Genomic DNA, 144,179 nt, shown 5'->3' with positions numbered 1-144,179 from the left:
AAATATGATACAATAGCATGCATTTAAATTTAAAATTTAAATTTGAAACAGTAAATTTTTACTATACTGTATTCAGAACACATCACCTTTTGTGGGTAGTCGATCACCGCAATCTGATCACCGTCGGGGGACTCTGATCGTCACGTCGCAGCCACACTAGTGTCTGACCTCTGCGGATCATCCACACGAAGCTCCCGTCTAATCGGCTCCTCACGAATGCTAGTTCGTGATTTCACCCTTTTGATGACTGATGTTGATTGAACTCCTTCGATCGATGTGTGCCGACTCCTCGGATATTTTGGATCATCTGCACGGTTGGTTGAGAGGCTGATGGATCTTTCTCTGAAATTTGGTGGACTCACGACACTCGTGGCATACCAATCTCACGTCCCGAATCTTAGGTAGAAACCCTAGGGTACACACCAAAAATCCTGCGCCTACTTCTCTCTCCTTTTTCTCTCCTCTCGGTAAATTTTGAACACTTCAAAATTTTTTCAGAACCTCCCCACACCCCTTATCTCTTCTTTCTTTTTTTTCCCACGCCCCCTTCCTTTCTCATTTTATAAAACATCGCAAGAGATGTTGAAAGCGTGTGAGTGGATAAGAAGAGGTGGTTGCTCACTTAAATTCAAATCAAATTTGAATTCAAGTGTCAACCAATCTTATCCTCATCCATTTGTACGAGAAAGAAGAGATGGCGTGACCTTTTTTTTTTTTTTTTATGCGTGGAGACTTTCACGAGAAACTATTTCTCGTGTGGAATATGGGGCGCACAAAAGAGGATAAGCTGGTGCATGGTTATTTGGTTATCCATTCAAATTCAAAATCCCTTTGAATTTGAATGGGTAACAAACTAAGTTAATCCAAATAATTAGTGCACAGAAACATGGGCGTGAGAGAGCTTTGCGTGGGAGAAAATTCATGAGAAAATTTCTTCTCGTGAATTCAAATGGGCGCAAGGAAGTTGGGTGGCGCAGGAAATTTAAAACAAGGTGGTTTGATTCAAATTGAGCCAACTTAATTAAAAAGGTTAAGCACAATTAGACTAGATTAAATCCAACACAATTAGACTTAATTAGGCTCAATAAAATCTTAATCATATCAGGAATTAACTAAGCCTAACCCCTGATCAAATCAGGGACTAAACCACCTTAGCGATTAGATCAACACTTAACCTAATCGGGTCAATCCAAACTAAATCCAATTCAATTGGACTTGATCTAAAAATAATTACTCAATCAAATTGAGTTAATTAGCGATCAAATCACTAATTAAACCTTTCATAAATATTGAGTCCAAATTCGATGGGTAATTAGGCATCAGAGACCATCGATATGAAACCCTGATCAAAGAGTTTAAATTTCAAATTCAAAATTTAAATTCAAAATTTTGACCCCTGTACCCAAAATGTGTGGAACTCATGATCAGAGAATTCTAATTCTCAATCATAGAATCCCAGACACATAAGACTCATAATCAGCCATCAGATCAGAAAGGAACCTCTAATGTGTGTGACCCCGCAGGTTCGAACCTAAGCCGGTAGCACAGGAATCAATTCCTGAACTAATCGAAGTGACCATCTAGCAATGGTACCCGACAATCAGATAGGATGAATAGTCGCAATCGCAACATTCAGAACCTACGTGAATATGGTTACCGTATAATTCATCCCTTTTGACCCCTGTGTTTAGGACGACTCAGGATTAAACTGTCAACCCTGATGAGATCATCCGAATCATGCTCAACTCAATTAGTCCTGTGACTCCTCACTAGGACTATCCTGGTCAAGATTTTGCTAAATTGAAATATGACTGTACACAGCTCCTAAACTGGAGTGGTCAATCCCATCTTGACACACGCACCGACAAGTACTTGACTACACCCAACAGCCTTCCGTCATTGAATTAGAAATTCAGGTAGTCTAGTGCCTAATGCAGTGAGTTGCTTGCAAGTCACCGTGGCGGTCTCAGGTCGGAGGGACATTTATACCCATATCCCATCGGAGCAAATCTTGACAGCAGAAATAGCTCCGGAGTCGGTCACGTTCAGTGAAGATGTACCATTAATCTCACCTGTATGCCATATCAGTGTCTCCACACTCCTTGGTTATGAGGACAACCAACCCATATGGCACACAACGACCTATGCTCGATAAACATTGTCGTCCTTGGTAACAACGTATCATTTGGTCGCGAACAGGTTTAAGGACTAAGCGACAAATCCTCCTTTGTCGAGTCTAAATAGTCTAAGGACTTCACCATAACACAGGAGTTCATTAGAAGATGAAACATTTGTGATGAAAAAAATATCAAAATAACTTTTATTTATTTATAATTCATGTACTAATACAAAAGGAGCACAACAATCAACAGACTGACGATTGGCTTTGGGACACTATTCCCTATAATCTCCCACTTGGCCTAAAGCCAATCGGTGCAGTATCTAATACCCATCTTCGACTTGTAGTCGTTGAACTCCTTCACCGCAATGGCTTTAGTGAATGGGTCGGCCAGATTCTCCTTTCCGTCGATCTTCTGAAGGTCGACGTCACCTCGATCCATGATCTCCCAGATGAGATGGTAGCGGCGCAGAATATGCTTCGTCCGCTGGTGTGCCTTCGGTTCCTTCACCTGAGCAATGGCTCCAGAGCTATCACAGTAGAGCAAAACTGGACCAACAAGGGAGGGTGCTACTCTGAGCTCGGTGATGAATTTCTTCAGCCACACCGCTTCTTTGGCACATCTGATGCAGCAATATACTCCGCCTCGCATACTGAATCAGCCACAGTGTGCTGCTTGGAACTCTTCCTGCAGACAGCCCCACCATTAAGGATAAAAATAAATCCTGACACACTCTTGTTGTCATCACGATCAGACTGAAAACTAGAGTCTGTAAACCCTATAAGTCTCAAGTCCGATTCACCATATACAAGCCACTGGTCCTTAGTATTTCTTAAATACTTCAGGATGGTTTTAACAACCTTTCCAGTGATTCTCCCCTGGATCAGATTGGTATCTACTCACTACCCCTAGTGAGTATGCCACATCTGATCGTGTACATGTCATGGCGTACATGATAGATCCCACTGCCAAAGCATATGGAATCCTACCCATACGCTCTCTCTCTTGAGGTGTTGTCGGACAATCCTTTTCGAGAGAGAAATTTCATGGCCTATCGGTAGATAGCCTTTCTTGAAATTCTCCATGCTGAACCTTTTCAGCATAGTATCAATGTACGTGGACTGGGATAAGCCAAGCAATCTTTTGGATCTATCCCTATAGATCCTCATCCCTAGGATGTAGGAAGCTTCTCCCAGATCCTTCATGGAGAACTGTGATGATAGCCAAATCTTTATTCCCTATAATGCAGGGACATCATTCCCGATTAAGAGAATGTCATCCACATACAATACAAGAAATACTACTACTAGACCATTAGCCCACTTATAAATGCAGGGCTCTTCTCCGTTCTGAACGAAGCCATACGTTTTGATCGTCCTATCAAAACGTATGTTCCAACTCCGAGATGCCTGCTTAAGTTCATAAATGGACCTTTGTAGCTTACATACCTTAGACTCATCTGTGGATGTGAACCCTTCAGGTTGTATCATATACACCTCTTCGTCCAGCTCTCCGTTTAGGAAAGCTGTCTTCACATCCATTGCCAGATTTCATAGTCTAGATGGGTAGCTATCGCAAGCATAATCCGAATGGATTTGAGCATTGCCACAGGAGAAAACGTCTCGTCATAGTCTATACCATAACGTTGACGATATCCCTTGGCAACCAGACGGGCTTTATAGGTCTCCACCTTTCGTCTGCGCCCCTCTTCCTCTTGAAGATCCACTTACACCCTATGGGTTTCACTCCTTCGGGTGAGTCAACCAATGTCCACACATCGTTGACCTTCATGGACTCCATTTCGAATTTTATGGCCTCTAGCCATTTCTCAAGTCAGGTCTCTGCATTGTATCCATGTAGGTGATCGAATCCTCATTATTTTCATCAAGTTCGATAGGATCGCCATCCCAGACCAAGAAACCATAGTATCTGTCCGGTTGATGTGGTACTCTACCAGACCGCCTTAAGGGTGCATAATCAATGGGCTCCGAATCTGATCTGATCAAATCCAGTTCAGTAACATGTGTCGGTTTTTTCACCTGTCGAACTTCGTCAAGTTCGACCTTAGAGGCAACAGTTCCTTCACTAAGGAACTCCTTTTCTAAAAAGATTGCCTTAAGGCTGACAAACACCTTTTGCTCATCAGCAAGGTAGAAATAATACCCTTTGATCTTTTTGGGTACCTTATAAAATTACACTTGTCAGACGTAGGTCCAAGCTTGTCTGTAATTAAATGTTTAACATAAGTCGGACACCCCCAAACCCTAAGATGCGAGAGTACTGGCTTACGTCCTATCCATATCTCATATGGTGTTTTAGCTACAGACTTACTCGGAACTCTATTTAGAAGGTAACAAGCCGATTCGAGCGTATATCCCCAGAGGGAGATCGGCAGACCAGCAAACCCCATCATGGATCGAACCATATCCAATAAGGTCCGATTCCTCCTTTCAGACACACCATTATGTTGTGATGTTCCAGGAGGAGTCCACTGAGAGAGAATCCCATTCTCTCCTAGATACGTCAGAAACTCATTGGAAAGGTATTCACCTCCTCGATCAGATCGAAGAATTTTTATACACTTCCCAATTTATTTTTCTACCTCATTTCGGAATAGTTTGAACATTTCAAACGACTCCGACTTATGCTTCATTAAGTAGACATACCCATACCTCGATAGGTCGTCTGTGAAGGTTATGAAGTAGAAATATCCATCTCTTGTACTTGAGCTCATAGGTCCACATACATCAGAATGTACCAGACCCAAGAGTTCACTGGCTCGCTCACCTTTTCCAGTAAAAGGTGACTTGGTCATCTTTCCAAGAAGACAAGACTCACAGATTGGAAGTAATTCACAATCACCAAGTTCAAGAATTCCTTCTTGAGCCAACCTGTTTATCCTGTTCTTATTGATATGACCTAGCCTACAGTGCCAAAGGTAGACTTCTGACACATTATCTATTCTAGGGCGTTTACCGAAGTTTTGAACCATATTAACAGGCTGTGATAGTAAGTAAATTCTATTATTTAATTATCCAACAAACATTGTAACACCATTCAAAATGATATTGTAAATATTTTTTTTTATTAAAAAATCATAACCGTACATGACCAAAAGGCCTATAGAAATAATATTTAATAAAAAGCTTGGACAATAGTGACATTCACTCAGAATTACATTACGAGAATTGATTACAAGGCTCATGATTCCTAAAGCTAGAACTGAAACTTTGCTTCCATTTCCAACGTTCAGGAACCTCTCGCCTTCATCAAATCTCCTACTGACCTGCAGACCCTGCATCGAATTACAAATATGATAAGGGCTTCCGGTATCCAATACCCAGGCAGTAGTATCACAAATGAAAAAATTGCAAGGAGTTATCATATAATTATCTTGCTTCTTCTTCGGCCTGTTCGGGTCCAGGGAGGCTATGTATTGAGGACAATTCCTTTTCCAATGCCCCTGCTTCTTGCAAAAGAAGCACTCCGCCTGGCTCTGGTCGGGCTTGTGCTTCTTGGTCTGGCCCTGTGCAACCGTCCCAGCATGAGGCTGTACCTTCTTGTTCTTCTTCTTCTTGTTCTTCTTCTCCTTCCCAAAGAGTCGACGACGAGAAGAAGACCCTCTCACTACATTCACCGACTCCTTATGGAGCTGGTGATCCTTCTCAAAGTTCTGTAGCAACCCCAACAACTCGTGGTAGTTTACTGCAGGCATTGTCATTCGAAAATGAGTAAGGAATGGGAGGAAGGACTTGGGCAAAGAATTAAGGATCGCATCCTTATCGAGCTGCTCGTGCAGAGGAAAACCCAATTTGCTTAGGCGCTCAATCATCTCGATCACGTACAGTACATGATCAGTGACTGAGGCCCCATCCCTTATCCGAGCATTGAAAATGACATAACTAGTTTTGTGCCTTTCAACGTCGTCAGGCGTGCCAAAGGAGTCGTTCAATATTTGAAGCATCTCTTGTGGCTGGGCGTTCTAAAACCTGTGGCTGAACTCGTCATTCATTGCTGCCAGCATAATACATCGGACGGTGGTGCGGTCATTGAGCCAGTTCTGGTAAGTGTCTCGGATTGCCTTACTAGCGTTCGGAGCTGGCTCCTCAGGTGCTGGATCCGTTACTATATAAAGGATCCGCTCATGCTCAAGGACGATTTTCAATTTTCGATACCAGCTATCGAAAATTAGATCCCATGAGCTTGTCATTATCTAATAATGATCGGAGCGACAGGGTAGTGGCCATAGCTGTATAAAGAAAAATCAGACCTCTATTAGTACATAAATTAATACTAAAGACTTGGACTTTAGTCTAAAGTTTTTTCCAATATTTTTATGAACTGGTAGCCTCAACCTCCAATTCGAAGAATTACTTTAATTCCTTAATGGGTATTAAAATCCACACAGACTACACACGAGCCCAACTTTGGTTGGTCAACCCATGTGCATCTATGGGTAGGTTCTTAACCAGTTGTTTCTCTAAACAACTTCTAGTAATTGATTTGCCCCAGAACCTAATCAGTAGGCTTTGGCCTCCACTGAAAAGATCTGGTTAGGTCCAACCATTAACATGACTTAATTTGGTGAATCAGACCAATAAATGATCAGGCCCGATTTTGGCCGGCCAACCTAACCACCATCAGAAAGACTCAACCAAATTATCATATTATGAATGATAATTCCATTAGCCAATGAGCACCAGACCTTTGGGCCTCCAATGATCATTGAACTAATGGACTCATTATCACTCACTTAATGGGAGGCATTGACTTAGTTATCATTATAACTTAATCATTTTAGGAACCTAATAATTTTTGAGAATTTTATTAAAGGATAGTAGAGAAGAAATCATCCAGCCAATTTCAATCCTCCCACTGACTTCACCAAGTCAGATTAAAAAAAATTTAATTAAAGCTGGCATTAGGAGCACCTAAATCAGTCACACTGATTTACCTAATGACATGGGTGAGCTCTAATCACCAAGTGATCTAATCAAAATCTAACTTACCAGATTGGCCAGGTAAGTGAGATCAGTGGTGGAGATTTGCCATTAACTCGTCAATGATCGAATCAATGCGAGTAGCTCCCGCTTAAGAACCACTGGTCAAAACTGCCGAACTTACCTTAGACACCAACCGGTTCATTAGTTTTAATTTTGATCAACTTAGTAAATAGGGCTCCACCGCGTCGCCATGAATTAAGTCCATCTTGGTCTAGTTAAAGACATGGACCCATTCAACTACAACTATTGAAGTTCAGTCTAGAGTATCCTTGACCTAATCTAATTCAACTTTTGATTAGATTTGACCAATTACTCCATTTAGTCCATTTTTTAAGCTAACCTTAGGTCTAACCCAATTATGGACTTAATTTATCTAATCCTTTGACCCAAAAGTTTATGCAATTGTCTTAGATCTTAATTCACAATTCTAGACCTACTAAACAATACTTAATTCTTTTAATTAAGTACTTGGGCTGATGGGTCAGGGTTTGGCATTTTGAAAATAATTTTTAAATTTTGAAAGATTTTATTTTCTGTTCACCAAATGTGTTGACTCATTTCATAAACGGGTCAGCATAATTCATAAACAGCAATCCTATTGCTTATTTCATAACAGAAAATAACTCAAAATAAATCATAAATTTTTTTTTAGATCTAATCTAACACATTTATGATAAATTTTATAATTAAGTACTTTCGCTACTTCATCGATATGGGATATAATTACATCGACACCCCTACCGCCATAGGAGACCCCTTCGAATGGGAAGAGAGAGCCTTTAAACCCTACTTTTCTCCTATGACCGGACGGCCATGGCAACCAACCCAATTAGATTACTTGCTACTTGGATCAAGTATATCTAAATATATCAATTTTAAAATTTAAATTTTGAATTTCAAATTTCAAATTTTAAATTTTAAATTTTAAATTTGAGATTTCAACCAAATTTTAAATTTCAAATTTCCAATCTTTGAATTTTAAATTTTGAATTTTGAATTTCAAATTTAAAATTTTGAATTTTAAATTTTAAATTTTAAATTTCAAACAAATTTCAAATTTCAAATTTCAAAATTCAAATTTCAAAATTCAAATTTCAAATTTTGAATTTCAAATTTGAAACTTCTAACAAATTTTAAATTTTAAAATTTGAATTTCAAATTTAAACTTATAGATTACACCTTAATCTATGCATGCATATGTATATCATATTCTAGAACCATGCTCTGATACTATTTTTAGCGAAAATTCAGTGTAGGGGCAAAATGATAATTTTAAATTTTTTTAAAATTACTATTTTATAGTAGAATTATTAATTAATCTCATTAATTAATACTAATTAACCCTACACTAAGATCTAAATATGATACAACAGCATGCATTTAAATTTGAAATTCAAATTTGAAACAGTAAACTTTTTACTGTACTGTGTTCAGAACACATCACCTTTTGCAGATAGTCGATCACCGCAATCTGATCACCGTCGGGGGGCTCTGATCATCACGTTGTAGCCACACTAGTGTCTGGCCTCTGCGAAACATCCACACGAAGCTCCCGTCTGATCGGCTCCTCACGAATGCTAGTTCGTGATTTCACCCTTTTGATGGTTGATGTTGATCGAACTCCTTCGATCGATGTGTGCCGACTCCTCGGACACTCTGGATCGTCTGCACGATTGGTTGAGAGGCTGATGGATCTCTCCCTGAAATTTGATGGACTCACGACACTCGTGGCACACCAATCTCACTTTCCGAACCCTAGGTAGAAACCCTAGGGTACACACCAAAAACTCTGCGCCCACTTCTCTCTCCTTTTTCTCTCCTCTCGATAAATTTTGAACACTTCAAAATTTTTTCAGAACCTCCCCATGCCCCTTATCTCTTCTTTCTTTTTTTTCCCATGCCCCCTCCCTTTCTCATTTTATAAAACATCGCAAGAGATGTTGAAAGCGTGTGAGTGGATAAGAAGAGGTGGTTGCTCACTTAAATTCAAATCAAATTTGAATTCAAGTGTCAACCAATCTTATCCTCATCCATTTGTGCGAGAAAGAAGAGATGACGTGGCTTTTTTTTTTTGTGCGTGGAGACTTTCACGAGAAACTATTTCTCGTGTGGAATATGGGGCGCACAAAAGAGGATAAGCTGGCGCATGGTTATTTGGTTATCCATTCAAATTCAAAACCCCTTTGAATTTGGATGGGTAACAAACCAAGTTAATCCAAATAATTGATGCACAGAAACATGACGTGAGAGAGCTTTGCGTAGGAGAAAATTCACGAGAAAATTTCTTCTCGTGAATTCAAATGGGCGCAAGGAAGTTGGATGGCGCAGGAAATTTAAAACAAGGTGGTTTGATTCAAATTGAGCCAACCTAATTAAAATAGGTTAAGCACAATTAGACCAGATTAAACTCAATATAATTAGGCTTAATTAGGCTCAATAAAATCCTAATCAAATCAAGAATTAACTAAGCCTACCCCTGATCAAATCAGGGACTAAACCACTTTAGCGATTAGATCAACACTTAACCTAATCGGGTCAATCCAAACTGAATCCAATTCAATTGGACTTGATCTAAAAATAATTACTCAATCAAATTGAGTTAATTAGTAATCAAATCACTAATTAAATCTCTCATAAATATTGAGTCCAAATTCGATGGGCAATTAGGCATCAGAGACCATCGATATGAAACCCTGATCAAAGAGTTCAAATTTCAAATTCAAAATTTGAAATTCAAAATTTTGACCCCGGTACTCAAAATATGTGAAACTCATAATCAGAGAATCCTAATTCTCAATCATAGAGTCCCAGACACATAAGACTCATAATCAGCCATCAGATCAGAAAGGAACCTCTAATGTGTGTGACCCCGCAGGTTCGAACCTAAGCCGGTAGCACAGGAACCAATTTCTGTACTAATCGAAGTGAGCATCTAGCAATAGTACCCGACGATCGAATAGGTCGAATAGTCGCAATCGCAATATTCAGAACCTACGTGAATATGGTTACCGTATAATTCATCCCTTTTGATCCCTGTGTTTAGGATGACTCAGGGTTAAACTGTCAACCCTGATGAGATCATCCGAATCGTGCTCAACTCAATTAGTCCTGTGACTCCTCACTAGGACTATCCTGGCCAAGATTTTGCTAAATTGAAACACGACTGTACACAGCTCCTAAGCTGAAGTGGTCAATCTCATCTTGACACACGCACCGATAAGTCAAGTACTTGACTACACCCAGCAGCCTTCCGTCATTGAATTAGAAATTCAGGTAGTCCAGTGCCTAAGTGCAGTGAGTTGCTTGCAAGTCATCGTGGTGTTTTCAGGTCGGAGGGACATTTATACCCATATTCCATCGGAGCAAATCTTGACAGCAGAAATAGCTCCGGAGTCGGTCACGTTCAGTGCAGATGTACCATTACATCTCACCTGTATGCCATACCAGTGTTTCCACACTCCTTGGTTATGAGGATAACCAACCCATATGGCACACAACGACCTATGCTCGATAAACGTTGTCGTCCTTGATAACAACGTATCATTTGATCGCGAACAGGTTCAAGGACTAAGCGACAAATCCTCCTTTGTCGAGTCTAAATAGTCCTAAGGACTTCACCACAACACAGGAGTTCATTAGAAGATGAAACATTTGTGATGAAAAAAATACCAAAATAACTTTTATTTATTTATAATTCATGTACTAATACAAAAGGAGCACAACCGTCAACAGGCTGACGATTGGCTTTGGAACACTATTCCCAACACATATGACTCTATCTACGGTATCTTGAACCGAGACGAAATCAGCTCATCCAGGATACGCTGAGAGAGAGGTTGGACAGTATGGAAGTCGTAGTCGTTGGAGGACTTCTAACCTTCCACTTGAAATCAGACAAGTTGACGGTCGATCTCCTTGAACTTACGCTCGTAGTTGTCAAGCCACCGTTGCTGAAAAAATTCAGTGGTAGAATCCCCTGAAGAACTCAAGAATGGAGAAGCAAAAGGTACACGCGGCCTCTTCTCCTTCTTGATACTATGTACATGGGAAGGAGAGGGAGATCACCGCGAAGGATGAGCGACATGATGGAAATGCCGAGAATGCAGTTGCTCGACTCGGTGAGAGCATCGAGACAGTCATCATTTTGGAGATGACGAGAGTGAGCATCGTGGAAGATAACGACTATGTCTGGATGGCACTGAGTGAGCCATCGGCTCCTCTACCGATGGTTGCTACTGTTGCTGTGTCTATTGTTATTGGAGGTTGTGCACCGCCTCTGTCAATACCTTCATTTGTTGCATTAGAGCGGCAATTTGTGCATCCGTAGTGACTACAGGATGCGAAGAACTGGGCTCTGCCAATGGAGGAGGAGGAGAGTGATCTTCCTGGTGGAAAGATTGCCTTGCGAATCCTGTAGAATTTTAAGCTCTAGTCTTTGCCATGATCGCTCGTATTTTCTCCCCTTCCTGGCGTGCTAATCTATTGCGGCCAATCTCCTATTGCACCTGTTACTGGTGAAGGGCACCTGCAAAATGAAGTCCACACTGATCGAAATTGTGTCCAGCGGGAACCCTCCGATGCTTAAGTCAGTGAGGAGTGGTGAACAATAGATGAATATTTAAATAGGTAGAGTTTCAGTTTTCAAGAGATCTTATCAAATGCTGTTCATTTATTTCCTTTTATAGACGAGTAGTTGGTAACCATCCGTAACGGTTAGATACTTGAGTCCCACTTATTTTGGTATTATGTGATCGTGGGATGGGTGGTCATACCCGTTATTGATTATGTTCTGGCCATTATGAATTTTTTGTGCTGGCAGTTTTTGATAAGCCAACTATATGTCGGTAATCATGTCGTATGTCGATCGTATGTCGGCAGTTATGGAAGTTCGAATGACCATCGATCGGTAATTCTGATATGTCGATGGTCATCGGTTTGAAATCAGTCGGATTGTTATAGTTGGAGTTTGTTGATGGCTGAGGATAGCCGACTGTCGGTCGGCAAGCTGATTGATAGTCAGGAGTTTGTGCTTATCAAGTTGATCGAAAGTTGAAATCGGAGAGTCGGCTGAATCGCCCCAACAGCTACTAGGCTAGATATATTTGTGTCTTTTTTTTTTTCAAATTTTATTTATTTTTATTTTTGTAAGTGTTACATGGGAGTTACGATAATCCACAAATTGTGCTACCATAATATGGGTCAGGGCGACGGAAAGAAAAAAAACCGTGTCGTGTGTCGGCTGGAGGAAAAACCTGACTGCTGTTTGCACCGCTCAGCTGTCGAAAACGCACAGATGATGCGCAGCGGAGACATATCCACATGCATGCCCATCCACGCCGTCCGCACCATCAACCATGCATCGATGGTGTCCGCCGCTCCCATCATCCCATTAGCGTTGGGCCCCGCTTCGCCCCAGCCTGCACGTGATTTCCTTGTTCCAGGATACCACCTTTCCTTCCAGAGTTCCCCGTCCGTTCTCGTAATCGTACGCCTGCCACCGCATCCCACCCGTCAACCTTAAATTCCACGGCCCAGATTCGCTCTCTCACACTGTCGGGGATTCCCCGGCGAGTTACTCCCTCGCTTTGCCTTTTTATTGCATCACGTGGACATGATAGAGACGCTCCAGCGGGGCGAGTCCCCCGCACCGAAGCCCAGCCAGCTATGGTGCCTCGCACGTGCGAGAGGTGCGGTGGGCCCCATCAACGCACGCCCGCTTTGACCCGGGCCGGACGGCTGGTGGGCGCCGCACATCCGCTGTGACGCAGCGAGGACTCCCAGCCCTAATGACGGATCTTCCGACACGTGTCCTGTTGGCCACCCGAGTGGGACCCGCAACCCACCAGCGTTTCTCCGTTTGCGACCCCCGCTGCCACCTGCCCTCGGCTTTATACGGCGCATCCGGCGGCCGCTTTAATTTTAGAATATTAAATTATTTCATCCCTCTCGCTTTCCCCTGGCGACGACGCCGTCCCGGGCCCCTAAATTTTCCTGTGACCAAAATGCCCTAAAATAATCCTGAAACAAAACTCAGTTACGAGGTTATTTAGGTAATTGTAGTAGCGGGTACGATGGGACTCCGTCAACTCATCAACGAACAGTTGTCGCCGATCTGGGATGGACTGTAATGACGATAATGCCCTCCGCCGACTGCACGGGCGCACGGCGCATAAACGCTAAACCGGCACCTGTCGATGGTAGTAATCAAAAGATTCCAGTGGCATTTTGGCCTTTTTAATTTCGAAAGGAGCTGTCGGCATTCAGATTATTACGAAGATAAAAAGGCGACGTACATCCGAACCTACGATTTAAACAGCGGATTGTAACGATTCAGTACTGTACAAACTCGCAGTCTTACGAACATTTCGCAATTTTTATAAGATAAAAACTCGCTAAATAGCGCTTAATTAAACTGTACACGAAGCCAAAGAAGGCAGATAAATCCGTCGGGCGGAAAAAGGACGAAAGAAATAAACAAAACCAGAAGCGGAAAAACGAAAGCCGGAGGAGGCATCTGGACCGCCGGATCTATCTTAGAAGAGCGGGGCGGGGAGGTTGAGATCGAAGCTCAACGGCTTCTTCTTGGTCACCTCCTCCTTCCTGGCCATCGCCGCCATCATCTTCTTCTCCTGCTCGCCCCTCACCACCACCTCCACCGCCTCGAACCGGTACCCGGAGAAATCGGATCCGCCCGCCGCCGGGGGCCCCAGGAACAGATCCCGCCCGTCCGGCGGCCCTGGGTAGGCCGATCGCCACTGCTGGAGGTCCCAGCTAGCCGCCGGGTAGGCGGCGGCGGCGACGGTGACGGCGCTGGAGGACGGGATGTCGCTGGCGTCGGCGGAGTAGCCGAAGTTGGTCTTGGCCTTGGGACCGCGGAGGTTGCGGGCGGCCTCGTCGTAGGCCCGGGCCGCCTCCTCCGCCGTGTCGAAGGTCCCCAGCCATTTCCTCGTCTTTTTCCATGGGTCCCTAATCTCCGCCGCGAACCTCCCCCACGGCCGCTTCCTCACCCCCCGGAAATGCGCCTCCTTCCCCTGTCCCCCCGCCGCTCCCGCCGCCGCCGCCGCAGCAGCCGGTGGCTCCTTCTCCCCGGTCGCAAAGCCCTCCTTCCTCAGCCGCAGCGTCTCCACCGCCATCGTCCGTCTGTCTCACCGTGCGGCGTACCGCTCCAAATAAGCAAAGATTGAGATTGAGAGAGAGAGAGAGAGAGAGAGTCCTGAGGAGAGAAAGGAAGGGAGACGGGGTTTGGGGGTCTATTTATAGCAAAACAGACGGTCTTGGTTCCGCCCGACAAGAAATTCGTTTATTTCGATAATATTTTTTTATTTCTTTTTCTTGGGGAGAGCGGGGTTCATAAAAAGGGAATGCGAGGGCATGCACGGAGGTGGGTGCATTTAATGGACGACGGGTTTATCCCCACTATTTTATGGTCTCAGATCACGATCTCGTCGTTGGGATCCGGGTCCACCCGTGTGGTGTGATCACCACCGTGTTTTATAATTTAATGTAATATTATTAAATAATCTTTTGGGAAAGAACCGGGAATAAAACGGGAGCTGGAGCAGTATGTTCCGGAGGGGGGGAGAATACACGCGGAGCCAGCGACCCAGTGGACCACCTTTCACAATGGACCAGCGGGCCGGTAGGGTGGAACAGGTCAAGGACCGTTCATCAGACGGCTGCCGCGTGTGGGACACACCGGATCGGATACGGTGGTACTCCGCTCAGCCGCTGCACGTGCATCTGCCTCCCGGTGGGCGCACCAACGTAGAACTCAAATCAATTAAAATAACAAAAACAAAAATCATGAAAAAAAAACCCAGCAACCACAGTAGCCGCGTACCGTACGAGCGGGGCCCACAGGATGGTCCAGGGTCGACCGGTAGGCCGCACCGCTTGCACGGTCGTGATGGTATGATAAGACTTGGGGGCCTGGCTGCTGACAATTGGGCTGCTGCTAGACCGACAGCTCGCCTCGCGAAGACCGGGAGTCGCGGTGGTCCCCCGTCCGTCCGGTCGGCACGTCATAAATCGGACTGGATCCGTCCGTCCAAACCGGGAGTCGCCGGTCTCCGTTCCGTTCCGTGGTATCTGGTCGCTCCAGCGGATTTGGTCTTTAAATTTTTTTTATTTATTCGAATTATTTAATAGAGGAGCAATTATTTACGCACCGTTTTTGGGCGATTAGTGCGGGTTAAGATAGTGGCTAAAGCCAATTAAAGCCGGGCCCTACCGTTCCCCGCGTGATGAGGATATCCTAATTTGGAGTGTTATACGGGGTATTAGACCGGATATTATATTTAATTAGTCGGGTTGAAAATGGCAAGGCCCGTAAAAGGTGGATTCGACGGCGCCGGCGGATTACACGCATCCATGAGGGTGTCTTTCGATGGTAAGATGTCGCATGTCTGCCATGATGCCCATGTCCTCCCTTGTCTTTTCGCGGAAGGATTATATTTGGGCTGCGAGGATCAACTCACCGAGAGTGAGATTACCTATTGCAGACCCTCGGGCCTTTTGATGCCCAGACCGGACAACGAACGGTGGCCCGATCTCTTATCGATGTGGATAAGGTTGATGTACTTTCCCTCAGAAAAGGTACTGTTTCAGAGGTTGCGTGTTACATTCACCGGAGGTGACCGGAACTCAAGTGCTGCAGAAGAAATGGTTTGAACCAGAGGCAGGCAGTGGCAGCTCCCGCGATTGGAGTACGGCGTGAGGACAATGATGGTTGCGTACCAACGTTTAGAGAGGTGGAGATGTTGTTGATCTTTGTGTGCCACAGATGGCATAAAACTCATATGCGGGAGGTCAGATCTGCCGTTTATTTTGGACCGGTTGTCGTTCCAACGGTTGAAAGGTGGACGGTGATCCGTGGAGGCCGCCACCAGGAGGACGCCTAAAAAAAGGCTCCACGAAGAAGTTTCGCTATCTTTTTGCTACTTGACCGGCGAGCCGCTGGCCGGTGCTCGCTGCTACGAGATTTACGAAACAGCTGGCTGGTCGAAGCAGCTAATGAACGGTGCTCTGCATCTCTCCATGTGACACGTGCATCAAAAAAAAAAAAATCAGAAAGAGTACGACTCTGTCAGCCGTTTAGTGGGGCCCGCAGTATTAAGTCCAAGAGCGGCTATCGCGGCGTCCAATTTACCGTGTTAAAATAAGAAAAATCCTTGCGCGCGTCATGGCCCTCGTGGCCCGCGTGCCTCGGGTGCCGTGTCCCAGTCCAATCCTTGTGAAAACCAGAGGCTACGAAATGACGAAAATACCCTTGACAAATATTCTCTGATGCCCTACGTATCAAAATTAACCAGCATTAATTTAAAACGGACGCTGCCTCACTCACGCCTTCAAAATCTCCCAGGTCCAGTCCAACCTTCGACCTAAAAATTTTATGCTGAAAATAAAATTTATTCACGTCATCAATAGCAAGAGCAAGAGCAAGAGCAAGCAGCTAAACGTACATAATTTTGTGCCCCCGTTGATAGATAACTAGTGGAGCAGGGCTATTTCGGTCAGGATGAACTTAACTGGCTGGCGTTAGCAAACGTATTTAATAGGTAAATTTAAATATAATAATATTATTGGCAGCAGCTCCAATGAATCCATCAGCCCACACTTATTATTATTTATCAATAAAGACAAAGCCTTCAGAGACGCAGCGTTGTTAGTCTCCACGCGGATGTTTGCTCGTGTCTGGGGTTCTCTCAGCACGCCAGTCATCTTATTTCGCTGCCGAAAGCCGAAACGAGCGATGATGGACGGCAGATCTGCGCCGGCAGTGATGTGGTGGGTCCTGCAGGGGGGAGGACTCCGGGGGTTGCGTGCGGGGAGAGGAGACACGTGGGGCGCCGTCAGTGGCGGGCCTCGTGAAGGAGCGAGGAAGGCGAGGCGGTGGGAGTGGAGGGTGGGGCCCGGGGGTGCATTTTGACTTGGGGTGGAGGTTTGGGTTCCCAGGCATGGGTCGTACCGTCTGGGTCTGCTCTTTTCCCGCGGCAGGCATGCACGCGACACGAACCCCCCGCCCCGGCTCTTGGGGTCGGCACGGCAAGGCAGCCGCTTGGATTATAACTGGACATACAATTCAGGTTAATTACTTCACTGCCCTGCTCTGATTGGTAAGAGAAGTTATATTTTTTTATTTTTGTGGCGAAGAACGCAAGTTATATCCTTGAACGAATGGTTCCTGTAGCAACTTGGGACCGCCTAAATTTCAAGTTAAGGATCCGTACAGTTAACCCTCTTTCAATTGACCAACTTAAGCTTTTTTTTTTTTTTTTTTTCTTTTAATGAATAAGTTATTTTTTAAGTTGACATTTACTCATAAAATGAATAAATTATTTTTCTATCATTTTAATTTTTTTTTATTTTATTCTTAAAATACCACTGGCCCCATAATAATATAATAATATATTATTATTATTATAAAATAATATTATAATATAATAAGTTATATTATTAGTCTAATATAGCAACACTGCCAGCTTAGTTTGGTATGTTTTGTTCAAATTGTTGTTATTTATGTATGTCTAAAATTGTACTAATTTTACAAATGAAAACTAGCAACAATATTTTGTTCAAACTGATTTAAATTTTTATTTTTTCTGTAAATAAAAATAAAAAAATAACAATACCTAATGGGGGCAAGCTCAAGAGTAATTAAAGATTTAAGCTTGATCTTTTCTTTTTTTTATTTAGTTTATGAATAATAAGTTTTAAATAGGCCGATAATAACGTATCAACTATTTATAATTTATTAGAAAATATGGATAGCCAAATTTTTAAATTTTGAGAAAAATTTGGTTTTAAAGGTTTGATGAGCAGAAAATTAATCATGCCATACAGCATTGGGAGTGCTGTTATTGTTGTAATAAATTGTTCTTACATATCATACAATTGATTTCTCAAGTACAATTATATAGTTAATTTTTTTTATTTTTTTTATTTTTTTTACTTTGAATTTGTACCAACTGCCTTCGTAGTTGAACTTTTTATAAAATTTGATATATATTATAGCTCTAAATGTGAATCTTTAGCTGGATTTTCATTAAGGACAAGCTTTTGACTCTGCGCACCTTTCTTTTTCAACTAAAAGAATATTGATGTGCAATTGTCCAATTGATTTAAGGGCAATAATACATGAACTAGCAGTTTAGCACTCACAAAGATTTGTGAATGTTTAGAACTTTTCATCCTAGGAGTATCCAATAGCTATTAATTGGTGCATGAAAACGATAATATGGCCTTTTTCATCTGAAAAAGATAATGATTATATGCACTTTTTCATTAAATGACCTGACATGCACTTTAAAAAAATTAAGAATTAATCAAGTTTCATGTTTTTGTATGAGAGTGGTATGTATGGTCTATAACAAACATATCAAAAACCCTATATTAACAGCAGTAATTTAATTGCTTAAGTTCTAAAAAACAAAATTTCTGTTTTACTTGCCTTAGTTTTGTCTACTAATTTTTCTATTAAGTAATTTAAGTTATTTGAAGTTTTTCATAAGTATAAAATTTGCATCCCATCAGCTCTAATTATTCTCTTATGAGCTTATCACCATTGTATTTGCAAACCTGTATGACATTTGGCAACTTGGCTCAGGATCTGTGCCTTTCACTGTTTCTCATACCATATAGGCAAGCAATAAAGTTGCTTACTGGCCTGCTGGCAGGGTTGTAACCTTTGGACAAAGCTTCTTATCGCTCAAAGACTTTCCTAGAAATTTGAGAGCCCTTTTGTAGGCTGGCTCTTGGGTGCTTTGCTGCTCATCTAAGGAGAGTCCCAGATCATAGACGGAAGGAAGAATTTTTTGTTCATCATTTTTGGTAGAGAAAAAATACATCATTTCATCGAATTAGATCATATAGTATAACTAATAAAGAATAAGTAGTTATAATAATGATGTTATAATAAAGATATGATATTCGGTTGCATCCTATAAATAGTTATCGGGATGTCATAAAGAATAACATGATGTCATAATAATGATATGATATCTTTTTACATCCTATGATATCTTATTATATTCTATAAATAATTATTGAAATATCATAAAGAATAACAAGACGTCATAATAATCCTATGACATCTTATTGCATCCTATAAATAATTATAGAGATGTCATAAAAAATAATAGAATATCATAATAATGGTATGACATCCGGTTGTATTCTATAAAAAAGTAATAGGACATCATAACATTATCCGAGATGTCACAGCATTCAATAGGAAAGGACATTATTCGATTCTCTTTCTCTTTTTATAGTTGTAGAATGCTCACGCTTGGCTGTAGTTTGTGTTCACGATGAAAGGATGAATAGATAGAGTTTTATTGATATCTAGTCGGATGATTGAAAGATGATTGAATTTATAATGATACAAGTTTTGCTAATTATTATGAATTGAGAATGTTATTATTTGTGGATATTGAGATTGTAATAGATTTTAAGTTTTTGCATATTCTCTAGGATCTTGTCTTAAGAAGTAATGTCACGTGATTGATCCGAATACTAAGTTCGGGGTATAACACTAAATTGTAAGCCAAAAACTTTCAAAAGCTGTATCCCTAGTGATCAGAACCACATTCTATCATTTGGACTTTGAAAAGAGATGGTTAAACTAAAAATTTCGTCTTTGAGAAAGATTTTGACCGAATATATCTCTTCATCCAAAAAGAATTAGGTGAGGTGATAGTAGACAAAGTTGATACACAAGTTGAAACCTACTTTCTATAGGATTTTAATTTTTCAAATTTATTTGTACTAGCCATATTTATTTTAGAAAAATAAGTCTTAATAGAACTAGGAGAGAAATCCAATCTAAATTATGCAAGAACAGACCACACTTTTATAAGTATGATTGTATATCTTTGTTTTTTTATCATTAGTGAAAGAAAAAGAGACATAAAAATCTTTGCTAATTTTTACATTCTCTAATTTATTTTTGCAAGATTTGAGTTGAGTGGTTGAGGAAATGTCCTTGCTTTCCGATCAGATTAAATTGAGACCAGAGAATGGTGCAAAACCCTTATCAAATATTATTTCTTGGGTTGAGCTATTTATGTTAAAGACGTGAACGTAGATATTTATAAAAGTTGGACTCTTGCATCAATCATTTGCAAATCAAGAATTATGTAACTACCGTAAAGTGCACCAGAAATCGTCTTGTTCCTTTTTAGGGTGTTTGTTCCCTATATATATCTCCAAAAAGGAAAATCATAGATATTGAAATGGAGAATAACAAATCGGAAAATGCATCAGTTCTTGCACATAATTATAGTTGCACAATTCAACCAATGCGGCAAGACTTCTACGTTCATGGTGTATTAAGATACTGTAACAGATATAGCCTGAAGCAAGAGATATTGGAAGACTTATGTGCTGTGATAGTACGACCACTTCTTGGGCATATGAAGAGGGAACACTTTGGTTTCATATCTTTCTTGTTTAGCTTCATATATATATATAGTATTTAGTGAAGAAATAGGAAGTGATATGATGAATATAGTTCGCAATAGGATGACTAGCTAATCAAAGATTAGACTGGATTCTAGACCTGCTTAGAGTATCATGTTAGATTGATGAGTATATGACATTGAATATATAGCAAGCGCAAGATTGTTAGAATTGGCACTTTAGCAAAGACATAATTAATTATCATACATGATACACTTCAAGATATTAATAAGGATCTTTTTTGGTTTTAATCTGTGTATATTTAAGTGATATTTCATCAATATATATATGTCCGATCGACAAAAATATAAGAAATAAACGAAGGCTATGGACAATATCGGACAACTTGATTAATATGACTGGTAGTAGTTTGTGGAGGAGTTCATTAGTGCGGTGACCCTCTTTTTCCATATTCGTCAATTAAGGAATCCATTTCCCTTAGTTGAGTAATAAATCATTGAGCAAGTCTGGCCACTTAAGCGACAACATGTGGATATGAAGGTCATGGTGATGGGGCGGTGGCATGCCACTCACTACTCTACATGGAGGAGGAATATTCCAGGGTGAGGTCCTTTTCCACCTTCCCAAACTTTGATGGCCGCCTTTGAAGGAGGTGGGCTGCTTGAATCTATCCTCTGCCTGTTTCTTTATATATACATCCTTTATCATTTTAATAAGCTGTACGGTGTCACCTAAAACGACGCCTTTCGACCGACCTGTTATTTTTTCCATGGTTTAACCCTTGACTGGAAAGGGAATTGATTCATTGGGCAATAGCGGAGCTCGATGGTGAGGCTGACGGCGGAGCTTGGTGGTGAGGCCTGAAATGGGTTGGTGTGGAGATGGAGAAATTAATTATTAGATGGAACGTACAGATCTACTATAGACCTAGGTCATCTTACTACTGCAAATAATAAAAAAAAATTATAATAATAATAAAGAAAGAAGAGAAAAAATAATGTGAGTCCATGCATGGTGGACTTGATCCATTTAATAATTTCTTGCAGCGATCGACGGGTCACAGGTAATATGGCACTGGCTCCCTCCATGCGCCTGGGGATAACATGCTGCCATCCCAGTGACTGAGAATTCTGGCCGGGGAGGCTAACTGTGATTCAAATTATGAATCCTGTGGGCCCGGTTGAGTAATGAGCCGTGGTTAGGCCTCTGGTGACTTTTTACTTGGGTCAAATTTTTTTATTCCAATATTCGTTGAGTGGTCATAAAATGTACCGTGGTTTCTTCCACTGTTTTGCTCAAAAGAAAAACTCACCTTGCTTGTTAGAATTTTTCTTGACAGGGAATTTGACACCAATTTTAGAAGGCTGACAGTTAATTGTAAAGTGTTACTGATCCTCAAAACTCTTGAGTCATATATTTTCTTTCCATTGTTGCAATATTGGTCGTGTGGCCAATCAACCTGCAGATAATGCCACTATAGATTAGTTGCATGAAGTTTTTTGCTGAGTTTGGACTAAATGATTTGCATGGATTGCAATAGTCCAGTAGTTCCATGGATTAGAAAAATGTTTTCGGAATGGGAGCTAGGTGCGTGTTTCTCACAAGTCCAAAGCTAAGAACAAGAGTAGTCTGGTTTTGTCTGAAGTTTGCTTCTTTATTTTTTCTGTCGTAAACCTTATGGATACTCTTCTTCCTTGAGTAATGGCACTTCAGTAGTCTAGCTTTTGTTCACTTGCTCGGTGAATGTGTTTGTGAAAGATTCCTCATCTAGCTGAGAAGGCCTCGTCTCTTGAATAAACTTTTGGTTATAACCATTCTACCACATGTATCTCGGGCCATCCAACAAAATGTCAGCATATCATTCAGAAAAAAAAAAAAAAAAAAAATCCTTTCAAACCAAACAAAAGATGTTATCTAGCTAACCATGATTAATAGTGAATTTTTTTTCATTCAAAATTTTCCAAAACAACAATGAATTTTTTTCAATAATGAATGATATTTTGATATTTTTATTGGATGGTCCAAGATACACACTATAGATCAATTCTAACCAATAATTTTTTCATCCTTTGATGCTAGCCGCCATTGAAGTCAATGGAGACAGCTCTCTAGATACTGAGAAGAATGCAATTCATAGTGTTTCAGAGGAAGAGGATAGTTCAATCAAAAAAAGAGGAAAAGGATAGAACTGCAAAGAGAAGAAGAGAAGAGAAGTGAAGTTGAAGTAGGTTTGAAGCCAAAGAGTTGGATGGATGGTTGGCAATGCCCTCCACGTACCAGGATTTCATGCTCTAGCCATGGAAACAGCGAACACATTGTGGACCAACTGGGGCCAAATGATAATCAAAATATGAGAAAAGCTTAGATGTGCAGGCCGAAGAGTCTGCTTTTCAGCCTCAATTTTATCACTTGTGCATCAAAATTTTGTATGGATTGAAGCAAAAACCATGTTTATCTCCTTTTTAGTTGCATTGTGTCTTTTCTCCTTTCCTTGTTTGAATCTATAGGTTATGAGTAGGGTTTTTAGTTTATTGGTTCTTAGTTATCCCATTTCAAATGAAAGTCAGACTTATGGTGTGAGTACATTTATCTTATAACATATTAACATTTTAGAGGATGAGTTTTTCTTAAACTCTTAAGGAACATCTGTAGCTCAGGTGTTGAAGTTACAAGAGCACCCTCAACAAATTTCATCTATATGAGAATGAGAGTGAGGCCGCTCTCTATGACAATTGGGCTTATTTTCAAACACATTCATTGAAAAATTGGGATAAGCACAAGAATGTGACATGCTGGCTAATAAAGTTCATATCAACACCTAGATTGTTATATGTAGGTAGTGATACCTTATTTTTCCTAAGCAATCATAGCTCAAATCTGAGACCATTACTGACTCTAGAGTAGAGATTACTATTCACTAAGTGAAGGTTCAATATAAAGCACACCTTCATGAGGTATGACGATCCCTCTTTGGCCGTTAGGCTCTTTTCATTTGTTTTAACATTAAATGAGTGGAGGAATGTCGGTACATTTTATTATTAAAATAAAAATATTTTTTTAATAAATTTTGAGATAATGAAAAATATGAATGATTGGATGTTTTGACACTATTACTCATTTACATAAGAGTTTCATATATTAACTCTATTATTCATATACTAATGAGGTCATTATTTTCATTATCTTTTATAATAGAATGTTCATTTTCTCATTGAAGGGCTAATTAATTACTCTTATATTTTGTAATATAATAATTTATCATCCTCTCTCTTTGGCCCATTACTTTAGCTAATAATGAACCATATTAATTTGGGAAGGCTCCATGAGCCTATAAAGGCATTTCTCACCATTAGTCTCTAATACACAACACTCAATACACATCATCCTTATTCCACTTATAAAAAAATTTTGAGAGTTTTCTAGCCAAAAAAATTAAGAGTTCATTTGGTGGAGCTTTGGGCTCAACCTCTTGTGCAGAGCTGGTTTTGAGCCATACGATCGAGTTGGGCTATTGTATTCCGGAGGGGACAAGCAAAAAAGCTTTACTGCATTGATTTGTAGGCTTTGCCAACCACAGAGGGTTTGAATCTCCTTAAAGGGAGCAGGTTTTTCATATCTCAGCCTGGTTAGTGCCATCATCTTCCATAGAAAAAATTCCTATTCTTCATTGTATTTTGCCCTAGTATTGTATGTTGCACGAACACAAAACATTGCCTTCAAAGTTTCTAATGAGAAACCCTACTCCGACACTATATTTGAAAAACCCATGAAATTTAATCTTCAGTACATCCTGGGAAGGGGGAACCCCATGAACCCAATATTGGAGCTGCAGGAACCCCAACGCCAGGTAGTACTGACATCCATAAACTCCTTTGCAAGTCTGGTAGATAGGAAAGCAATTGAACGAGATAACTTCACATAATCTTCCACCAAGATAACTTCACTCTACGGATTGTACGTAACTGCCACACAAAGGAAAGAGTTATAGGAGTGGACGGACCATTTGAAACCACACAAGACATCAGCTCCTAATAAACCTCCCGAACTTTAACAGAAGTTCTTCCTGTTTTGAACCAGACATTAAATTCTTGTTCCAAACATTTGATAGGCTCCCTGACTATCAAGCAGATAAGAAGATCTGGCATTATGCTCCAGCTGGCTGGCTAACATCTGCAATCGGATTTGGTAGGCTCTTAATCGGAAAATTACACAACCAAGTACCATGAAGAATGTTGATTTGTTGCCACGTGAAACCATCTTGAATAAGCCATGAAGCTTGACATACTTCTTTCCAAATAGCAGAGCATTTTACTCCTCTTTTATAATCATGCCACGATCCTTGACATTGTTTTGTTCAATTGTCATTGCAGCACTAGAATGCCCATTGTCTAAAAGCATATTGTTCTATACCATTGAGATTAATGTATCCATGATTCTCCAAGATTCTTCTAATTGACGATGAAATATATGTATAGTTATTTTCTACCATGTCCCTTGATTTTTTCATCTCATGTCCTTAGCACCGTTCTCTCTTTTTTTTTTTTTTTAATACAAATGGGCGATCACACCAATCTGGTGCCAGAGTAGTCCAAAAAATCAAGATATATAAAGTCCAATAAAGCCAGCGGATAATCTTCACCTTGTTTTCAAATCCAATCATTAGAGTACTCTGAGCATCATTTTTTTTTCATCATGCCCTCTAATTCTATTTTACATCAATTATAGAAAGAAAATCTGGCAATTTTAGCTCACGAAAAATGTGCCACAATGTCCAGAGGATAAAGCTTATTTTAATACTATTGCTGTAGATCTACCAGCTTGGATCGACTTGGCTGGAGGTGGGCGACGACTACAGGACAACAATGGCGATATCTGCAAAACAATTCCCAAGTTAGCTCCAATGAAATCTTTCAACGCTCAAGTCAAAAGTCTGAAATAGATGAGAAGGAATGAGCATAAGAGAGATTTTGTGCTTACCTTGGGATCCTCTGTGAGCTTCTAGTTATAAGCAGAGGTCAATATGTCATGAGGAGGGAGGAGTGTGGGGGTGTTATCGGACACGATGTGCTCGATATCACCTGCCTGATTTGGTGGGATTTGGAGGTTATTTACTACGTTATCTGCTTGTTGTTAGCCGTTATCGATGATCATGGGATTCAAAAATCTGCATGGAGACGAAGGTCGACCTTGCCTGCTATATCGGCTAAGATCAGCTTCGGAGATACATCAGGTTGGCCAGATCCGGGGATCGGACCATCTGAGGTTACTGCCATCGTGATGGGTCCGAGGCGAGATTTTCCATCCTTGTATCACATACTATCATGAATGATGGAGGGATATGCAATTGAAAATGATGGTGCTTTGGTTCAGCAGTGATATTGGATAGCCACAGAAAAAGAAATTGGATTGCCACGATAGGGAGCTCGGTTGATTCACAGATAGGAGCTGACAAGAGACTATCACCATAAAAAGAAGAGAGGGGAAATGTAATACAGATTACAGGTTTTTTATAAGTTGATGGTAATAAGGTCAAGGAATACTTCGATGATTTCAGTAGAACATCTGTTACTTATCATCACATAGCTAGGCAGAAAAATAAATAATGGTTAACGATATAAAACCGATGGAGAAATTGAGGAAGATTAGCTGGGCACAATCTCTCACCATAGGGGTGTGGAAGGGCTAACATAGGCTGGCTACTGTTACCAGGCCATGTACTTTAGGGGACAACGATCCAATGTGATGATAAATTAGCAGGGTATGCATGTGGTTTAGCTCAGAATTTCATTGAGGACTTGGATAGCTAGCCAATATTAGAGTATTTGGTCATGAAGTATCGGCCTTCCATCAAGCACAACCAGAAATACCATGAGCATCATTTTTTTTTTTTTTATTTTGAGGTACAACAGAGCCTTCATATATTATAAATATGAATATAGCCAAAAAATTTGAAAAGAAGCACGCCGCGAAATGTCTGAGATACCTCGGTGAACTCCGTCCAAACAACATCAGCAGTGTGCTCCACCATAAAGAAGATCATCCAATTAGCTGTACCATTGATCTTTCGATAAATATATCTGATGTCGACCGAAGAGCATCCCTGCAACAGATAATAGACATCCCTAAGTAACAGATGAGTCGTCCTGGCCTTTTGCTCCTTTCACAACCAATCAATCACCGTCGTCAAATCCCCCTCGACGATCAGCCATTCCGTCTGTAGCCGCATCTTCACAAAAGATATACTATGAGCATCATTGATCATGTATCAACTTTAGAAAAAAGCCTATTTGTTACGGGTATATGGATGTCATTCTATAGTTTGAACTACGTAACAAGACGATTACACTATATTGTGAATCTGTCTTACATTAGAGCGAAACAATTGACTGCAAAGGACTATCACGCTGAATACAATATATGGCCCTACCTCTTGGGGACTCGAGGAAAAGCGGGTTTAGTTTCTTATCTTTCCACGATAGCTTGGAATTATTCCTTTGCTACTTCACCATTTTAGATCCATAGCAAAAATCCTAGTCCCATGGAAGATTGTATGATGATGAATCGTACAGTATTTCATGAACAAGCAAGTAGAGGTGTGATGAACAAGCACATCTGGTGAACAGTTTTGTTGAATTCCAATGGTGAGAGTACCATGGTTGATATGACTTCGAGCAATATATGTTGGAAATTGTTAGAATCCGTGCCCTAAAAATGTCATGAACTGTGTTATATGAGATACATTTCAAAATGCTAATAAAGTACTTAGTTTTTTTTTTATCCACACATATCATATCTCATATATATATATATATATATATATATATATATATATATATATATATATATATATATATATATATATATAAATAACAATACTCTATAAAAAAATATTGTAGTGTTGCTAACTCAAGAAGTCAAAATCCTCCCAACGTGTCACGTGTCAACTCAGAATGGAAGAGGAGGGCTCCCGAAGGAGTCCTCTTCCTCTCTTCAACCATCGAAGCCTTCCTATTCGGCCGTCGGACCCTCCGCAGCCCCATCCCATCATCATTCCTCTGCCGGCCCCGACGAAATCGAGCCCCCGCAGCTTCACGCGAGCACTGGCGAACCCCAGCTGCCGTCCAAGCTTTCCTACTCGGCCACTCCAAGCCTCCCACCGCAACCACCGCAACCACCGTCCAAGCTTCCCTATTCGATCGCTCCAAACCTCCCACCGTCCAAGATCTCCCTTAGGTGCCACTACAAGAAAGAGTATTTTTGCGACGGAATTATTAGCGACGCAAATAATTTTTATCACCAATAACTGTATTTATGATGAAAAATTAAATTCATTACAAATAATAAAATATTTATGATTAAAATATTTTTTCATCGTAAATAGTAAAAAATCAGCGATGAAAAAAATTTCATCATAAATACGAATTATTTATGAAGGATATTTTCATCGTAAATAATACATTATTTATTTTAACTTTAAATTTTAAAATATTCATGATGAAAATATTTTTATCATAAATAATTAATTATTTATGATAAAAAATATTTTTTCATCAATAATAACCTTATTTCTAATGAAAATATTTCATCGCCAATATTTAAAAAAAATAAAAAATTTTAAAAATTTTAAAAACTATAGATTATTTGCACCAAAAATATTTCATCATAAATAATTAATTATTTATGATAAAAATTAATTTTCATCTTAAATAATGGATTATTTACGATAAAAATATTTTCATCATCAATATTTTAAAAAAAATAAAAAATTTTAAAAATTATAGAATATTTATGATGAAAATATTATGTTGTAAATAATTGAATATTTATGATAAAAATTAATTTATATCATAAATAATCGATTATTTATGATAAAAATATTTTTATTATCAATATTTTAAAAAAAATAAAAAAATAAAAAAAATAAAAAATTTAAAAATTATAGATTAGTTGCTATGAAAATATTACATTGTAAATAAATGAGTATTTATGATAAAAATTATTTTTCACCATAAATTTTTAATTATTTACGATGAAGCAGTTTCATCGTCAATATTTTAAAAAAATAAAAATTTTAAAAAATATAAAAATTACAAATTATTTATGATAAAAATATTACATCATAAATAAAATTATTTACAATAAAAATATTTACATCACAAATAGCTAAAAAAAATCAAAAATTTAAAAAATCAAAAACTATAGATTATTTATGATGAAAATTTTTTATTGTAAAAGACTCTTTTTATGATGAAAAAAATATTTTCATCATAAATATGAGATTATTCACAACAAAACTTATTTCATCTCAATAAGTAAAAAAATTAAAAATTAAAAAAAAATTAAAAGTTGATCATTATTTGCGACAAAATTTTTTCATCGTAAATAAACTATTTTTATCATGAAAAAAAATTCATTATAAATACGTATTATTTTTATTTTTATTTATGAGTAGTCTATTTTATAGTTTATGAGGTATACTTTTTTATATTAATCGTCTCTAAGTTTTTCTAAATCTGTCTCATTGCTCAATTTTGTGTAGGTTATTGGTTCTATGAACTGATTAGAGATCACAAAGTACAAAGATATTGCTTTATGAGATGGATGCAATACGAAAGATAATTTTTATCTTACAAATATTTTTATCGTAAGTATTCAATAATTTACGACTAAGTCTTGATAGATTTTTCTTGCGATCTCAAAATCGCCGCAATATTCTCGTACTCTGACTTCTGAAACAAAGACTCTAAGAAAAAAATGAGCTCTTTGAAGATCGAAGACCTCAAAACTATCGATCTTCCATAGTGCCCACTTCATTATAAAAGTCGAAGAGCTGCTCTTATAATAATTATTAGCGATGTAAATTAAATTTTTCATCAAAATTATATTTTTTATATATTTAATTTTTTTTAAAAAAATTATAAATTAACTATTTCTATAATTTTTTTATTAATAAAAAATTGATTTTTTGATGAAATTATCTTGGAAATTTTTTTTAGACCAAAAATTTTTTAGATTAAAGAAAATTAATTTTATTTTTCATCATGAATATTTTTTTAATATCATTTTTTGATGTTAAATTTTTTGGATGAAAAATTTTTTTGATGAAGAAAATTTAAAACTATTTTTTTATAAAATTGTTATTAGAAAGATAGTTAATTATTAGCAACATAAAACAATTTTTATCGTAAATAGTCTTTAAAAAAAAATTTTATGAAAATTATTGATGATGAAAATAAAATTTATGTTACTAATAAATTTATTAATGATGAAATTTTTTGTTTTCATCGTCATTTTTTTTTGCAAAATTTTTTAGAGGAAAAAATTTTTTAGTGGAAATTTTTTTTATGGAAATTATTGGTAACAAAAATAAAATTTTTGTTACAAATAAATTTATTAACGATGATTTTTTTATCATCGCCAATAATTTTTTTTGGGCAAAATTCTTTTCGAGAAAAAATTTTTTTAGTAGAGAATTTTTTTGACTGAAATTATTAATGATGAAATTAAATTTTTATTGTAATAACATTATTAACGAAGAAATTTTATTTTTTTATCTCAAATAATTTTTTTAGAGGAAAAAAGTGAGAAATTTTTTTTTGACAGGAATTATTGGTGACAAAAATAAAATTCTCATTGCTAATAAATTTATTAACTATAAAATTTTTGTTTTCATCATCAATAATTTTTTTTTCGAAATTCTTTTAGAGAAAAAATTTTTTTAGCCAAAAATTTTTTTTGACAAAAATTACTGATGATAAAAATTAAATTTTCATTGCTAATAGCATTATTAACGATGAAATTTTATTTTTTCATCATAAATAATTTTTTTTAGAGAAAAAAATTTTTAGTGAGAAATTTTTTTTGGTAAAATTATTAACCATGAAAATAAAATTTTTGTTACTAATAAATTTATTAACGATAATTTTCTTTCATCGTCAATAATTTTTTTTGGATGAAATTCTTTTAGAGAAAGATTTTTTTTGGTGGAAAAAAAAATTTTTTTTGATGGGAAGTATTGTCAATGAAAACTAAATTTTTATTGCTAATAGCATTATTAATGATGAAATTTTATTTTTTTATCGTAAATAATTTTTTCTAAAAAAATTAGTGAGAATTTTTTTTGAAGAAATTATTGGCGACAAAAAAAAATTTCATCGCTAATAATTGAATTAATGATGAAAATTTTTATTGCTAATTGTTCTGCATTCAATACACATCAACTCGACGTCTCTTTGCGCGAAACCTTCTTCTCTCTCCCCTTCCTCTCTCCTCTCTCCCTCTCCCATCTTCTCTCTCCATGCTTTCCCTGAGCTCTCTCCTCTCCCTCTCCTCTTTCCCTCTCCCCTCTCCCTCTCCCTCTCCATACTCTCCCACCGGCGAGCCTGTCTCCACCGTTGCTACCGCCGTCCACCGTCCACGTCGTTGCCACGCTGCTGTTGCTGTTGCTGTCCGCCGGAGGTAAGGTATTCCAATCCTTTTTTTTTGTATTGATCGGGCCACCAGGGGGCGGAGAGGGTTGCAGGGGGCCGTGGGTGGCCGGTGGCGCCATGGGGTCGGGGAGAGGGTTGGCCAGTGGAGATGGGGTCGGGAGGTGGCTGAGGGTGAAACGAGGGTGGGGATGGGTTTGGGGGGCGGTCGGGGGTGAGACAGGGGAGGGGAGGGGGCCGTGGGCGGCCGGTGGAGATAGGGTCGGGGGACGGCCGAGGGCAAAATGGGGACGGGGATGGGGTCGTGGGCAGCCGACGATGTGACGGGGCCAGAGAGGGGGTCGATCGGTGGAGATGAGGTCAGGAGGCGGTCGGGGGCGAAACGGGGCAGGGAGGGGGTCGGCCGCAACACGACAGTGCCATGAGGCCGCAAAGTGGGTCGGTCGAGGAGGGAGTCCATCAGGGAGGGGTGGGTGACAGTGGAGAGGGGGTCGATTGGGGAGGGGGTCGGTCGAGGAGTGGGTGACAGTGGGGAGGGGGTCGGCTGGGGAGGGGTGGGTGACGACGGGGAGGGAGGAAGGGAAGAGAGAAACGAGGGGAAAAAAATTAAAAAAATTAAGAAATTAAAAAATCAAATATTAATCAAATATTTTATTATTTAATTAATAAAAATAAAATTTGGATTACGATCCGAATTGGATCGAGATTGAGATTCGAGTCGAGATCTCGATTCAAATTGGGATCCAGATTGGGATCTGATCAGGATCCGAATTGGGATCCGAGTTGCAGGGGGTTGGAGAGGGCGGCGGTGCTGCGGGGGGTGGCTCGTGAGGGGTGGGTGACAGCGGCAGCGCCGCAGGAGTGGGGGTCGCGGGGGTCGAGTCCGGATAGTGTGGGGTGTGTGACGGCGCCGGCGCCGTAGGAGCGAGGGCCGAGTCCGAAGCTCGTTTAAGGAAAAAATATTTAGAAAAAAAATAGTTTTAGGTAAAAAATATTTTAGAAAAAAATAGAGTACTATTATTTTTAGATAATAAATATTTAAAAAAAATAAAAAATCATCGGATCCTCGAGGTTAAGTTTCGTGTTATTATTTTACGTTAATATTATTTTATATGCTCAACTGCTTATAGTTTATTTTATATTTGTTGCATAAATTTTTTAGTATTACTGTTGAAATTTATAAATTTTTTTTGTTTCACTAGCACAATGTACATTGCTGTTGTTTATTACAATTTAATTATTTTATGTACTATTTTGTATGCTTTTGCTTATTATAATTAAATATAAAAAATATTTTTATTTTAGAGAAAACTCTACTGAAATTTTTGATGAAAAATTTTCAATACAGAGTTACTCTTTTTTGATAAGTAGATATGAATATTAATGAGTAGATCTATATTATTTGTTCAATCTTCTCTTGCAATAATGGTGTGTGATATAATTCTATTCATTAGAATATAATTTATTTTTTATTATTATTTTTTTAATATTATATTCATTTGTATATCAAGAATAGCAGGTATGGCACCAGGAGACAGACAATGATGTTCGCATTCGCACTCTACCCCGGAGGCTGAGGCATCTTCATCGATTTTTACTACCGCACCAGCTCCGTCGCCAGAGGGTCCTGCATTGGTAGGTCCCAGTGAGGCGGATCTGAGTGAGGCAGGTCTAAGTGGTATTATTATATTTTTTATATAATAAAATTTATTTTTTTTATTTGGATAGCTATCATACTAAGGATTTATTTATTGTTGTTTCAGATCAGTTTCCACCAGTAGTGAGGCGAGAGCAAGGTCCATCGAAGAACCTCACTCTAGAACATTGGAGATGCGAGCATCCGGGACAGCATCTTCATATTAAGATAGCACCTGGCTACACCAGGCCCATTAGGGGATGGTGCGAGCCATGGCAGATCGAGCTAGGCATCATATGCCACAGCTATACCCTCATGATATTTTTTGATTAGCATCACGTTGTATCGGCTTAGAGAGAGATTTTCTACATCCAGTTATAGGTAAAATAAATTATACTGTGAATATTTAATTAACATGATATTCTTCTAATATTTGTTATTGACAGGGTGTATTTGATATTATTGATTTTGAGGAGGATCGCGTGCGACAAGCTATGGATGCCCATTTATCTTTGTATTTCAAGGAGTATTGCTACCACATCCATCAGTATTGGTATCATATGATGCAAGATCATAGGGTGGAGGCAGCATGGCAGCGGCCCCATGACAGCATCACTGTGGATGATTGGACTATCATATGTCAACATTACGAGGATCCGGTATATCAGGTTACATATCCAAACTTTTTTTTTAAAGATTAATAATTGAATCATTTATTCTTAAATTCAGTTTGTTACCTACTAATTTGTCTACTAACTATACAAAGAAGATGTGCCCAGAACACCGCGAATCGAGCGAGACAGACTGTATCATATTATGGAGGTTCGAAGTCATTCACTCATCACATGGAGCAGATGGTAAGTAATTTTTAATTAGTATATAATTTTTTAGATATTTAAAAAAATTTTAATTAATTATTCTCAAATTACAGAGAGATACTGAGAATGGCGAGCTTTCTGGTAGGATCGATATCTACTAGCAGATTTATCAGCGACAGTTAGGGGAGTGGATGACAGGGAGTCAGGAGCTCTTTGTAAATTTTTTTAATTATTTTTTTCATTCACAGTTTGATTTTCAGTATGAAATTAAAATAGCTATAACTTTAATTTTCAGGACCGTATGATAGACATCAGATCTCAACCTATTCTTGAGGGCTCGACCGCACCTACAGATGACGAGATCTGTGATCAGATGCTTAGTACGAGATCTTATTTTGTTAGAGGTCTAAGGTATGGGATCACTGCTCCCTCATCCTCATGCTTGTCTAGGGCTGACATCCATACTGCCTGTGATACTCGGCTGGTGGAGGTGCAGAAACAGACTAAGCAACGAGCTGATAAGTTGACTGCATGCGTCGACGAGTACCAGCGGCTCCAGATCTAGATGATAGAGCGGATGGTACAGATGGAGCAAATGATGCAGCTGATGAGGCAGCAGTAGATTGGTCCAAGCTCATCCGAGCACCCTCCTTCTCCAGTCTGTTCTCCTTCTGCAGATGCCGACACTTGACGATTTATTTGTATAGCTTTTTATTTTTATTTTAGATTTTTTATAATTTTAATTTGATATAATAAAATAATAAAATTTATTTATAAGTTTATTATATAAATTTTTTATTTTTATTTTTTATTTTTAATTTATAAAAATATAATAAATATAAATTAAATATAAATATATATATTTATAAATTATTTTTTAAAAAAACTTATAGATTATTAGCGATAAAATTATTTTTGATGAAATATTAGTTTTCAAAAAGCATATTAGCAATAAAAAAATGATTGTAAATAATTTTTTTAATAAATTTAAAAATATTAAAATTTTATATTAAATTAATAGTGATAAAATATTTCCATCCCAAATAATTAAAAATTTATTATGAATAAAATTTACGTCAAAAATTGAAATATTTATGACATAAAATTTATGTCACTAATATTTTTTTAAATTTGAATTTCATAAAAATTTTTAATTAAATTAATAGCGATGAAAATATTTTTATTATAAATAATTATATTTATGATGAAAAATTTATGTCACTAATATTTTTCTAAATTTGATTTTCATAAAATCTTTTTATTAAATTAATAGCGATAAAAATATTTTCATCGTAAATAACCATATTTACGATGAAAAATTTACGTCGCTAAATTTTTTTAAAAATTTAATTTTCATAAAAATTTTTATGTAAATTAATAATGATGAAAATATTTTTATCACTATTAATTTAATATTTATTAGCGATAAAAATTTACGTCAAAAATTATGATATTTGTGATAAAAATTTACATCACTAATATTTTTTAAATTTGATTTTCATAAATTTTTTTAATTAAATTAATAGTGATAAATAAAATTTATTGTAAATAATTAATTTTATTATAAATTATCTTTTTCACGACTAAAATTTTTCATCGTAAATAGTTTTGTAGTAAAATAATTTTTTTAACAATAAAAATTTTTCATCAGTAATATCAATTATTTACGATGAAAATTTTTTTCATCATAAAAAATTATCAACGATGTGATTATTTATGCTAATAATTATTAGCAATGAAAATCAGTTATTAGCAATGAATTTTTTTTGTCGCTAATATCCTGTTTTGTTATGGTGTGCTCTCTTTCCTTGCCAGAGCCGGGGAAGGGAGGCGAGGGGGGTTAGTGGTGCCGGAGCCAGAGGAGGAGAAGGGAGGGGAGTTGGTGGCATCGGAATCGGAGGAGGAGAGAGGTGGTCGTCGGTGCTCGCACAGAGCTATGGGGGCTCAGGTTCATCTGGGCCAGGGGAGGGAATAGGAGGGAACGGCAATGAGGTGGGGCTGCGGACGGGAGGGAAGGGGGGTTGGTGACGCCGGAATCGGAGGAGGGGAGGAGAGGGAGTTTGGTGGTCGCACGGAGTCGGATGCGGTATAAATGATGGATACGATATGGATAGCAGTGGGGCAGGGCCACGATGGGGGCAGCATGGACGGCTGCGACCTCGACCTCACGCAGCGGGGCGGGGGATACGACGGGAGGAAGGGAAGGGAAGGGGAAAAAGAAAAAAAATATTTGAAGAAGGAGAGAGAAAAGAAAAAAAATAATTTTGAAAAAAATATATTTTAAAAATTATTTTTTAAAAAATATTTTATAAAAAATATTTTTTAAAGTTAATAATTTATTATTATTTTAAAAATCTATTTTGCAATGAAAGAGAAGGAAGAAAAAAATATTTTTTTAGGTGATGTGGGATGGGCAGAAGAAAAGAGAAGAGGAGAGGGCACGTGGAAGAGTTGTCTTATCTTTTTTATTAGGAGAAAAAAAATCGAATAGTTTGGTTATAATAAAAGAGAGTAAATCTTTGTAAAAATATCTGGATATATCTAAGAGAAGGATTGTTTCCTTATCTATTTATTAGAAGAGAGAGTTACATAATTTGAATGAAAAAGAGATGGCTATTCAAAAGATGATTTAGAGATGAACAATGGAGTTGTCAAATTCGAGTCATTTTTTATTTTGGTTTCATACCTATTATTCTATATATGTATGTATTATCAGGAGGTTGAAGTGTTTGGACAGAGCAGTGGAGGAAGAGAGACTGAGAAGGCTAGCAGAAGAATGGAGGAAGAAGAGTTAGAGATCAGATTAGAAAAGGAAAAGAGTTTTGTTGAGGTGATTTGAGAAGAGTTTTCAAATAAATTTTTTTCCTCATCAGTTTAGATTTTTTTTCCTCATCAGTTTAGATTAACTGTTATGACAAATCATAAAGTGCTAAGATTTTCTTTAGATAAGAATATTATTTGAGGGATATTCGGACGGTTGCTGGTGCTGATGCAATAGCCATCCAATCTCAATTAAATGAGGGTATGAGAATTGCTTGGATTATCCAAACAACCATTGGTACAGATTAAAAAATATATATTAAAGAGGATAGGGTTGCTACTGCAGATACAGTAGCCATCCGCTATCAATAAAATTAAGCTCTCAGGGTTGCTTCGATTGGCCAAGCAACCTTCTGTAGAGGAAAAAATATTTGGTAATTAGGAGAGAAATGCCGTTGGTTGAGGGATCAGGAAGAAAGGGAAAAAAAAGAGAGAAAGAAAAAAAAAGTAAATAGAAGATGAAAAAAATTTATATATAATTTTTTATAATATTTGAATAATTAAAAATAGAACAACAATATCTAAAAAATTATTTTTGTATATTCGGTCCCGCACAACGTGTGGGTTTTTGACTAGTTTAATTATAATTCTATTAGTAGAAGATGCCTAACAAGAGATAAGAAACCTAGGCTGTGGTTAACTTGAGATGACCTAATTTATAAAATTCTTATTGTTGGGTTTTGGATTGGTTGGGCCAGCTATGATGGGCTAGCCCAACCAAGATTACTTAAATTTAAATAATAGAGGGATTAGTTAAAAGAAAGAAAAAACTATCGGATGGTATCTCTTTCTCCCTCTCATATTGTGAGAATTCTTCTTTCAGAGAGCATTCACATCTTGCAATCAAAGCATTTGAACGGTGGATTCCTACATGTGCTTTCCATCATGATTGTACAAATGATTTGAATAGTCTTTTAGAAGTGGAAAACACATAATTCAACTCTTCGGATCCTAAAAATTTCAATTTTTATGGATTTTCCAAGATGACTCCCCAAAAATGCGGATTTAAATCAAGTATTATTTAGCACTTATAAATCTAGATAAATTTGATGGACTGTCCCTTGATTGCACTAGTGCAACTGTTAAAATTATATCTTCCTACCCATAGTTATGCTTTATAGTGGGTGCTTTGTTATCAAATTTTTTCTTGAATAAGAATTTGGCACTAATTCTAAGGATTGAAAATTTAATTGATTGTTGGTCATGAAGACTAATCAATTCTTTCATGAATGGTAGTTTCATTTCTTAGATGCTTGCTTAAGCTTAATTTTGTTATGCTTCCTTTTCTTTTGGTAAATCTGGATTAATTAAATAGTCTAATGAAAATACATCCATGAGAATCAAAAAATAAAATATATAAAAAATCTAAAAAAATCTCTGATGAAGTAGTCCCTAAGATAGATCTCATGTAATTAGCCATATATTTTCCATCCAATCAACTACAATCAACTTCTAACAATCCGTCAATAATGGATGGGGAAAACCTTAGTAGTATAAGCTGACCAAAAAGCCATCAAACCACAGTCATTAAATCACCTTCAAGAATAGTATGTGTCACTTCAAATGATTTATGACAAACTTCAATCCTTCCCACATAGTGCGTAACTCAGCCATAGGTACTACTGTATCAAACAAATGCACTCTCTCTCTTACCGCTGAAGCACCACTTATATTTCTAACAACTAAACTAGCTCAACCATAATTTTATTTACTCAGAACACTATCATCAAAATTCACTTTGTAAAAATAGGGGTATGGTGGCTCCTAAGAATAATAAATCATCTGAGCTAAAATGAATAGAAGCCCCTATTTTCTCCTGTTATCAAAGAATCCTTCAAAGAAGCAAACTCCTGAGCTAAAATGGATGCTTGGAGCAAAATCAATCTTAGAGTTACATAAACACCTTGGAACACCTGTTCATTTCAAACCAACCAAATCTAATATACAATATAGGACATCAACATTGTCTCGGACTTTTGTTTTCTATCATAAATTTCTCCTTAACTATCCGGACAAAATCCTCAATAGATAAGAATGGAATAAATGTGCATCAATAATAGGTGCTTGTCTCTAAATATGCTTCGATAGAGAACAATTTAGAATGACATGAGCAATTGAGTTTCCCAAATTGAGGCAAAGATCACAATTGTTCAGGATATGCAAACCGTGCTGACGTAGAATTCACGACATAAAATAAGATCCCAAGCAATTTTTCATAAAAACAAGGAAATTCTAGGATAAACATTAATCTTCCAAATCCAATCAACATTACGGGATGATAAACTTTTGATATTAAAAATTTATAAAAATCTGAACCTCTAACAAATAGTCATGTAGCTAGACCCCATCCCAATCTATCCACACTATCACTGCCTGGAATAGGTATGGAGAGAATCCTATCTACCACATCTTCAGAAAAACACTGCTTAATTATAACTATATTCCATGCTTGTTCACCGTCCACCATACGATCTTTTATTTTAAGGTTTTGCAATGCACTGACATCCATAGGAATAGGCCATCATGCAATTTGAGCAGAGGAAATCTATGGATCCTAAATAACATCAATAGAGGTTTCATTACCAATAGACCACTTAAGATTAGAAAATATCAATAAAGCCAAGAACACATCTTTCATACACTTTCTTCTATTATTTGTAAAAAAATCGTTCGAGGTTGAATGCCTTGGTGGTGAGAAACATTTAGGGAGGCAAGAGGGTTCATGACCTTAAAAGTAGGGATAGTTTAGCAAAGCCTAATTAGGTAAACAGCCGGATCTTAGATCCTCTTCCTAATGTAATGCCCAACAATCCCTTCCAAAAATGCCCATGCAGGTAGCAAACACCTCATATATTTCTTTCTGCCATCCCCTCGCTACTGCTCCTTTCAGTCTCTCCCATCCCCTTTGTCCATCCTTTCCTTGTCCAATCTCCCAATTCCCCTCCTTCGTACTCGTAATAATACTACTAAGCCTTCTGATAATCAAACGAGATCTATCTCAATGAGAATTCGAGGCTCAAAGACTCCACCTTTGAACTCCTCTGCCCCTGCTGTCGCCGCCACTCCCACTCCCTCCCAGTCCCCTCCATCAAATTCCTCCTGTTCGAATGATCCCTCGTCCCACTGCGAAGGCCTCGATCTCTTGGTGCTGGCCATCATCGAAGTCAATGGAGACAGAGCTCTGGATACCGAGAGGAATGCAATTAATGGAGTTAAAGAGGAAGATGATAAAACCGAGAAGAGAAAGGAGGAGAAGGGCAAAGAATTCGAAGTGGGTTCGAAACCAAATAAGCGGAGGCGGCGGTTGGCAATGCCTTCCAGGTACCAGGATTCCGTGCTCCAGCCATGGAAACGGCGAAGCCGCCGTCGACCAATTGGGCCCAAACGATCCGGATAAGAGAAAAGGTGGATTTTGACGCGTTGATTCTGCTTCTTGGGCTTCAAATCGATCTTTCTTGCATGAAAATTTTGTAGAGATCAAAACATATGGATACCGGCAATCTATATTTTTCTTCTTTCTTCTTTTCTTTCCTATACTGAACATATGCATTGAATGATGGGTAGGATTTCATTTATGGGTCGTATCTATCCTGTTTCAATTTGGATTGGAATTCTTGGTTTCTATTTGTGATCATTTTGTTTCACCGACTTTCTAGTGGTTGAAATTGGGGGTTTTGGATTTGTGTAATTGAGTCTTGCATTAGAAGTTCAGCTTTGGATACAAAGGTATGAACTTTTTGCTTCCAATATCCTGCTTTGATTGTTTCACTTGGTTATTACCAAAATGTGATTTGACTGGAGTCGAATTCGTTGGTGAATTTATGCTTCTTAGTTGCTCTTTTGCTTTCCAATCCTATCACACAAAGGATTGAGGATTCTTTCTTTCTTTTGTTCTAATTCAAGAAATTTTGATTGATTAGTACTTCAATTAATACTTAGCAAGTAAAATCTAAGATCACTTTTTTGATTCCTCTTTTCAGCGTACGTGTTATATGGATCTAATATGTAAATAATTAGTTTCTTGGCAAATTTGGCATAGATTTAAATCCATGAATGTGTTATTTGTTTGATTATTTTGAGTAAATAAGAAGGGAGTATCGGGATGTGCAGAAGCTGGTTGTGAGGGGGTGTTGGGGAGCGTGCTGTTTGTCTTGGCCAGCCTTTGGGCCTTGCTGTTTTTCCCTCCCTTATTCCATTCTCTTTGGTTTCGCTTTCTTTCACCTTTCTTTCCCTTTCTCTTGTATTTCTCCCACTTCATCTTCTTAATGGAATGTGAGATGGGGTTGGAGGTATTGCCTTATAAAAGGATCCCTTTCAGTGAGTTCCATTAGTATTTGCTACCTGCGGTAGTATATGGAAGTTTGATTTAGTAAACATCCATAGTTCTTCTGTGAAATAATAGAAATTGGTTTGATTGCTCTGAACTGCTAAAGCCTAATCCAATTTACATGATGTTTTTATGTGATTGCTAATGCTCGTCGGATGCTTCATCTTATGCACTGCCACTGAAAATTCTGCACTTCCTTCGAAAAAAAAAAAGAAGAATCTCCATCTTGTGAATTGAACAAATATATTTTCATAACATTTAATCAGATGCAAGTACCATGAATGCCTCTCAGTTCTTCTTTCCTGCATTCTTCGCATGTATTCTGCGAAGGATCAAAGCTATTTGATAACCCACTACACTCAATTATATATTGATGTTTGTTTTTTTTCAAGATATAAATGCTTCATGGAAGATCATACGGCCATGACAATTGCATGAGGGGATAGATATTTAATTGTTTCTTGGGTCCTTGATCATAGATTTTGGGCATTGTACTCGCTAATTATTGGTCGGATGCATTAGGACACTAGGAAATGTCACTTCAAGCATATGGTGGATGAGTCTTTTATCGGAGTGAGCATTCGTTTGCAGTTTTTTAAATTGCATGCAGTTCTGATGAAGTCCGCTTTCTTTTCAACTAATTTTTAATATTCTTTCAGGTGTCCTCAAGCATCCATGCCTTCCATATCCAGCATTAGCTTTAGCTTCATGTCTGTAAATTAAAACCAATTTTTATGAATATCAAGGTCTGTAATATATTAAGTCGATTCATTGTTCATCAGAAAGTAAAGTTCCATAGTTTTTAGTTTTAAACAGTTCAAAATCTCAGAATCAGCTTTGGCATTGTTTGGACAATTATGAGACATACTGTTCAAAGTGATTGATGTCAAAGTTCGATTTTCGAAGCTTATATGTGATTGGTCCTGAAACATAAGTATAGTTATTCCCATTTCTAGCTCCCTTGACTTCTCATCAGAAAGTCATAGTGTTGTTTTTCATATCAGATGCAGTCTCACATCATTTCAATTTAAAGGAATAGTTCATTGTTGCAAATTTAGGTCATGAAAAACATGTTAAATATCAATAAGAGACAGCTTCTTTTAATGTACCACAAATGATGGAGGAAGGTATGAAATAATGGTTCTTTCATGCAGCAGGGTGCAGTGCCACTGACTGATGGCCACAATAGGTTGCTTGTTCTGTTGACTGATAGCAGCTGACAAGAGACGTAACTCCATAAAATATAGGAAGATTTGTTTATACCTTTTGAGGAAAATGTATGAAGAAATGTTGTAAAGGTCATATTTTCTTGGGAGTTGATAGTAACAAGATGTGTGCAAGACGAGAATGAATACCATAGAGTAGATAGAAAATTTGGGAAGCATTAGCTGGTTAAAATCTGTTGCCCCAAGTTCTACACTTGGTGGGACAAACAATTTTGTACATCCACTGATCCTAGCTAAGCTAGGCCCAAGGCGTTGTAAAATGTTTTGGATGTAGCCGGTGGAGAAATTCTTTGTGCACCACAGGCGGGGTAGAAAATCTGACTTGGGGTGCACCATTTCATCCGATTGGTCCGCATAATCACCACTTTCCAACGCATATTTAATATTTACAAGTCGACTTTTTCATTTAAAAATTTTGTATGACGAAAATATCCATCTTTTGAAAAAAATTATGATATTCTGTAACGTAATATAGTCAAGGATGTCATAATATGAGAGGTGTATTTTTGTTCAACCACTTTTTAACGTGCATTTAATGTCTACAGGTTAGTTTTTTCATTTGAAAATTTTGAATGACAAAAATATTCTTATTTTTTAGAAAAAATTATGACATCCTGTGTATATTATGGATGCAGGATGTTATAATATGAACATAGAATGTTATAATTTTTTCAAAAAATAGAGGTATTTTCGTCATGTAAAATTTTTAAACGAAAAAACCGACCTACAGACATTAAATGCATATTGAAAAGTGATGACTACATGGATCAATCAACGAGGTAGTGTACTCCATATCAAATTTTTTACACCGCCCACGGTACACAAAGAATTTCGCATAGCCAGTATAATAATAAAAGTACAATTAGAGAAGTATATGGGCTTTTAGTCAGATTAGGGCTGATAATGGGCCAGGCCTTAGATCTAAACAATAAGGCATGTTTAATTGGAGGAAATTGGACTATGAAAGGAGAATGAGAATAAGTGACCAGCATTCCAACTCGTTAGGTGATAGAAGTCCTATTTCCATTCTCCCAAAATTTAATCTGGACGCTCACTTAGTATTCAAGTCCATATTTTGATTTTATTCACGAATCGAATGCATCGGAGAATATCACAATTTTGATTCCCATATGAGATACCTTATGCTGTCAAAGCCATACAGTCTTAAATAAATATAAATTGATCTCTTAAGTCATACGACAATTAGTAAATTGTAATAGAACTATCCTATAATACTGTCCATGATTCTATAGAGTGCTTTTAACCGGATCTTGTTCGGGGAATGTATTCATTACATTACACCAACTTGTCTACTTAAGATCACTACCCCAACGATGGACTCAAGGCATTCGATCTTTGACAGAGGCAAAACAAGTGTAGGCTCCAACAATGTTAACTCCGTCATACACCTAGTCTACAACTGTTTTGAGTCTACAAGAAAATGGAGAAAACTATAACTCTTTGCTTTTGGTTCATTAACCATCAGTACAGTTCTCTTACAATGTTAACCAAGGACCTTATGATCGCATCATATGCATCACTAATAAAATAAAATACCAGCCAATAATAATGTACATGAAATAAAAGCAGCAATAGTAATAAATTCAAAATTGGTCTTTGAGGGCATATATTTAAAAATACTCGGTCCTCGGAGATGAGAACACTCTTTACTGGCTTGTCTTGCCTAGTTAAACTAGACTTCGCTGTAGGAGACCCAGCTGAATCAGGCCTCCATATGTTTTTATGCCCTTTCCACCTGAAACCAAAATAAAAAATAGGCAATTCTCCAAGAATGCGCTTTACTAATATTAGTATCATGTACAGAATTCAAAAAACTAAAAGAGATATTAGCAGTATTGAAATATAATTTGTCCTTTAAAATGCTGTAGGAGTACATACATGTATACTACCTTATTCTCTCTTTCCAATCCGGTGCTCTAAATGTCGTGCTCCTTTCTGCTGTAATAGATACACATACTTGGTACATTCTATTCTGTTGGCTCCTCCCTACTTTGACGATCTCAGTAAGGTACCAACAGCAGCATTCATTGAGTCAATGTAGAGAGTCAACAACAATGCTAAACACACTGTACCTTTTGAACTGACAAGCTCAAAATCATCACATTTGTAAGTTTGATCAGAGGGAGGCTTCATGGAAGCTTCACACAACCAATGCCGCAATAATGCAGAACTGCAGAATTGGCTATAGGGTACACATCAACTAGCAACCGAGATATCAAAGCTCGGATAGCCACCAGGAGGTTAAGGATAAAATAGAATGTGAATTTACATAAATGAAATAAACACATTCCAAGTATAACAGAAAAAGGTATTGAAAAACAAAAGTTTCTACTCTTTGAATTCACGACTACACATACTCATTCAGTTGTTTTCAAACATCACATTGTATTGTTGATCACACCATCCTTCAACCCTTACAGTTAGAATATCAAGATCTATGAACTTAGTCTAAAATCTAAGAGAATTAAGACTAACCAGAATCCGTTAATGTTAATAATGGTGGTTACAGTTCAAACATTTCTTGGTAGCATTTCTATGCGGCTCAGCAGCCCCTCAAAACCACAAAAGACCCAGAAACCATCCCACAGAAGCTACCTCTCTATGACTTGAATTTTCGGATCACAAAAGCTATATTTACAGGAGAAGCTCAAGTGCTTGCAAACAGGACTGATTGAGAGAGCACTTGGACCACTTGGTGAAGGAGCTCAGTCCAGCCTTTATGTGTGCACTAATGGGGTCACTAACCTGCCATGGTTGTGCTCACCTTCATAAGTAACAATGAGCATCGAGGAATCATCCACACATCTTTCAACATGCTTTCTTGCAGGGCAACCTCTCATGCTGCTACATTTATAGTATCCCCTGCATGAATTCAGATGTAATTTTTCTAAGTTAGACCAAGTTTAAGGATCGATAACGAATTAATAACTAGGTTACACATCAGCATATGGAAAAACAATATTTACTATAAATTAGACTCTGCATATGGAAAAGCAATATTTACTATAAATTCGGCTCTACTTCCAATACAGATAAGTGACTATGACTGTAGAGCTTAAAACACAGAATCCACGGCTAGCCTTCTAAATTTGCCTTTGCCACTTGGAAGCAAGAGAAAGAAAATAGATAAGGTAATTACTTGTTTATTTAGCTATTTTATCATGACAAATTATATCTCAGGGATTTGATTGTGGTGTCTGGTGCTAACCTCTCCAATAACAAACCTTTACATTGAGGGAGACAAAATGTCCGGGAGCTGCCCATCATGGATATAAGCACCTAAAGCAATCCCTCTGTTTGGCAATTGAACACATTCTGGAGAGGTAAAGAGGCTAAACCTACTTTCTAGTAATATTCCTTGAAATAATTAAACCTACTCTTTCAGTAAGTTCTGTGCACTAGAATGAATGAATCCTCAACTCATTTATTGCATATCAGCAATTAGTTAATACAACATTTAATGATCTTTACTGAATCTAGATTTTATGAATATGACAGTGAGGACAACGAGCAAACCTTGAAGACAGATACCGAGCAGCGAGTTCCCCAACGGCGAAAGTGGACCAAAAAAATATCCATCTGAATCCATTTCCTTATATGAAACTATCCGGATACGGACATGAATTTAAGTATCTGACTCATGTCCATATTTGTTGCCATGTCCATATCCGTCAAAGAAAAACATATATATATACAACTATCTGATCCATATTTGAATATCTGATTCTGTTTGCAATCCTATTTAATCTCACACAACTTTGATGAACTTTAAAGGGAAATAAGTGAACATTAACATGTTTTTAACTTAGTTTACCTTCCACATAGTGGTCACTTTGGTTATGTGGTTTATAAAATTTAACCAATTTATATCTGTATTTTTATCCGTACAGTCAATATCAATTTATATGTATATGCTTTTCTAACAAATATGGATATGAATCTTAGAATCTGATTACTATCCATAGATGTATCTGTCTTCATCAAAGAAAAAAGAATGCAGATATGGAAACACTGATATCTGATCCAATCCATTTTCAGCTTAGTTCCACAATTACAATGCCAAAGTTACTGTGGAAGGTGCAAAACCTTCTGCAAATTTATGCAAGGGAAAACAGAAAAGCATCCCGACTGTACTATTCACCTAGGATGAGGAGAACCCTTGATTGGCTTCTGCCCATACTTCCTCCATGAGTATTCATCAGCAGGGATATCGGCAATCTTGTTGCTGATGGCAGGCACCTTAATAGATCTCCTCACTCGTAACTTCCTACAAAAGGACTCGACGATAAGAAGTATTATCCAAAACCAGAACCAATGTAAAAAAGCCAATAAGAAGTGAACCTGAGTTCAAAAGCCTAACCTCTTTTTCGAGCAATGACACCTCCCTGCAGTGGCACATCTGCCACTCCCATCCCCCCCTCTGCCCGTGCACCTCCTCCTTGGATACTGGTTCGAGTTCGTTGGATTGGATGATTCTGGCCCACTCATTAGGTGGATGGGCCTCCCGTCCAAGCTCGCCACACTTCCATCCACACTTAGCGATGACAAGAAGGACCTCGAGGATGATCCGGTGGCTGAGCAACTGGAGTTATCAAACTTAAGATTTATTCTGCCATTGCTCCTTCTATACATCTCACTCTGGAATTTCAACCGCTGCTGAAGCTGAAACTTTTGGTTGTTCTGCTGCTGTTGGAGGAAATGGAGGTGGGTGGGTGGAGCGTGTGGACCAAGTTGGAAAGTGCTTCTAGAAGCAGCATCCACATCCAGTACAGGATTCTCAAGGAACATCCTTTGTGGGATTTGTTGAGGGATTCTGCCAGTAGAACCTAATTCTCTTCCAGGGAATTCTATAGAATCTCTTGGGAGGAGCTGGAGAGGCACTGGAGAGGGAACTGACCTAGATGCTATTGGGTTATCTAGAAAGATCTTATGATTAAAGGGGGACAGAGCTTTGTTCAACCTCCTGACCCTTGCGTGACCCGCTTCATTGCCAAGCTTGGAAACTACTTTCTTAAATCTAGAAACAGCCACTTCAGTCTCTGCCACTAGATTTCTACATAGAAGGATCTGGTCTTGGGACCGAGATAGAAGATTGAGGATTTTGTGGCAGCTTCCCACAGCCGCCCTATTAGCTAGTTCCACCTCCTCCATGTCAAAACAACAGTTGCAGAAGCCCCAAAACTCCCAAAAGTCTGGCACTAGGCACTTCAGATAACACCCAAATCCCAGGCCATCTCATAGGTGTCAGTAACTCACTGCAGCGGCTGAAGAAAATAGAAAACAAAGCAAACCAAGATAAGATTTTGATGAGTTCTCCGTCCCCTTCTAAGCTCAAAAATAGAAAAGTGAACGATAGGATTGGATTACTCACTTGCAAATGGAACAGAATAAAGAAAAAAAAAATACACACTTGATTCAAATAGCTTCTAACAAAACGAATTTAAAACCCTAGAAACGTAAGAGCCCCCAAAAAAAATTAATGCCACAAGCAAAAGACATCCAAAAAAAAAAAATTCAAAACGTGCTCCTCCAGAAACCGATTCAAAAAAAAATCAAGGAAGAAGAAAACAAGAAAACCATGATGATATTTTTACGATTTGAATCAGCTCAAACCATGAAAACGGTGAAATTTTGAATCGAGTGCATGAAATCTAATCACAGAAACCAGACCACACAACGGATTGAAGATCTCAACCCCGAAGTCATCCTCAAAATCCCGACTCAGGTATGAGCTCAGTCAGAGAAGGCTAACCTCGGACTGAGGAACGGAGGAAACCCTAGATTTCGGGCGCCCGTTCGGCCCCCTCAGCTGCCGTGGGATCAGAAGGGTGTGAATGCGAAGTCCCGCCGCAGAAAAGAATCCCCTTCTCCGTCTCCTCTCCCATCGCAGCAAAATAGAATTCCTCCAAGCACCGGAGAAAAATAAAATAAAAGGAAGCCCAGGGACTTGAATTATAAATTCAGATAGATGCAGACTTTGAGCGTTTATGAGGCAAATTTGAGATACGCTCTGCGTCTGGTGTGCTGCGCCCCAGTGAATCAATCTGCACCGTTGATTGGACCACTGAGACGGTCCAGTGGAGAATTTTTGATAGAAACATACGGCCCTATCATGAATCAGACGGTGGTGGGCCCGACGGAAAGACTTTACCACGTTATTATTTTTTTCTTAATTCGGTCGGGTTTAAAATTTATTAATGGTTTTTGGCATTTTTATGTCGCTTTCTTCTGACGTTTGTGAAAGAATCCGTCCGGCTGCGAGTGGGGCCCACCATGCGGTTGAGCCTCGGCTGCGTCCCCTCCGGTCTACGGTGACAGCCGTAACGAATCGGAGGTCGACAGGTGTCCGCGAGGTGCATACGTGTATAGACATGTTGACCGAGGTACTCTTTACTCGGCAGCTGGCAGATGCTGTGCGAGGCGGGGCCCGCAGGTGTCAGTGGGTTGTTGACTAAAGAGGGGACCACGGCTGCCCCAACGGGTTCGAAGTAACGGTGCGATGCAAAGGGGCGAATCTGGAGCGTGATTTATCTCACCGGCTATCAATGAAGCGCGACTTCAGGCCTACTGCAATGCAAAGCGAAAAGCGGACGGTTTCCACTTTGGGGACTCCCAGCTCAAAAATTATCAAGCGAATTAGATCCACCATAAGATTTATGAACCACCTCAAATCAGTGATCGAGATCTATATAGCTATTGATGGAAGAAATATATATATACATATATATATATATATATAATATATATATATATATAATATATATATATATAATATATATATATATATATATATATATATCAATGAAAGATATCAATCACATAAATTCATGAGCCTTATATCCTCTATTATCTACGTCTCCCATCTTTGACTTGTTGTGGCTTGGTATTTATCGAAATAAAGATAGCTTTCACTGAAGATGGAATGCTCCTTTAGAAAAATCTAAAAAAAAATTTAAATATTAGAGATTTTTCGATAAATTTTTTTCAATGCTTAAGTTAATCAGAGTTTCAGCAAACAAAAGAGTAGAGAATAGAAACAATAGAATTTGAGCTCTATCTTTGTGGAGTGTGAATTACTTACTTGAAGATCTTTTTTGTCCCATTTATATAGTGGCTTTCCATTACCACCGAGCTCGATAATGACTTCGAAAACCCTATGCCTGTTTGAGATAGTGAGGCACATGTTACGTGTATCAAGTACCGACGAGAGTTATACATATTTTTCATGGAGATTAAATGTGGCAATTAAACCCATATGCATATGATTAGAAGAAATGAACTTGAGATCTTCGAAGAAGCGATCAACTTCGGTTGCTCGTCGAGCAGATTAGTTGTCTGTCTCTTACAAAAGTTGGTCAGTTGTATACGGTCTTTCAAATCAGCTCTTCAATGTAGTGCTGTATTTGATCCAACCAAACTTGAATCTTCATGTCGATGAGATGGGGATGTTGGTATCTAGCCAGCACAATATCGAGGTGGGAGCTCGGCTAAATTTGAAGTCAATCAATCCCTTCGGTCTGTCAATTCTATCATTGGTCAGTACCCAAGCTCTTGAGCAGTTACTGTCCAAGGTAGTATTTCTCCCTTAGTCGAGGCCAGTTTAGGGTTCTCTGTTCTCTCGTGCCCTTCCTTCATCAGGTCAGTTGTTAAAAGTAGTGAGTTGCTTGTTATCTAATGACCAAGCTATCCTAATTGGGGAAATGGCTTACTCCCCGGACACCCTCTAGCCTCCGTCTGGCACAATGGATGAAGCAGTGACATAGATGAACGTGAAACCAACCTCAAATCCACCAATGAAAATGGGCTCTATGGCCAAGTGCAGGGTTGCTTTTCCTCCACCGTTTCTTTCCTTTTGCTCAAATTTTCTTAGTTTTGTATTTCAATTTTGTTTTCTTTTTCTTTATACATACTAAATCTCCTCTACAAAGTTCTAAACTCAGAGACAGAAAAAAAAAAGAAAAGAAAAGGTCATTAAAACAAAAAAACAGAATAAAGAAGAGGGGTTGATTCGAGGATAAGATACAACAAGGACCATTTTCTCAGATGGAAGGACGACATCGCAGGAATTCTGAATCGAATCTAATCAGATGTCACAAGAGGAGTCGAATATGAAAACGAAAGCATCCGTTAACTCGGGTACAAAGTATTGGACGTGGCGAGTGTGGTGGTGCTAGGGGCAATGAACCGATTAAGGCAGTCGTGGAGAACCCCATGATCATATCCTATCGGTGTTCTACATCTCCAATGTGGGTGCTATGATTGTCGTCATCATATAATGTCTTTGTTTATTAAAAAAAAGAAAAAATTCAAAGAAAGGAGAAGAACATAATGCCTTCCAAATTTCTCTCACTTCTACCTAGGTTATAGTAAATTCCATTCTAGTTGAGCTTTCCCCACATTTTGAGACCCCAAGTGAACCTACTCAACATATCATACATAATTATACCATGTTGTTCGATAGTTATAATTAAATTTAAAAAAATAATTTTGCTAAACTAGGAAAGATAATAATGAAAGAACTATTTGATGGATAATTATGATTCCACATATCATAGTTCTGTTGTTCATATGAAAAAATTGGCCATAAGGTGTGCAATTCATTTAGAATGAATCATATGTCATAGATGGCTGTGATATGATTCATGTATGAAGAAATTTTGGTTGACTTTTTATTAAATTTTTTAACCACACATGTGGATAAAATATTTCAACATTTGCATCTAGTAATAAGAAATCAAGTTTTAAATTTCACTCAATTTGTTTTGTAAATTGCACTTATCTACATTTCTCTATGGCATGTAATCTACAAAGAGGGAATTAGTGTATATCTATTCTCTTTTTCCTTTGAGGGAAAGAGAAAGGGAGAGAAAATACCTAAGATAATTACCGAGGCTTCAATAATTGATAATGGCAAGATTTGAACCACAGGTTGTAGTTGCTAACTAGAGGGCTATTCCATTAGTATATGTCTACCTATATATAACGAGGAGTATGAATGTAAACTTTTAAATTTTATTAATTGAACAATGTGTGGATCGGGATGAGATCAAGACAATTAGATTCTAGTCTAACCTCAATTATTTGTATTGCCAAGCAATTTTGTTATGATTGTGTTATAAATTAGTCAGCATATGAAGGTAACGGCTACCTGGCTTATCCTCTTGCTAACAAAATTTCACCAAACTACATTAATATTTTGGACTTGTCACCTTTTGCTCAATGAAATACTTGATATATAATTTTCTAAATTTTTACATTCATGTGCCTTTAACTTGTAAATTGAAATAACAAGAAATTGTCCCCCACAGCCACCCCCCTTCCCCAAAATAAATACAGCATCTTAGCTTCATATCTCTTCAATAATATGAAATAATTTTTAATTAGATATTTTAGTCATTATTTATGTGCCTCACGTGCATCACACCTGCTTAGAATTAGTTTATATGATCAAAACTTGTATATATTTATAAAGTTGTTGATAAAAAAAATAATATGTAAAAGGTGATTTCATTGGAAATTAATGCTTTATTATTGTTTCTATAAAATATCTGGTGACGTAAATTATCGTTTCAGTTCCAAAAAATAAACTTCTTCAACTGACTCTATTAAAACTTTTGTTTCTAGGATAAACCTGATTAGGCTTCTCGATTGAAAGGTCTAAAAGATACAAGACTTCTACAAAAGAAGGGATTCTTTTCTTTCTTGGCCTTCGAGTAGACAAATAGACTTGCCCATGCAAACTTCACAGCTAAATTGAAAAACTCCTAGAAAGATATACTAGTGCACTTATGCTTGGCATCCACGAGTTTTTAAGGGAGGACGAAAAATGATACATCCAAACCAAGAGATACAGGATATACAGTGCATTAAAATAATTATTAACTAATTATTTTTAATTTTTTAAATTTAGATTTTAGTTAAGTTATCTTAAATCTATGTTCTCTATTAACCACGTGCATTTTGTATGTCCACTATAACTATTTAATTGAAAATGCCTCTCAATTCTTGCTACTTGTTGTAGGTTGTAATAATAAGAGTGACTTGCATTTGCAAAAATAAAGAAGAGGAGGAAAATGATAAAAATTAGGGTAGATTGGGTTACCCGGAGGCCTAAGAGTGCTTTTCTATGGCATGTCCATGGATAATTTTGAGTTTGCTCTGTAAGATAAAGCCCATTTTTATCTTTTGTTGTGCCATATGTTGTTGTTTTATGGCACCATTTACCGAACCATCCCGAACCGGATGGTTTCAGATGTTTCGAGCCATGCCAGTGCAAATCAGGATAGTTTGGATAGATAAATCGAAACACCGACAAGGGAGAGGGAAAGAGAAGGAAAGAGAGGAAGGGAGAGAGATGAGGGAAGAAAAAGATGAGATGATACTGCTAGAGGCCGATGGTGACCCGTCGAGACCATTGGAGGGCTGTGAAGGTCTCCGTGGCTCAGTATCGTCCGATAGTATGTTCAAATGAGAGAGAGAGGGGGAGCAATGGTACCGAAGGGACATACAACCGATGAAGAGGCTGTCGGAGGGCATCGGATGGCCGCCTTGGCCCTCCAACGGTCTCTCCGACGGCTTTTTCTCCCTCCTTTTTTTTCTTCTCCTCCTCTCTATCTCTCTCTTTCTCTCTTTTCCTTTTCCTCGGTTCTCTTATTCTCTCCTGTGTCAATTCGCACCGATATGATTCAATACGAATCCGTACCGACTTGTACCGTTGGCCTGCCGATATGGGTACCGATTCCGATTTCGGCTTTCTTATTTTATGCTATCTGAGTATGGTTAGAGTTGGATTGGACATATGTGTGTGTAGGAATAGACTTAAGTAAAGTTAATCGGATTGAAACTTAGATCTGATCATATCAAAATTAGATAATGGGATCCTACATCAATAATCCAAGCCGTTGAATGTGATATACTATCTAAAAATTGCTCGTACACTAAAAGTCGTATGATTTGAAGACCTCCAGCCTATGCATCAAATGAACAGAAAATGCATCTAATTCAATTTTATTTAGGTTGTCCAATTTTTGACTACTTGATGTATAGGGCTAAAAATCTTCAAATTATATAATTTTTTGTATGCAAGCAGTTTAAGATAGTAGATCATATTTAATAACTTGGATCATTGATATAGGATTCCTGTTATAGAATATTGATGTGATCGGATCTGAGTCCAAATCTGATCGATCTGATTCTAGCATAGCTCATATATATATATATATATATATATATATATATATATATTATAACAAATAGGATCACATTATGATAAAAAACAATGTTATAAAACCTTTGATTTACAACTTTTAATGAGCAGGTCTAGCGCTTTTGATTGGCTTTGCATGACGTTATGATCTGGGCTAGCTTGAGATTCAGCTTAAAAGCTCAAATAATTTGATTCAACTTGAACATGATGGAAATTCGTAATCAACTTAGTCAAAATAATAAATAGTTTTATAATTGTATGAGAGGCGATATCTAGTTCTATATTATATGCATGTTTAAAATAATAGCTACCGTAATCATTAGGTAACCCTTTATACCAAGCTGATGTCCTTGTGTGAAATACATTTATGGGTAGAAATTGAATAAGAAAATGAAACCAAAGCCTTTGTTTGACTATATCAACAGCATGCTTTCTCTGCAGCCTTCAGCATGAAGATAGATTGTAGGAGATAAAGAGGAGAAAATTATAAAGATGAAATAAAAAGAAAAAAAAGAAAAGAAAAATCAGTTGCCGCCAGTTGATAACTAATTTCCCATAATATCCTGCATTAGTCACCCTCATTCAACCAACTTATTAGAATACAATATATGTACTATAGCAAAACCCTTAATACAATTAAATAGAAAATATCCATTAAATTATTGATTAGATTTTTTGTTTTTGTCATCATTATTTAATTTTTATGTTTATGTTTCTTGTCATGCAGAAGCCTTCACGAAATTATGGAAAATTATAGCACATACAGCCTTTTGAACTATTTAGTGTAGGTGATATTTTCTCTAGTCTCTATTGAGATGGGCGAGGCTGTTCCAAGTGATACCAGGTGAGAAAGATAAACATATGATGGCATGGACACAAATATATGTGGCAAGGAATGTTAACTAGAAGCAAGATTTTTTGGTCTGGTATTCATTCGAAATCGTATTCATTGAGTCCAAATTCTTGCAGATGGAGAAGAGATAATAAAACTCATGAACTATGAGAAGACTCATCAACACAGACTCTCGGACCTATTTCGATTTGCCTTCTTTGCTTTGTAGGTCCTACATGACGTTCAAGTTAAGAATGTGCCAAGAGGGGAAAATGGGATTGCGATATAACTCTTAGCAGGTGATCATATTTGCTTAAGTTTTCGATTGTTTATTTGGTACTCAAGGACGTCGATTTGTTTCCGATCGACGTCAAATCAGCCAGCCGGCTCAAAATTGAAAATAGGCCCGTGCGATTTTAAGAAGCACCTACCTACAAGGGCCATGTATCACAGTCTCCATTTCTTGAGGTGGTGTCCAAACTAAAGAAATTGATATTGTGGACTTGCACAAAAATAACCATGTCCGCCTCATCCCTCAAAAAATAGAGTTGGCAAACTGCAATCTGATCTATTAATCCAACCAGCATTCGATTCATCATAAAGAGGCTTGTATTTGACCTAAACAAATTTGGATCATAAAATAATCAATTTATTTAACTATTTATTAAATAGATCGGATTTGAGTTCAAACCTACTAACCTATTTAATCCATTTATTATATAAGTCAGATCACATCAGATATCTTTTTATACTTATTTAAAATACTATGTTACTGTATGCCTTTGATGCCAAACGGCCCATTTAAATTTGAAGACTCGTTCACAAACCACATTCAACCTTTCTCGCTTCCTTCTTTCGGCTTTCACCCGCATGATCATGGACTTTGTACAAAGAGTCCCTTAATTGCCTTTTAGCCCTTCAGCTTTTCAGAATTCAAAGACTTCCATTTTTAATTGCCTCTTTGCCCCTTTTCCTTTGTTCTGCCCTTCGTCGAGACAAAACCCTAACCTTAGAACTTAAAAGTTGCCGCGGCCTCCTCCTCGTCATCACCCCCACCTACTCTCGCACCTTCCATGTCCTCCACCTCATCGGCCTCCTTCACTCCCTCCAGCTTATCCCTCATCCCCTCACCTGGCTTGCTGTCGAGGCTACCATAGGTGGTGCCACCTCCAACAAGACTGCTGCTCTTCTCATCCGCTATTGCATCTCCATCCTCCACCTCTCCTTCCTTGGCACATGCCTCTCTGCTAGTCCGACTATCACTTTTTGAGTCCTGGATGTGCCTCCATGCCCTCAAGTCTCGCCTTTATATCCATCCAACTCCTCTTGCTCTTGATCTCTTTCTCCGAGCTCTTCTTTCTTGTCGGATCTGATGGATTGAGATTCTAATTTTAAAATAGAGTTATCAAAGAGCAGTGATTGGACGACATCATGGTATTCACAGACGATAGTAATATCCATAGCATGGAGCTGTTCGATGAGACCTAGAAGGTGAAGTGGGTAGGGGCGGTTTTGGTTGGAATTATCGCGCATACTCTAGGATTCCAGAGATGGTGGCCCAAAGATAGTTGAGCAAAGAGGAGGAGACCTCGTCGATGTTGTTCCAAGTCCCGACTTGCCATTCCATTCTCTCACTTATAGATTTATAGGATTAGGGTTTTATTTATTTAGTTATTGGCTTCATATTGTGGTTAACTATGGGAATTAGAATAATTCCAAATGGAAGAGAATAATAGGGCATGGGGTAGAGGCATGCCCTTAATAAAATCGGCGTGGACATCCAAACTAGTGCCCTCCCTTTTCCTCTGCTCTTCTGCCGGTGCCACCATAGATCAACCCTTTGCTCCATCTTCCCATGGCAATCAAACCGTTATCTTCTCCATCATAGATTCACTTCTCTCATCTATGTGAGTAGTTTCTTGGTGTCCCAATCCTAATCCAAGAGCTATGATTCTATGCCTAAGACCCTTAAATAAAAAGATTAAGACCGGATTAGATTGGATAAATAGTTAACATATTTATTAAACATGTCAAATGGATCGGGCCAGATTCTTTTTTTAATTAATTAGAATATATTCAAATTTCAAAATGTATTTGGATTTAGGCTTTTCTAATCCAATCTGACACGACTCAATTGCCACCCTTCTTGAAAACTTTTAAAAAAGTTATAAGAACATTCTCTCAATTTTAATCTAATTTCACTTATACTTTCTGTATTTTAAAAAATATCAAACTAATCCTTCTAGTTATTGATATATTCCAATATAGTCTAGTTATTCACTTACGAACAAACAATGTTATATTTTTTTCGCTTATAGGTAGTTTGGAAGAGGAAGAGGATGAGAATGAGGAGGAGGGGTCACTGTGGAAGAAGATGGCTTATAGACAGCTTGAAGGAGGAGGAGAAGAAAGAGAGGATCAATCGGAGAGGAGAGAGGAGGGATGAGGAAGGAAGAGGATGAGAAAGAGTAAGAGGAGGGGACCGTCATGGAAGGAGGTGACCTATGGATGGTTTGAAAGAGAAGGAGGAGAAAAGAGGAGGAGGAGATCAATCAAAGAGAAGAGAGGAGGCTGAGGAGTAGGGGGAGAATGAAGAAGAAGTGGTAGAGGAATGGATGAAGGTAGAGGAAGCTCCCATGGAAAAGGAGAAATGAGTAAGGATGAAGGAGAGGAGAAAGGAGGAGGGAGAAAGAGAGATGGAAAAAGAGAAATGAGTGAGGACGAAGCAGAGGAGAAAGAAGGAGGGAGAAAGAGAGATGCCAATACGAAGGAGGAAGGGATCAATTGGAGAGGAGAGAGGGAGAATGGAGGAGGAAGGGGAGGTGGTAGAGAAATGGATAGAGGTGGAGGGAGCCACCATGAAGGAGGAAAATGGATGAAGAGAACGGAGAAGAAGGAGAAGGGAGAAGGAGGGATGCTGGTGATGGAAGAAGAAGAGATCAATTGGAGAGGAGGATGAGAAAAATAGATAGTTAGATTACATTGAAATATATCGATAACTAAAATGATCAGTTTAGCACTTTTCAAAGTATATGGGTGTAAATGAAATTTGACTAAAGTAGAGGGGTGTTCTTGTAATTTTACTCGAACTTTTTTTTTCTTCTTAAATTTTTATTTATTTATTTATTTTTTAATATTCCTATATGCAGTATATTGGGACTCCATTTTATATCATTTCATCCTTTTAATGAAATGGTGGCTTTAATCAAAAGATCTTTTGCTCCACAACACGTAAAATCCTCTGACCATCACGCAATGGTGCGCAACTGGTCATGTTTTTCTCAAAAAGAACTTTGCCTGCAACGCGTAAAATCTTCTGATCTCCCAACCAACGTGCAGCTCCTCTTAAAAAATTGACGCGCACAAAGCGCACGAGTTCGCCTAAAGCACATCTCTTCTACAGGTAAGACAGTAAGAGGTTAGAAATCTATTGGATTGTCCAACTCAAGGTGTCTAGCGTTGAAGTGGACTGCACAGTTTTGAATTTCTTGATTCTGTCCCACCTCATGATTCAAGTCTACAAATTTTGAGGAAAAAATACAAAAAATACTAAGGGCTCAGGCTTGCGGGGCACCGTCCCAGAAGCATGGACCTAATCAGATTTTACCTCCTTTCAGAAAAGTATGAGACGAGACCTATTGAGGTTAGAGTTTTGTTGAAAGACAGCTCTATTCTTGTATTCCATCCTTTTTATGCTAATATGACTCTACTCCATCCTTGCTTTAGGTGTAAGTCTGTGGTTGAAGTAGATAAATCCGTTTATTCCTTTTCTCAATCTTCTCGAAATTTTTATTTTATTTTATTTTTTTTTTTTTTTTGACCTATAACTACCTTTTCTGCCTCTCTTATGATTGAATAATGGACTGGTATTCCACGAAGCATCCTAAAACCTATTTTTCCAAAAAGGGACCCGAGAAGATGGCGTGCTTATCCTTGCGAGGAAGGCCACCAGTCTCATCGGAGAACTTCAAGTCTACTTTTTGGACCGTTGGGATCACCAACGTGGACTCTGGGGAGGGCCGAGTGGGGGTTAAAGGTCTCATGAATGATGTGTTGCTTTCATCAGCTAAAAGATCGATTGATTCTTTCAATGATGTTTGCCACTATAAGCAGGAACAGGAACAGGATAAGATCTTCCTTTCTTTTCGCTTTAGATTATGTTGAAATTTATGAATGTCTCGATCAATTATCTACGACTTGCACCTTTTAATTTTTGTTTTGTATTCCCAATCTTTGTCGGGATGCTTGCGGGCCCTGCTCGTGCTTTTTAAATCATGTCAATGGAATGGCCGGTTGTTCCCAGCACAATCACACACTGGTTCCAATGCTCATCCGACCTCTACCGGCACCGGTCTCCAACCATGCGTATAATATTGTCACACCCCCAGCTGAAATTAGGATAATAGATCACGACAATCACACATATTTATGAAAATTCTTCCATAAACATAAAGCATCTCATTACGATATTAATCTATATCAATGCATACAATAAATAAATTCAAATAATTATTATTTAATTTTAATTCAAATATTTAAAATAAATATCTTACATTCAATAAAATTTTACTAAAAATAAAAAATAGATCTAAGTTTAATGAAGTTGACAATGCTAAATCTCACCTCTAAAAGCTCTGTCCCAATATTTCTTCCCACGCTCGAAATTAATTTTTTGAATCTGAAAAATAGAAAGAAAGATAATGAGCTAGACAGCCCAGTAAGTAACAAATATCTCTACTAGATATTTCAGATATTATATAATTTCTAAGAACAATATTGTAATTAAATATAAAAATATATTTCATGCTGATTTAATGTAAATTAATATTTTCAAATATTCACATATAATATAATCATAAATCCGATTCGATTCAAAACACTCGTAACTCAACAGCCTCGACTATGACAACATTTACCCCCATTGGCGGGTCCACAGAATACCACGCACAACCCCACTGGTATGGTCCACTAAGTACCAACGTATAATCTCCATTGACGGGGTCCACTGAAAATAGTTAGGCTGAGAGCATAAATCCGATTTTGTATCAAACACTTTGTATCATAATATATCATAAATTTTTCACTGAACAGGTGCAAAATCGACGTACCATAATATTTTCAAAAGCACTTTTCTTTCAAAACATAATTTCATAAATCATGCATAATTTCAGAGAATAATTATTTATTTTCAGAATAAAATATGAACTATCTCGAGAAGATGATTCATTATTTACCTTTCACAGAGCACTGAATGAACAGATCGACTAACTTCTAGAAGATTCTTCCGTGCCTATTATCCAAAATTATATTTTTATATTAATTTTAATTCAAAATTAAATCTAAACAATCCCAAATCAAAATCTCACTTAAAATCAGACTCTTCCCTAAACTCGATCAAAATCATCAAATGAAGCCTTACACTATGCTAATCCTAGAGGAATAACTTTAGAGAGAGAGAAACAACCTAGAGAGAGAAAATTCTAGAGAGAGAAAGTAGAGAGAGAAAGTTCAATTCCAGAGAGAGAAAGTAAGGGTTCAGACTGAAAGAAGAGAGAGAGAGAAACTCTCTCTCTCTCATTTTTATTTATTTATTTATTTATTATTATATATATATATGTATATATATATATATTTTTATTATTATTATTATTTTATTTTTTATTTTTTTTTTCTTTTTTTTTTCTTTTTTTTTCTTTTTTTCTTTTTTTTCTCTTTTTTCTTCCTTTTCTTTTCTTTTCTCTTTTTTCTTCTTCTTCTCTCGGGCTCCTTCCAGGCCGAACAGAGGACCGACAGTCCCCTCCTTTGCCGGGTCGTTCAGGCCGTGGCCGCCACAACGGAGGCCGGTGGCAGAGGGGGGCCACTCCCCTGGTCACGGAGAGGCATGGCCGACGGTCGATTACGATCGCCGGCATCGGAAAATCTAAAGAAAAGAGGCCAAAACAGGGGTCTCTTTTCCGACCAAGAATCGGCGACTCCCGTCGCCGGCAGCCGAGCACAAAGGCATGGGAGGAAGGGGAAGGAAGAGAGGAAGAGAAGGGGAACTCACCTCGGCCTCCGGTGACCCCACCGGCGAGCAATCACACGAGAAAAGAGGAGTGTCCGCGGCTCCAAATCGGAAAATAGAAGAAAGAGAGAGGAAGAGGGCCGATGATCGGCTTCTAGGGAAAGGGAGGTCTTTTTATAGAGGGTCCTAGGACTTCGAGAGGTCCTAGGACTCCCATTTCGCCTGGGTCGTCGGGAAGATCCTTCGAATTTCTTCCTGATTTTTCACTATTTTTTTATTTTATTTTATTTTATTTTTGAATGAGTTTGGGTCTTTTAAATCGGGCTTGGGCTTGGTTATAACATATATGATATCGTTTCAACGGTTGTGCATAATTAGATCTATCCAATGGACACACTGGCCTCGATCCAAGGCCCTGCCTCATTTAGTTAGACCTATGCCTGGCCGGCATGGCTTTCGGGCCTTCTTCTTAGAACCGAACCCGTTACTTATCGAGTTCAATCTTTCAGATGGAGCCTCGAGCTTCCTTTTTTTTTTTGTTTAAAGATGGTAAATATAATAGCATAGTAACGCAACCTAACAGAACAAAAAGAATATCCAGGATCACCAATCACTGTCCCGGAAAAAAAAAAATTGTCCCAAGCCGAAAATAGAAGGATCCTACACCTTGATCTATCTTCTTTCATCTCCTTGCTGCGAATCCAGATCCATCTGTAACAAGATTTACATCAATGGCCACTTCCGTAGAGAAAACAAAAAAAATATCCAGATCACACTTTTTTGCAGAGCATTCGACTAGAAAATATCAAAAAAAAATCATGAAAACTATTTACCCGGAGCCTACCATTGTATGATCAAGGATTTCTAGACCACAAAATGAAGCACCTGGTCAGGTTCAAAGTTTGCAACAGAAAAGAAAAAAAAAAAAAGGGTTCAGATTATTGAAGAAAATGTAGAGAACTCCCGGATAATCCAATGCTAAAAACAGAACAATAAGAAACAGAAGCGAACTCTTTCCAACAAACAAAGAGCAAAACAGAAACATAGAAGATGATCCAATCATCCATTAATGCTCAAGAACAACAACAAACATCAAACAGACCAAAGAGTCAAACAGAATCCAAGAACATGGACGGACAAAGTCATTCCTGATGCAAATGGTGATGAGGGGTCGAAATCAGCAAGCACTAGTCGCATTTATAATTCGGCGGCTAGACTCAGGTCGAGCTTTAATATGTCAACTCGAGTTTGATCCATTTACTAAACAGGCTTAATTTTCAAGCTCGGCCCTTCAAACTAAGGGGTCAAATAGATCTTTATGAACGAGGACTAGTGGAATGCGAGATACTAATGGAGATGATAGTGGATCAGATAGAAAAAAATTTGAGGATTCTGATCAATGATTGATCATTGAAGGTTTAGTTCAAGACTTCAAACAATAATCTCTCGAGATAGCCAGGGCATTAGGATCATTTATAAAGACAGGATAAGTCAACAAGAAAGGTTAGTCAGAGCTCGAGAGGAAGCTAGAGAGTTACAGTTGAGGAGAGATGTGAAAAGTTCATATCAAAAGAAAAGGCAATAATTGATCCACTAGATGTAATTGATGGTGTGCAGGTGAGATGGTAATAGTGAGACACCTAAGCTCTCAGATTTCGAATTATCTAAATCATCTCATGATAATAGCAATGATGATAATGATAGCAAGAGTGATGATGGATTTGACCATCATGATGAACAAGATGGAGAAGGTGGTGAAACAATAGGATCGGATCCTTTATTGAAAAAACATATTTCACCCACGTTATGCAGGACCAAGATCATGGAGCCAGACCTAGATCTAGATATTAGGATGAAGGATTGCTGGCTTATAGAAGGAGAAAAAGAAGAATTGTTGTAGGACATAGCACATAGGTTGCAGATGCTTTGGATTATTTTCACAAAGAGTTAGGAATAAATGAGGAACATCAACATCAGGTATATTCAAAATTTATGGCATGGATGGAGTAAGATGCTCTGAGAAATAGATTGGAGTCTGAGCAAGTTAGGTCATCATCATCCATTAGAATAGGATCCATTGGAGCATTAGATAGTTAAAGTGCATAACAACTCTTCTTTTTCTATGAATGATTCAGATGTATACTCTCAATGGTCATATCCTAAGCAGTATTCTTATGTGCAGTATTCAACTTTATATGGATATATTTTTGGATCATAGTATGGTATTGCCTCTCATTATCCTAATCAAGAATAACCCGTCTCTTGTCCATTGCACTATCAAGAGGATTATACTGGATATAGATGTATCTTGCATTTAGATTAGCACTGGCCACAGAGTTAATAGGAGCCTTTCCAGCTTGTTGGGTGAAGTGTAGCGCATCCGATTCTATTTATATCTTGATGTACCTGTTTTAGCAAGATATGTTGCTTTTGAGGCATGAGTGCTTTTCTAAATTTTTTTATTTTGTACTCTGTAATCTCCAACCTTGAAGATAGTGAAAAATCTTTATTTTTCTCAATCCATGATTTTTTCCTTTGATTTAAAGGATTTTCCACATAAATCCAATGTTTGCATTGATTTTTTTGTTTGTTTCGATTTCTCCTTTATTGGCATCTTGCTACAACACTGGACACTATCAAATACAAGATGGGCAAGAAAGATGGGCTCCATATCAAAATTGGTATTATATTCAAAATACCGATTATAAGCTGGATCCAGATGTATATGAGCATCATAGGCATTCTACCTAGAATTAGTAGTAAATTTGATACGTTTATCTTAAACTGATGAATCTATTTTGTATAATATTAAAATTATTTTATTATATATTATTAGCATAGTTATATATTTATATACAAGTGACTAAGCTCAAATATTATGTATTGTAATTTTTTCATGAAACTTTAATATTTTTTCTTTATCAAATACTCGTACACACATCAATTATGAGAAAGTATTACTTCATAATTAAGATAGAATCTTCAATAACCTAAAAGATCATAATATATTATAGCCTTAATATTAAATAGAATCGATCTATTATAGATATATTAATATTATTTTAAAGTTTAAATATATTTAAATAATAAATAGTTCAATAAAATTTTAAGATAAATTTCAAAAATAATATATATATATATATGAAAGCATCCCAAGTATATGCTGGGATGTTCGATCGAGACGACCACCAAGATGGGGCGAGACGTCGAGTGTCCTATTCTGAACGAAAATCGAGATGTCCCTATTCCATAAGATTTAAAACTTTGATTAGATATATATATCTAGCTAGCAAAATATTATCTTCTCCAAATCAAAATCAATTTAGAATGAAATTATTTAATCATCAAAATAAAAGAAAAGTGAACTATCCGGCATTTTCTTTTTTTTGTGTCTAAAAATATGAATTTGGATATTTACAAAATCATCACCAAAATTAATAACTTAATTACTTAAAAATATTAACATATCTTTGCAAAAAGCCTGGAAGTTCCCAGTGATAATATGTCATTATGAAAAGTTTTAAATCATCACCAAAGGATTTCCCACGAAAAGGCAGTGTGGGGTATTTGGCACCACATTTTTGGGAAAAAAATTTTGCAGTGAAATACTATTTTGTCATCCAAAATATTTTTCAAGAGATATTTCATAACGAATTTTGTATTGTATTTCACTATCTTATAGGTATTTATTAGTGACAAATAATATTTTGTGGTTAAAATCTATTATTGTTGATTGACCAATTTAATGTAGTATCAATTTTTTAAATAATAAAAATAATTTTTAAAAATAAAAATAGAAATAATTGTATGAAATATGTTTTTGTCTCAAATTTGTACTTTTACTTTTAAAAATAAAAAATAAGAAATGCTAATAGATTTTTAATTCGCATATGCTTTTTCCTTACCCACCCACCTATGTATGCTCCTCAGTAAACCACGTCCATGCTCATGAACCATAATTAATTTTTCATTGAGGTTGAAAATTATAGGATGTTGCCTCTTTGAATTGAATCCCAACCAGTTATCTATGCGATAAAGACAAATTATACCCTACTGGTGCATCACGTCAATCAATTTTTTTATTGCTGTGAACCTCATTCATCGTACGGCTCATCTCAAATTAATGCCGTCCTCACCTAATCTCGGGTTTTTTCTATGGATCTGATATGGGATATAATTTCTCATGAAATAAGAGCGTGCAAGAATAATCTTCATTCTAGGGTAGTGCATCATTTTCCATGTTTAATTTTGTCGGTCGTTTTACATGTTCGCCTCCTTTCCACACAGAAGGTCTTCTGTATTATTCTTGAAAAATCTTTTTTTTTTTTTTTTCAGAAAAAAAGGGATGTCTCTTAGTCCACGTTCAACCTACCCTCGAAATCATTAACCAATAATACATTCCTTGGACTTAAGTGGATAAACCTGAAATTATATACAACATGGAATGTGAAATTTTCAAGAAAAAAGAAAATAAATAAAAAAATGACATGAACGAGACATGCTCCTTGAAACCCCCCACAAACTTCTCACACGCAGGTGCAGACGAACCCAAGCCGAGAGTCCACGCGGTGCCGCAAATGACGTCCAAGACTGCTTCCAGGAAAAACCATTCACGGTCACATGACCAATCTCCTCCCGTACGAAAAGAGTAGTTTAATGACATGAGACGCTGGGAGGGTTAATGGCATATTTTCCACATGGCAGAACTAGGACCATCCGTGGGTTCGAGGAAAGGGGCGAAGAAGCTTCTCCTCTGCTTCTCTTAGGGCGCCTTCCACCGCTCTTTCCACCTCACCAGCCGCTACCTGTTTATATGCAGAAATATTTCATCTTACTTAATTGCAAATTTTGAGATTAAAAACATATATCTAAATCATAGTCTATGGTAATAAAAACTAGTTTATATTATTTCTTCCCGGACTTAATAACCTTAACTAATATTTGAGGCAATTTTACTTTGGTTCTTTGATTCAATTCAAATCCAAGCAAGCCATCTGACAAGTTTAATCTTGTTTTATTTGGTCAAGGATTAGAGCCAACTTGTAGGGCCCGAATATTGAATCCCCTCTTCTCTCTCTCTCTCTCTCTCTCTCTCTCTCTCTATATATATATATATATATATACACATATGAAAATAAGTCAAGTTTTATGAAATTCATGCTTGACTACACTATATTCCTACTATCATTTTTAGAAACTATAGTCTCCTAGTGGTCTTATTTTTTGAAAAGTGGACAAGGGTACATTCTAGATGGGATCTAGGCTTATCAAATCCACTTGTGTGTTGACACCAGGAGATTAATTGTTCTCAAAACAGCTATAGTGTAACCTTATACCAACCCTTAGATCATGTAATTTGTTGATCGCCTGCTAATTACTAAGAATCAAATATATGATTTCCATTGGCCGTGATATGAAGCCTGTTGCTTACCCTATGTTTTTTTTTTTTTTCTCCTTTTCTTTGGGTAAGATGTGGTGTATACCATGAATATTTTAGTAGTCTTCTAAAGAAGGACCATATTAACACAGAAACTGATTCCCAAGCATGTAAAGATTTTGGTGGAAGATATAGGAATGGCAACATATAGAGTGGAACTATAAAATTAGTTTCTTTTCAAGTAACTAGAGGTCTGGAATTCTACTTCCATGCACACCTTTGTGTCGATGCTCATGGTGGCAGACAACTCATGGCCAGAGAGATGAGACCGGATGGCTCTGGCCTTGACATCCATGCTCTTCAAGCATCGAAGAGCTCCAATCAAGGAGTCGATGGCAGACGATGGATTTGCCACCCGAAAATTAACCTTTGCCTCCTCTGTTCTTCCATTGCTCCCTAAAATCATGGACTTAAGCTCCTCATTTCGCCTCTGCAGCTGGTCCTTCACAACCTTCAGCTCCCTCACACACACCGCAGCAGATTGCACAATAGAGTTCTTATCACCCTACGAAGAAAATACAAATAAATTGCATCGAAAAAAAAAAAAAGAAATCCTAAATTTATGAATGAAACTTCAGTATATATAAATAGTTATATGCATTAGTTCATTGATCTTGATGACAATTAATTAGACTAACTGACTAATTAATATCAAAACATTCCAAAAAATTTAAAAGTCAATTGGTAAAGGACTATATCTAAACTTTATGACAGCACCTTGGCTTTATTAAATAGACCTCAAAATATAAGTATACATGGTTTCAGAAAGCATCGATGTTCCTCCATATACAGAAAATTGAGGGAAAAAGTAGTTCTCATGATCCATATGAGAAAATTAGATATGTTTGGAACAAGAACCGCTGCATTTAATTTAAAAAATCTAAATTATCGAATGAGCCCTATCACAAAGGAGAAAGCTACAGAGGAGGAAGTAGACGAAAGATTTGAAAGGAAGAGGGGGATTACCAAGTTTCAGAAAGATAAAACATAAAGGACTATAAGAAGAAAGTATAGGCCACATTTTATCATCGGCTTCCCCATAAATTCTCATCTAGTTAGTAATTTCATAAAAAGTTTTGCGTGTGAATCTCTGTTAAGCCATTTTAATATTTGAAGAAAAGGAGTCATATTGATGCAAAGTTATCTCCATGAAACAAATTTCTATATGAATATCCCAAAAGTAGAATGGGATTGGAAGCCAACCTTTGATCTAGAAGAAAGCATTGAGTGCAGGTCAGCATAGCTCTGGCTGAGCTTCTCCCTCCTCTGCCTTTCCCTCATCATATGCCTAAACCCACGGCTCATCTCTACTCCTTTGCATTCCTCTTTGGCCTGGGGAATCCTTCTTAACATGTCGATCACTCTCCGGTGGATGTTCCGACGACCACCGGCTCCGGAGCTCGAGTCTCCCACCATGTGCTCATTCTCCCTCCTGGTGTATAGCGTGAAGGCGCTCCTGAGAACAACCGGCGGCTCCACGAGAGCCGGCTCGGGGACGGCGGCGATGAGATCGAAGGCCAGCCCCGGCGAAAAGGCCCAGTAGGGCATGTTGTCCCCATGGAAGAGCTCCTCTTGGAAGGAGGCAAAGGATTCCATAGCATATCTGTTCTCACTCCTCCCGCTAAATTTAAATTTTAGTTACCCAGACTGGCCTTATAAACGGTCCAAACGCCGCACTCCCCAGCATTTAACACCACGTGGTCAATGCAGACTAAATTGGAACGGTCAATTTATTGATTGTAACACGTGATGGTTCTGGTATTCTTCCGCTAAATTTTTCCACGTGACGGAACGGAGGCCATGGTCTGACTTATATACTCACTTGGGGAGCAGCTTGTGATGAGAAGGAATCTCGAATCGATAGATTGATCGGACTGGCCGACAGATCTCAGCCATCCAACATTTGGTCCTCCTAGATGCAAGACTAGTGGGGAACTGGGGATAAGATTAGTAAATAATCCCATGTGGGGGTTTGGAACCTACCACGTAGTTGCCAATATTATTATTATTATTTTTGTGGCCGTGACGTGTGGGGAAGTTAAACAACACGTTTGTTTAGATCTGGAAGGGAGCAGACTGACCATCCAAGAGGAGAAAGGGGCTAAAGAAAGGGACGTGAGAGTTAGAGAAAATTATTTTGTTAAATTGGTGGCTGATGAAGGCCTGGTCCACAATTTATGAAGCTTGTGCCACACATCTACCTTGTGTATGGTTTCTCAGTACTTTCCTCTTGAATGCAAGTAACTTTTAGTTTCTTATCAAAAATGGGGAAAAGGTGAGTTAGTGCAATTATCTTGAATGCTAACTTTAAGCGAACCGAGTGAACAATAATATTCTTGAGCTCCCATGAATTCCAAAGGAAAAATGCCCAATTGCATGTCATCTTTAAAGGCAAGATAGGCCGCTCAATTTTATTTTTCCAGAATTCAATGCCCCATTGCGGTCTAATTTAAGAGCCATCAAATAGCATACATCAAGATGCATATCCCTTGCAACTGATGATGTATGTATCTTCTTCTCCCTTGAATGCCTTCGACATTAATGTTGTTCTTCGGTTGTGGGGGAGCAAAAATCTAATTTGCATTATTTTAGTTGCGCACAGAATCAGTTTCTACACTCTAATGGATCTTGTATTCGAAATAAACAGTGACTTGAGATGATAACTCTTCAGATATATGCACATCAGCTGAAAATAACGCAACGCCATTGTAAATCTAATGCTGAAGCCTCTCTCCTTGCAGCTTTCCAGGTTCTGTTGTTGCCCCTTGGTGCCTTCCACATGCTTCAACATTCAGCAAGTTCCTTCTCTCAAGAAAACCATTCAACAAGTTCCTTGTTTTTTACCTGACAACATGCATCCACACTGTGCCCATTCACTGTAATTTATTCTCCTGCTTTGGTACCAATCGAGTCTTTTGAATTTCCTCCAGTTTGCATATTGCAAAACCTTCAAAGTAAAGTAGTAACCACATCCCAGTTCACAACAGCATGCACTTTCTTCCATTTAGACCATAAGGTATATTCTAGGTCTGAAGTTCCAATTTGAGAGCATTTCTTAATTCTCGTAGTATTCTGCAATTGGAAATAAAACTCTGGGGGAAAAATTTCTCTCGGCAAGTCCTCATGTCAAGGAATTAACCTTTCTTTCTGTCCAATTTGCTCTTAGCTCTGATCATTACAAAACATCCTTCAATCCTAGCAGGTGAGTCAAGGCATAACATAATATTTCAAACTGATGTCTTGCAGTTGCTTATCCCATATTTATATAGAGGAAATTGAGTTGATGTAAGAGATTTTTTGCCTAGAACTTTTGCAAGCTTAATCGAGATGACTCGGGATGTAAATATTTATAAAGATTTAGTCAGAAGATAGTCCATTCAAGAAACAAATACCACCCAAAAGAAGTACACAAGGATTTTTTCATATTCCAAAAAAAAAAAAAAAAAAAAAGATCTATGCTTAAGCAGCATTTATTTCAGTGTCATTAGGTTCCAATAGTACGGCCTTCCACCTTAACCATATGTCATGCAGAATAGACTACAGACAACTATTTTCTTTTTAAAACTTTTCTCCTTTTTACTATATGGAAAGGAATTGTTCTTTGTGGGCATAAGCTTGAACCTTATTTTGCTTATCCTGATGATGAAATTGTCGCCTTGCACGTTATAACTGGATTTTTACCTCTTGGCTGACATAGAAAGATATGGTAGGTAAATATTGATATAATGTCACTCAATTTCTTTTGTCAAAATTCCTAAGGTATGAATCATTTTTTTATTCAACTGAAGGAATGACACACAAATCAAACATATATTGCATCCACTAAATGCTCTTTGATAAGAAAAGTTTATTCTTTTGACCAACTGTGCAACGTATAGTTCTTGCAGCATCAATGATTAATTGATAGCTTGATTTTCTGCTCATATCAGAAAAGCAGGCAAAACATTTCCAACTGTCAAAAGTGCTTCCAGGTCCATGTTTGCCATAGCTCCACTCTTGGTCTAATGCCCTAAAAATTAGGGTTACTTGGATTTTACACGATCAATTCAGTGGTCTAAGGTATCTAACAAAATTGTCAAGGCCTTGAATGTTACTGACAAGAATAAATACAATCCTATATCAATTTCGAATTGAATTGCATGGAGAATTGGAATTCAATGATACAAATCAATCATCAAATATTTCTGATGCAAGAACTTAGTCGTAAAATAAAACTTCAATTGAGGTTCACTGTCTCGGTACTAGACCCTATACCGGTGCCATGCTGATACAATGTCAGTACATCCAAGATAGAGGTTGGTTCAGCATACGAGACTCGGTACATCCTCATACCAAGTCTAGGTTAGGTACTGGTATGGTACATGCACCTTGTATGGGGCAGTATGCATCAGTAAGGTGAACCTTGACTTCAACCTAGGCCCCTGGTAACTGTATCTTAGACTCTAGATTGGTTTTAGATGAAAGTGACCTGATGCTTGTGGCACATTGACAATTGCATTGAATCATTAATTTTGTCATGCTTCTCTTACTCAGTGCTCCACCACAATCTTGCTATGATACCAAAGATGACATGGCATGCCCGTGCCAAGGATAATGATGTGAGATCAGGATGACACCAAGCAAAAATCAATAATGCTACACAACTGCAAGCAGAAAACAAGCCTAGTCCTAACTAAAACCAGACTAAGAAAAAATCTTCTTCTATCGTGGAATAAGTTTCAACCCTTTATGCATGATGAATATGGGATGTTAAACACAACTAATGTAGTAGTTGAAGTATCGACACATTTTTGTGCAGATACATTACCAGTATGATGTACTTCTATAAGGACAAATGGTAAAAGTCTTGGTGCCACCAAAGCAAAATAGAAATGACATACCATGTATCAGTATGGTACCACTAAGGGGTTGTACTTTACTAGTGTGATGCAGCACAACCTATAGACATTGTTATGCATTAATACCGAAATCCTTGTGACAAACAGAACAAATAATTAAAAAGATAATTTCTGCAAATAATCACACAACATGATGTTCGCTTTCGCTTTCATGTAGAATCAATCACGTAACATGAAAGGATCAGCTATTATCTTTTAGAAAGAAACACCAAAACATCATGCAACTCTTAAATAATTGGTACCACAAGTTTGTTAGAAAATCAGCGCAACCGGAAAAGAGCAAATTCTCCCGATAATATCAACTCACTGAACAATCATGTCAAAAGGAACTATAGGTTTTTAGGATCATAAATATCAATACCTTCACAGAATTGTGATGCATGAATGGATCCAACATGACCAACATTTTTACTGTATGCTACTCATTTTTTCTGCTATGCAGTGGACTTGGAATGTGCCCCTTAGAACTTTTTTCCCCTATTTTATTATTGTTTAGGTTATTTTTGTTTTTAATTTCATTTTCTAGGATAATCTGAATGTTAGCAATAATACATCTTAGGAGTTTTCAATGTTTTGTACGATTCTCTCCTTTTACAAGCAGGAAAGGTCATTGAAAGAGGTTATACGTGATGAAGAAAATCAGATGAACAATTATTAATTACATAGGCCATTTTAGACAAGTTTGAATTTTATGTGGGAGCAAAATGTGACAAATCCAAGCCCTGATTCATGCAACACAACTTTCAAAGGCCACAACTTCCTCATATGCCTTACTCCGTCATCGTTCTAGGTGACAAATATATTAGATGACAAATAATATCTAATCAATATATCATATGATCATACTAGTCAAATGCAAGTTAGTATGTATAGTAATGATTCATCCTTCTACAACCCCTAATATAGAAACAATTCAAGAATAACTTAAAAAGCTGAAGTGCAAGGATGTGTGATTTAGATACCTAGACATTTTTTACCTCAATTGCATGTTTTATTATTTTTTAGAAATCATCCTTAGTTTTTATTGTAATTCAATTATTTTCTTTATCAAGTTATAAGGGCTAGATGTCACTAAAAGAAGGGCCTTGTGACTTCAATGGAGCTTTGCCTCTTATATGTCTATATTGAATGCCTAGAGGGCTAAACTTCTTTCACTTTCTTACATATTCCTTTTTGTTATTGTCCTTTTATATGTTTTGTTGGAGATAAAAGTAGAATAGTTTGGAGAAGAAATCCATATTAGTAAAAGGGCCCATTTAGTCAATTCCTCTAGTCAAGTTCTATAGGGCAGTTTTATTGGATCTACAATGATAGCCACATCTAATTCATATTGACAATTAGAGTTTAGCATTGATAAATCTCACCTAGATTCTCTCTGACCTATCAAAATCTATCATATACCCTATTTTAAGAAATCCCTATGACCTGAGTTATACCTTCAATACCTATTGACAATAATATCTACACTTTTTGTTTCTCTTTAGTTTACGTGATATTACTTTAGGTAGGATTAGGACATTTGTAAATGAATGACAAGAAAAAAGATTAGGATCCATAAATCTATAAATCTGTCTTCTTTTCTCCCTTTAACCCCTTGTACCTAAAATCGAGGGCATAAGAAGTCACCTGAGCATCATAACTTCAATCCCACATAGAATTCATGTACAAAATCTGGAAAAACAATTGATTTACAACTTACGCTTTAGCATAAACAAGCATAATCATGAGCATAACCATAAAACCATCCCCAACTATTTGATTTGGTCTTTAGAGAGCATTCACCATGTGTTCTCGTCCAGGGCCATGTCTCAATTTTACCATAAGGAATTGTATCCTGAATTGGATCTACAAATGTATGACATTGATACAGGGCACTAGTAATTTAGCTCAAGGGAATACCAAATTTAGGTTAATTTGACAATATGAAGTTAACTGTCTAATTAATCCAACTCCACCATTGGTGTTAGTCCAATTGCCAACAACCTATAATTAGCAAGGCAAGCATCAGGTCCTTTAATCATTTCGTCGCCTATGCCCAAATTGTTTCAATCCATTGCAACAGCCTTTATTAGAAAATTCGCTTAGTACTTTTGTTTTACCTTTATGTAATTTAAAACCTCAAATGTAGCCTTACATCATCTATGAATCTTACAAAGTTAGAGGCCCTTAAGCATGCCATGGCTGGCATTACTATTTACACATATTGAAATAGTAAAATTTCAATTTTATCTTAATTTCAATGGGAGAAAATCTTGATTATAGGTCTCACTTCTTCAATTGAATCCCTATGAAAAAGCTCAAATGTGAAGAATGATTAAAAAGAGGAGTGCCAAACCTTTTATTTATTCCTTGCCTATAAACTCTCCTATCCCGTAGATTCTCCACTATTTTAGGTTATAAATTCTGTGTTACTATTTTGCTTGTGTGACTGCTATGTTATTCTAAGATTTTGCTTTTTTTACTAATTATGCAATTATAAATCTAACATTTCAATGCTATGTTCTGTTATGGGAGAATAATATTGAGTCCAACTTCATGGTTAAGCCTAAGGATTCAGATTCCAGCGGGACGTCCTGTAAGACAACAAGATGGGGTACCATCCTATATGACGAAATATTGGGACGCTAGCGGGACGGCCTTGTCTCAAGAGTTGTGTCAGCTAAACCTTCCAAACCACCAAGTTTGAGGCATAACAAGCCGTACTAGTGGTGGACGAGGATAGTTCTGGCCTTCAAATCAAGAAACCAATAGAGGAGGAAAAGAACAAGGAAAGAGAGGAAAAAAGAGAGAGTGGGTGAGGGAGAGAGAAGGAGGTTAACAGATACCAATGGAGGACTGTGAAGGGCCGGGGAGGGCACAGAGGTCCCAAAGGGGACTCTATTTTTATTTTGAAGAGTTTTAGTGAAGTTAGCAACCCTCTTGCCAACTTCACTTCAAAATAAACAAGGCAAGAAAATAAAAAAAAGGCCCCCCTTTCAAAACCCTTATTTTCAATAAAATTATGAAATCTGAGGACAAAGGCCCTCTTTCGCCCCTCTACGCCCCTCCCTAACCCTCCATAGGCCATTCACCACCCTCCCTCTCTCTCCTTCTCCCTCCCTCTCCTCTCTCTCATTCTCCCTCTCCCTCACCCTCTCTATAGTGTTGGATCATGCTTTGCCAGCCTCCACCGACCTTCTCCCTCTGTCTCCCTCCCTTCAGACTTAGGAGGAGGTGACAGAACAGAGTGATGATGATACAGATCTCAGTATAGCGGAAAGGCGAACCAAGCACCAAATCAAAGCACCTCAGAGATACAAATATGAGGATTTAACTTATGCTGAATTAATATCGTATGCTTTGAATGTTGCAGCTACCATTGGAGAAGAGCCGACCACTTATTAGGAAGTAGTGAGGAGCTCAAAGGCGCAACAATGGACCATGGCTATGGTTGAGGAGCTATGGTCCTTAGAGAAGAACCAGACCTAGGAATTAGTTAGTCTACCAGAAGGGAAGAAGGCAATCAGCTGTAAATGGGTCTTCAAGGGGTCTTCAAGAAGAAGCATGGAACAGATGGTCCTCAAGATATCAGGTATAAAGCAACGCTAATTGCTAAGGGATTTTCTCAAAAGGAGGGTATTGACTATAAAGAGGTCTTTTCTCCTGTAGTCAAACACTCTTCTATTAGAGTATTGCTTGCTTTAGTTGCTTCTTAAGATTTGGAGTGGGAACAACTTGATGTAAAGATGACATTTCTTCACGGTGACCTGGAGGAACAAATTTACATGCATCAACCACCTGGATATGAGGTTCAAAGGAAGGAAGATCAGGTATGCTTTCTTAAAAGGTCCCTTTATGGTTTAAAACAGTCACTGAGACAATGGTATCGCAAATTCGACAATTTTATGATAAGTCATGACTTTCAAAAATCTTCCTATGATTCTTGCGTTTACCATAGGCAGCTTTCAGATAGATCCAAAATTTATCTTCTACTATACATAGATGATATGTTGATTGCAATCAAAGACATATCAGAAGTGCAGAAACTGAAAATGAAGCTCGAGACAGCATTTGAAATGAAGGACCTAGGACCGGCGCAGAAGATACTAAAGATGGAGATTGTCCATGATAGGCGGACTGGGACATTTTTCTTGTCCCAACAAGGCTACATTAAAAAAGTACTAGATAGGTTCGGGATGTCTAGTGTGAAGCCAGTCACGGTTCCGTTCGTCAGTCACTTCAAACTATCTGCCAGAGAGTCTCCAAAGATAGATGAGGAGAAGAGATACATGTCCCACGTGCCATACACAAGTGCAGTGGGCAGCATCATGTACGCGATGGTTTGCACTCGTCTTGATGTAGCACAGGCAGTCAACATGGTGAGTCGCTATATGGACAATCATGGTAAGACTCATTAGCATGCGGTGAAATGGATACTTAAGTATCTTCAAGGCATGACGGATATCGGTTTGGCATTCAGAGGCAGTGGAGATTGCAGTGTTATAGATTTCATAGACTCCGACTATGCTGGTGACTTAGATCAAAGGAGATCGCAAACAGGATACATTTTCACCTTAGCAGGTAGTGCAATAAGCTGGAAGGCATCTTTGCAGTCTACAGTGGCACTCTCTACTACAGAGACAGAATATATGGCGAGAATAGAGGCAACAAAGGAGGCACTGTGGCTAAAAGGGCTAGTACAGGATCTCAAACTAAAGCAGAAGGAGTTCGAGCTCCACTGTGATAGTGCAAGTGCAATCCACTTGACTAGAGATCAGATGTATCATGAACGGACCAAGCATGTTGATGTCAGATTTCATTTCATTAAAGATCTAGTTGAAGATGAAGACATCAAGGTAGTGAAAATATGTACATAGCACAATCCGACCGATATGCTCACTAAGCCAATCCCAGCTACTAAGTTCAGGTCTTATCTGAACTTAGTTGGAGTGAGCAGGAAATAAGTCCCCTTTTAAGGGGCTGGTATGGTGAGGAGGAGGCATATAAAGATCCACTAAGATGAGCTTGATTACAGATCAGTCGCAAAAGGAGGAGGATTGTTGGTGAGTTTTGCTCTATTAAAGTCTTTTTCTGTAATTTATTTTGCAGGAGCTTTTGTGCAAGTTAACAATATATATATATATATATATATATATATATATTATATATATATATATATATATATATATATATATATATATATATAAATGGAGAGGCAAGCTAACCTCAAGAACCCCACCTGTATGCAAAAATGTGCAAAACAAACCAACAATGCTGGTATTCTTTGATGGCACAAAAATCGAAGAAGTCTATCTCTTAAAGTCCATTGCTCATAAGGATTAAGCAGAGTTGCTGTTTCACTCGAAAAGAAGAGCTTCATCTCCGGCTCTACACGCGAAACAAGAAACCGCCGAACCAAATTTTTTGAGAGGCCGTTTTCAGCGGCTTCACACGTCAATGGCATTCATCGTCACGCGGAGCAAGATCTGCTGAACGAAAACCGATGGTTGTTCATGAAGATAGAGATGGACAGTTTTTTTTTCTTTGAGGTTATAAACAGGGGTGCCTGGCACCTCTCAAGAATAATTCAAAAGGAGAGATCAGTTGGATGCTACGAGAAGAAAAGATTGAAAACTTGGAGAACATTTGTTTGGCAGAGTTGTAGAGATTCTTTTCTTTTGTATAAGCGTAGGCTTTGGTGAGAAGTTCTTGTACCCAACTATTTTGCTATAGTGGCTTATGCTCCTCCTCACCGTGGTTTTTTTCCTACTCTATTTTTTGAGAAGGGTTTTTTCCACGTAAACTCTAATGTTGCTCTTCTGGGTTGCTTGTCTATAGTTTTATTACTTGTGTTTTTTTATTTTTGCCATAGTTGGATCCATAGGTTACAGGTAATCTTTGCTTACAAGTTCCTAACTTTAATGCAAGCTTAACCTTAGTGCCTTCATAGAGTAGTTACCCTCTTTTACAGACAACTTATCGCTAGTGATAGTGTGGGATTGTGGAAAACTATGGTATGGCTATATTGAATTACAACTTGAGAGGTAGCAATATCTAATACTTCGAGAGAAGTCTTGCTCGCAATAAGAGAACTACATCAATGAATAACTTTCTAAATCACAACAAAGCATTGTAGCCATAATTAGATGTAAGGATGGTTCAACGAGCCAATGATGAGAAGTAGACTTCATTTCCTTAATAAGCATAGCTAAGATCTAACCAATATAGTCCATGACCAAAACTTAAGGTGTAATTAGTTCTACATAATCTCGATATGAGTGGTCAAGCAGTATACAAGACCATATGATGCACATTTTTCTATTCTGTAATTGATCTGGATGCACATCAATTTAACAATAACAAAAGGATAAGATAGGAAAACAATATATATACATAAGATAGGGTCGGGTTCGGGTTGGGTAATAGGTCGGGGTGGCCACTACCCAAACCCAATCCGACCCGACATTTAAATTTATCAAATTTAGATAGGGTTGGGTCAAAACCCAGTCAGCACGTTGACCAACCCGACCCATTAGGGCCAGATCGGGTCGGGACCCATCTGGAGTGGGTGTAATTGCCAAATCTAGCCAGAAGGTATTATTTAGGTTCCTTAGTCCTATATAAATGCTCAAGATCTTCCCAAAAAATAACCGATGTGGAACCCCTCTTTCCCTCCCTCCCTCCCTCTCTTCCTCTCTCTCCTTCTCCCTCTTCCCCTTCATCTCTGGTTTTCCTTTGTCGGTGTGCATTGGTGTGGCATGACACGATACCATACAATACCACTAGTCTGCCAGTAGAGGTGCCGATTCTAGTACAATGGATCTTACTTTCAAGTGACATCAATACCTCACATGTATTAACTAGAGACCTAAGCTAAGTAGGTCGACTTATAGCTAACATTATAGTTATTTGCAGTTGCAAAATGGAATATTCAACACTGAATAAAATATTTTTGTGATGTAGCCAGATGAATCATTAACACCCTTAATTCATACAATTTTAGAGTGCATTCTTTTCTTTGATCAGGAAATTTTGAATACATGAGTCCTTGATACGAGCTCAATTCATGGCATTCTAAGTAAAAAATGCAAATAGTGGAATATCTATGATAAAACCTAGACCAAGAAGACCTAGAAGTCCAAGAACAGACATAGTTATTGGAGTTTGGATGCATAGGAGAATGTATCATAGATTAGTTTCCTTTAAAACATTATTGCATAAAAGAGTCAAATGATAGCTTCACTAAGATTAGGACATTTTGGAGTTTAAATATCAAACCATTTGTCTCCCAACATCAAGTTACATTTAGAACATATTGTTCATGGTTGCAATAACAGTTTGGACAAGGCAGTTGTGACTAAAAAAGAAAGTTGTTCAATTTTGTCAAAGATACTAATTCTGATGGCTGGAATCTAACCTTTAGAATTATTCTGTGACCAGATTCTATATGTCACAATGTTTTTACAAGACCAGTACCAAGCTTTAGAAGCTTATAATAACAATATATTTAGACAAGTTTATAGTTTTTAAAAGCCTATGAAATCCATTGTTGGAATGCCTGAACCAATTAGATATGAGCCGATGGGGTTTTATGGTATTTCTAAATGGGTTAAAATTCAGAGGAACCCATGCATCCTTGATAAAAGGGCCTTAGAACTATATGCTCTCAGTACATCACATTATGAAACATAGAAAGTATATTGATAAAAATGTTTGAGGTTCTAATCTCTTCCATAGGATGTTGTCTTTGATGCAAGCAACGGACGTCCTACTAACCATATGACCAAACAATATGCAAAATCAATACCAAGAAGGGTTCGAATGCCTAGAAAAAAATATCCTAAGAGTAACACAAGTGATGGAAGAGCATTGGAGTAGGATAAGCATGACTATACCGAAATCTATGTTTGAACAAGCATCAAGGCCTCTATAATTAACTCCTCGAGTGTGTAATCATTTTAGCTTTCCGTGTAGAATTTTGCCCTAATAGGCATGATGTAGGCCTGTTTACAAGGCTGCAATAAGTGAAATATGCACTCATGAGGAATAGTATACAAATTATGATACCTTAAGTATGTCTAGTAATCGAGCTAAATATAACAAGGTTTATGATCACAAAAGAGTAAAGAGATATGAGACATATGGTGGGTTTTCTTATCATTTGAGTCATGCACATGTTAAACAAAAATCTGTTTTGCATTATATTTATATAACATTATATTAGCTATGAAATAGTATAACAGTGATTGAAATAATAAAAAGATAATCTAGCATAGTATGTTGATAATTAAACATCATTATCACAATCATACATGCAATGAAAAACTTCAACACATATGCCAAATTTCAGAACGTGATTAGGAAAATGGATATTATAACTAGCTATGCTCTATTATAGCAAACATGATGACAATGAGAGGTGAGAATAAACTATAATCGCTCATTTTGGAAGCTGCGTACAATGGTAAGCTAGAGGAATCAGTATATTAAGAGTAGAAAGAACATAGAACTCATAAGATCTGTTCAGATACAGCATGTAGGTCTGTGTGGACTTTGGATGCCCAATCATACCATCCTTCAGATACATCATGTGCAGGAGTCTCTAAGGTGGAATGAGGAAGAAAGGGAGAATTGGATGAAATTGCTGGAAGATATCATACCTACAATCCTGAATTTCTTTATTTATTGAAATTTTTCTAAAAACATAACTTCAGTTCTCAAAACTCTTTGTGTTGTGGAATCTATGGGTTCTATTTCATTCAAACTTCTTCATTCGTCCACCTCATTCTTTCTCACTGTGCCCTTTGTAGTAGATATCACATGAATATATCAGAGGCCTTACAATAACGTACAAGGCACCAATTCTAGATAAAAAATTGTGGAAGTATGCATCTCAAACTCCATATACCGAAGGAAAAACATAGTAAGCTAGCGACTATATCATTGTCTACTGTCTTTCTTCAGCAAAAAGGAGGAGGGGCAAGGTTTTACTTTTGTGCCCCAGGCTATGAAAACAACTAAGCTAAGGGCATTTTTCTTGTATTTTGAGAGAGATTCAGTTATAGAAAACCAAAAATATTGGAAATCTTTATAAGGACTCTAGATAGCATAAGGATATGAAGGATTTTTTTTTTTTTTTTTTTTTTTTTTTGTATGGAAAAATCGATGGTTTACACTTACATATCATTGGCACAAAATTGTTTTGAGAATTTTCTTCTACAATTCAAGGAAAATAATTAACTTCTTTTTTAATCAAATATTTACTAGGTTTCACAAGACATATCCTGTTTTTCTTTTAATGACTTCAGAACTGGAGAACAGAGAGGGGACATCTTTATGGCCTCAAACAAAATCATATAAATAAGATGCTAAAATTCGCACCTAATGGTTTTTTTTTTTAAATAAAAATTCTTCAAAGAGACAGAATCCACGCCTAATAAATGTTCTTCTGGAATGATATAAGGGCTATTTGGCATTGATCTTGTTTTCTGTTTCTGTTGGGGAATACCCACCGACCGACCGACCGATGGCCAGAGGAACCGACCGACCGACTTACGGTCGAAGGGACCGACCAACCGACTGCCGGAAGAACCGACCGACCGACGGCCGGACCGACCGACTGACGGACGCCATCACCGGCTAATTATCGGCTCACGACCGACTGAGGATATGTCGGGCGCACCTTTCCCGACCGACTGAACCCAGAGGTCTGATGGCCGACTCACGAAAGACTCGCCGACCAATGGAGGGGCCCGACGCCACTCAGCTGGCCACCGACTTAGGGTCGGTCGGCTCCTCCAATCGCCGTACAGCCGCCAACCTTGTCAGCTCTGACAGCGACATGCGGCACGACTATCTAGGGGCATTGTCCCGCCGAGGGCATTGTCAACCCTGATGATTTGACGGCCACACGGCGACATGACACTTTCACGGCGACTCTGACAGTCTACAGTGAGTTGACAGTTCCTCACTTGTCTACGCCATTAATGACGGCGCCATACCGTGCTCCACTATATAAACCGAGGAAGGCAACAGTGCGGTGGATCGCTCCCACTTCTCGACTTCGAAACCACAGGCTCGCTCCTCTCTCCCTTTCTCTCTCTCGATCGAGCTCTCTGTCTTCATTTCACTGTTGCCCAGTCACCTCTTTGACTTGACCGTCGGAGGGTCCCCGCCGAAGCCGCCTCCGGTCAGTGCGGACTTCTCGTTTTTGCAGGTGCACGCTCCCCGGCGATCGGGCGACGAGGCGATTGGCCGCAACAGATTAGCGCGCCAGGTAGGAGACAGCATGACAAAGACAAGAGCTCAACGATCGAGAATCACTGGATCGGCAAGGCGCTCTTCCCGTCGGGAAGAGGCCTCCCCGCCACCACCGGCGGCGGAGCCCAGCTCTCCGCGCCCTGCAGTGACCACGGAGGCGCAGATTGCGGCCATCGTACGGCAGATGACCGTACTGACGGATGCAGTCAAAAGCCTCCAGCAGCAACCGGCGGCCCGTCCGATGCCCTCCAGGAGCAGCCGCCGACGACCGCGCTGATCCCCGTCGCCTCCATGCGAGCGCCCTCAACAGCGCTCCCACGGAGAAGAGGAGGGACGACCATGGCGCGACGACCGACGGTCCCAGCAGCCCTCTCCTTCCCCGTTGGAACGGGCAAGGAAGGAGAAACGACCGCGCACGCCGTCGGCCTCCCTCTCAGAATCTTCTGGAGACTCCACTCCCGGGGTCTCCCAGCATCGACGAGCGGACGACTACGAGCGCCGGTTCGAGGAAATCGACCGCCGACTCGCCCAGTTGCAGATGGACGGCCAGAAGTCTTCGAACGACGTCGACTTCCAGACCGCCCAACCTCTCTCCCGACTGGTCCTCGACGAACCGATTCCCAGTCGGTTCAAAATGCCGCACGTGGAGCCATACGACGGCTCCACCGACCCAGTCGACCACCTCGAGGGCTATAAAGCTCTCATGACGATTCAAGGGGCAACCGACGCTCTTTTTTGCATCGGCTTCCCCGCTACGCTCCGCAAGACTGCCAGGGCCTGGTACTCCGGTCTCCGATCGAAAAATATCCACTCCTTTGGACAGCTCGAGCACTCGTTCGTGGCCCATTTCAGCACCAGCCGAAAGCCGCCGCGAACGTCGGACAGCCTTTTCTCCCTCAAGCAAGGGGAAAATGAGACGCTCCGACACTTCGTGGCGCGATTCAACACGGCCACGCTTGAGGTCCGGGACCTCAATGAAGACATGGCTGTCTCAGCCATGAAGCGGGGCCTGAGGGCGTCCCGATTCACCTACTCTCTGGACAAGACCCTCCCCCGGACATACGCCGAGCTACTGGAGCACGCGTACAAGTATATGCGCGCGGACGAAGGAGCGTCCGACCGACGTTTGGCCGAACCCAAGGGCCCGAAGGAGAAGCGGAGGAAAGGTCGGGAGCCCGCCGAACCCAGCAGGCCCCCGACCGATAGTCGGGTCTCGCCGCCCCGACGAATCCAAAAGTCACCCCGGCAACAGACTCCGAGGCCGGCATGCCCCAGGTATGACTCCTACACTCCTCTCTCCGCTCCTCGTGCGCAGATCCTAATGGAGATCGAGGGGGAAGAATACCTGCGACGGCCTCCGCCTCTGAAGGCAAAAGGCCTCGACCGTCGGAAGTACTGCCGATTTCACCGAAGCCACGGCCACGACACCGAGCAGTGCATCCAGCTGAAGGATGAGATCGAAGCTCTCATCCGCCGGGGGTATCTCGGCAAATTTCGGAAGGGTCCGTCGACCCAACCAGTTGCCGATCGACGACCCCAGCCGACTGAAGAAGCGGCGAACAATCAGCCGACGGTCGGAGTCATCAACATGATCTCCAAGCGGCTGGGCCCGGGGATGTCTGCGGGAGGGGAGCCGACGAAAAAGCTGCGCCCGGACGACGTAATCACCTTTACGGAGGACGACGTTCGGGGCATCCAAACTCCCCACGACGATGCTGTTGTTGTGTCGGCGACAATGACAAATTATGATGTAAAATGAATTTTTGTTGATAATGGAAGTTCAACGAATGTTTTGTTTTACTCGACCTTCTCCCGGATGCAACTGTCAATCGACCGACTTAAGAGGGTCTCCATGCCTTTGATCGGCTTTGCCGGAGACGCCATCACGACAGAGGGAGAAATCACCCTGCCCGTGACGGTCGGCACCGAACCACGGCAAAGCACGGTCCACCTAACTTTCGCGGTCGTCCAAGTCCCTTCGGCCTACAACGCCATACTCGGACGACCCGGACTGAACGCCCTCAAGGCGGTCGTCTCGACGTACCATCTCCTTGTTCGGTTCCCGACCAAAAACGGAATCGGGGAGATGCGCGGAGATCAACAGCTCGCCCGACGATGCTTCCAAATCTCCGCTCAAAGCGACGAGTCGAGGGGTTCTCTGACAATCGACAAGCTGGACCAGCGGGAGGAGGAAGAGCGAGGTTCGCCGGCCGAGCAGCTCGAGGCGATCCCGATAGGAGAAAATCCCGACAGAAAAGTTTGGGTCGGGTTCCAACTGCCCGACACCGAACTGCACCGACTGACGGAGCTGCTGACGGTCAATGCCGACATATTTGCTTGGTCGGCAGCAGATATGTCAGGCATCCCCCAGAAACAATAACCCACCGACTCAACATCGACCCGACGATGAGACCGGTGAGGCAGAAGAAAAGGTCCTTCGCTCCAGAAAGGCAGAGGGTCATCGACGAAGAAGTGGACAAGCTACTCGAAGCAGGCTTCATCCGAGAATCCACGTATCCCGATTGGCTCGCCAATGTTGTCATGATCAAAAAAGCCAACGGAAGTGGAGGATCTGCATCGACTACACCGACCTCAACCGAGCCTGCCCAAAAGATAGCTTCCCGCTTCCCAAGATCGACCAGCTGGTGGACGCGACGTCCGGATTTCGACTGCTCAGCTTCATGGACGCCTTCGCCGGGTACAACCAGATCCGGATGGCGCCTGAAGACGAAGAGCACACCGCGTTCGTGACTCCCAAGGGCCTCTACTGTTATCGGGTGATGCCCTTCGGACTGAAGAACGCCGGCGCCACCTACCAGTGACTCGTCAATAAGGTCTTCAAAAACCAGATCGGCCGCAACATGGAGGTGTATGTGGACGACATGCTGGTGAAAAGCACACAGATCCCGGACCATGTTCAGGATCTCGAGGAGACCTTCCACACCCTCCGACGACACCGAATGAAGCTCAACCCGACCAAGTGTGCTTTTGGGGTGACTTCAGGGAAGTTCCTCGGATTCCTCGTTTCTCAGAGAGGGATTGAGGCCAATCCTGAGAAGATAAAGGCAATCCTCGACATGCGTCATCCGAACACCAAGAGGGAGGTCCAGCAGCTGAACGAAAAAATTATCGCTCTTAGCCGATTCATTTCTCGATCAGCTGAAAGGTGCCTCCCGTTTTTCAAAACTTTGCGTCACGCAAATGGGTTTTCTTGGTCGGATGAGTGCCAACAGGCCTTCGAAGACCTGAAGAGGTACTTGGCTTCCCCACCGCTGCTCGTAAAGCCGCAGGACGGGGAGACCTTGTATCTCTACTTGGCCACATCTTCTGAGGCGATTAGTTCGGTGCTCGTCCGAGAAAACGAGTGCCGAACCCATCAGCCTATCTACTACACCAGCAAGGTGCTCCACGGTGCAGAGGCCAGATACTCGGAGACGGAAAAGATGATTTTTGCCCTGACCGTCTCCGCGCAACGACTCCGTCCATACTTCCAGGCCCACGCCATAGTGGTGCTCACCAACCAGCCCCTGAGGGCGATACTGCGCCGACCCGACACATCTGGACGACTCGCGAAGTGGGCGATGAAGCTCAGCGAGTTCGACATTCAGTACCGACCAAGGCCTGCCCTGAAAGCTCAGGTCTTGGCCGACTTCATCGCCGAATGCCCGACAACCGACCAAGGGTCGGGAGCTGAAGACCCAGGACGAGATGCGGTCTCTGAGCCAGACCCGATCTCCACCTGGGTACTCCACATCGACGGAGCCTCAAACGCTCAGGGAAGCGGGGCCGGGCTCCTGCTCACGAATTCGGATGGGGTGGTCACCGAGTACGCCCTCCGGTTCGACTTCAAGGCCTCCAACAACCAAGCCGAATACGAGGCCCTCCTCGCCGGCTTGAGGATGGCAAGGGAGCTGGGCGTCGACAGCCTCCGGGCATTCTCCGACTCTCAGCTGATCGTAGGGCAGGTCAAGGACGAATTCGAGGCGCGAGATCCGACCATGGTCAAGTACCTTCAGAAAGTGAAGGACCTCGTGGCACGCCTCGAGTATTTCGAAATTTCCCACATCCCAAGGTCAGAGAACGCTCGTGCCGACGCACTCTCCAGACTGGCGACTTCGGCCTTTGACTCCTTGGGTCGGACGTTCGTGGAGAACCTCGAGCAGCCGAGCATCGATCGGGTCGAAGGAGTACAGCAGCTAACATCCGAACCAAGTTGGATGGACCCGATCGTCCGGTATCTGACCGACGGGATCAGTCCCGAAGATCCCACGGAGGCCAAGCGACTCCGATGGTCGGCCTCACAATATGTCATCATGGACGGCCGACTCTACAAGAGGTCGTTCTCCCTTCCCCTGCTTAGGTGTTTGGGACCGACCGACGCCGACTACGCTCTCCGAGAGGTTCACGAAGGAATTTGCGGGAATCACCTGGGGGGCAAGTCCCTGGCCTACAAGATCTTGCGACAGGGCTACTACTGGCCTACCATGAAGAAGGATGCGGCCGAGTTGGTCCGGAGGTGCGAGCCATGTCAAAAGTACGCAAACATCCAACACCAACCGGCCAGCCAAATTGCTCCTATTGTCGCTCCATGGCCCTTCGCCCAGTGGGGAGTCGACATTCTCGGTCCATTCCCACCAGCGTCGGGTCAGAGGAAGTTCATAGTCGTCGCCATCGACTACTTCACCAAGTGGGTGGAGGCCGAACCATTGGCGCAGATCACCGAGCGGAAGATGGAGGACTTTATCCGGAAATCCATCATTTTCAGGTTCGGATTGCCGCACACCATCATCACCGACAACGGACGGCAATTCGACAACCAGGACTTCAGAGACTTCTGCGCCAGGTTCCACATCAGGCACCGACTGACTTCGGTCGGGCACCCCCAGTCCAACGGCGAGGTCGAGGTGACCAACCGAACCTTGCTCCACGGACTCAAGACCCGACTAAACGAAGCCAAAGGTCTCTGGGTCGACGAGCTGGGCTCCGTTCTGTGGGCTTACCGAACGACCCCCCGCGTTCCGACCGGGGAGTCGCCTTTCAGTTTGGCCTACGGAACGGAGGCCATGATCCCGCTCGAGATTGACCTGCCATCTTCAAGGGTCGAGCGGTATCGAGAGCCGGACAACTCCGAGAGTCGGAGGGCCGACTTAGACCTCCTCCCCGAACTGCGGACGAGGCCCAAATTCGCATGGCTTCGTACCGACAAAGGATCGCCCGGTATTACAACGCCAAGGTCAGACCGAAGCTTTTCAGGCCTGGCGACTTGGTCTTGAGGAAGGCAGAAGTGTCGAAGCCCTTGGACCAAGGGAAGCTGGCTCCCAATTGGGAAGGACCCTACAAGGTAGCAGACACCTACGGTCCGAGAGCCTACCGACTGGAGACCCTTGAGGGGAGATCCATTCCCCGAACTTGGAACGCCGACAACCTGAAGCTGTATTGCCAATGAACTTTGTAATTCGATAGTCGGAATACAAATTCAGTTTGAAAGTTTGGAGTTTTAACTCTTCGACTGATGATCGGTGCTCATCAAGGTCAAGCCCCGACATGCCAAGGTGGACTTAGTGTCCTCCTGGAACCAACGGTCTTATCGCCGGTGATCCATCGGACTCTTGCGAGGACCGACTCATCTATATGGTCGGGAGTTGACACTCCTTCGACGATGCGTCGGACCCTTACAAGGACCGATGAACTCTTATTGACGGGAGTTGACACTCCTTCGACGATGCATCGGACCCTTACAAGGACCGATGAACCCTTATGAACGGGAGTTAACACTCCTTCTACGGTCGAACTTTCGGGCCAAACCATCGGCTGACAAGCCGATCGGGCCCCGACCAAAAGAGAGGCAAAAAGCCCACGCGACTGTCGTCGCGACTCCCGACCAGGCTACGGCCGGTCGAAGGATATTCGGCTTACCACCGTCTATCGCACAACGCGACCTTAGTCGCATCCACGACTTGCCGACCGACCTACGGCCGGTTGGACGATATTCGGCTTACTACCGTATATCGAAAGACACAAAACGAATACCCGACGCAAGAGCATGGGGATCCGACTTGATGTCGTTCCCCCGACACTGCGCCGGACGACATTCGACTGATCGCGTCCATGGAAACCCGACTATCGAACCTTTGCCAGGTTCGGTCGGCTCCCGACTCGACAAGACGTGCCCGACTGACAAGCTCGACTATCAGAAGCCGACCCAAAGTCGGGACTTACCCCTCCTTCGTAGCGGCACGAGTTGCCGAACGTCCTACCGACTTATGAGAGTTAGCGACTTACACAAGTTAATGACTCGCTAAGGCATTCAACTATACATTTGGAAGGAGGAAACAAAGGGAAAGCAGAAGAAATTTTCATTCAAAATTTTCATTCAAAATGTACAAAGTCGGGTCGAAGCCCGATTACATACATTCCAAAAAACAGAAAAAGCAAAGGAATCGGTATGGCCCGATCACCCATCTGAGTCGATCTCCTCAACCGATGGGAGATCGGGGATGACTGGCGTGTCGGCCACAAGCGGAGCCGAGTCGATGGCTGAAGCTGGTCCTTCGGTCGGCGGGGGACTGGCAGTCGGCGCCGCTTCTTCCGGGATGACTTCCTCCGCAGCAATTACGCCTTCCGACGGCTGGTCGGCCATCTCCTCGGTGGCTTCCTCCTCGGCCCCCGATGGGACGATGCTGCTAAGGTCGAGCTCCGGATACAAGGCCCGGACTGCCTCCCGACCATCCTCGTACCCCACCCGGTACGAGGCGAAACCCGACTCGAGCATCTCCTCCCGATATTGGTCGGAGACCCTGAAGTCTTCAACCGCCCGGTCGGCCGACTCCCTCGCCGACCTTGCCTCTTCCTCCGCCCGGCCGAGCGACTCCTTCGCCGACTCCGCTCCGCCTTTGCTATGTCGGCGTCGGCTTGGGCGATCGAAAGCTCCTCCTCGGCCTTGGCGAGCTTCTCCAGGCTCACCCGAAGCTGCTCGCGCTCGCCTTGGAGTTCGGCGGTGGCGCCGTCCCGTTCGTGCCGAAGACGACGCACGGCCCGACCCTTGTGTCTGGCCTCCTTCCTGGCCGACTTAAGTTCGGACCCAAGCCGGGAGACCTCGTCTACTAACTTGGCCTCCCGGTCGGCCGATTGCTGAAGGTGGTCGGCCAACATCGCCCTCTCGGCTTCGGCCGCCGCCGACCTCTCCTTATAAGCGGCCCGGATATTGCCGAACCTCCGGTACCCGGCCTCCAGTTCCGACATTGTATAGATCAGCTGCCGATTGCAAATGCTTCGTCAGGATCACATAACAAGAAAAATTTTTAAGGAAAAGAGAAGGTGATGCGAAGCTTACCTCGACCATAGTCGGATAGAACCTGGACAGCATCTCGGTTACCTGCCGAGATCTCAGCGACTCAACGTCGGTCGGAAGAAGAATCCCCTGGCACAACCTCCTCGTCAGGTTGTGGTCGGCCAACGCCGACGCGCCTTCAGGGAACTGTGCGCTGGGCGGCACGGATCGGCTCCCCGACCTTGTCTCGTCCGCGGGGTCCATCGGGGCTTTCCCTCGATCGGCCGCCCCGACCGACGGAACCGACAGCGAGGGGATGCTCGAAGTAGAACCAGCACCCCCCGCTGCGGCCACAGACGCCGTCGGATGATGTTCGGTTTCCCGAACTACATCCGGCTCCACCGCCTCCAGTGATGCCGCCGACGTTCCTTCGGCCGCTTCACCCATCGGCCTCTCCTCCGAACGCGTCGCCGAAGCCGCGAGCGCGATGACGGGCTCGGATTGATCGGTCACCGATGCTTCGATGATCGGCGTCGCTGGAGCAGGCTTCTTCGGCGGACGCGAAGGTCCGGCCCCCGATGCTGGCCTCTTCCTTGTCGCGAACTGTCGAATCTCCGCGTCCGTCGGCCGCATTCTTGGAGGTGTCCCTGCAATACCGACAAAGGTGTCAACTAAAGAACCGGACTAAGGGTCGGATGAAAAGGAGACCGGAAAATCGGACGATACCTAGTCGGGGGACCAAGCTTAAGCCGGCGTCATAGAGAGCTTGTTCGGTAACAAGCTCCCTCTGCTTCGGGACCGACATATCTTTCAGTCGGTGGAAGTCCTCCCGGTCGTCCGCTTCCACCCGACTGTTGTCATTAGCTTCGGTTCGGGGCACGCCCCAGTGAGAAGGAAAGCCCCAAGAAGATGGAGAAGAAACAAAGAAGAATTGGTTCTTCCACCCATGAATGGACGATGGAAGACCGGTGATGAAGGAAAGACCCTTCCGGGGGTTGAAGAGCCACCACCCTCGGGCTTTAGGGTGGAGTCGGAGTACAAAGAAGGCCCGGAAGAGAGAAATGCGAGGGTTGGTCGGCAAGAGCTGACACAACAACGCAAAACTAATTATGAGCCGGACAGAGTTCGGCGCTAGCTGCGCCGGACAGAGTCCGTAATAGTTCAGAAGATTCCGGACGAACTCCGGAATCGGGAGCCGAAGACCTGCGCGGAGGTCCTCGACATACAGCGCCAGCTGACCGGGCGGAGGGCTGTTAACCCGACCGCCGGCCCCTGGGGCGGACAGTTGAAACTGCTCCGGGATGCAATATTGCTCCCGAAGCCGATCAACATTCGGCCCCGAAAGTGAGGAAACCTCATCTTCCGGAGTCGACCGGGAGTCGTCAGTCGGGTTCCCCGATCGAGCTCCCTGAGTCAGATTCCTGGCCATTGTACCGGAACCGAATAAGAAAGGAACGGAGAAGAAGAAGAAGATGAGGAGGACGAAGAGGAGACCACGAACCGGAGGGGCTCTTCTGGAAGCAAGAAAGCTCTGCCCGCGATGACTGAGAAATCGCCCGGACAGAGTTTCGGCAGCAAAATGGCAATGGTGGGATCTTGGGTCCGAGAGGTCCTATATATATAGGCCCGACCGATGGCCAAGATGACTCCGCGCCGACCGAAGCTCGATGGATGCGCGACACGTGGCGGCCTCCGGGTGGCTGAGGATTCGGCGCGCCCCGTCCCGGGACGGCCGCACCGCCCATATTAAATGCGGGGGGCGCCGGCCAACCACCTACGACACGCGGCACGCGGGGACACGGTTCCGCATTTATGCGCCCGCGCCGATTCGTGTTCCCGATGGGACGCCTGCCAGCGCCCCACGCTCCCACGATCGGCGCTGGATATTCGACCGTCTGACACCGTATCGTCCGGCGCCCGATCTCCTGACAACCGACGTAATGTCTGACGACGACAAGACGTGACGCCTGACATCAGACGCGACGTCTGGCACCTGACGCCGACGTGACATCTGACACCGACTAGATGCCCAAATCGCTTGGCATTTATGAGGTGCCTGATATCGGATCAATCGGCGGTACGGTCGGATCTGTGCATACGACAAATCCACTCCCAGTCGCCCAGGATTGCTGCCCGAATGAAAGCATCGGCCAGCTCACCATCCGACTCAGAAGTAGAGGGGGGCAACTGTTGGGGAATACCCACCGACCGACCGACCGATGGCCGGAGGAACCGACCGACCGACTTATGGTCGAAGGGACCGACCGACCGATTTACGGTCGAAGGGACCGACCGACCGACTGCCGGAAGAACCGACCGACCGACCGACGGCCGGACCGACCGACTGACGGACGCCATCACCGGCTAATTATCGGCTCACGACCGACTGAGGATATGTCGGGCGCACCTTTCCCGACCGACTGAACCCAGAGGTCTGATGGCCGACTCACGAAAGACTCGCCGACCAACGGAGGGGCCCGACGCCACTCAGCTGGCCACCGACTTAGGGTCAGTCGGCTCCTCCAATCGCCGTACAGCCGCCAGACCTTGTCAGCTCTGACAGCGACATGCGGCACGGCTATCTAGGGGCATTGTCCCGCCGAGGGCATTGTCAACCCTGGTGATTTGACGGCCACACGACGACATGACACTTTCACGGCGACTCTGACAGTCTACAGTGAGTTGACAGTTCCTCACTTGTCTGCGCCATTAATGACGGCGCCATACCGTGCTCCACTATATAAACCGGGAAGGCAACAGTGCGGTAGATCGCTCCCACTTCTCGACTTCGAAACCACAGGCTCGCTCCTCTCTCCCTTTCTCTCTCTCGATCGAGCTCTCTGTCTTCATTTCACTGTTGCCCAGTCACCTCTCTGACTTGACCGTCGGAGGGTCTCCGCCGGAGCCGCCTCCGGTCAGTGCAGACTTCTCGTTTTTGCAGGTGCACGCTCCCCGACGATCGGGCGACGAGACGATTGGCCGCAACAGTTTCCATTTTCAAAAACCCAAGACAAAAATGAACTAGACTGAACAACATAAGCTTTTGGAAGCAAATATATATTGCTTTCAAAAAAGAGTGAAATTAAAAGCAAGGTATAGTAGACATTTTGTACACATGCAATCTTCAACATCAATCTCCATATGATATTTTACTAATTTGTAGGGAGAGAAAAACACAAAAACAACAATGATGCCGAGCAGGTCCTGAGTCATCTACTGTTGGCTTTCATTTAGTATTTATATGATTGAACTGGTCCAACCATACAGACAACCCTAGAAAGTGAAATAAATAAAAAAGGAGAAGCAGCAGCATCTGGGCTATAAAAATTTTAACTCCAAGTCAAAAGTTCTTCGATATGATCGCTCAAAATACAGCAAAAACCATGGAGCACAACATAGCACTTGTAGTGCATTAAAGAACAGGGAAATAACAAGACAAACAGAGAAGGGATAATACTCAACAAAGAGAAAAAAATACCTTGAACAACATATGATCACTTCTTTCCAATAATAAACTAAAGTCCCGATTCTCACCTCAGCCTGAAAAATATAGTGGCTCTGCCTCTGTCCTCCATTGCCTTCGAATTCCCAAAACCCCTACCGCCCAACGGACCAGCATGAATGAAGTATTCACAGTTTTAGGCTCTTCATCAAACCCAACGGCCACCAACTTGCATACCATGGAAGAAGGCAATAGAAAGAAGAGAACAAATTAGAATCAGAACTTGTGTGGGCAAAAAACCTTTGCTTCGGATGACCAGATAACGAACGACTGGAAGCTGGAATTCTTCTTAAGAACGCAATCCTCCTTCTGGGAATCACTCCGCAGCCAAACTTGATGGAGAGGCTTGGGAGGAAAAAAAGAAACGTTCTTCTTCTTTCTCCTCCTCCTCCTCCTCCTCCTCTGCTTCCTTCCCCTTTGAGGTTCCCATGGAATGAAGGGAAAGATGGGTCAAGGGAAGTTCGTCCGTTGGGCCCACCGTTCCCGCGTGAGTTAAATTTCGGACACTCCATCACCCGCGTGATTCAAATCACTTGGGTTGGTTTCTTTTCTTAATAAAAAACGAGAAAGTCTATAGTTTGAACTTTTGACCGTCCAAAAGTTGAAGGACCGATTCAATGAAGAACGAGCAAAACGTGATGAGCTCTCCCGAGGATCCCACATGCGATGTTGACTATATGGTCAACGATTTGATAGTCTCGACTTAACAAAACAAAATTAAGAATCGCACCAAAAGCAAATTAATTAATTAAGAAAACAGCTCCGTTTGTTAAAAGATGCCATCAGATTCAATTTAAAAATTCAGGCATTTAGGCAGATGAATCTAAAAGAATGTAAGCACCACAAAAGCATATAAAACCCAAGGGATGGAATTTGGAGCATTGAGAAAATCCAAGCATGTAGATGAACAGGTCCAAAGAATATATAAACATCACAAGAATTCTTAATCTATACGATGTAAGACTATGATTCCTCAACATCAATGAAGCAAAGATGGAGCCAGAAATTTTATATAGAAGATCCGAAGTATTAAAATTTTATTATATTCTTATTTTAAATTATTAATAATTAAATTATTTATTTAGATGTCTATATATTATATAAGCATGGATTCATCTACAGAAGCGTCATGCTCCACCAAAATGTTATTAGTAAATTTTGATGAGTAGTGTTGAAGATATGAAGAAAAGAGAGGAAACTGAGTTGGGCAGGTTCTTGTGACGTTTCTATGCTTATGTTCAACGTGATTGAATTAGATTTTGCTTGTACAAGTAAAACTCTCTATGGGACCAGGGTCCTTCAGCGAGTAAGAATCTAAAAGAGGACTCCAAATCTGAATAAAGTGCTTTAAAAAAATACTAGTGAACAAGTAGGTCCAGTTTATGAGATCATATTATAGCTTTCATGTGAAAGAATGATTAATCATCTTTTACGGTGTGGATCGTTGGATGGCGATTTGGATAGCTCTCAAAGCACTTTGAACTCCTCAAATCATCGTCCGCATAAATCTTGAAGTAACCACCATACAATCAATGGTAGATGTATATAAAAAAGATATTTATATTTCACAATAATAATTAATAAGAATACATTTATGTTTCTACTTCACGAATATGATATTTTTTGGATATTTCTGATAATATCAAGCGTTATTTCTATCTTGACATTTGTAATTTTCGGAGTTTTAGCACCGGTTAGTGAAGGACCAGAGATATCATTCTTTAATGCGAAAGATACAACCCATCTCCAACTTATAGAAGCGGATCATCTCATGAGGGTATTTCCTCCGGCCACAAAAATGGCGGTTTGTTTTTGTCATGGTAGCTCTTCTCATTATTTTCCTAATTTCATTACACATTGTTGTGGCTAGCTGCCTGTCCATCCATCTGCTTGCCTTTCTTGCAACATAAGCATTAAAGTTTATACTTTTCATGTAAAATAAATTAGGAACTACCGCATTTCACTTGTTCAAGTCGTTAGGCTTCTTTTGGGGATTCAATTAGGAGTTGTATTCACCGTAATTAGTAGATAAAAACCTCGATATTGCAAGAGTTTAAAATTTTAAATGTCCTGGTTTCTTGTGTGCAACTTAGGATGAATCGAGACTGTAGGCATGCATTAATTCATCGATTAGGACTACAATACTTCTATAGAGTTATTATATGATACTGATCACTCTCCCGACTACCAATTGGAACAAACTCTTCTTTTGAAGAATTTCTTCACTTTCTCATTTCAGTTTGTGCTGCTGTCCAGGAACGCCTCATCTTATTTTGATATGTCTTCTTATAGCAGCATAGTCTATATATTATCACACCTAAACAGATGGCCCAAGCCGGACATGCAACAAACAGCTGCACATCCCTAAGATTTAACCCTACAAGATATGCAAGGCCTACCTTCCCAACCATAAATGTTCATATCAATTCAAACTCACACAGTGACAATAAAAGCAATCCTTTAATATATTATTCAATAAAAATAATTCATAAAGCTTGATAAGAATGAATACCATAAGGTCTAAATCAATATTTATTCAAAGATAAAACTAAGCAAATGGCATCTAAAGCCCTATATTCCTCACTGCTTAGTCCCAAGCCCCACGTGCTCTTTTGAATCTGAAAAAATAAAAAAGGAGTGAGCTTTATAGGCTCAATAAGTTATCATAACCTCCAGTTCAATTAAATATTTTGTATGAAAAGAAATAAATTTACAGATTATATGATTTTCTATAAAAATATTTCGATCCATACAAAAAATATATCATATTAATCAATATAGATTCTAAATATGTATTTAGTCAAAATAAATTTTTAAAGCAATCAAAGGTCGACCATCTACTTTCACTCTTCTAGTCTCTCTAACTATGATCATGAGTGGCCTGTGACTAGCCCTGAAAGAGAGTAGATTCTGACTTCAGTATGCCATCTATCAATCATATGCTAGTAACCATCCTATTGGAGGCTCGAAAGAAAAATTAGCTCTGATATTATATTAAAAAGCATACTCCTATTAGTATGTGCCAGCGATCAGTCCCATTTGGTAAAGTACAAAAGAAAACGAACATCTTGGTGTTTGTCAAGCATAATATTCAACTTGAGATGAGACAATAAAAAAGATAAGAAAAGATGGAGATATATGATCTGATATACTTATCAGGTATGAAATTGGATGACGAGTGGATAATTGAATAAGAAAAGTCATGCTTACCGGATGATGTGTCTTGGTTAGATGTAAATGAATATTTTGATGTTAATGAAAGACCTAACAACAGAAAAAGGAAGAGAGTTATGCAAATTATTTCTTAATTTTTTTAATTTTTAATTTTAAGATACATATTGAAAAAAATAATAAATGAATAGATGCTATAAAAGTTTAGATTGATCCTTCTTAGATTGTTTAGGCAAATGTTCAAATGATTTCATGCTTAAATAGAGAAATAGACCGGAAATAGTATTAAGACCCTTTGATCAGATCGAAGAGGTAAATATCTCACCAGTGATTTTTTGACATATTTGAAAGAAAATAAATTTTTTTCACAGTGAACCCCTTCTGGAATACCAGGACATAACGGGGTGTCCGAGAAGAGGAATAGAACCTTGTGAGATATGGTCCGATCTATGATGGGCTTTGTGAGTCACCCCTTCTCTTTGCCGTGGGATCCATCTTGGGTTGCGAAGGTTATTCGATCGGAGTTCATCCCATTTTTCTACATCGTCTGGTGTGCATGCGAAGTAGAAGGTTTGTATTTCCAGACCTCCGCGAAAGTTTGTTTCAGATTTTTAAAGATTTGATCTAACTCCTGATTATAACACATCGTTAGTCAGCATGCACCAACGATCGCTCCATTGGTGGTTCAAAAAGAGACTATATCTTGAATCCATATGATCATAGTAGGACCAAAGAGCAGTAGAACTAATACATAATATATATTTTAATATAATAAAATACAATTCATATCCAAATAAATCATGTACATTCGGTCCAATATTTCACGGATTGTTTTCTTGTAGAGCACATAAAATACTTAATTTAAACAATATATCATAGAAATAGATAAATTTTTAAATCAGATTACGTACATAATAAAAACATACTAGGAGTAAAGGTAACTCAAATTTCATACTAGAATTTCGTAAAACTTCACCAATTAAAAATTTACAAAAATCTAAATTAATTAAATACTTTATTAGACTTTTAAATAGTAGTATATAATTTGATTTATCTCATAAGAGGTTTTAGTCTGGACCACCAAATCCAACCTAATATCCACGAGTCTCAACCAATTCTTGGATTTAACAATTATCTAATATAAATGTTTAGAGTTCATGATTATCTAAATATAAAGGATTTGGCCGTAATCATGCTGCCTCGTTATTCAGATCCGAGTTTCCATCCAACAGAATTCAAAATTGTAGATTAGATATAATTCATCAATCAAAGAAAAAAGAAATGAGAAAATTACTCTCGATTCAGCCAATCAATAGGAATAAAAAGGAAAGAGAGACAATTAGTCTGGGTTAAACCAAAAGCCGAATTGATGATCGAAGTATCTAGTGCACAAGTTAGAGGAGAGAGAATGACGAGAATTTATAGAAAATAATAAATAAAGAAACTAGGAAGAAAATTAGAAGAGGAGCATGAAAATGAGAGGAAGGAGAGAGACGTATAAGAGGAGAGAAGACGGAGAAGAGAGAGGGTTGGTGGCCATGATGGCATGGCAGGCAGGGCCACGGGTCCCCAGCAGCAAGCAGTCGCAGCAGCCACCACGCACAGAGAAAAGCAGAGGAGGGAAAAGGAAAAAAGGGCAATGCCACCTAACTACCCTGTTACCAGTATTCTCAGCCAAAGGGTGGCACGGGCATGGAGGGCTCATCGGCGAGTATGCCGAAAGTAATAGTTTCTGGAGACATTTACGGCAACAACACCCAAAACAAGAGAAAAAAAAAAAAAAAGACAAAATCGGGATTTTAAGAGGGGAAAAATCGACCGAAGGAGGGGTGTTTAAATTGAATGGATTTTGAGATGCTAACCTCAGCCTAACGTCAGTTTTGTTTGCTGATTGCAACAACAACCACGAGCCATTGCCACCGGCCCACAATGCTCGCACCAGCTACCGTTGCGTTGCCTCATCCTAAAGGCGGAGACCGTGATCCCAATTCTCCTATTCCCATTGTGATTGGGCTGGAGTCGGGTGGGCTTGCTGACTTTGGTCCAGGTGGGCCTAAGTTGGCCCATTTTCACACAGTCTCCGCTTGTTAAATATGATAACTTACATACCAAGCATAAACCAAACCAAAGCATATCTTAATTTCTATTTCCTCTTCACCAGATTTTTGATTTGGCGAACTCCAGCAAATTAACACTAAGCTGAATAATGAGGGTGCCGGTCTTGATTAGCTTAACAATCTAGGTATAATTAATTTGGCAATTACTTGAGAGGCATAGAGATTGATATTCTGGAAGATATTTCTTTGATGTACTTCGCGACGCTAGAAGAGAAATACGTTGGTAGGATTGAAAAACCTTAGCTGGTTTCCAAATACTCAATGAATTTTTTTTTTCCTCAAGTCTGACAATGCTATGGGCATCATACTTGCTGCTTCTAGATACAAGTAGTTATGATCATCTCTTTTCTTTGGAATCAGGTATGATCATCCTTAATTAATATAAAAGCACACTAGCAGATCCATTTTATTATAAGCATGATAAGTGTCTGAATTAGTATATTTATTATTGTTAGATAGAAACACCGCTTTTTGATGTCTTGAAGACTCATTAACATGATGTTGTAGTTACAAAAGTTCTCGCAATCAAATAGTCATATAATTTTGTATTGTCTCTGCACCAATCATCCACTCATCTATCATAATACAGGGGTCATTGTCAATTATTGCTGCATAAATTGGGCCATTGGTTATCTGCTCTTTGTTGTGATCATTTTATTTTTTACGAACTTTTACTCTTTTGGAATCTTGTTGTCCATGTCATGTGGCTCCCAAGCTTTGGAAAACTGTGTTTCAGTTTTGGATGAAATTAAACTTTGGCAAGTTCTGCTTTTTTTCATGGCTTGGACTCCAGTTTCTGCAGTTTCAATTGAAAGTTATAGTAAATTTTAAAAGGAAACCGCCGAATTAGGGGTAAAGTTAAAAAATAAAGAAAAACAAATTTAAGTTCAAGATAGGTTAGACATGATTTTAAGGTTGCATGCCTAGAACAATCAAATATTAAGTTCTTATTTGATGGCAATCTAACATCGGACAACCTAAGTACCTATGAGATTCGGGTTCCAGGAAATCCAAAGTTAAGTCAAAAATTTACTTAAAAAATCACAGAATCTAAACTTAATCTAAATAAATGATCTTTAAATTTAGCAAAACAAAGAAATGAAAAAAATGGGCATAAAGAAAAAAAAAGAAGAAGCACATATTTGCATTTCGTTTGCCCCACAAGGAAACAGTGTTCACGATTTGAACAGGATTTGACCAGACCTTTTTTCATCATGTGGTTTCTTTATATCCAAAACTAATGTACAATTAAGTATAGCTGAGTCCTAAGATGATGCACAGCAGAATGGAGTTTGACCTGCTACAACTCGGTCATAATAAACAAGAAAACAAGCAACTGTTCAACCGCATGCAGCAACCCACCTGCACAAATGATGGGCATGCATTATCTCCAGAACTGCTTTGACTTATCACGATCTTTGTCATTCCCACTTAAGCTGACCATACAATGCAGAATGTTTGGCTTGTGCCGAAGAATGCGAAGATGACTTGGATGCAAACTTCTAGTAAAGGTATCACTGATCTGATCCATTGAAGAGATGAACGTGATATCAAATTGTTTGCAAGCCACTTTTTCTCAAACGAAATTATAATCAATTTCTATCGATGATCTGATCCATTTAAAAGATGAACTTGATATCAAATTGTTTGCAAGCAACTTTTTCTTGAACAAAATTATAACCAATTTCTATGTGTTTGGTGCTGTAATCGAAGATTGGATTCAGACGCAAGGCAATGGGAGGGATTTTGTCGCACCATGTCACAGAGGTGGTTCATCGAGGAAGATGGAGCTTGCAAAAGGAACAAAGCCAATATAAAATGGCCCACTTGATTTACTGAGAAGGCAATATCGAGCAAATGCTTCAACAATCCTATGGTGGCAGCTATGGTGTCCAAGTGGCGGTGAGGCTTGAGTGGCTCTCACACCAAAAACAATCTTTACAATTTGAAAGCGATTTGGCCGCATCTTTTCGTGTGGTTTGTGTAATGTCTTTATATGCGAAGGCAATGTACAGTACAGTAGAGTGACCGTTGGACTTGATTCTGATTTAAACCAATCGGTTTATACTAATACTTATACATTTATTTTATTAATTTATTTAATTTGATCTGAATTTTCAGTTCAAAATAAAAATTTTATATATTTTGTGGTGGGTATGATAAAGATAATTTCTATGAAGCTATATTTGAGATAATATTTATTTTAATATAATTAAAAATTTATATTTTTTTATAGTGAAATAAGGGTTGAAATTGGATCAAATACGGATTGAATACCAACATATCTATATCTGTATTTATTTTATCTGATAAATATAAATATGAATATTATTTGGATGCAAAAATTTATATTTATGATGTAAAAATTTATATTTATACTAATTTATAACCCATGTATGATGTAATTATTTTAAATAATATTTTATTTTATTTTATTTATTATATATATATTTTAAAAAATAATTAAAAAATTATTCAACAATCATGATTTTATGAATCTTCTTTTTAAATCCATCATTTCTTATTATTTTTATCTTTTATCATTTTTAAATATTTTCATTTCTCTTTTCTCTTCTCCAAAATCCTCTCCTTTCATATCTCCAGCTCTTTCAACGGCAATACCGACAATATTGTCCATCGATCAGCATTGCCGGTAAAGCAATAGCGTCTTTGAGATAGAGAGAAAGTGCATCAATATATAAAATTTGATCATAAAAATATCTCCGACAATCATATTTCAGTCTCTTGTAAAAAATGGCAGAGATGTCTTATGAGATTCTAATCAAAAATTAGTTGGTGAGCATATCTGGTGGCTCACAGAAGATCTCAATTTTAAAAATTATTTTTTTTCGTATTGAATTTTTCAAGGTCTAAAATTTAAAAAAATATATATATTTTAAAAAATTTAAAGTCCAAACCCAGCGACGCCGACGGCGACATGACCAACCGTAGCCGGTCTTCTCCTTGCAGAGACGGGTGCGGTACTGGTCCTGATGGAGCCAAAAAAAAAGATATTAAAATTGAAGTGTAGAGAAACATCTGATTCCATATCAAAAATATGAGAAGAAGGTGACATTTTTTCAAAGGAAAACAGGTGAAAACTTCCGTTGGACCACTCCAAAGGCAACAAAAGCATGAAAATTAGAACATTGGGAGGGAGGGAAAGAAGGAGGCACCTTCCATCCGAGAGAGCATAACCGGAAGGAATCGAGGAGGCTCCGGCAACAAATATTGCAGGTGTTGGTCAACCCCTTCCCAGGCCTCGGCTGCAGCCTCTCGTTAAGGAAGACGATCTTCGCCTTTTCTGCCGGGGAGGAGAGATGGGAAGCGGGAGGAAAGAAATAAAACCGGCACCAGGATATTTTTTCGACCAGGTGGGCTCCGACTATTTATACTCTCGTCGGTCAGTCGGAAGTAATTGGTGCACCCCTACCCCTGCTGTTCATTTCTAAACAGCGAACAGAAAAATACACGGAAGCTTAAAAAACTCCGGGAACCGATCCGATGTCCAACCACACACGGTGTGGGTGAGGAGAGGTGTCCTCGTGGCGAGCGGAAGGGAACCATCCACGAACTCGGCGAGACAGATGGCGCACTCCGCCTCTGCCCTGGTCAGCCTTGTCCCCGGCGAGAACACGATGGTCTAAGCTTCCACCGCTCCAAGCCTCCCACCCGATTGGACTCCTAGGGACGGGGACGGGGACGGGGACGGGGACGGGTGTTTGAGAGCGGGCGAACAGGGAAGCTTCGGCGAAGCGGGGTTATCGAGAGCGGGCGAACAGGCGAGGTTAGGCGTCCACGTGGCTCCCTACCCTTTTCCTAAAAACCCAAGTGTCAAACGGACGGAAGCCTCTCCGCTGGCAGGCCTCCGTTTTAATATATATATATACCAGCAACCGTGCTTCCCCTCCTCATCCTCCTTCGAGCTCTTATCCAGAATAATACAAAAAAAAAAAAAAAAAAATCAAAATAATTCAAAACCTAATTTTTTTTTTTTACCAAACTAATGCAAAAGAAAATAACACCATTTTGAATGACATTTTTTCCCCTTCCACGAAATCGAAAAAGAATAAATTTTTTTTTAATTTTAAACTAATAAATAAATTAAAATTTTAATTTTGATCGAAATTTAAAATATAAAGATTTGAATTTGTAATTCAAATAAAAAAAATATTTTTAAATTTTTTTTAATTTTTTTTAAAAAATATCTAAAAAAATCTTAAGAAATTTAAAAATAAAAAATATCATAGAAAATGAAAAAAAGAGAAAGAAATATGAAAGAAATAAAAATTTTAAATTTAATTGAAAAACATCATTTCAAATGCTTGTCAAAAAATATAAAAAATAAATTTAAAAAATAAAATATACCATTAAAAAATAAAAATTTTTAAAAAATCAAAAAAATAAGAATTATAATTTAAATTTTAAAAAAAATAAAATTTTAAAGATTAATTGAAATAAAAAAATTTGTAAATTGAACTTTAAAAAAAATAATTTTTATTGTAAAAAAATTATCTCAAAAAAGAAAAAAATATTGTAAAAAAATAAAAAATACCCTAAAAAAGAAAGAAAAGAAAAAAAATTTAAAATTTAAAATTTAAAATATTGTAAAAATTTAAAATTTTATTTTTTTTCAATTCTATTTTTTTCCTTTCTTTCTTTTTTAGGGTATTTTTTATTTTTTTATAATATTTTTTTCTTGTCTTGAGATAATTTTTTTACAATAATTTAAAAAAAAATTATTTTTTTTAAAGTTCAATTTACAAATTTTTTATTTCAATTAATCTTTAAAATTTAATTTTTTTAAAAATTTAAATTATAATTCTTATTTTTTTGATTTTTTAAAAATTTTTATTTTTAATGGTACATTTTATTTTTTAAATTTATTTTTATATTTTTTGACAAGCATTTGAAATGATGTTTTTCAATTAAATTTAAAATTTTTATTTCTTTCATATTTCTTTCTCTTTTTTCATTTTTTATGATATTTTTTATTTTTAAATTTCTTAAGATTTTTTTAGACATTTTTTAAAAAAAATTTGAAAAAAAAATCTAAAAATATTTTTTTTATTTGAATTACAAATTCAAATCTTTATATTTTAAATTTCAATCAAAATTAAAATTTTAATTTATTTATTAGTTTAAAATTAAAAAAAAAATTCCATTCTTTCCCGATTTTTTTCTTTCTTATTTTAGAATGGCGTTTTTAAGGCGTTCCCTTTTTTTTTTTGGGACGATGCCACCGTGGAAAGAAGGGTGACGTGGAAGGGGGAAAAAATGCCATTCAAAATGGCGTTTTCTCCTTTTACATTAGTTTGGTAAAAAAATTAGATTTTGAATTATTTTGATAATTAAAATTTTTTTTTGTATTATTCTGGAAAAGAGCTCCTCCTTCACACTAAAACGCTACTGCACACCAACAGCAATCATATCTCTTTTTTTTTTAAATTTTTTTTTATTTTTTTTATGATCATTTCAAAGGACTGTCAAATTCTCACAGCAACTCTTTGTCCATCCCTCTCTCCCTACATAATGTTCAAAATTAAAAGATGGAAGACAGACCCAAAAGAAAGCAGCAACCCTTCTATTTTGCTGACAAGGAATCAAATAAAATTTCTCATATAATGTTCTAAAAAAATTCAAAAACTATTAGATGCTATGCATATCAAATTGACGAGGACAATAAAAATTTATAATAAATAATAAATAAAATTAAAAAATAGTGTCACTACAAAACTGACAAAATTGACTTCACTATATTCTGCTGATTTTTTTTGACCTAATAAAACAGCAAAAAAATAATTATTTTTTTGAAGAATTGAAAACAATACAGCACAGCTCAAAATCAATGAAAAATTCACTGTTCTCTTATATTCCTTTTTGATTTCCAGTCCTTCTTGCTCCCTCGATCTCTCTCAACACCTATATATATCGGTCTGACAGAGAAGTATTGTCTTTTCTATCTATTCCGTCTATTCACCAATCTCATTCTAAAATCCTTCTGCATCTACTTAAACATGCACCCAAATATTTTTGCTTGCCAAATACTCTATCTTAATTAAGAGACTTCCTGTGCCGTCTCTTCCAAATCGATGTGGTTTTTTCCCCTCCTCTCTTGGTGCCTTCTATCTCCTACAAGGATCCGACATGGTATTGACATGGCTCCCATCAACACCAACAACAGCGACTTGGTCCTCTCCCCGAACATATAATGTCAACTCAAAGCATACCATGACAGGATCATTCTCGGATGACAGCAAATATTCTCCTCCTGCTCCAACAAATTCTTCCGTGCCGATCAAAGAAATTTTTTTTTTTACTTTTTCAAAACATGTTAACTTTTTTTTTTTACTTCCTCAAAAGAGAGCCCAGTACTCCTCCCAGATTTATGACATGCAGCAGGCTAAAATATCGATGTGCGTCGTGCTCTCGTGCTGGGAGAGGTCAGAGCTCTCCAATCATGTATTATATAAATATATTAGATATACTAGTTTTCTACCTACATGTTGCGTGCGGGTCCTAGATCATATTATTTATGTATAAATTATCATTATATATATTATATAGCACAAAGTATTTACAGTAATTTTAAAATAAAATTGTCCTGTTATTACAAAAATATTTGTAGCACATTATTCTTGATGGGCATCTAAGTGTAAAAGATTCAATTGCATAAGATACTAAGATAGCACAATCAGATAGACAAAAACAGTTTTTTTTTTTTTTTTTTAATGATTGGGATGGTTCTCCCAATCTCAATTCTGTAGCATTCTATCTGTTCAAACAGTAAACATATTCTAAATCAAGCAAACAAAAGTCATATATTCTTATTTAACAAACTGATAATGTATATGAAACATTTTCAATCTCAAAATACAATTGTTTTTTTTTTATTCCCTTTGCTTTAGCAATTTCATTCGTTATCATTATATACCAACTTTCTTTTCCCTTTCCTTGTGACTTGTGTCTCTGTATCCTTGTCAACCTCATTTAATTCATCATGTTGTCCTGAATCAGCCGTGGATTCCTCACTATTATAGTTCTTGAAGTTCTGAAGTATTCCTACGGTCTCTATGAATTCCCGTAACGTGATTCCAATATAATGAGGATGAAGGTAAGTATATACAAATAACAAATGTATATTATAGAAGGTGAGTACCTTATCCTTCTTGACATCAGTGATTAAAGTAGATTTTTCATCTTTCTATCATAAATTACAAATTCAATTAGCAAGTTTCCTATTCATTCTCAACAGTTGATTAGTTTAATGTTCGTCAGTACCTTTTGTTTTGGAGTGTTCACCATGATATCATTTTCCAATGGATTTTCTATATGTTTCTGGGCTTGTTCCTGAAAAATAGAAATTGGATTAGAATATGAAGTTTAATATGAAAATTAATAAGGATAAAAGTATAAGATCTTGATGAACACCTTCTGCAATTTCAGGGAGTTATATTTGGCTTCGAGAGAGTTATTTGGGGAAAAAGTCTTCACCACAGTATAATTCTGAAAACCTTCTTTTAAGTTGAAATCCGTGAGCTTAATTTGGAAAATGAGTTTGTTTCCATTTAATTTTAGCATCTTTGCTGGGCTCTATTGATAATATTTCGTCCATATAACATACAAGGCATTTGTTGTCCATAATGATAATCCCCATATTTTTTTATCAAACGTTTCTGACATAAAATCAAATGCCTTCGCAATCTTGCAAATTGACAATCAACCATTGTCTTCAATTTCAAATGTATACTTTATGACACTTAATATAGATTAAGCACAAATTCAAGAAAGCTGGAAAAGAATAATATCATCATCAAGAATATACAGCAGAATGGTCTTTGCAGAACAAAGGATATGGTTTCAAACCAAAGAAGAAAAGAGACAATGCAAGGGCAGCATTTTTATCATTTCATTTAGCACAAGATCCTAGTTGAAATAATTATAAATAGATCAAATTACAAAAGCAGGGTTTACAAAAATGAGAAGGATAGGATTATCTGACCTCTTGTATGTCCCACAAACTTTCTTAGCGATGACATTGTTTTTCTGATATCCCAACCCGTAAACAATGGTTGGAGCAACCAATTAACTTAAATTAAATACAACATAATGAAGAAACCAGATCAATACTTAAAATAATATCTGGTAGTGGTCTATGTTGAAAAGAAGGGCAATGTGTAGATTGGATATGAAGTGTAGAAAAATCACCTGGGACTGTGGCATATACGGGTTTGGCAATTGCTTGCCTTCCCAATCCTTCCAGCGTGGGCGAGATGTTAATCTCCAACCAGGCCAATCAAAAGCCACAACTGTGCAGGGCCCCTCCCCAAAATCCGTGTACCAAGACAACAGCAAGCTTCCCCCTATCCTTTATGCAGGTTCCCAGAGTAACAGAGCTAGATGAATATCCATCACTTTTGCTATCATCCAGACTCAGAGCGATCCTGTTGTTGGGTGGAAATATTAGGATTCCATTGTAATATATAGAGCATCTCCTCCAACCTGCATTTATGCTTTTGTCCATATAAATTCCTGGTGTCCATCCAAATACTTGGTGTCCATCAAAATTCCTGGTCTCTCTTTAAGTGGTGCTTTTAACATGCTTTTCATTTAAGATTCTTTCAATTTAAAACAATTTATTAAATATTTGTTCATCCAATTATTGGGCATCCATCCAAATTCCTGGTTTCTGTTTAAGTGGTGTTTTTAAGATGCTTTTAGTTCCATTCGGTAAGGAAAAAAAAAAAAGGGATATTAATTCAAATGATCCTATCACTCCATGGTGCACCGGCTATATGGAACCACAAGAAATAAAGACGCTAACATCAGCCTATTCAAAGTGATGTAGACAATGTCCGCTTCAGAAAACAAAGTCAGCCTTTAGCTCTACACGGAAAACTCCAGCGCTTCAGAAAGGTTTATTCACGAGACATAAGCAACTAATCAATCCCGTGATCAGCATATATGTATTTCAAAATAGAATCCATAATGCAATCATCTATAATGGAAAAAAACACCAGAAAAATAGGTTATCTAGTTTCCTTTTAGTATCAAATAGAGAAAATCTATCTATCAATTGTTTTTGTGAGCTTTAGGAACTTGTTGAGTTGCTGAATACCAATCCATAAAGTCAAAACCATCTCTTAACAAATTAATTTGCATATGAAGTAATATTTATGATATGAAACGACAATGAAAAAATAATTTAAAATCAAATAAACTGAAATTGCATAATTCTTTCAACTCTTCTTCTTACCGATCATATTGAAATTGAGCCCTGTGACTGCGGCAAGAGCGCAACTACCAATAATTGGTACAAGAGACAGATAAACCGGCAAAGGAAATGTCTCTCCCAGCAAAAACGTCGACACCAACATGCTGAAAGCTGGCTCTCCACTCTAATTATGTGAGTCAATGACACTACCACCTTCGACATGCTCACCGTCGCTGCCACATGCCCAATATAGTATGAGCCACTGCCACCTGATACAGAGAAAATGAATATCTAAAAATGCCAGCGTTACAAACCCCAAAATCCAACCAAAGATTCGATTTTTATTACCGGGAAGAGGGCTTTCCTGATTTTTATTACCGTCGCTTCTCTTTTTCCCATCGCCGGTGGCGGCGAGGGAACTCAGAGATGGGCGATGGCGGCTGCGTCAGGGTTGCCGTGGCCTCCTCAACACAGTCGCCCGACATGTCCCCCCTATCTCGCGTCTTCTCTGGCTCTTTCCGACTCCTGATCTCCTCTCCTTCCCGCCGCCATGCATCCCCCAGAACCCCTCCGACCACCATGCTCTCCTTCGCCACAGATCCCGGGACTCGGAGTGGTATTTCGCATCGCCGTTGGCGGCGGACGCTCTCAGAGATGCCTCATCTCCCGCTATTAGTGATGCCTTCCTCCAGACCCTCGATCTCCCCTTCGCTAACCGCCCCCTCAACACTGTCACCCAACACGTCTCCTACGGTCCCTAGCCTTCGCCGACAACGAGCCCCTCTAGCCCCCAGAAACCCTCCGATGCCCATGCTTTTCTTCGCCACAGATCTCCGATAAGAAACCAATTCGATCTCTGACCTCTCCTTCGCCACAGAACTGCACTCCATCTTCTCCACCACCACCGCCACAATCCACCGCCTCCGCCACCGGTGGCGTCGCCTTGCAAACCATGCTTCGAGAGAATGGGATAGAGGGTTAGGTTTTAGAGGAGAAGAAGATAGAGCAGCATGAAAAACTAAGAGCAGGGTTAACGTTTCGTTACGTGGCACATTGGAGGTTTGCGTTCATCCAGGTGGCACGAATACCTGATCAATTGAGGCTGACGTAATACCTGATCAATTGAAGCTGACGTGGATAGATTCATTTGATAATCCCATTTCTCTCACCTTCTGTTTATTTATATATATATGTATATATATATATATATATATATATATATTATATATATATATATATATATATATATATATATATATTTTAGTTCTTTCCCTCTTTGAAAATATCCATATTTCCCTCTTTGAAAATATCCATACTTATAATACATAACAACAAAACTAATTTAATCTAATCTAATATATATATATATATATATATATATATATATATATATATATATATATATATATATATATTTGAAAATATCCATACTTATAATACATAACAACAAAACTAATTTAATCTAATCTAATATATAAAATATCCATACTTATAATACATAACAACAAAACTAATTTAATCTAATCTTATATATATTTGAAAATATCCATACTTATAATACATAACAACAAAACTAATTTAATCTAATCTAATATATATATATATATATATTAGATTAGATTAAATTAGTTTTGTTGTTATGTATTATAAGTATGGATATTTTCAAAGAGGGAAAGAATCAAACCCTCTTCGAGGATCATCTCCTCTCCGACTCTGCTTAAGAGTCTATAAATAAATAAATATATTATAAATTTTTATAAAAATATAAAATAATCGATGGATTTGAAATTCAGATCACTTGATGTCCTAACCATTATCTCGATCAATGAGCCACAGTTTAAGATAGAATAAATTAGTAAAAATTCTTCATTAGAATTTAAAATTAAAAGTTGCTCGCCAATTGAGTTTCACTTAAAAGCAGCTTCTTAATTGATATAAATGACCAAATTACCCCTACAATTATAAATCAATACTAAAACAATATTATGATATTAAAAAATAGTACTGTCTTATTATAATATAATACTATTTTATTATAAAATAATACTGTCTTATTATGATGTAAGGATATTACAAAATAGTACTTTCTTATTATAATACAGTATTATTTTATTATAAAATAATACTGTCTTATTGTAATATAATACTATTATAAAACAGTATTATCTTATTATAAAACAGTACTATCATATTATAAAATAATATTATAATATTAAAAAATAATACTAAGTATTGCATTATGTATTATAAAATAATATTGTGATATTAAAAAATAATATTATTTTATTATAAATTAGTACTGTGTTATGGTAAAATAATACTATCTTATTGTATAATCATATAAGGATATAAGAATATAATGATTATTTTAATTAAAAATAAAAAAATATTTTTAATTTATGTTTGAAACGTGGAGTCACTTTTAATTTAAGTTCGAGTGGGAGTTATTTTTAATTTGAAATATAAAATAAAATTTTTTGTCCCGTTTATCATTTAAGATACAATGAAAATTGGTAGATAACATTTTATACCGATAAAACGTTTCTCTATATATGCCAACACAAGACCCTAACAATCGTCTAAGCTTCCCTAGTCGGCCACTCCAAGCCTCCCACCCGATTCAGGCTCGTGAGGACGGAAAAAAACAGAGCAAAACCCGGGGGAAACATAGGAAAAACCAACAAAAGGAAAGACGGAAAAAATTAACAGGTAACACCTTTTCCCACATAGATTGATTTTTTTTTTTTTTCTTTCCGCTTCTTTTTCTTTTAATTTCATTCTTCGAGATATATGGGGAAGGATATCTCCGAAAAGGAGAGCACCTGAGCATGATCGGAGGGTTTTATTAGGTTCCGGTTGGGGTTTTTTCTTTTTGTGCGAGTTGTGGCGGTGTGAGTTGGTCCCTTGAGGCTCCGAGAGCTCTTAATCTTGGTAGATGCATGATATTTTGTCGGTTTTGGGGATTTTTGATCGAAAGGATTCTTCTTTGGCTACAAAATTCTCAATTTATGGAGTTCTGTCCGCATGATAATCTGAATATGATACCAGATCCATTGAGACTTGCACTAGGCTAAGTTCCACCTCTCTGAACTGTCATGTGGATGCATGACTCCAAGGGCCAAATGTATGTCATGGTAGCTTGCACCGGCCACCACAGAATGAGAGAGACGCAAGGCTCATGGTTCAACATGTCCTTTTCCTTGCTCTCTCAACATTAGCTTTGTGAGATGGGAGGCGGTCTAATTTTTTTGGAAAGGTTGGGTAGGAGGCATGCTTGGAATCAAGAAACCAATTTTTGATTGAGGTGGTTGGTGTACTTTTAACTTGTAATTAGTTACAAAAACCAATATCTTCACTTCTTTTTGATGTATTATATCAGTCTTTACATATGGGAATCCGAGAAAACAAAGTACTAGTTTTCTGGGCATTGCAGTGTTGCTTTTTTGGATTCATTGTCTTGATAATCCATAGCAAATCACTGCTTCTAGATTTAAATTTATATGATATTTGAATAAATTAGGTGGGTTCGGGTTAATCAGGCGGGTTCAGGTACCCGAATAATACGACCTGAATAAAGCTTAATAGGGGTTCAGGTACCCAGCGGGTTTACCATTTGTTAGTGGTACAGGTTTGTGATTTTTGGATAATTTTCTAATTGGGTTTGGGATGGGTTTGAGTACTAAGATTTTAAACGGGTTCGGATATGGGTAGGGCAAATTTTTTGCAGGTATCCTACCTGTTGCCATCCCTAGAAGGTTTACTTATCCACATGATATTATGCAAATTGGGTGCTTTTGTCATTTGATTTTCTCTTTACAGTTTTGTTTAAGTTCTGTGCTGGTAATATGATCAATAAACATCACTTGTTTCTGGACTTAGTGACTGCTCACCTTTTAAGTCAAAGTCAGTGTTAGGATAATCATAATAAATTAGATCCTTACAACAATGGAGATTCAATACCACCACTTTTTTTGATCGACCACATGATGCAGTTGAGAATCCATCGTTTAGCTTCCCGAACAATATTGTTCTTTGATTCTTCTGAATCTTCTGACTTGAACATGCAGTCACAATCTTCAAATTAATTTTTTGAGTTCACTGTATATTTTGTTAGGTATAATTGATAATTTGACTACTCAAGCTAAGAGTATATCTCATGTACTTCCTCTTGAAATAGTACGCTATTGAAAATAACCATTAAGATTATCCAAGTTGTCTGGTACCGGCTGTATGAATTTATCTGCAAACAAGTTTAAGCAATTAAAGTGATATGTATGCCCAGTTTTGAGAAATCCAGAGTCCAACTGTTTATCTACTTTAGATCTAAATTCCTAGTTTACTTATATCAAAATTTGTCTCTTTCTTTTAATCTAGGAAGTTGCTCCAAATTATGTGCTTAAAATAACAAATGCCATAAGCATTAAGCTCTATCCCAAAATTTGGGATCAACTTTTAGATCCTTATTTGCTAGTCATCCTAATAAATTTTAGTCATGTTGCAGTTTTTTCCCCCCTAAATTATATTTCACAACTGCCATCTGTATATGCTTAAGTCTTTTACATGTTTTGTTTCCTGATTATGCTTTATACACAGTCAATTACCTTTATTACCTGTCTTACAATGTATTTGTTGTACATGCCTAAACCATCTCAATTGGATTGTGATCTTAAACTATGCAACTTCTAAAGGGTACCATTCTGTCTACCTTTCAAGTATTATAGCAGCTAGTCATTTTCCAAATGGTACCTTTACTAGGAATTCAATGGCAGGTTTAAGTCCAGTAATAGTTGTCAAGAATTTATTGGAATGAATATAAATTGCAAAGAATTGGCCTTTGTTGGTTAGAACTTAAACACAGTATGTGGTTGGTCTGTGGGTTTAAATCTTCTAAGGATGTTGATCAGATTACATTAGGAGTTTTCATTTATCCGTGATTGTAAAGGCTGGACAAGCTAGCCAAACTTTGCATGGTTTTGTGATGTTTTACGGGGTTGTTATCTCTCCTTAAATGTTCGGTTTTGAGGTCTTGCTAGATTAGTCATAGCCTCTTGGTTATACCCCTCTAGCACAGGTGTCCTTGCATTTCTCTATTTAATTCTTTTCATCAATTATTTATCACAGCCTTTGTGACTTATGAAAAAATTGGAAGTGTCGCATTCCTCCCTAGGTTGTAGCCTCTAACAAGAGCAATTGGTGTAGGATCCAGATATACCTATATGACCATTGAAAGACTTGATTGATTGTTAATGAATTATTTTATTTTCTCCTGAAACAATTATTATAGATATAACCAAGTTTTATTTTATTTTATTTTCTCCCGAAACAATTATTATTTTATTTTACCATTATAGATATAACCATACTTCAACTGAATATGCATGCTAATGGGAAAAGAAATACTATGTACAAGGATAGGTGAAGGTTCAGCTTTGAACTAAGAACATGAAATGTATATTTTTTTGAACTGCTAAATTCTAAACCCTTATGTAGTCATTAAATTAAGCAAAATAGTCATGTTTCTCAGGGTTGTGTAGGATAGTAGCTATTGGAAGATGATGTCTTGGACACACTATATGCATTTATATATGGGCTACCTGTAGCTGTGGGTAATAGGATTTAGTATACGACTCGGAACTTGATACATCTTTGGATCCTATTCCATGTACGAGGTTATCTGCAACTACATCGTATTTTGAACAATTTTGAGGAGCCTATTTCTTATGTGCAATCGTTTCCTCATAGGCTCTACTAGCTCATGTATCATAGTTCCTATCTTATGTGGCATGCATAAATTAGGACTCACCGGTGTATTGAAGATCATATTATGGCTGCATCTAATAAAATATGGTCTCATGTCTTCCACTTCCTCTTTGGCCATTAGATCTATGATCTTCAAAATTCTCATCGCTTCTCTTCTTGGTCTTTGAATCTAAATGAACCGACTTCTCCACTCCATCGGGGCTATAACTGTCTTTTTTTCAGGTTGCATTGAGTTGTTGCCTACTTTCCCTTTGTGACCCCTCTTTGCTTGGCTATGCTGGAAGGATGGATGCCGCCTTCCTGAGTTGACCGAATAGTGTGGTGGCCTCATCTAAGCAACTCTTGGTCATATCTTCGGAATGATGTCTTGAATATGGAGTCATGTGATGATCGGCTTTATAGTGACCTCTCTAGCTATGGCTGATCATTTGGAGCATGCTTGGAATATTGTGAACTGTCCATTGCTCTGCATTACCCTATCCTCGCTAACTATAAATCTGGCTGGTTGTGGAGGCAATCTTGGCTCATCAAGATCCAGCTCCTGTTGGCAACTCATAACCCATTAGATCATGGGATCATCCTCATTCTGAATAAAAGCATTGTGGATCAAATCCATGTACTTCAGCTCTGCTTCCTCCTAAATGCACTTCAATCTCAATTTCAGATTATAGTAAACATATACGAAGTCATTAAGGTATCACTGTGTCGAACAGTTTCTCTGTTTGTTGTGGATGAGGGCAAAGTTGGACGAGTTGTGGTCATAGCTACTTGAGAAGACCATCAGGAAGAGGATCCAGATAGCTAGCTACTTAAGATATCTAGCCGACAAACCAAAATAAATCCATACAGAATCCTACCATGGATGTTACATATATTTTTCTAAACCCGTGGGTATACATCAAAGACTACTTATTTCTCAATTTTGTTCAAATTTGGGCTTAAGCCATAATGCACATGATTGCATCCAAATTTAAATAAATGGACAATAAATTTAGGTTGAGAGTAGTGCATGCCCGGATAAGTGTTTAATTACGGAGACTTATCTTGGAAATTTAATGCCTGGATAAGTGTTTAATTTGGGGTCGCTTAGATAGCTCTCATCTGCGCTTTTGGCCGTTAAAAGTCCTAGGGTCGGTGCTCATATCATAGTTGTTCTCCTATTTGCAGGCTCTCCTGCCTACCTCCTTATGGGGTCAGTGAGCCAAAATAGTTGCATGACCTTGGTTATCTTGCAAATTCTGAAAAGCTCTCCTGTTCGAGCTTATGCTGCTACATGTCATGTTGAGACTAAATTTCCAACCAAGTATTTGGATCATCATGTGTTCCCAAAAAGACTATGTCACCTCCTTTGCTATCTTATGATGGCATGGTGCTGATGTTCTAAAACATTGTAATCCAACTGATGCTGATAATAGAATGTGAAATTGCCATTCCATTTTGGTTGTCTTTCTTATCATGTACTTCAATCCTTTACGTTGATTAATATACAATAGTTAGTCATATTTGTATATGTGCTTATTGAATGTCATTGCGTGCGAGCTAGGAAAAGCAATGAGATCTTGCAATATTAAATTGCATGCTAGAATGACCATTCAATATTTCACCAGAGTTGTGGGTGATGTCCTCTTTCTCCTTGGTTATGTCTTTTCCCTAGTTCAGCTATTGCTAATTTTGACAGTTACCTGCAAACAATATAATCGGGTTACATAACTAATTTTTCTACCACAAGTTATTGCCAAGGAAGCATCTTAAATTTGGGTGCTATTAAGATGTTAGAATTCCCCAACCCCCGCGGCAACCCCCCGGCGGCTCCTTTTTCTCCTTTTTAGGAGTTATAGAACCATCTATCATACTGTACCAAGTTAATAGTTCAGTAGTGAGAGGGTCTGCTAGGGACAGGTTTGCCAATTTAGTAGTTATGGTAACAGCAAATTGCAGATCTCCAGAAATAAGCTCAGATCTGATCCATATGGGAGGGTTTTTGTTGGATTACACTTTACAATTATCAATTGGACTGTTTTGAAAAACTGAACTGATAGATGCCTGGATGGTCCTGGTACTGCAATTTGCTGTGGAGATAAAAATATAAAACTGGGTCAGTTATTTGAGAAAAGCAAACTCATTAATTGTGTCCATCTTGAGATATGGTTCCAACTGTTAGCCTGTTAACTGTTTTTATAATTAATTTTCCACTGGATAAAGAATTTAAGATGATTCTATATTCATGCCTTTCTTCCTTAATTGCCTACTGTAGTTATAAATCATGTTCTGGTGCCCTTTGACTTGCACCAATATCACATAAGAAATCTGCATGAAGTGTGGATGATGCAAGTACAGGACAGAAAAACAGTTATCACTACTCCACAAGCTCGTTTATATTAGGCAACAAGCGTTGTGTGCGACCTTGGAAGAAAAATTGATGCTAGTTGTGACTCCATACTGTGTTAAAGATGTCAATCCAATATTTTTCCTCAGGCAAGTTCCACTTTTTCCTGAACAGTATGGCAACCTACCACAGGAAGACCATGAAGCTGTTCAGGAAATGCTAAAAGTTACTAGCATATTTATTTTGCCTAGTTATGCTATTATTAGTTTTTATGACACAAGCAATTAGTCATCACCTTATTTGCATCTTAGTTTGCATAAACTATGTGTTTTATTTTTTGTAGTGATGATTCCAGTTCACTGCTCATGATATAACTAACAGAAGTCCTTTGAGTTAGTGGAAAACCCTTCCCAAGTTACATGACTTGTTATAATCATTGTTATCAGGATCATATTGTCTATGATTGTATCAAAATGGCCCTCAAAAATCCAAATCGGATCTAAAGATCAGTACGGATAGTAAGATTCAGATTTGGATAGTAGATTATAGATCAAAGTCATCTTTTTACATACTAAAGCTATTATATCCATATTTTGACATTAATTATTTTTTTGACTTTTATAATGGCCAGTTCATCATAGTATTCCAAAACATCAAAGAAGTACTATCCTTTAAATTTACAATTACTAAGTGTTTAAAAAATATATTAGTTGTTTTGGGACATAAGATCTAGTATTATCTCGTCTGCTTTTTTTACTAATTTGATTCCTTCTAAAATCTCTTACCTCAAACTTCAAAGGAGAATTGAGTTTCATAAGCTTATATTATTCGGGTCAAAAAAAAAAAAACTTAAATTAAGATATTCTGTGGACTCATGTAGTGTGATAAAACTATATAAATTAATTCAACATAATTTTTTTTTTCTTGGATGTGATGGTTATGACCTTATGGTTGTCAGAAAGTGCACTATTATGTCCTTAGATGATAGCTCCTTACCTCATATTGTTCGAACCTTTTTTTTTTTATTGTTTCAAAGAGATTGGAAAGAATCTTACAATTTGTGATCATATTTAATTTGACCCCCTCTACAATTTTCAATAGGATCCTGATCTTAACCATGTTGGCTATAATGTCTCATGTATAGAGACCATAAGACATGATGTGGAACTATATGAGCATGCATATGTAAGATCGAGTGATAATAGATAAGTTCTTCTGTAAGTGTTTGGTAAAGACAAAGAACGAAGAACAAATTAGCTAATTTAATCAACTATAGTACTATGTTATTGAAGGATATGAAGGATCATTTCATGCACATCGGGCAAGGTTGATAAGATAGCAGATTGCCTTTGCATCATCATATGGTGAGTTGTCTACTCTTATTGATTTGTTACTATGTTCTGCATTTTTCGTAAGAACTTTCTGGTTTATCGTTCATCATTCCTGAGTTTCCTGTATACCATGCACACCTGCGTCAAGGCACTTCGTGTTACGTAGTGTGTCATTTGCTACATTTTTCAGCTTTCTCATAGCTCCTTATATTTGAAATGTTGAATTGTCTTAACTATGTTGAGGTGTCTGATCTCTCCTCTTGATAGATTGCAAACTCATGCAAACATGCGGTTTGAAAATAAGCATGCTAAAACTTCAAAAAGGATAAGGTCGCCACCTTTGGCTTTTGAAAACAATCACTCCATCCAGAAGCCTGATTTTTCTCCTGAAGATGCGCAAAGGTGAGTTTTGGTGTGTCTTTATGAAACTTTATATTCTTTGTATTCCTGGCAGTAAGAAATCATCATTGTTTATGCTGTTTCCTCATTTTACATTTTTGTCCTGATGGATCATATCTGTTGCAATTGTTTATCCATTCCTAGATTGGGCAGTCGAAGGAAATCTCCAGTAAATTTAGATAAATTCCCACCTCAACAGAGCAATCACCAAGTTGTGTCCTATTCTGATGCACATGATACTGGAACTCTATCTCCACCAAAGCCTTCTTTCCTTAATGGAACCAAAAGGGCTAGGTCTCCTGTACCCTCTGCTGATGATTTGGCAACATCTTCTACACAATCTGATATTGAAAGGTACTTTCCAGCATTCTGCTTACCTTGGTTTTCTTCAGGAAAACAATTGTAGTATATATCTTATGCGTTTGACAAGTTCTGAAGTAAGTCTTAACGCAGGGAAATGCAAGCAAAGGCGAAGCGGTTGGCTCGCTTCAGTGTTGAACTAAGCCAACCAATTCATAACCTACATGATCTTGTAAAGCGCAAACCTTCAGGAAATAAAGACAACCAAGCTTCTTTGGACAAATGCAATGCACATGACCATACTGAATTAGCACATGATTTATCTAGCAGTGATACTTTGTTTGATACTGAAGGCCCAGAATCATCTCAAGTTGTGGTTGGGCTTTGTCCAGATATGTGTCCAGGTATGGCCAAGGTTTTAGATATCATAATCTTGTGTATTTATTTATAATAATAGTTATTAGATGGTCATCTCTTGTCCTTTTTCACCAAAACTTGAAGAGCATTAAAAACCATTTCAGAGTAATAAGCTGGATTGATGTTATGATTCAGAATCTGAACGGAAGGAGCGTGAGAGAAAAGGAGATCTGGATAGGTATGAGCGCCTGGATGGAGAAAGAAACCAAACTACCAAATTTCTTGCTGTCAAAAAGGTAGTTGATGAGTAATCTTCATCTCATGTCCACCTGATAGAATTTGTTCTGTAATTGCCTTTCATCACCTATAACAGGAAGCATGATGGAGTTTTTACCTGATTCATGCAGTATAATAGGACAGCTGAGCGAGTAGCTGACTTGATAAGGCCTATGCCGGTCTTGCAGAAGACGGTTGATTATCTTGTGAGTTTGCTGGATCAACCTTACAATGACAACTTTTTGAGTATCTACAACTTTTTGTGGGATAGAATGCGGGCGATAAGGATGGACCTTAGAATGCAACATATTTTCAACCAACAAGCTATCATCATGCTTGAGCAAATGGTATCATTCACTTCTAGTTTTATTTACTTTTTTTTTTAATTATTTTTGTGTATTGCTGCCATTATGCGATAGAAGTTGAGCAGTTGCTGTTCCTTTTCTGACACCAGATAAGACTCCACATCATTGCTATGCATGAGTTGTGTGAATATGAGAAAGGTGAGGGTTTTTCAGAAGGATTTGATGCACACCTGAACATAGAACAAATGAACAAGACATCAGTTGAGTTGTTTCAAATGTACGATGACCATAGGAAGAAGGGAATCAATGTTCCGGCAGAAAAGGAGTTTCGTGGTTATTATGCACTTCTCAAGTTGGATAAGCATCCAGGATACAAAGTAAACCGTCTTTCATCTTGGCTACGGCTTAAAAACATATAGAATTTTTAGCTGATCTTTTTCCTCTTTCTGTTTTAGGTTGAACCTGCGGAGCTCTCACTTGACCTTGCTAAGATGACTCCAGAGATTAGATGCACTCCAGAAGTTTTATTTGCTCGAGATGTAGCTAGGTATTTATGTGTATTGACAGTTAGTTATTTTTTAATATAATAACAATGAAATATAACAGAACCCAATGGCTTTGTCATTCCAGAGCATGTAGAATAGGTAATTATATCGCCTTCTTTCGCCTTGCAAGAAAAGCAACTTACCTGCAGGCCTGCTTGATGCATGCTCACTTTGCCAAGGTAACTATGTTTCCATGTAATCTACATTCCTTTCCCATGCCATTCATATGATTGTGACACAAGTACATGAACTGATGTTGTCTGAATATGATGCATGGATTTCCTTGATATCTCATTGAAAATGAATGATATGTCAATGAACCTGAAATTTACTTGAATTCTAGTGTCTCTACTCTTGTAATAGATTCTTTCAATGTATTATTTTCAATTTGCTAATAACTATATCTTTTACTAATGAGAAGCATGAATGGAATCTGTGGGCATGGATTGATCCTTGTGTCGATCGAATATGATCCTTAGTACAAATGAGTAGCAAAGATAAAGTTCCCAGGGATACCATTAGGTCTAGCATCACTTGGTTGGAAGAGATTCTTCTAAGATTGCATTGGCTGCATGATTGAGAAATGACTTATAATGGCAAGGCAAACATGTTGACTTTTCTCATTTTAAAGACCGTGTTGAGGTCAATTGAAGATGATGATGTCTTGATCAAAACTGATATGCAAGGGATTTTATGTTCCTATTATGCAATTAGTTGAGCTTAAGAGAAAAGGAAATGAGGGATATGCATGCCTTAGATATGGTTTTGAATGAGTTTTGAGGGTTATTGTTAATTTTGGATTCCTTTTGCATCCATTTTTGTCAAGGACCTAGGTAGTTTTAAAAGAAGATATTGTTTTTGAATTGAATTAGTGTCTGCAATATTTTTCATAGGTACATATGAAAAAAATGCTGAGCTTAAAAGCAACGAGGAACTAATCTCACCTTGCAATTTACGAGCTCTCTCTCTCTCTCTCTCTCATGCGCACGCGCATGCGCATGCGCATGCACACATGCATAAGACAACTCAAATTGGATGCACTCATTCACACCCAGAATGTTTACACAGCCTTAATCTCATTGCAGTGGTCATCCGATAATGGTTTCAATTCAACCAGCCATTACGTCGATCGTAGTTCTTGCATTTTTTTTTTAATTCATTATATGCATTATGTCCTTAAGACAAGATTAGCACATCTAGTCATGATTTAGCCTTACTACATCTTTTGTAGAACTATTAATGATATTTTATGAATACATCTAGTTTTAAGCAACACTTTTTTTCTCCAGATAAGAAGACAGGCACTTGCTTCTTTGCACAGAGGTCTTCAGAATAACCAAGGAATTCCCATTGCACATGTTGTGGACTGGCTAGGCATGGAGGTACAATTTCCCATTTAGCTTCTGGTTAATCATCAAATTCATTTCTGCAAAACTTAATTCTCTGAATATTTCTTTACCCTGTTCAGGAGGAGGATGTTGAAGGTCTTCTGGAATATCATGGGTTTGTTTCAAAAAAATATGAAGAGATGTATATGGTGAAGGAAGGTCCATTTCTTAATGGTGATGTGGATTTCCCAACCAAGTGTGCAAAACTTGTGCACCTCAAGAAGTCAAAGAGGATTATTGATGATGTTTATTCTGGTCCTACCATCTCAGACCTCTCTGAAGAAACAGAAGTTGTATCAGATGTCCCAGACAGCATTCTTCAGAGAACTGAATCATCCAAAACAGAAGATTGGATCCATACAGGCAATGAAGAAGTGCATGGTTATAAATCTGATGATGATCTTAGGGCTGTCACACGAACTGAACAACCGCTTGAGGGGCCACTGCCAGCTACTGCAATAAAAGAAAATGATGCTAAAATGACTGAAGTCTTCCCTCCTTTTGCCAGCTGTGCAACTGAAGATGATTCAGTACATAATGATGAGGATGAACAAATGACTGAATTAGATGGAGATACCTCCATGGGTCAGGGAATCTTGCCTCAAATTGAGATAACCATGGCTCAAGCTGGAGAACCTGGATTCTCAAAGTCCAAGCTCATAGTTGAGAGTACAGCCTCTCAGACAGAAGTAGCCAAAAGCCTAGAAAATGAAGCATCAAAAATCATTGTGTGTCCGAAGAATGAAGTTTCCAGTGAAAAGCTAAAGCTGATTGTAAGGTTTGTTTTACTTCTTCTTCTTCTTATTTTTTAACATGACTCATGTTTTAAAAACAGGAATTGACAGTTATTTTTACATCATTAACTACCAGAAAATGGAAGCAAGTAGCGTCATTGTGGAGGAAAAACAGGGAACAAAGAGAGTTTCTTGCAAGTACAGCATTAAGTTCACTCTCATTAGGACCACCAGTACGACAAATCAAAGCAGTAAGTTACCTCCTTGATATGTCTCTGATCTCCATAAATTAATTATTTGTAAAGTTATATATTATATTAAATTTGGCTCTTTATTTTACTTTATCTTTTAATGAAGCCACCAAGACATGCCAAGAGCAAGCTTAACATTGACTATATTGCAAGAGAGAGATATCGAAGACATGAGAAATCATGGTCAACATTGAATGTCTCAGAACTGGTTGCACCAATTTTAAGTGCAAAAAATCTTAATGCCAGATGCCTTTGCTGGAAGTTGATTGTCTGTGTCCAGGGAACTGTTACAATGGGTGAAAACAATCTTTTGGCTTCAAGATGGTTGCTGTCAAAACTCATGGGTTCTGATAAAGGAAATGATGAACTGATAGTTTTGTCCTCTCGCTTATCAATATGGAAGAAGTGGATCAACAGAAATAGTTCTTCCGAAGCCTGCTGTTTATCTGTCATTAGGGAGGCAATGTTTGTCCATGAGCAGCAAGTTTCTGAAGATGATGTTTTGGCTGGTGCAAGCTGCATTATATTTCTGGTATCAGAAAGCATTCCATGGGAAATTCAGAGGGATCGGCTTCAGAACCTTTTAATGTCTGTACCTTCTGGATCAAGCCTACCTCTTTTGATAGTAGTTGGTGATGCATACAAAGAAGAGACTGCCGATCCTTCAGCTACAATAATTAAGAGACTTGGTCTTCATGATGCAGACAAAACAAGGGTAAACTTGTTTTCAGTTGTTTTCCTGGTTGATAGCCCCCAAGAGCACTTTAATGGTTTCCTCGATGATGATAAATTGAGAGAGGGTCTACAGTGGCTGGCAAACTGTTCACCTCCACAACCTTCTCCACATCTGGTGAAGACCTATGACCTGGTCTCGAGCTATTTGAGATCTTCATTGAGGGTTCTTGAAAATTGTAATGCCTCTGAAATGGGTCCAGACTGTTGCATCTTAGCTTTCAACAAAGCCTTGGACCGATTGGTGGAGGAAATTCTGACTGCAGCGTCCATGAACCCAATTTGTTGGCCTTGTCCTGAAGTTGATTTGCTAGAGAAATCGAGCAGAGAGAGAATGATAGCATACATGTTCTTACCAAGCATTGGTTGGTCCTCACCTGCAAAAATTGAGCCACTCAGGAGAGCAATAGAGGGTTGCAAACTTCCAAAATTTTCCTACGACCTGTCTTTTTTGAGTCAAGGTTCCCATATGGGTTCACAGATTCCAAATCAGAAGTTAGCCTTTGAAGATTGCTTGATCAAGTATCTTATGCAGTCATGTCATTTGTTGAATCGGGATCTAGCTGCTAAGGAGGCTAGTGTAATGGTACAGAAGGGTGCAGGTCTTGAGCTACATGATTCATGTTATTACATTATTCCAAGATGGGTTACAATTTTCAGGCGCATCTGCAATTGGCGACTGCTGAATTTGACATCTGGGGAGGCCTCAGTTGCTTATGTGTTGGATCCTTCCATAATGGATTCCCTCTGGAAGACAGATGTCGAAATGCTTGTGAAGTCCAGTTCAGGCATGCAGCATTTTGAGAGCAGATTTTGTTTTGAAGGGCAACAACCATGGCATTATGTTCCAAACGAAGTGCCCTTCGATGAAATTTTTGAAACCAGCTGTAGGGATTCATTTATAGAGCAACCCTCATTGGTTCACATGCCTGCATGTTCGCCCCCAGGGGTCGCCATTGAAGATGGTTGTGCTTCCGAGACTGATGTTGAAAATAGGAAAACTGATGGAGATTTCAGAGTCCGTAACTTCGCTGCTGATTACTCTCTATCAAGGGATCGAAGTAAACAGAGGGTAGCTCCATCTTTGTCTATAAATAATGACAAGTTGAACATGTTATTGGCGCAATGTAAGCGGTGGCAAGACATGATAGATGAGAAACTTGCTTTTTATTTTTGAATCCCATCCGTGTGCTTTTTATTCATTAATTATATAATATTGTCTTGTTATCATGTCCATTTCTCTTGCTTTTCCTATTAGCTGATCTTCCGTGAGAAGCCTTTAGTGCAGTATAATGAGGTTTTCAAATCTTCACCATTAGAAAAGTACTGACTTGTTCATATGTGCAGCATTCTTGAAATGCTTCTGGGAGATGATTGTGCCCTCCTTGGCTTATTTATGGCTATAATGGTTGTCTGAACGTCTGATATCAAAAACAAATAGTTTAAAAGCCAAGTAGAAGGGGTAGCTGCATTGCAAGGTATGATGCTGTAAATACCGTCTGAATGGTAAAGCTCATTCCTTTTTTCTCTATTCTAGTATTTCAACCCGCAAAGTTGGTTTTTTTTTGGACTGGGGTTTGTATTTAAATGGTGTTAAGATGTTGAGACCCTACCTTTTTTTGGTAAAGAAGAGACTTTATTCACAAGCAAACTTCATAGACAAAAGGTGTAAACAGAGCCCCAACACAAACAAAGACAACAAAAGAGGCTCAGATCCAAGAATAAAGAAGAAAACAGAGTAACAGATAAGAACATTGGTACAGGGGAACCAACAAACTATACACCCTGGTAAAGTGCACATGTCATACATAACCCAAACAAAATGGGTCCACAAGCCACTGATAGCAAGAATTGGCTGGATCTTATGCGGTGCAAAAGGAGAGTAATGAATGAAAGCAGCTTTAGTCACAGAAAAGCAATAAAACCATGCAAGAAGAAGCTTGTGTTGTCCATTCAGATTCCAGAGTTAATGAGATACCTCTGCTGCAGCGACAGTTGACAGGATGGATCAATGGATGGAAGGAGAAGGACCAAAATAGCAGATGAGTTGAGATTAGACAATGAAGAAGTGACATGGAAAGCCAATCCTGGTACCTGATAATGCTAAAGGAACATAGAGCCAACTTGATACTATAAAACCATAGCAGATCAGAATCCTGAACCTCATATATGTGAGATTGCCGGCTTCTATAGAAATGTTTACTGTCAGACAAAAAACCCATAGCCAAAGCAGGATAGCATCATAACAGCGAGATGCAAGGTAAAGGAAGAGCATTGAATAATATATGGATATAATGTCCACCAAGTTGAGCAGAACAGCACAAGCAATATAGCAACCAGGAACCTATACCATACTCTTCAGTTTTAGATAGCTGTAAACATGTATCATCCATAACCACCTTTGAATGTAACCCATAGAATTGTAATCTTCTGCGGACCGCAGTATCCAAGGTTGAAAGGCTGAAATCGTGATACAAAAAAGCTGAAACCAAACTATTGTCCTCCACACAAGGAATTTTAGCATACCCAGAAATTTGAAAGCTATAAAAAGCAGTCCCAGGAGCAGAGCAAATATACAAAACCCTGAGCCATACAGCCAGATCAGCCGGATAATTTCATTTTTGTGATGCAGTGAAGCAGAGATGGAGATTGATGGTAATGATCTGACAGCGAAGCAAGACCCATAGCCATGCAAACAAAAATGTGTAAACAGGAGAATAATAGGCTAGTAAAGATTGGGAGTACATTAGAGACCATGGCTAGGGAAACCAATAGAATAAGCATCAGCCTTCAAAATACAGGCAAACCAAGGCTGCAAATATAATTGATCCACTGACAGAAGGAAGTCTTCTGTAAGGGCATGGTTCACAGCCCAATCAGCAGCTTGATTACCTTCTCTGCAAAAATGAGACAGTTTGAAAAGACGACCACCAGAGTCTAATATCTTGCATCCAGGGAGAAAGGGACAGCCGATTAGTATGCAAGTGTTGAAGCCAGGGAATAACTACTGCAGAATCACCCTGTAACCAAACATCTCGAGCATTATAATATAATGACTGAGCAAAAGTTTCTTAGTGGCAAGTACTGCCACACCAATTTCCAGTAAAAGTATCTTACCCTTATTGGACCGCAAGCTGCCATACCCAAGCAATGACATCCTACTTCTTTTTGTCGAATTCTTTCACTCTTTGAAATGAATGCAGATAGAGATTTTTCCCCTCTCTCTCTCACACACTTAAACACACACACACACACCCACACGCGTACGCGCAATGAGTTGTTTAAAGGGGATAAGTATTATTACTAGAACGACAGGATATATCAGTACCAAGCACATTAAGGAGATACATATCATGAATGCACACAATTGTTCCATAAAGTAGACAGAGGGAGAGGGGAGGATGCTTCTCATGCAGGAGGAAGCTTTCCCTCAAGGAATGCAGAGATCATGATCAGGGACCTTTCAGGTTGGTAGCTTGGTACTTCATGGCCAGCTCCTCTGACTGTCACGAAAGTTAGTCCATTGTATGCGACAACATAGCCTGCTACCTGTCATAAGTAGTATATCATGGCAATAGCATCATTGCTTAGAATAGTTCATAGCGTTTCAAGCTTTAAGCCATTACAAGACAAAAGAATCAGGTTCCAGGATTTCCTACCTCACTATTGGCCTGCCATGGGCGCCATGGGCTCTTGATGGGCAAGCCCAGCATTCTTAAAAAGTACTTTGTGGAAGTTACTGAAACAACTGAATCCATGTCACCACTGCAATTGCAAAGTTTCATATAAAAATGTGTTTCTCTTTCTATTCACATTTTATTGATGTGCTTGGTTGCAATGTTGTGTCAAAACTTGCCTGTACAACCACATTCTTATGCCGCTGGTTGCCAATTGCTTGATCATAGGCAGCATGGTATAAGGGGAATCCCTCCAACCACCCCGACTAAGTAATGCAATTTACAGTAAGAGTAAGAGGAGAGTTCTCAGCGGCTTGAAGTGAATCTTTCATTAATTCTACTAGATTGACACGAGAAGGAGAAGATAACCATGTGCACCTGCAGTACGTCCATAGGAATGGAATTGCATGAAGAGACTTTTGCACCTCTGGAAGATTAAGGTAGGCATAAACGTAGTTGCCAGCGCAGGGATCAAACTCCACATTCTGGTCATGTTTGATTGCTGATTAGTGCTTTTGTGAAACAAGAACGGAGTTGGAAACACACCAAAATGTCATGTTGGGACTTACCGAACTGGTAACAGAAGTTGGTTGGTGTAATTTTTTAGTGCAAAGTGGAACATACACATTGAAGCGATCAATCGACCCAATCTCAAAATCAGCCAGATTTGTGGCATTTTCACACTCTGATGAATACATATCTGAAATCTTACATTTCCTTCGAATCAGCCTGTAGGTCCTGTCGGAATACATGGCATGCATCCACAAGAACTCATACATTCCCATCAAAGTTGTGTTGGTGTCAATGTATGCGTTGCCAATCTATCCATACGTCAGTCAAGGTAAGCAACATATTAGAGACAATAGTTGGTTTTACATGATGGATATATTAGGTAAGATGTTAAAATTGAGCTGACGCATAATTTAATCATTTTCATATATATTGTTTAATTATTTGGCAGTTTGAGAGTAGTGTCTTACTGCTATGCCTCTGAGGTTGATGGTTGGTTTGTTGGGCTTCTTATTGTTCAGAACAATAAGACTGGCAAGCTGAGGCACATAGTGGCCAGCATAGCTCTCCCCAGTTACGAAAAAATCACGAGTTTTGTACTCTGGGAACCTCTCCAACCAGTTGACCAGAAAGGTATAGGTGTCTTCTGCTGTTCTCTTGTCCCCCCTGTTTTCGTAGTCCGAACTTGTTTTGGTGTATGAGAACCCTACACCCGCCGGAGATTCCAAGAAAACCACATTTGCAACTGCAATTGCCGATATGCAGCAATAAATAATAATCAGACAGATGATAAAATTTAAATTAGCAGAAGATACAAAGATGCTAATAAGATAAAATAGAATTTTGATTCTTTATAATATTTTATTATAAAAAACGTTGATGACTGTTTTATATATTTTATTATTTTTAAAAATTAATATTTTATTATTATTATGGCTTCACGGTGCTCAACCCCCGCCCCCCGCGGCCCCTAGCTTCCCCCGGGCCGCTGCCGCCGGCCCCCCCCCATCCCCACCCCCCTTCCGGCCCTCTACAGCCCGCAGCTTCTCCGTGCCGCTGCCGGTGGTCCACCCCCCTGATCACTAAAAGATCAATGTGATAAACTGGAAAAGTTGTCATATGAGAGTTAAATTCACAAACCATTGTTCCATGCATGCTTATTTCTATGAAGGGTTTTGCCATCACTCTGAACTCTGAAGGGTCCTAATTCCTGCATGGCTCCGCCTCCCAAGGAGGAGCATCCGGGACCTGTACATTTCAAAGTTTACATTCAAAATCTATTAAGAGATATTTTACATTTTTTTTTCAAAGGAAAAGGAAGATGGCTGACCAATGAATTTGTAAAAAATTGAAATTACGATGGCCTTGCTTGAAGAATGTCAATATATGACATTTGTGCATGGCAAACATTTGAGTTTGTGATTAAAATGACAAGCAAATAGCTGAAATAGCAGAATGTAGTTTGCTTACCTCCATTGAGCCATAAGAGGAGTGGTTTCCTTTCTGGGTCTCGTGGGGACTCAACAAAGTAGTAGAAGAGTGTTCTTCCATGCTGCGGCTCGACCATCACATAACCAGCATATTGATCAAAGTTTACACCTTTAGGCTGGCCAGGCAATGCATCAATCTTATCTAATTCTTTCAGCCCATTCTGTGGAGCAACATAAATCGGGGGTAATGCTTCGCTCCCATTGAGAAGATGCAAGAAACCATCGAAGCGAGCGCTAGATGGCCTATTGGATCTGATAAAATCATGGAGAAGGTTAGCTTGCTTGGCTTCAGTGCAATTTGGCAAGAAGAGGAAGTATGAGAAAATTATCCAAGTGAATAACGAAGCAAACATCATAGAGCGTAGTGAATAAATTGAATGAGTTCGGAGGCTTTGGGGACCAACATGCCAGTATATATAGAGTTCGGAGGTTTTGGGGACCAACATTCGGAAGTTTAAAAATGTCCTTTAGGTCTCATGAGCTACAACTCAAAAAAAAAAAAGACCGGTTCCAGTTCTACAGGGACAACCTGCTCTGTAAATATTCTATTCCACTAATAAAATTAGGGTGGTATAACCTCCCTGTTCATAAAAAAAAAAAAAAAAAAAAAACCTGCTCCTGGACTCATGGTAATGACCCCGTAAACCAGAAAAGCTTAGCCCTTTATTCCTTTTTTCCATTTTTGTGGGTAAATTCTTTTATTCTCTTTATTCTCTTTTTTTTTTTTTGGGTAAAAAAGTCCTATTGTAATCAATAATCCACGTCGCAGACAATGACCGGAAAACACTCGGCATCGCATCAAGATTTGAGGCCAAACGAGTCCAAACATCATCCCTCAATTATTAGCTCCTATTTTTTCCGTTTTTGTGGGTAAATTCTTTTATTCTCTTTTTTTTTTTTTGGGTAAAAAGGTTCTATTGTAATCAATAATCCACACCGTAGACAATGACCGAGAAACACTTGGCATCGCATCAACATTTGAGGCCAAACGAGTCCAAACATCATCCCTCCGTTGTTTGTCAGCGAGTAGTGACCACGGGGCAATAATCTAGCCGGACCCCTCGTCAAGTTGCTGTTCGATCATGACCGTTTGATCTGTGTACTTTGTCTTTGAAGGTCAATAGATGTGGTAAGCTCACCGGGAGTGACGGTATTTTTGGCTAGTTACTGGGCATTCGAGATTCTGCGTTGATAGCAGAGCTTGCGCGTGCATCTATCAATAAATAATTAGATAATAGTTAAAATAATTAAAGCGGGCATTGGCAAAACTGGACGGTGATTCGCTACGACCAAGTGGAATGCTGACCGCGCAAGCTACCACCACGATCGCTTTCGGTCAAAGCTGGTCACACGTGTCCTTCTCGTTGATGGAGCCAGGTAGCGGGCTCCCCTTCATTAACCGGGAATGACGGATGATGTGTCGGTCTCCCATTTGCGGGCCGCTGGGCCAAACTCTCCATGCGGATGAAACCAACTGGGGCTTCAAACGAACTCTGGGCTGTGAGGGTACACGTCATTTGGATCGCAACGAGATGGGTCGTATTGAGTGGAGAAATTATGCATGCACCGGATGCAAGTGAACATCCCAGAGCATATGCATGGTGGAGAGCATGCAATTGAGAATCGGTGAAATACGAGGGGTAGCATGGCGTGTTATCCACCGTGGTGGGTCCAATTGCATCTGGTGCATGCATACGGAGGCTATCGAGTGAGGCTGTACCAGCCTCTTTAAGTGGATCGTGGGACTCGGGTAGATGTGGCCAGAGTTTGCGAGTCTTGACGGCATTTCCATGTGGTTAAGGGTGAAATAATTTGTACACCACCTACAATGTACAAAATCTGATGCGGAGCGCACAGCATTGTCCATTGATCCATGTAGTGTCCTCATAGAGCAATATGATAGATATACTTTTACATTAAATCGAACACCTAAAGGCACGAAGAAAATGGATATGATACACTGTTCTATCACTAAATATATTTAATGCATGTCATAATTTATTTTTTAAATTAAATATGATAAAAATATTCTTTCTCTCTAAGATGAAGTGTTTTTACTATTTTGCATTCTGATTGGACATCATTAATGCTGCTTTTCTCTCTTTTCTTTCTTATTTTGTGGAGCCTTTGTCCGACCATTTTGTATCCAAAGTTTATTCTGCAAAGAGAATTGTGCGTTCGAAATTGTTGGCTGCATCTAAATAATATTATCCATCCAAACAATATATCTCATCCATCAAAAAGTAAAATACTGTCTGTAAATCCTTTATTACAATATTTTTATAGTTCTTTTATTACAGCAGCTTCTTTGATAGTTAAACGAAGTTAATGCGCTAGGTTGGTTCAAATGGTGTTCTTTTTTCAATTTTGAGTACATTATGTCATATAAATTTTTAAAAAAATTATATAATAAGTCAGGATGTCAGAATAATTTTTGATAATATTATGACATACAAGATCAAAATTATAGCATTATAGATTAAAATTATGATATTTTGTAGATAAAACGCCTTCAGAAAATAATTTTGACAATATTATAACATCTTAGATCAAAATTATGGCACTATAGTTTAATATTATGATATTCTGTAGGTAAAATATCTTTCAAGTATATTTTTTGATATTTTTATGATATCTTGAATTAAAATTATGATATTCTATATTAGAATTATGATATTTTATAAATAAAATATCTTTCTCAGATAGTTTTGACAATATTATATCATTTTATATTATAATTTTGATATTATAGTTTAATATTATGCCATCCTTTAGGTAAAATATTTTTCAAAGATACTTTTTGATATTTTTATGATATTCTATATCAAAATTATGATATTCTATGTTAAAATTATGACATCATGCAGGTAAAATACCTTTTGAAGATAGTTTTGATAATATTACGATATCCTATATTATAATTATGATATTATAGATTAATATTATGGTATTCTCTATGTAAAATATCATCTAAGTATATTTTTTTGATATTTTTATGATATCATATTTTAAAATTATGATATTATATGATAAAATTATGACATCCTATAAGTAAAATATCTTTCAAAAATAGTTTTGATAATATTATGATATCTTAAATCAAAATTATGATATTATAGATTAATATTATGATATCATATAGATTAAATATCTCTTAAATATAATTTTTTATATTTTTATGACATCTTGGATCAAAATTATTACATTATATATATGTTAAAATTATGATATTTTATAGGTAAAATATCTTCTGAAGATAGTTTTAATATCTTAGAGTAAAATTATGATATTCTATATTAATATTATGATATTTTATAAGTAAAATATCTTAAAATAGATATTTTTTTATATTTTTATAATATCTTGATCAAAATTATAACATCCTGTAGATAAAATATCTTTCAAAAATAATTTTGATAATATTATAATAATTTAATTTAAAATTATAATATTATAGATTAATATTATGATATTCTGTACGTAAAATAATTTTTAAGTATACTTTTTGATATTTTTATAATATCATGGATCAAAATTATGATGTTTTGTGTTAAAATTATGAAATCTTATAGGTAAAATATCTTCTAAAGATAGTTTTGATAATATTATGACATCTTAGATTAAAATTATAATATTTTAAATAATATTATAATATTTTATAGATAAAATATATCAAAATCAATATTTTTGATAATTTTATGATATCTTGGATCAAAATTATATCATTCTATGTTTAAATTATGACATCTATGAGTAAAATACCTTTTGAAGATAGTTTTAACAATATTATGATATTCTAAATCAAAATTATGATATTCTAGATTACTATTATGATATTTTATAGATAAAATATCTTTTCAGTATATTTTTTAATATTTTTATAACATCCTATATTAAAATTATGATATTTTAGATTAAAATTATGATATATTATAGGTAGAAAATATCTCCAAATATAGGTTACGATATGCTGGACCAAAATTATTATATTTTAGATTAAAATTTTGATATTCTAATATAAAATTATGACATTCTACGGTAAAAATAACTTCTGAACTAAGAAGATGTCATAATTATAAATTCTAGATTGAAATTATAATATTTTATATTAAAATTATGATATACTATAATATATCTTCAAAGAACCTTGTATTTATATATTTTTTTGATAGAAGTATTTATATTTTTTATATATATTTTTTGATTTCAAAAAATCTTCTGTATATCTTCTATAGAGATTCTTGTAAATGATCAGTTGAATGTGGCTTCATGTGATGGTTGTCTTAATAATTTACCTTCTTCTAGTGCACTGCATATAGATAATGATAATGTTGATCTTTATGTAGAAATAGAGCTTAATTTAGTAACAAATGTGTATAATTTTTACAATACTTATGCAAGAAGAGTCAGTTTTGAAATCATAATCGTGTGTAGTAGGTCCAATAATAAAAAAGAATTATACTTCAAATATCTAGCATACTGGAGAGAAAAAAAATCTAGAAAATAGATAATTTCATGAATCCCAAAGATACCGACAAAATTGATCGTAAGGCCTCAATAAAAGTTAGACTTAATTCCAAGATCGATAAGTGAAGATTGGATGATGCTATTCTAGAATACCACCATAAGCTATCTATATCAATCGTCACTTATCTATTGTTCCACAGGAAGATCAACACATTAGAAAAAATAGAGATTAGCAATATGCATACCGTGAATATATCTATAGCTTAAATATACTCTATTATGGTAACAAGAAAAGGAGAAAGAAGGCAATTAGAATTTATGAAGAAGGATGCTCATAATTATATTTGTTGAGAACGTCAAAGTCAGCTGACAGAAAAAGATGCACAGTCAATGGTTGTCCACTTCACACAAATGCAAGCTAAAAATTTAAATTTTTTATATCTATTAGATTTAAATAGCAATACGTAGCTAAGGATTGTATTCTGGATCCATCCAAGATCAAGAATGGTATGCATTTACTTTGATGATGTATCGATCTTTGACTCTACTTACCTCACAAACATATATCAAATGCCATTCTGTCTATTTGTTAGAGTCAACCACCATAGACAGTCCATCTTGCTTGACTGTGCATATATAGTTGTCAAATGAGAGGATGAAGATTTTTAAATAGATATTTCAGTCATGGCTGGATGAAAATGGTGGTCAGGCACCTAATGCCATTATCATCGATCAGAATAAGACGATCGGGGCTACTGTCAAGAAGATTTTTTCTAATGCACGATATCAATTTTATTTTTGGCACATTTTAAGGAAGATCTTTGAAAAGATAGGCCATATATGCATAGCACATCTCAAATTTATAGTTGAATTTGATGAGACTGTATATGACACTGTTACAACATAAGCTTTCGAGAAAAAATAAGGATAACTTATGGACAAGTATGAAGAATGCAATGCTGTAGATTAGTTGCATGATCTCTATGAATGTCGGGATCAATGGATTCTAGTTTATTTTAAGAATACATTCTTTGCAGGTATGTTGAAATCATAAAATAATTTTTTAAAATATTTTTTATGATATCCTATAACACTATATCAGTGATTTTCTTTGGTTCTGATATCCTTTCTAGGCATATCTTTCTCTCAAAGGAATGAGAGTATTAACCACTTCTTCGATGGATTTTAAAATTTGAAGACTATCCTAAAGAAATTCATTGAGAAGTATAAGGATGTGTTGGAGAAAAGATATGCAGCAGAAAATAAGCAAGACAATAAGTCCTTACAAACTAATACTTTTCTCAAGATATCCTCAATCTTTGAGAGGCAAGCAGTAGTTATATACACTAAGCGCATATTCAAAAAATTTCAGAACGAGATACTTGAGATGACTGCATCAAATGCTAAATTAACTGAAGAAGTTGATAACTTTGCTATATATTTAGTGAAGTCATTTGAGAAAATTGAAGTTAACGAAATTGAGATGGTGATTGTCAAAAAACTATACTATTTCATGGTCCAACCAGTTGGAGGAAGTGAAATGCCAGTGTTGATCATTTTAGTTTGGAAGATACTTGTGTAGAAATGCCTTATTGGTTCTTCATCAAAATGAAGTATTTTATATTCTTAATAAGTACTTTTTTAATAGGTGGTGTAAGGATATGAAATTCTAATTCAATGATTTAGATTACAATGTTCAATTCTATGATAAGAGCACCAAAAAATCTAGGTATGTCATCCTATAATTGAATTATGATGTCCTATCTATAATTACGACAATCTGTTACAATATATGGATATCCTATTTGATATAGGTATGCTTTGATAAGTCATCTTTTGATGAAACGTGCAGAAATTGCCTCTAGATCTGAAGATGCATTAAATTTGATGATGGCTGATCTAACTCCATTATTCAGAAGAACAGTAGATACTAATTATTTAGCACAGTCATGCTTAGAATTTCTTATCTAAGATCCTGATAATATTGATACAAAGGGATGGCCAAGAGAGAGGAGAATAAAGAGTGGAGTTGAAAAAAATCAAAGAAGTCAAAGAAAGCTACGAATAAGACATCCGATGATCCATCTATCGAAGAAAATGATAAAAGGCCTGCTAAAAGACAAAGGATGACTCCACATAAAGTTGTAGAGGTAGTCCAACAAATAGCTTCCAGCAATCAACTATCCTCAGATCTATTTTTAGATGAGTTTGATGCTTACATATGCAGCCAACTAACATAAGAAAGTGAGTCAAAATTATAAAATTATAGATCAAAATTATGATATTGTACGTTAAAATTATGACATCCAAGAATAGAAAATATCTCCGAAAGTAGAAGATAATTATGAATTCTAGATTAAATTTATAATATTGTAGGTTAAAATTATGATATCTTGAAGTTAAAAATATCTCCAAAATTATGACATTTTGGTCAAATTGTGACTATGTTCTTGTGGTTGTTTTGGTCGAAATGGTTTGCCAACTTATTTTTAATTATGTCCATGTTCTTTATGTTTATGTGAAATATATTATAATAGATGATTTGAAAAATTTATTACTTTAATAAAATATGATTTCAAAGTTGAAATATATTATATGGACCTTCAAAAACATTTTCTACATATAATTTCATAATTTTGAATAGGACATCATATTTCTACAAATACTACATTCAAGGATATTTTCTATGCTAGGATGTGATATTTTTGATCCAAATGTTATAATTTTGATCCAAGATATCATAATTCTATATATTCTATTTTTAGAGATATTTTTTATATCAAAATATTATAATTTTAGCCTATAATATCATAATTTTAAATCAGAATATCATAATTCTGTATGAGAGATATATTTTATATGAGGATGTCATAATTTTAATCTACAATATCATAATTTTGAATCAAAATATTATAATTCTATATTTTAAGATATTTTCTATATGAGGATGTCATAATTTTAACATGTAATGTCATAATTTTTATCTAGGATGTCATAATTCTATATGCACTATGTTCAGAGATGAGTTTGATACTTACGTGTACAGCCAACTAATATGAGAGAGAGAAAAAGAATTAAGCGGTATAAAATTAGCACATGGATCCTCTGTCGTGCACCCATCATGCTCAGGCCCTCTATAAATAGAAGTTAGGGCTATCAGCTATGGTCAAAATAATCTCCTCTAGCCTTCTATGTAGGTGAAGATGTGATAGAAGATGTTGCCATTATCGCGATACTGCTACTTGATCAGGGATTCTCCCCCACCCTTGGATGGATGCCGGGAGCTCGAGAGGAGTGTACTATCAGCCTTGGAATGGGAGGTGTTGAAAATGATTTATGACAAGAAGAGGAGCGTAGAAGGAATGAGGAGGAGAGGGCCGGGGATAAAAACAACATGTTATAATTTTCTTACTGAATGTTATAATTTATAAATTAGATATTTTAATTTTATCAAAATATGAAAGATATTGTAATAGATGGTTTGAAAAATCTGTTACTTTAATAAAATATGGTCTTAAATTTGAAATATGTTGTATGGATTGATCGTAATCATGTAATGCTTTCTACTTCAAAAATTTTTTTTGCACATGATATATAGGATATCATATTTCTACAAGTACTGCATTCAAAGATATTTTTTGTAATAGGATGTCATAATTTTAATTTATAATATCATAATTTTGATCCAGAATGATCAATTTATATAGTTATTGACATGCCTCCGATCTGAAATTATGAGTGAAGGGTCATGATAACCGTCACATACTTATGAAGAACTCTCTCTACAAGCATGCAAGATATTTCAAAAATGATATCAATGCATCATAGTAAAATTCATAATCAATTTAGTCTAAAATTTAACTAACCAAAATCAATTTTAGTCTCTCAAAAAATTTTAATAATATTTAAATGATGTTACATCAATTATACCTCAAATAATAATCATGTAAAAATATTATAATAAATCTATATTATTGACTTTTGCTTCTAGCTCATTTTCAAAATAGTATCTATATTTGCAAATAAGAATCTGAATCTAAAAAAAAAAAATGATGTGCTTGTTAGCCCAATAAGTAATAAATATCTTAGTTAGATATTTCAGATATTATCATAGATATGATGTTCAAAAATAAATATCATAAATAATTTATGAATATATTTTATGCTATTTCAATACAAATCAAATCTTTTCAAATACACACACACATAATCATAAATTTGATTTGAAACAAAATATATATAACTCAATAGTTTTTGACCATGACCACATCTATCCCTGTGGCAGGGCTAAAAAATAATGAGCTCAGTCAGAGTGCCAACATATAGCCCCTATTGGTAGGATCAAAATCAATGCACTATCCCCATTGGTAGGATCAAAAATCAATACACAACCCTCATTGGTAGAATTGAAAACCAACATATAACCTCCATTGATAGGATCGAAAATCAATGTATAAGCCCCATTAATAAGGTCGAAACATAATTAGGCTGAAAGCATAAAATTTGATCCATATTAAATAATTTTGCAAGATAATATATAAATTTCATAATTCCACTAAATATATGCATATTCCATACTAAATTAATAAACCATGATATTTCATAAAGCATTTTTCATTCAAAACATAGTTTATAAATCATGTATAATTTAAAGACTAATTATTTACTTTCAAAATAAATTATGAAATATCTTGAGGATGGTTCATTATTTATCTCTATAAAATACTGAACAGACATATTCTATCAATCCTGAAAGCATTCTTTCGAACCTATTATTTAAAATATATTCTTCTATTAGTTTTATACTATAACTAATAAAAATCTTAAATTATGACACCCTTCGAAGACTGACAAAGCAATCGTGCTCAATATCTCGATCGATCGAATCAAAGGTAATATTATTTGATCATAATTAGAATAGGAATAGATGGTTCAATAGAGATCAACGATGATCAAATTCATTAGTACTTGACAAAAGTCAAAATAGAGGTTGGTACATCAATTAATAGAGCAGTTTGAAACCCTCTACTAGAATCAAATTAGATTTAAGGCAATAGATTGGGTTCACTATTTTCATAAATCACATAGAGAGAAAATATCAGAGGAGAGAGAAATTAACGAGATGGAAGAGGGCTAATCTGGCGACGCTACCCGACGATCTGATCATTTTAATCAAGATGATTTAATCAAATGATAGTTGAATCAGTATATAGATAATTCAATAAAAATTATAAATAATTAAATTTAATGGTATCTGGATCTGGCCAAGCTGGGTAATGGTATGTTGTCTGGCAACAGCAGATGAAGACCCTTCACTAAGGTTGATTAAAATCATCAAAAAAAAATCTTATTCGATCAATCTTAGAGAGAGAAATAATTTTAGAGAGAGAAATTTAGAGAGAAAATATCTTAGAGAGAGAAAATTTGTAAAGAGAGGAAGTGAAACTTTTTAGAGAGAGAAATATGGGATTCAAACTTAAGGTAGGGATAGAGGGAAGTGGGAGGATCCGTCTCTCTTATTTTCTTTTTTTTTTTTTTCTTTTTCCCTTTTCTCTTTTTCTTCTTTCTTTCTTTCTTTTTTTCATGGAACAGAGGACTTAATGTCCTCTTCTTCCTTTCTTCTTTCATAGAACAGGGAGGCTCTTCCTCCCCTTGTTTTCGAAACCAGGAAGGCTTCTTCCCTATCAGTAATGCTCGTGACCGAAAGAGGAAGGTCCGACAGCAATCACGATAGGGTCTGATGACTGACTGCAGCAACTGGTGATGAGAATCAGTGGTAGAAAACCAAAACAAAGTATGGAGAAAATAGAGAAATTGGCAAACGAGACTTCAAGGGTTTTTTTGGCAAAAGATCAACGGAATTTCAAGCTTAAGATCTATAAAAAATTGAGGGAAGATAATTAAAAACACTTACCTAATTTTTGGATGGGAATTGATTGGTTTCTTGACATCCAAATTAAGATCAAGTCATTGGTGTAGTCGAGAAGAAACCAAAGAAAAGGGGAGCCAATGATGGTAATTTTTGGTGAGGAGAAATCTAAAGAATTGAGGCCTTTAAATAGACCTCTAATGAGAGGATTTAGGGTTTGATTTGATCATAAATTTATAATGATTTTGGGATTCCGATTCAGAGAAGAATTTATTTGGGAGTTTCTTCCATGTGTTTCCCAATTCCACAGTAATTCTAGCACATGCAAAGCATGTGCTAGCCCAATTCTATTTTTTTTTGTAGCTGCTTTAAGATCTGTGTTGTGGGCTGGGTATTACAAAAAGTATGGTGGTTTAAGCAAGGGTGTTATGGTAAAGGATTAGAATTTCTTTTCAGCTGAAAAGGCTATTTAAAAGATCAAGGATAAGATTAAAATTTATGCCTTTAAGATTTCAATTTTGCAATATGCTAACTTCAGAGATGAAATTATTTTAAAGGGAGAGAATATAAAGATCCAAATCCAAAAAATATTTCTCCAGCATGACTCTTAAAATAGAGAAAAAAAAATATTTTGACCTCACATGCTCAGCATGTGAGGTTGAAGAGGAGGACATCTGATGGAGTCCATCTCCTCTTCCAAGTCTGATCGGAAAAAAGAGTATGGGGCAAACTAAAACTCCAGCGAGCACCTAAAAACTTCCATCTCTAAATTCCCTCTTATCTTCCTCTCAAAGCCATCCTTCATTGTGATCCACCGCCAGTGAAAGCCAAGTGTTTCCCTTAATTTTCCACCAAGATCTCTTGATGAGTTGCCATCGATTTCCCTCATCGGAACAAGGTAATTAGCCATACCTCTCTTCCATCTATATTTTCTGGTCCCCTGACCATCATCGATGGCCTGATTGACACCGGTTGGTCACTGATTTTAGTCACGAGAGAGTCCCCTATTTTATTCTCCTTCTTTTCCTTTCGTCAAATTGGTTGTCATCACTGAATGCGATCGTGCTCGGACGTCTGAGGGCCAAAGCCACTGGAGTGGGGGCTGTTGTTGTTTGGGGTCACTGCCATAGGGACGGTTGGTCGAGCCCCTTTCCCCTCTATTTCCACGAAGAAGAAAGAAAATGAGAAAATAGAAGAAAAAAAGAAAAAAAAGAGAGTCTCTCCTCTCTCTACCTTCTCTCTCGACTTTCTCTCTCTATAATTTTCTCTCTATAAATTATCTCTCTTCATAAATTTCTCTCTCTAAAAATCTGATGGACTAGTAGAGGTCCAAATGCCTAGGTACGCTCAAATTGACCAGTTAACCCTACGAGGAGTCTTAGACTTGTAGTTTTAGGGTCATTTATCATGATTTTCTATTATCCATAATCATCCATAATTTTTATATTTGATGTTGATTATGTAGAGGTATAATTATCTATACAAGATATTGAGTAAAAATATCTTGATCTCGAATTCGTATATCGAAGGGTTGATCAATAGCCGTATTTAAGTCTGAGACTGATAGAGATAAGAATTTTCTTACATGAATATCTGTATATATGTTTTTGTACCAGGCATGATGATTTTGATTTTACTTGGATATATGATTATTTATTATATATGCATCACATGTTGACTCTTTGATTGTTGAAAAATATGATATTTGATTTTGAAATTGAACAAGAATGTAATACAAAATTAATGAATAACTATTGATTGTGATAGAGGATTTAGACTAGCCATGATGTAGATTGTTGATCATGGACTGAATTATGACACCTCGGATTGTCAGTCATGGGCCGAATCATGACACTCCAGTTTGCCACCTTAGGTCGAAGCACAAATATTTTGATTTGCCACTATAAGCCGAAGTGCAGATATTCTGATTTGCCACTGCAAGCCGAAACATAGTTATTATAGTTTGCTACTGGAGGCCAGAATGCAATTATTATGGATTAAGCGTGGTTTATGGTTAGCTAGTCATAGGCCAAAGTGTGACCATGATTAGTCCAAATGAAAAGATGATGATTGATCTGCAAAATGTTAATAAAACATAATTGATGAGTTGTATGAACATACACGTGATAATTATAATGAAGTTATGATAATACATGATTTGTAATATATATGTTTATACAAATGTTGAGTTATATTGCATACTTGGCATGAGATTTTACGATTATGATTTCTATTCGATATTACTCATTTATTATTCTTGAATTATATTATTATATCGATGTATGTGTGATAGGATTCTTATTAGACCGTAAAGCTCATAGTTTCAAATTTTTCTTTCTTTACAGAGTCATGGGATGCGTAGCATCGATCGGATTGGATGCGGAGTTCGAGCAATGGAGTCTTTAGTTAGTTAGTAAGCTGATTTTCTTGTGAACATTTTTCAATAAAGATGGATCGGTTTGATTTCATAAATATGATGGAAGTTTTACAATTCTTGGTATTCTTATGGATTTATTTATTATTTAAGCCTTATATGACCTCTAAAGCTTTGCTCTAGGGTTCATGCAGCCAAGTCATATGGCCGAGCTAGGTGCTGGGTTTGAGGCAAGACATAAATATGATAGTTAAGCAACAAGCCGCTCTCAAGAAAAAGAAAAAGCCATGCGATGCATAGAACAAAGAAATAAAAAGATAAATAATAACCACAACTAAGGTCTGATTGTCTTAGAAAAAAATATAGAATTGATATTGTTTGATGTGTAACCAGTACCATGGGTAGAAGCATATATTTTAAATTTAGATCACTCCGAGCAATCAACCTATAGACGGAATAAATGATGTGAAATAATTGAAACAAAATACACCATTACATTATTCTTATATGACTAAATTTTTAGTAACCATATTTTATATGACAAATTGCACCAAAACATAAATTTCTTTTCAACAAATCAAAAAGGAGCTTGACAACTAAGGCATACAAATGATCATATCAAACATAGCATAAAAAGTAGAGTAATGTGAAAGAATCCAATGAAAGAAAATAAAAATTATCTTTTTTGCAGCATGGATATAAAAATACAAATTTTCATGCCTGAAAGTTCTTGCACTATTCAAAATATAAATTTTGATTTTGATTTTTGACGTAGAATAGTTGTTCAAATACTTTGATTACTGTATAGCCTAATTTCAGGTTGGTTTAGTTTTTAGCTTGGATTAGATAATTTATTCCAACCGAAATTGGTATATGGGCTTCATTTCATTCTCCGCAATCTCCTTTTCTTCTTCTGTTGTATCCTATTGTGTTGCTTCTCTAATCGTATTTTTGAATTGCTAGATAGCTAGCCATGGTTTTATTAATAGAATAAAGGGTATGAAATAATACTCCTTTTCTTTTCAGAGCCGTCAATAGGTGGGAATAAATTTTTGCTCGCTAGGGGTTGCAGCAATAGGATATGCTCAAACTGGTTTCTAGAAAAAAATATTTAGAAGTTCATAAAGTTGGTGGAATGGAGTTTTTCTTCTCAACTTTTTTCGATTATTGTATCACTATTTATTAGCAAAAAAATTTAAAAATAATTTTATTTTATTTTTCATAGTTCATATTTCTAGAGGAACAAAAATAAAGAGACGATCGAGCTGCTAAGACATTACTTGTCCAATGATCTTTTATTCTTTGTTCTCATAGAAAGCAGGTTACATAGTTATTTCATTTGCAAGCATTAATATCATGGCAACAACAGCATCGAATCCTTCCAGGTCTGCCAGTATCGATGCATTTGGAGTACTCATATTTTTGTTGAATGCAAAAGCCTTTGCAACCGGGATCAGTACATAGAACACCAGGAATATCTACGCATACGGGCACCTCGGCATCAACAGCTGTGTGATTCGGAAAGATAAGGACAAAAGTTATACATTCAGAAAAGTCATGATATGTAACTTATATTTGCCAAGGATTTCATAAGACCTAACTTGATAACCACGTACAAAAGTTATTACAAAAATAAGATTTTTATGATCCATCTTGTCGAATGAATATAAATTACAAAGAGCTAAATGGAAATTGGGCAAAATATTTTTTTTATTGAGCAAAGATCTTATTTGACCAACCAAGTCCGATGGCTGGCTTGAATCCAGCTCGAGCTCGTAGACCCAAGCCAACCTCCAATTACAATTGGATTAGTGAGTTAATGAAACAAGTCATTTTGTTTAGCCATAAGGAGGAGAATTTGCTATCCCCCAAAGGAACTATTCATAGTATCGGCATACATAAAATTTGTAGACATTGAAGAAAAATGCCATGCAGGATGAAAAACATAAAATGTTGACAAAGTTGATGATGTATGATGCTTAGATCATAAGGAAACATTCATAATCCCCCATAATGCGGTAGGTATTGCTGCATGGCTACACTTGCACCCTTGCAGCATCATGGCACATAAAAGAAAGAGAGTGAGATCAAGAGGAAGAGACCTTTTTGAGCGGAATGGAGGAGAAGTGCTAAAAGTGAAGTTATAAGAAGAATTTTGTTGAAGCTTAAGAAAGCCATTTTGCCGTGAGGTCATTCATCAACCGAAACCTTAAATAGATGGGAGGTGGAAGGATCGCTATTTACTTTCCCGTCTGGTAAGGCAGGATTAACATGAAATATTTAGCCGCATTATCATCAGTGCATCAATTGTAATTATAGATTGGATCTACAAACTATATTTGGCATGAGGTATATAATCAGCAAATCTATTGTAATTATAGATTAGATCCACTAACTATATCTGGCATAAGGTACATTATCAGTGAATTTATTGTGACTATATATTAGATCCATCAAAATTTTTGTGTTAATTTTGGTATAGAAAATGCTATGGCTCTGTTCCATAAAAATAACCTATGGTTGAAAAAATTGGAAAAATGATGCAACAATCCAAATTCGATTGATCAAAATGGTTGGCATATTCAAAATAGATGAGTTCTTTTTTTAAATGTCGATCAATCATTTTTGACAAATATGTAACAAAATAACCCAATTTGAGGAAGGTCTTCTATCTACCTCTATTTCTTTCATAGCCTTCCCCAATTCGTTCCATAGAATCCAACATGAAAAATTGATAAAATATTTATTTAATTTTCTTAATAACAAAGAATAATTCACTCTTATAATTAACTTTCCTAAAACTTAAATGAATTTTCAAGCAATAAAGGGAAGATGCTTTTGTGACAATTGAATTTCATTGTGCTAAATCTCAATGAACCTTGTTCGATATGCAATGGTTTAACAGTGACATCGATTTCTAGATTTTAGACTTTATTTAAAACTTCATTCTTTTAAGCTAGCTATTTGAAATTATCTTCATGTAAATATCAAGCTCTATTTTTATCTTTAATAATAGTCTTAAATATTACTATGATTTATGTTACCTTTTTATCTTTATTATGTTACAACCTGAATTTAACTATTTGGAAATACTTCTTCCAAAATCAATTTGTCGTTTTGAACCCTTAAAAAGTCATTCCATTTTTCTATTTAATATATAAATAAATCATCAAAGTTTTCCATTTCTATATGTTAATAATCTTAATCACAAGATTTTTTGGAATTAAAGGAGTTAATTTTTTTGAGATTTCCCTATCAATAAGAATCTCTGCAAGCTAATGGTGCAAAGGATGCCTCAATGTAGGAGAGTGAAAATATTATTCATGTAGATGAGTAATAAATATGATAGTTAAGCAACAAGCCACTCTCAAAAAAACCCATAGCAGATCAGAATCCTGGAACCTCATATATGTGAGATTGCCGGCTTCTATAGAAATGTTTGCTGTCAGACAAAAAACCCATAGCCAAAGCAGGATAGCATCATAACAGCGAGATGCAAGGTAAAGGAAGAGCATTGAATAATATATGGATATAATGTCCACCAAGTTGAGCAGAACAGCACAAGCAATATAGCAACCAGGAACCTATACCATACCCTTCAGTTTTAGATAGCTGTAAACATGTATCATCCATAACCACCTTTGAATGTAACCCATAGAATTGTAATCTTCTGCGGACCGCAGTATCCAAGGTTGAAAGGCTGAAATCGTGATACAAAAAAGCTGAAACCAAACTATTGTCCTCCACACAAGGAATTTTATTATACCCAGAAATTTGAAAGCTATAAAAAGCAGTCCCAGGAGCAGAGCAAATATACAAAACTCTGAGCCATACAGCCAGATCAGCCAGATAATTTCATTTTTGTGATGCAGTGAAGCAGAGATGGAGATTGATGGTAATGATCTGACAGCGAAGCAAGACCCATAGCCATGCAAAAAAAAATGTGTAAACAGGAGAATAAGTAGGCTAGTAAAGATTGGGAGTACATTAGAGACCATGGCTAGGGAAACCAATAGAATAAGCATCAGCCTTCAAAATACAGGCAAACCAAGGCTGCAAATATAATTGATCCACTGACAGAAGGAAGTCTTCTGTAAGGGCATGGTTCACAGCCCAATCAGCAGCTTGATTACCTTCTCTGCAAAAATGAGACAGTTTGAAAGTTTGAAAAGACGACCACCAGAGTCTAATATCTTGCATCCAGGGAGAAAGGGACAGCCGATTAGTATGCAAGTGTTGAAGCCAGGGAATAACTACTGCAGAATCACCCTGTAACCAAACATCTCGAGCATTATAATATAATGACTGAGCAAAAGTTTCTTAGTGGGCAAGTACTGCCACACCAATTTCCAGTAAAAGTATCTTACCCTTATTAGGACCGCAAGCTGCCATACCCAAGCAATGACATCCTACTTCTTTTTGTCGAATTCTTTCACTCTTTGAAATGAATGCAGATAGAGACTTTTCCTCTCTCTCTCTAACTCTCTCTCACACACTTAAACACACACACACACCCACACGCGTGCGCGCAATGAGTTGTTTAAAGGGGATAAGTATTATTACTAGAACGACAGGATATATCAGTACCAAGCACATTAAGGAGATACATATCATGAATGCACACAATTGTTCCATAAAGTAGACAGAGGGAGAGGGGAGGATGCTTCTCATGCAGGAGGAAGCTTTCCCTCAAGGAATGCAGAGATCATGATCAGGGACCTTTCAGGTTGGTAGCTTGGTACTTCATGGCCAGCTCCTCTGACTGTCACGAAAGTTAGTCCATTGTATGCGACAACATAGCCTGCTACCTGTCATAAGTAGTATATCATGGCAATAGCATCATTGCTTAGAATAGTTCATAGCGTTTCAAGCTTTAAGCCATTACAAGACAAAAGAATCAGGTTCCAGGATTTCCTACCTCACTATTGGCCTGCCATGGGCGCCATGGGCTCTTGATGGGCAAGCCCAGCATTCTTAAAAAGTACTTTGTGGAAGTTACTGAAACAACTGAATCCATGTCACCACTGCAATTGCAAAGTTTCATATAAAAATGTGTTTCTCTTTCTATTCACATTTTATTGATGTGCTTGGTTGCAATGTTGTGTCAAAACTTGCCTGTATAACCACATTCTTATGCCGCTGGTTGCCAATTGCTTGATCATAGGCAGCATGGTATAAGGGGAATCCCTCCAACCACCCCGACTAAGTAATGCAATTTACAGTAAGAGTAAGAGGAGAGTTCTCAGCGGCTTGAAGTGAATCTTTCATTAATTCTACTAGATTGACACGAGAAGGAGAAGATAACCATGTGCACCTGCAGTACGTCCATAGGAATGGAATTGCATGAAGAGACTTTTGCACCTCTGGAAGATTAAGGTAGG

At 38.1% G+C, this 144,179-nt stretch overlaps 8 protein-coding genes across 24 annotated transcripts in view; 1 reads left to right on the top strand and 7 right to left on the bottom strand.

Moving 5' to 3' along the window:
* Nucleotides 1–13,477: 13,477 nt before the first annotated feature.
* On the bottom strand, nucleotides 13,478–14,441 carry LOC140852114 (uncharacterized). The gene has a single exon (XM_073245005.1). The coding sequence runs from the start codon at nucleotides 14,254–14,256 to the stop codon at nucleotides 13,657–13,659; it is 600 nt and encodes a 199-aa protein (XP_073101106.1). The 5' UTR covers nucleotides 14,257–14,441; the 3' UTR covers nucleotides 13,478–13,656.
* Nucleotides 14,442–44,128: 29,687 nt separating this feature from the next.
* Nucleotides 44,129–47,732, bottom strand: LOC105053433 (protein WRKY1). The gene is made up of 4 exons (XM_010934577.3): nucleotides 47,570–47,732; nucleotides 46,178–47,081; nucleotides 45,959–46,084; nucleotides 44,129–44,679 (listed from the first exon to the last, which is right to left on the bottom strand). The coding sequence occupies exons 2-4, from the start codon at nucleotides 46,966–46,968 to the stop codon at nucleotides 44,535–44,537; spliced, it is 1,062 nt and encodes a 353-aa protein (XP_010932879.1). The 5' UTR covers nucleotides 46,969–47,081; nucleotides 47,570–47,732; the 3' UTR covers nucleotides 44,129–44,534.
* A 16,529-nt stretch (nucleotides 47,733–64,261) lies between these two features.
* On the bottom strand, nucleotides 64,262–91,612 carry LOC105053434 (transcription factor BHLH148). Its single transcript, XM_029267096.2, has 4 exons — nucleotides 91,238–91,612; nucleotides 66,500–68,491; nucleotides 65,514–65,801; nucleotides 64,262–64,664 (listed from the first exon to the last, which is right to left on the bottom strand). The coding sequence occupies exons 2-4, from the start codon at nucleotides 66,890–66,892 to the stop codon at nucleotides 64,566–64,568; spliced, it is 780 nt and encodes a 259-aa protein (XP_029122929.1). The 5' UTR covers nucleotides 66,893–68,491; nucleotides 91,238–91,612; the 3' UTR covers nucleotides 64,262–64,565.
* LOC140851944 (uncharacterized) lies at nucleotides 87,046–91,231 on the bottom strand. The gene is made up of 2 exons (XM_073244312.1): nucleotides 87,767–91,231; nucleotides 87,046–87,687 (listed from the first exon to the last, which is right to left on the bottom strand). Exons 1-2 carry the CDS (start codon nucleotides 88,334–88,336, stop codon nucleotides 87,046–87,048), a joined length of 1,212 nt encoding a protein of 403 aa, XP_073100413.1. The 5' UTR covers nucleotides 88,337–91,231.
* A 5,995-nt stretch (nucleotides 91,613–97,607) lies between the features above and the next one.
* LOC105053435 (uncharacterized) lies at nucleotides 97,608–106,741 on the bottom strand. Of its 10 annotated transcripts, none has more exons than XR_012134754.1 (7): nucleotides 106,056–106,729; nucleotides 105,750–105,976; nucleotides 104,702–104,937; nucleotides 104,496–104,582; nucleotides 103,775–103,843; nucleotides 99,412–99,483; nucleotides 97,608–98,015 (listed from the first exon to the last, which is right to left on the bottom strand). XR_012134754.1 is itself a non-coding variant. In XM_073244243.1 (6 exons), exons 3-6 carry the CDS (start codon nucleotides 104,714–104,716, stop codon nucleotides 97,878–97,880), a joined length of 294 nt encoding a protein of 97 aa, XP_073100344.1. In that variant the 5' UTR covers nucleotides 104,717–104,937; nucleotides 105,750–105,976; nucleotides 106,056–106,732; the 3' UTR covers nucleotides 97,608–97,877. The 10 variants fall into 10 exon arrangements, 3 of the variants coding, with proteins under 3 accessions (XP_073100344.1, XP_073100343.1, XP_073100342.1); XR_012134753.1 differs by having other exon boundaries at nucleotides 104,496–104,539; nucleotides 106,056–106,726; XR_012134750.1 differs by having other exon boundaries at nucleotides 104,496–104,937.
* Nucleotides 106,742–108,258: 1,517 nt separating this feature from the next.
* On the top strand, nucleotides 108,259–121,641 carry LOC105053436 (SAC3 family protein B). 4 transcript variants are annotated; one of them, XM_019853428.3, is made up of 14 exons: nucleotides 108,274–108,416; nucleotides 115,086–115,157; nucleotides 115,392–115,526; nucleotides 115,668–115,877; nucleotides 115,977–116,227; nucleotides 116,376–116,476; nucleotides 116,588–116,803; nucleotides 116,911–117,138; nucleotides 117,217–117,308; nucleotides 117,392–117,485; nucleotides 118,596–118,688; nucleotides 118,775–119,472; nucleotides 119,565–119,679; nucleotides 119,786–121,641. In XM_019853428.3, exons 3-14 carry the CDS (start codon nucleotides 115,411–115,413, stop codon nucleotides 121,586–121,588), a joined length of 4,017 nt encoding a protein of 1,338 aa, XP_019708987.1. In that variant the 5' UTR covers nucleotides 108,274–108,416; nucleotides 115,086–115,157; nucleotides 115,392–115,410; the 3' UTR covers nucleotides 121,589–121,641. The 4 variants fall into 4 exon arrangements, with proteins under 4 accessions (XP_010932882.1, XP_019708987.1, XP_019708988.1 ...); XM_019853429.3 differs by having other exon boundaries at nucleotides 108,280–108,416; nucleotides 115,070–115,157; XM_010934580.4 differs by lacking the exon at nucleotides 115,086–115,157 and having other exon boundaries at nucleotides 108,259–108,416.
* Nucleotides 121,642–123,688: 2,047 nt separating this feature from the next.
* On the bottom strand, nucleotides 123,689–126,581 carry LOC105053437 (serine carboxypeptidase 1). 3 transcript variants are annotated; one of them, XM_019853198.3, is made up of 9 exons: nucleotides 126,493–126,581; nucleotides 126,069–126,340; nucleotides 125,739–125,846; nucleotides 125,069–125,343; nucleotides 124,658–124,909; nucleotides 124,467–124,573; nucleotides 124,268–124,354; nucleotides 124,071–124,176; nucleotides 123,689–123,960 (listed from the first exon to the last, which is right to left on the bottom strand). In XM_019853198.3, exons 2-9 carry the CDS (start codon nucleotides 126,163–126,165, stop codon nucleotides 123,820–123,822), a joined length of 1,173 nt encoding a protein of 390 aa, XP_019708757.1. In that variant the 5' UTR covers nucleotides 126,166–126,340; nucleotides 126,493–126,581; the 3' UTR covers nucleotides 123,689–123,819. The 3 variants fall into 3 exon arrangements, with proteins under 3 accessions (XP_019708757.1, XP_019708755.1, XP_073100093.1); XM_019853196.2 differs by lacking the exon at nucleotides 126,493–126,581 and having other exon boundaries at nucleotides 126,069–126,484; XM_073243992.1 differs by lacking the exons at nucleotides 124,268–124,354; nucleotides 126,493–126,581 and having other exon boundaries at nucleotides 126,069–126,484.
* Nucleotides 126,582–142,742: 16,161 nt separating this feature from the next.
* Nucleotides 142,743–144,179, bottom strand: part of LOC140852143 (serine carboxypeptidase 1-like) — a 3,544-nt gene continuing 2,107 nt past the window's right edge. For 2 of the 3 annotated variants that reach the window (XR_012135108.1, XR_012135107.1), the window contains 5 exons: nucleotides 144,113–144,179; nucleotides 143,914–144,000; nucleotides 143,717–143,822; nucleotides 143,166–143,606; nucleotides 142,743–143,067 (listed from right to left, as the gene is read on the bottom strand). The exon at nucleotides 144,113–144,179 is cut by the window's right edge and continues 40 nt beyond it. Coding sequence is in view for 1 of the 3 variants with exons in the window: in XM_073245101.1 (XP_073101202.1) it covers nucleotides 143,466–143,606; nucleotides 143,717–143,822; nucleotides 143,914–144,000; nucleotides 144,113–144,179 (401 nt within the window). In the remaining 2 variants the exon portion in view is untranslated. Of the gene's footprint in view, nucleotides 143,607–143,716; nucleotides 143,823–143,913; nucleotides 144,001–144,112 lie in introns of all 3 variants that reach the window. The other variant, XM_073245101.1, reaches the window with a different exon arrangement.

The sequence above is a fragment of the Elaeis guineensis genome, chromosome 10 (genome assembly GCF_000442705.2).
Source record: "Elaeis guineensis isolate ETL-2024a chromosome 10, EG11, whole genome shotgun sequence".
NCBI classification, from domain to species: Eukaryota; Viridiplantae; Streptophyta; class Magnoliopsida; order Arecales; family Arecaceae; genus Elaeis; species Elaeis guineensis.
This window is presented reverse-complemented; position numbering and strand designations above follow the sequence as displayed.

Bases quoted from the DNA above. Each gene is read 5' to 3' on its own strand.
- LOC140852114 (XM_073245005.1), bottom strand. From the start codon at position 14,256: ATGGCGGTGGAGACGCTGCGGCTGAGGAAGGAGGGCTTTGCGACCGGG.
- LOC105053433 (XM_010934577.3), bottom strand. From the start codon at position 46,968: ATGGAGGAGGTGGAACTAGCTAATAGGGCGGCTGTGGGAAGCTGCCAC. The intron at 46,085-46,177 runs GTTAGGCTTTTG...GTCCTTTTGTAG, and splicing joins TGTCATTGCTCGAAAAAGAG to GAAGTTACGAGTGAGGAGAT. The intron at 44,680-45,958 runs GTGAATAGTACA...GAATTCATGCAG, and splicing joins AAGGGTTCTCCTCATCCTAG to GGGATACTATAAATGTAGCA.
- LOC105053434 (XM_029267096.2), bottom strand. From the start codon at position 66,892: ATGGAATCCTTTGCCTCCTTCCAAGAGGAGCTCTTCCATGGGGACAAC. The intron at 65,802-66,499 runs GTTGGCTTCCAA...TTTTCTTCGTAG, and splicing joins TGCTTTCTTCTAGATCAAAG to GGTGATAAGAACTCTATTGT. The intron at 64,665-65,513 runs GTGTGCATGGAA...GCATATAAACAG, and splicing joins CCATGAGCATCGACACAAAG to GTAGCGGCTGGTGAGGTGGA.
- LOC140851944 (XM_073244312.1), bottom strand. From the start codon at position 88,336: ATGCGGCCGACGGACGCGGAGATTCGACAGTTCGCGACAAGGAAGAGG. The intron at 87,688-87,766 runs GTAAGCTTCGCA...TGCAATCGGCAG, and splicing joins TCTATCCGACTATGGTCGAG to CTGATCTATACAATGTCGGA.
- LOC105053435 (XM_073244242.1), bottom strand. The intron at 103,698-103,774 runs GTACTGACGAAC...AATTTATGATAG, and splicing joins TGAACACTCCAAAACAAAAG to AAAGATGAAAAATCTACTTT.
- LOC105053436 (XM_010934580.4), top strand. From the start codon at position 115,411: ATGCGGTTTGAAAATAAGCATGCTAAAACTTCAAAAAGGATAAGGTCG. The intron at 117,309-117,391 runs GTATTTATGTGT...TTGTCATTCCAG, and splicing joins TTTGCTCGAGATGTAGCTAG to AGCATGTAGAATAGGTAATT. The intron at 117,486-118,595 runs GTAACTATGTTT...TTTTTTCTCCAG, and splicing joins TGCATGCTCACTTTGCCAAG to ATAAGAAGACAGGCACTTGC.
- LOC105053437 (XM_019853196.2), bottom strand. From the start codon at position 126,444: ATGATGTTTGCTTCGTTATTCACTTGGATAATTTTCTCATACTTCCTC. The intron at 124,355-124,466 runs GTGCACATGGTT...TGCATTACTTAG, and splicing joins TTCCTATGGACGTACTGCAG to TCGGGGTGGTTGGAGGGATT. The intron at 123,961-124,070 runs GTAGGAAATCCT...TACTTATGACAG, and splicing joins CATGGCAGGCCAATAGTGAG to GTAGCAGGCTATGTTGTCGC.